Raw genomic sequence first — 144,179 nt, forward strand, 5'->3', positions numbered from 1 at the left:
ATGGCGGGTATCTTGTCTCAAGGCCTTCGTATTGCTCCACCAGAAGCTCCGGTTACTGGTTACATGTTTGGAAAAGGAGTTTACTTTGCAGATATGGTACTGCACATAGCCCTTTAATAAAGAGTTAAATTATGGGTTGTTAACTTCAAATATTTGATTCTCTTAGGTCTCAAAAAGTGCCAATTTCTGTCACGCCAGTCGAGACATGGAAGAACTACGCAAGATGGAACAGCGACGAAGATAGCGGAGCCTCTACAAGAAATGAAGCGAATGACGTAGGAGAGCTCTCCGAGATAGTGGGAATACAAAATTCGGTCTGCGCAATATTCGCGCGCCTCTGATTTGCTATTGGTTACAGCTGTTAACGTTGAGGTTTAAAGCCGAGGCAGCGCGAACCGTCCATCTCTCGAAACTTGGCGAGAGTAGCGTAAGTCTTGTTCACTAAAATTTGAAATTGAACTGGCGCGCGCCAACCGACGTGCGCAGCCTTTCCACGTACCCACCTTTAGGAAGGGAGGAGGAATCTAAAGGGGGTATTCAAGTTTTTGGACGACAGGTTTTTCAACACTAGGGGGCTGTTCCATCCCGCCTAGTTCTTCCATGGTCGAGACAACAACACCGGGTTGTTGCTCCTCTGCGAGGTAGCTTTAGGAAATATGCTTGAGCTACCTCACGGGAAATTTATTGAAAAATTACCTCTTAATACACATAGTAGGAAGGGAATTGGACAAACCTTTCCAGATCCTGAGAAAAGCATTGTCAGAAATGATGTGGAGATCCCATTAGGGCCCCAGTTAAAGCTAAAATTAACTCCAGCTTACTCCACAACGAGTTCATTGTCTATGATGCGGCTCAAATAAATATTAAGTACCTTTTAAAAATGAAGTTCTGTTGGAAGATCACTTGAACTGAATAAAACAATAGGTTATTTAATTAATGCAAAACGTTATTTACGAACATAATAATACTGTTGAAGACAGACTGGATTTTGGGTAGGATATACCTTAAGTTCTTAGTAGTACGTGATTACAATCAGATGTCCATACCCCCTCTCAGTATTTTCAATGAATATTTAAAAACTAACAAATTTTAGGCGACGCTAATGAAACTAATTAATTACGGGAAAACAAACGCACCGCAGCATATCGTTTCCGACAATAAGAGGGCAGAGAAAGACGCGCGCACTCCGCGCGGGCACTCTGTTTATCATGCCTCTAAGTAGAGAAATGGCTGCTACTCCTATGGCAATAGTGTTTGTCTGGCTCCCTTTAATGAAACCCTATACTCTCACCGTATCATTTATCACCTCAACTTCAATACAATATTGTACTGCCTAGCCTAGCGTTTCTTTATCCCTTTTAGAATGTTTCGGGACTGAAACCGCCTCTATCTCATGAGAGAGAGAGAGAGAGGGATTTGGGGTTGCTTAAGTTAAATTCGTTCCCCTCCAATGCCTGCCTATACGAAACGTAAAACATCCCTTATTCCATTGGATGATTTTTTTTTCACGTGATCCATTTAGTAATCGTCTGGACCGCTTGGTGGCTGCACCGCGACAGAAATTTCAAAACTTTCTCTCTTCGGATCTTAGCGCTATACGAGTTCTGACGTCACAGTAGCCTGCGGAAGATGCCCAGTCGTAACCCATGTTTGTGTACTTAGAGGCGTGATAGACTGGGAAGCCTTCATATGAGCGGATTTCAAAATAGCGGTCTTCATAACAACAGTTCTCTAAATAGCGGTTCCCGAAAAGGCAATTTACCCATTACAGCAATTACCGATACAGCGGTTCTCGTAAGAGCGGAAAATCAGATATGCGAAAAACTATAGTTGTTTATTATGTTGTAAGCTGGCCCAGTTGGGTTATATGAACTCAAAAAGAACTAGGTCAGATATGGATAATTTGGTTAGGTTAAAATTGATTATTTCAACTAAATAGTATTAGGTCAGGCTAGGTTAGTAATATTTTGGAAATTGTGTAAAAAATTACTGTTTACAATTATCTACTTTCGAAATAAAATACCCTTTCTCGAATTATAATATGCCTTTTCCAAAACATTACTGTTTACAATTATCTACTTCCGAAATAAAATAACCTTTCTCGAATTATAATATGCCTTTTCCAAAACATTACTGTCTACATTTATCTACTTCCGAAATAAAACAACCTTTCTCGAATTATAATATGCCTTTTCCAAAAACTTACTGTTTACAATTATCTACTTCCGAAATAAAATAACCTTTCTCGAATTATAATATGCCTTTTCCAAAAAATTACTGTTTACAATTATCTACCAAAAAACATGATGTTTTATTAGGTCACATTCCTTATTAAATGATCACGGAAAAGGTAGTATTTGAAACCAACGAATATAAGTGTATTTCAGATGGGCTTAGTAAAAATAATACCCATTTTCGTAACACTTTGCTGTCAAACTTTGCATCTTGTCCAGTATGTATGTTATTGGTGGCAAGGTATGCATACAAAAGACAATACAACCCAAAATCAAATGAATTTGTAGTTTTTGGAAAGTCATTATACACTCGCTTCTCCCATTTTGGACGTCGCAAATGAAATGCTACTTTTGAAATAGCACCAAGTGTTTCAAATTCTTCTTTCAAGTTAAGATCAAAGACGTCTCGGGAAGGATCCAAAATAGTTATTTTCTTGAATTGTTTAAACGCTATGCCAAGCATGAAATGATTTTCAATTTCGTAAGATGGAATTAAAAAGATTGCCAAAATATTTGGGCATTTTGAGGTCTCATCTAAAAAGTCCATCGATACAGCTGTGCTGCCTTGTGAAAGAAAGTAATTAGAAGTACTGACAAAATATGTGTCAGACCTATTTCCAAGCAGCAAAATTTTTTTAAAAGCGCTCTCCAAAACTGGTGTCTCGATGGGTGTTTCTGGCCTTAGACATTGAAAAGTCTTACTCTTTATCATTTCTTTATACCTTAGATCATCACGGCAAAAATTTTGGGGACCCCAATCTGGCTCTTCATTTTCATCACTCTTTGTAAAGACCCGTTTATGGCCCTTACTTCTAGCTGGTTCAACAACCTTATTTTTCATATGTGTTTCAACTAGGTTTTCTGACGAGCTTAAGCCTGGGGATAAAGGAATTATATTTTTCCTTGTCTTAATAGTTAAACTTTTCAATTCACTATCTGCTTTAGAATTTAAATTCATTTTTTTAGACTTATTAAACGAGACATTTTTGATTGAATTCAAAATGCTCATATCTTTGGTTTTGCAGACTTCCACGTTTCCAGCAGATATGCGATCATCAATCCCAGAGTGTGATATATCTTCATTCGAACATTGACGAGGCAAAGACTCAATTTGACTTCAGGCGTTTATCGAGTCAGGGGCGTCCAAAACAGTGTAATCTACGAGGTCTGGAAAATTTCCTTTACGACCTCTTTTACCTGTAGTAGATACCTTGTAACTATCGAACAGCGAATAAACTGGATTTTTCGCAATAGGAGTAGCTTTCTCACAAACCATTTTGACCGCTAAGAGATGGGAGCATTGTCCTTTTGCGTATTTGCAAGAGCACTCTCTCTGCGCATCTCTAGCGTTTACAAGGTAAGCTCGGCTTTCATGAAAAGGGTTTCTAACCTTAAATACATGTAAATGAGGGCAAAACTCAATTAATCCATTTTCGACACTCATTTCAGCCAACATTTTAAATGATAATCTGCATTCTGCCTTTTTTGGAAACAGAGGGGGGTCGTCTCCAGAACCAGAATATAACCCAGATTTCACCGATTGCACTATATCCGAAATTGGGGGTATATCAACATTTAGATGAAGATTTAAAACTTCAACCTCAAGACTTTCTTTCAAGTGATAATTACCCTGGTTTTTGTATGTTATATTAAATTCAAACAAATAAAACTGCTGTAATAAAGTAAAAATCAACACAGCTTCATCGAAATTGACTTCCAAGTTCTTTGTTTTGTCCTTTAATTGTTTATGAAACGATTCACTAAGATTGTTTGTTGGAATCTTCTCTTGAAACGCGGCGAATCGCAAATATTGAGCTGCAATAGCATGATTTCTAATGTCTTCCATTAAGCTTCTATCGACATATTCTCGAAATTTTTCGGTCCATTTTTTACGAAACTCATCATAAAGTTCATCAAATGAATCAATAGTCTCGCATTTTAGTAGCTCATGCATATGGTAATTGCAGCCTTTGATATCTACATTATCACCCCTATTACGACGAAACCAATAGGTCACATCATCAATGATGTGGTTGTGGCAAAATAATAGGTTTTCAGAGGCTGTAACACAACTATTTTTGATTGCATCAATAATTCCTCTTTCACGATCTGTTACAATAGGACAATTCTTTCCCAGTTCGTCATATTTTAGTTCTAAAACTAAATTTCTCCAAAACTTCGCGTGTACAATCCCAAATTTGTTTTGGTGTAACAAATACATTACAGGGAACAATGGGTCATTTGCTATTTCTGTGTTTCTCATGACAACAGTAGTCACGTAGAAATTGCCAAGTTTAAATGTTGTATCGCAATTGATAGACTGCTCCATAATTTCATGATTTAAACATTGTTTTAGAAGACGTTGGCCCAATTTTACTACTTTGGGATCACCAAACAGTATTGAAAGATCTCTTTCAAGGTCAATTTCTCGTATAATATGTCTATATTTACCCTCTTTCAATGCAATAACAGCATAAACGGGATCCATGCATATTATCTCCTGTTTCTTCGCCAGGTATTTTGCATTTTCAATTTTTTTAGTGCTCCTTGCCAATGCGCGTGGTTCTATTTCTAGCACATTTGGTTGGCATATATAGGAGTTTACTTCCTTTAATTGTTTGTTAACATCAATTAAGGATTCCTGATACAATTCTTTGGGTGCAGTTTCTTTTGTACTTTTAGACTGAATGTTTTTCAATGTGGAATAGTTTGTTGGAAACCATGGGCGTTTCTTATTTTTTTTTTTGTATTTCCATGCGCTCTATCCTTCCATAATTTTTCGTTACCTTTGTAATGTATTAAAACAGGGTAAGGCGAGCTACTACAATCAAAAATGTAGACGTGTCTCTGAAATTCAATAGACCCCTTAGCAGAATTTTCAGTCCTAATATTAAACGTTCGTTTTGTAATTGCGAGTTATTTGTTTGTACAAGTCTTTTGACTTTCCCAACGCAAAACATCATTGAAAAGGTCTTTTCTTTTGAAATCATCATTTGTGGATAAAATGAAAACATCGCCCCCTTTTATTCCATTTTTTGGACTATATTTTAAGACATTATCCTCAAACTTACCCTCTCTAACTTTATTCAAAACATTGAACACTTGTTTAATATCGAGTGTTTGGGTAATATTAGATTTCCAAGAAAGCGATTCACTCACGATAGGTTCAACATCGCTTTCTGGCATAGTATCACCAACTATTGAATCCTGCTTTCCAGCTTTTTTTTTATTAACATAGTTATCCTCACTACCATTAAATGACGTACAAGTTTCAGCAATATTACTAGAAGGTATAGTCTCTTTCCTACCCTTTTCCAAAGCTAAGTCACTGTCATAATCATCATTAGATGGAAAATATTCGTCACCAGTGTCATCAACAGACAAATCATGGAAATCACTTTCTGAACTCATGATTATGTCGGTTTAAAATTTCACCAAAGTATAGTGCCAAGCTACAAGGAATAATTTCTTACGTTTAATTAATCAAATGGCTTTTAACGCAACTTGAAAATTTCACTTTACCAATGACAAATTGCAATGTGCAAAATAAAGTCTTTAAAGTTACTTATTAAAAATTTTAACTTTAGTACAAAGAAGTTCTTGTATACTTAGCCAAATGGCTTATAAATTTAAAATTGCACAAGTTATAAGTTTAAAATTGCCCTGTTTAGCCAAATGGCTTAAAATTAAATTTGCAATTAATGCAGCCAAATGGCTTATAACTTAAAACCTGCACTAAGCAGTGCCAAGTATAATTTAATAAATCATATAATAGCCAAATGGCATAATGATTTCAAAACTACAAAATGTGTAGTTAAAGTTAAACTTCAATTAATCAAATACGGCAAAGGCCTAATGATAAAAATTTTTCAACACAAAGTTGAACAAACTAATCAGACACAAAATCAACTTGTCAAAGAAAGAACTGTTTATTTTACTGTCTAGGCACCATACATATCATTAAAAGCATAATACTTAAATAAAACTAAGCATAACTACCAGAAACTTAATCTCAACATCAAATCATAAATTTCATCAAACGATGGAAAAAATTCGGGTGTGCTGAGGCTGAGCACTATCCGATCACTATGAGCAGTGAGCTGCCAAAGAGAGTATAGGAGAGGAGTGGAAGCTCCCCCGCTTCACAAGGCTAAATTACAACGTTGCCCCTAAATTATACTAGTGGTACGAGGGAGTTTCCGGCTCAGTCGTGCCACCTACGATACTATTTAATGTTAATGTCTCAAACGGAAATGCCTCGGTACCGCGCATTGAGGATGCGCGGTAGAAAAGAGCAACAAGATTTTCCTCTCTTTCCACTCCTCCCCTATACTCTCTTTGTGTCCTTACACAGCCTTGTTTTTGTAGCGGGTTATTTGAATGAGATAAATCGTAGCGAAGTCATTTAAGTATAATTAACTTTGGTAATTAATGATTAAAGGTGTGTAACGGCATTTGCATTAGACGATGATGAAACTTAATCGGTCTTAAGCGAATTCTCTACTGAATTGATATTTAAATTGGAATATTAAGACGCCGAGAATGATTAAATTTAATTATTTTAATGGTCATTGTTGTCAATTTATGTGCTACGTGGTTCGGTACAACTATCAAAACGATTTGGTATTCGAAAACTATTTATTTAATTAGTTTGTTACTTTTAAATAGGGTTTTTCTGGAAATTGCCGAAAGTGTCCATACACTAATTTACCGCCTGGTTAGTACAGCCATTTTTCTATCGATCTGTTTCACGGCGATGGGGTTGCCATCTAGGCTCTAGAGTAGGCAACTGACGTGATTTTTGTAAAATGCCGAAAGTGTCCATACACTAATTTACCGCCGGTTTTGGACAGCCATTTATCTATCGATCTGTTTCACGGCGATGGGGTTGCCATCTAGGCTCTAGAGTAGGCAACTGACGTGATTTTTGTAAAGTGCCGAAAGTGTCCATACACTAAATTACCGCCTGGTTAGGACAGCCATATTTCTATCGATCTGTTTCACGGCGATGGGGATGGGGTTGCCATCTAGGCTCTAGAGTCTAGAGTAGGCAATTGACGTGATTTTTGTAAAGTGCCGAAAGCGTACATACACTAAATTACCGCCTGGTTTGGACAGCCATGTTTTTGTAGCGGGTTATTTGAATGAGATAAATCGTAACGAAGTCATTTAAGTATTATATAAAAACGTCTTGGTTTGGACCAAGGCCGAAAAAACAAACGATATGTGTGAGGTTTATCAATTGACTGAAGTATCAGATATTGAAATTTTTTCTACTTATTTTTATACACTCAATCCTTAATCAATATTTAATTCAATCAACTGATTTTACTGTTAATCGACCTAGTCCCTCTAAATTAATTGAAAAAATTACATATCTACGCTTTTTCAAGAACAATTACATTTTCCGAAAACATTTTATCAAGAAATTAATTATTTTGAAGGGATTTCGTGTCGATGCTCACTAACTTGTGAGCATCTTGACCGACATGGTTTTAATTGTTGCTGGCTTGACAAATTTTCAAGTTTGCACCAAAAGAAGTTTAAATCTGTTTTAAATTGTTGATAAGACTGTCGTTTAGAGTGAATGTCGTCTACTTAAGACAAAGCAACAAAGTTTATCCTGTGTGGTAAAGGGTAAAGATCACATAAACAGAAATACTTCTTAGACTTGTTATATTCATTTCCCGCGGAACTAATATGGTTAAACACATCATTCATTACTAGTTATGCCAAGAAGGTCACATTTAACTCCGACACCCCCTCCCTTCCTCTATTTTCAAAATATATGGCATTTTATAATCACCAGTGGTTTCAGTGTATGGGTCATCTGAGCCGTAGCAACACACTCAGCCAATATTACCATAGACTGAGTTATGACTTAGGGCTTTTCTGGAAATTGCCGAAATTAAAATTTTTTCCGTTAAATGGTTGGATAGAACCAGTAGAAGTTTTAATTAGTGTTTTTTCTTTCTTTCTTTTGGAAAATGCCGAAAATGAAGAGACTATTTTACCGCTAAGTTTTCGCGCTGTTATTTTATGAGAGTAAACGTTCGAATTTACGTTGATTAGAATTACTTAAACGTGTTTAAATGGCATTGTGTTAGACAATGAAGGAGTTTAGTGCATTTTAAGAATAGTTTTTCCACTTAAGTGATGTTTAAATGTCCGAAAATTTTGAAAGAGCATTATAAGATTAATTTAAACTTGTTTAAGTCGTTAATTAGCTTTAATTTTGTTTTGTTTCGAAAATTGCCGAAAATAAAAACACTACTGTACCGCCACTATTTCGCAGGCTTTTTTTGTTGAGAGAAAACGTTTTAATTACATTGATTTGTAATATTTAAACGTATTTAAATGGTCTTGCGTTATTATATTCAAATAAAGTCGTTATTTAGCTTTAATCATAGTTTTTTGGATTTTACCGCCTAGTCTTTTGATTTGCCGAATTACTAGTCTATTTTACCGCCTTAGTCGAAAGCCAAGTCAATCTAGCCAAAGGGTGTTTTCTAGCAGACGACGCATAGTGGGAAAAGTACTATTTTACTTTCGGCAATTTTCGGCAGATTCCAAGTTGGCGGTAATTTAGAGATTGCCCAACTAAGTCGTGCAATCGCGTTAGAGTTAAGGGAAATACTTGTTGCATTCCCGAATGCGAAAGTAACGCAGTTTCAAATAAAAATATAAGTTTTCATAAGTTCCCCAAGGAAGAACCAGTTGAAAATGAGTGGATTCAAAGAATTCGCTTTGCGGGAGAGAAGCTTTCTAAGCTGCAAAGGATTAAGCCCAGACACAACAGCCATACACCACTTTGCAATCCAATGACTTGGATGCCTTTGAAAAGCCATGTAGTTTGTGGGTTACATTTTCAAAGGGATGGTAGAAGGAAACACGACGATTTGTACCCAATATATATTGCCAACTATGAGTTTCCGCGCGAGTTTGCCACGTGCCGAGAATGGGATATACATGTACCAGAAGTTGCGGCATCTGAAACTGTTAAAACATTGGATAATTCTTCAACTGCACCCGTCCTGAACAACACACACTCAGGTATGAGTTACGGATTAAGTAAATTAAAAATATAAACCAATAAACTCCTTTAACATTACATTTTAGATGATACCTACTCCACCAGCAATTTGAACCATCATTACCACGAGTATTATAGCTCAACAAATGAAAAGAGCCTCACAGGCAAAATTATCCTTCTAAAGGACCAAGTCACTAAGTTAAAAGAAGAAAATAAACCACTAGAGAATGAGATCGAAGCATTAAGAGAACAACTAATGTCTAAAGAAGAGACTCACGAGAAAGAAGTTGCGTCAAGAAGATTTTGCTTTGAAAATATTTCTAAAGATAAATCCAAGTTAAAATTTTATACATCTTTTCATTCTGAAGAAGATTTCAATGATTTCTTTGAATTCTTCAAAGATGATCTTCCAAATTTAAAGTTTTATAATAGTGCTAAACAATATGAACGTAAAAAGACAAGGACTAGCTCCAAAACTGGTCGACCTTTTATTATTGATTTCAAAAACCTGCTTTTTCTTGTTTTGTGTAGGATTAGAGTGGGTTTATTAGAGGAAGATTTGGGCTACCGTTTCAATATTAGTACTCAAGCTGTTAGTAACATTTGGGCAACATGGGTTGATTTACTCTGCAAAAGAATTACACGAATACCCATTTGGCCATCTCGTAAAGTAGTTGACGAATTTATGCCTGATCAGTTTAAAATTCCATCTTACGCAGCTACAAGGGTCATTATAGATTGTACTGAACTATTCATTGAGAAGCCTGAACATTTAACTACTCAAGTTGATACATATTCTCAGTACAAAAAACATAATTCTGCGAAAGGGCTATTAGGGATTGCGCCTAACGGTTTTATAAATTCAAAAACTTTCACCAGGGAGAATTTCAGACAAAGATATTACAATTGACAGTGGGCTCCTAGATCTTTTAGAGCCTGGTGATTTGGTGATGGCCGACAGAGGCTATTTAATATCAGATGAACTAGAGAAAAAAGGCGCCAAGTTAACCATGCCACCATTCTTAGGAAAAAGATCTCAGCTTTCATCCAAGGAAGTGGAGAAAACTAGAGAAATAGCAAACTTGAGGATTCACATTGAACGCGTGATTGGAGAAGTAAAAAACTATAGAATACTAAAATATATATTTCCGAACTCTATGCACAGTCAGATTAACAAAATTTGGATGGTGTGCTGTTATTTAACTAATGTAGTAAATGAACCCTTGCTAGACATCGTTGCAAAAAATGTCGAAATTTCAACCTCTGCTATAAATAAAGACCACTGAAATTTTCTTTCAAATTAAATTTAAAATGTTTTATTTTTAGATTGAATAACATTCATATATAAAACTGAAATTTATCACAGCTTACAGCGTTAAATGCTTAAATTATCAACATAATGCTTAAAGTAAAACTCATTTAGTTTAGGAACTATCGACTGATGAAATAGGTTTTCATCAAATTTTATTCTTTGGCACATAAAATCTGTATCGGTGACGATAAAAAAGTCACAACATTTATATCCTGTAACCCCATTTGCCCTTGCACTTGGTAGTAATAATTATAATTTTCCTTAAAATTTATTTCCCCAGTTTTTACTTACTTCAAACACATAGCAAGCTTTCTATTTACTGCTTCCTCTATCGTTAACCCTTCCTTCTTGGCTATTGAGAGAGTTTTAATTTCAATTAACCCAAATCCATTGATACTTTCATCAAAACACAAACGGTCCGGAGAAGCCCCAGCAATGGGAAACGATGGATTAACGCAGAAACCCATTTTATAAGTAGTGACTTTACCCTTTTTGTAGTCTAAATACATTTCGATTGCGTTGTCTTCTTTATTTAAACCTTCTTGAACAAAGGAATTTGAACTGAGGTCTGCCCCCTTTTTTAAGTATTCTACCAATTTTTTAGTTACAACTACCCGACGCTTAACAACCAAATTTTGAAGCTGTCAATCTAATTTGTCGTTCACTTTTCCAAAGTTGGCAGTGTTTTGATTGTTTATCTCCTTGATCTCTAGTTAAAACTTCCAATTCCCGGGCTTGTTCTAACGTTATGAGGCAATTGTCCGGGAAAGTTAAACCTGTTGAGATCAAATTGGGAAATGGGATTTCCTCTCTATTGATCACAGACTTAGTTGCCCTAGTTTTAGCTGGACTTTTATTCACTTCTAAATTTAAGTTTGTTGGTTTGAACTGGTTTTCCATAATTATTTGTTTTAGCATTTTTCTTCCATCACTAAAGCCACTGCTAAACTTCTCAAGTCTCCTTTTAAGATTTAATTCCTCTATAACAGCTTCGTTTCCTGTTAATTTTGGCAAAGATTCATATAATTCAACCTTACTAGAGCTACGTCTTTTATGGTTTTGGGAATCATCTGAAGGATCTCTAAGTTTAAACCTAATAAATTTGAGTTTTTCGAAGTGCTTTGTTTTGAGCTTTGAATTAGTAGGTTTGCGATTTCCCCATTGTCTCTCTCCCTCTGTACAGGACACGTCATCTCTAATATAAACTAAATGAGAATTTTTACAGTCAAGAAGGAAAAAAAGAACGGTGCTTACGTGCTTGCACACTCCATTTATTCCACATGGACATTGGCAATAGCTGTCTAAAATTATGCCATGAGGATGTTTGAGATGAAGTTGAACTTTGTATTCTTTTGCTGCATATGAAGCAACAACAACAGATTTTACGAATAGAGTGTTTCTTTTGTTGTCAGGGCACAGGAAAACGCGTTCGGCTCTATCATCTTTCATCATACGATTTCCATCGTGTAAATGTTTTTTGGCATGGTTTTTCTTAAAATAATCAAATATAACAGTTTTGCTATAATTGGTAGATGTTTCAGTTGCTTAGTCCAAGGGCCAGCGGGAAGACTAAAAACTGCATCTTGAGGATTCACTTAGAACTTTCTTGCGCTTCAGAACTTTGATTCCATCATCACTTTTTTTCGAGCTTTCTATTTCACGTGTAAGCACATTTTTTCCAGGATCCGATACAAAGTCTTTCTTCGCATGTGGAATTTGGTCACTAACTGACGTAAAATTCAACTGTCGTTTGACTAGTGATGGTTTTCCACTCAGAGAAACATTGACTGGGCATTCTTGTAATATAGTTCTTTTTGGAGTTGTACCCTTTTCACTCAATGCAAGTGGTGACGATATAAGATCGGTAAAAACCGATTTTGGACTTTCAATTGCATTTTCCTTCCCTTTAAAAACATTCTTTCGCTCATATGGCTTTTCCTTTCCAGTAGGTCAAGAACTAGACTAGATTTTATTTTGGGTTGTTTTGGCTTATCCATTTTGGTGCCAATCTGACTAAAAATACTAAATATTTTCATGAATTATAAAATAGGTGTAATTACCATTTAATATAATAGTTTAAGTTATTAACGCCTTACCTGGCTGTGTGATGGACTCGTGGGACAGTTGACTACTGGATTTTTCGCTTGGCGCAACTGATTTTTTAAAATACCATAGCGCGAGCAGTTGCGTCGTGGTGCGCGTGATTGAGTGCGCTATGAACCGACCGACTGACCGACCAGAAAATTTCTATCAAAGTTTCCCTCTTCTCTCGTGTCGGGGGGGAAACCACCAATTGAGAAATTTATTGAAACAGCTATAACGGGAAATCCTTGGAGAGTGACCGGATACAATCGCACGAGGTCGCCTTGGGAGATGTTTTCCCAAGTTTCTGGGAACATTTCCCTATTTCTTGGTGGAGCGCGTTGGTACGGTTAATCTTGGAGAAAGAGCTTGGCGTATGCATATAGTTCATATAAATTTTCCTGGGGGATAAAAATTTATCCGTAATCTAAAAAGTTTCTTTCTAGTTGGGAGACGGTGGGTCGAGGTCGAACAATGGATGGAACCGGAACAACGGCGGCGACTTCTGGATCGGCTGGGAGTTCTAATGAAATTTCTTCCCTGGCGACGGCTGGCTGTTCCATTGGAATGTCTTCCCTGGCGACGGCTGGATTGGTATGGGGCTCCAAGAGGATTTCTTCGTGGATGATGGCTGTGGCGGCAGGAATCTTTTCGGGGATCTTCTCCTCAGCGGTGGCGATGTCGACCGGAAGCTCTCTAGGGACTTGTTCAGTGCCGATGGCGGTGTTGGCAGGACATTCAAAGGAGATTTCTTCAGCGGCGACGGCTGGAACTTCCCGGGGGATGTTGTCCGCTGCGGCGGCTGCAATGCTATTGGCAATGGGGATTTCTATTTAAATCTCCCTCATTTCTCCTTCAGGAACTTCCACTACGGCGGCTCTGGCGTTAACATCAGGTCTATCCTCAGGATCCGGGTGGAGTATTAAGATATCCTGAGGGTGATGCTGGGGGTTTCCAACTTGGTTGTCGTTTGAATCGGCCTGGTGAAAAGAAGTTGCGGCTGGCAATGATACTACTTCGAAATCTCGCAATAACGGGTCCAGTAAGAAATCTTCCGGAGCTATTGTTTCCATTCTTCCTCTTGTGAGCCGGGGTCCCGTGGCCCAGTAAAGGGGTTTTTTCTGATTAATTCTAAAAATATACTATCATTAGATAACGAGATCATAAATAATAAGAATAAGCTCCCAAAGGGATAAAGTTATTTAATGTGTTAGGATTTCGTAATATTAGACGGCCGTTAGTACGGTACGTCGCGGGTGAGCCAACCGGACTCTTTCCGAAGGAGGTTTTGCTATAGGTACTCGTTTGAGGTTAAAGTCTTCTGGTACTAAATCGACGATTCCTTTTTCTTGTAAATATTGGGATATCTCGTTTCGAGAACGCAGCATGCGGCCTTTTGGCCCTGACAGATAATAGTATACGTCCATATTCACTTTTCTGGGTTGGACTGTTTGGCGGTAGCACAACTCACGAACCCAGCCCTTCTTGAATGGTTTCTAGTAATTGGTCGGAAATTGTTCTTGAGTAGAAGACGGTATAGGGGGAGGAACTTCTCCGCTACTTGGGGATTCCGATAGCTCGTCTACGGGAACTAAACGTTCGGGAGTCAAGGAGATGAGTGGTTCAGGACTTGTTTCTCGGGGCTGTGGTTCTCCTTCCGGACTCGTCGATAGTGAATGAATTTTTGGAGCCTTTTTCTTTGGTCTTGCGGAAGAACTTCCTGTTGTCGGAACTCTGGCTCGTTTTCTCCTTTTTTCTCTATCGGCAACTCGGTCTATTTCGTCTGAGGATGAACTCAATTGATCTCGAAGTTGAGTTTGTGGGCGTCTTTCTCTTCTTTGAATAGGTGAACTGGGAGTAATTAAGGGTTCTTTAGTAATGGTACTACTTGATAATTTTCTTAATTGTTTCTTCTTTCGTCCTATGAAAGAAGATGTGGTCGTAGGGTGACTTCTCTTTTGGAGATCGGGGACCTCGGGTTCGTCACTGGAGAGGCTGCTACTTGATAATTTTCTAACCGGTCGTCTTTTAGATCCAGGAGCGGCGGAAGAGGTAGTTGGATGACCTCGTTTTTCCGGTTACGGTTCGGACATTATATCTTCATCAGTAGACGTGCTTAGTTTTCGAAGAGTCTTTCTTCTGGGTCTGATTTCTTCTGTTGTCATTGTTGTAGGATGATCTCTTTTTGGTCTTTCGGCTGTAGGAGTTGAAGGGGGATTTACTTGAATTGTCGGAGGAGGAGGTAGAGGTCCTTGAGGCAATGGCTCGGTTACTGGATGCGTCTCTCCTTGATTGAAAATGGGTTCCTGTGACTCCTTTTCCGGCTGGATTTCTTCCGGCTGATGTATTTCTTGTTCTTGAGTTTTCTGTTTCGGGACACTGTCGACAAATCGGAATGGGCCGATCATTTCTTTTACTTCCTCGAAGGACTCGGAGGAAGGCTGAGTTCTGTCCTCTGGTACATCTTGTGGTGGTATTCTTTCTGGAGTTTGAGTTCTTGGTCTCGGTGGAGAGGTGATTTCTTTTGGTCGAGTAGTTTCATCTTTCAGGATGTTTTCGTCAGGTGTGGCTTCGACTGGTTCGACTATTTCCTCTCTCGGAGTTTCTTAATAGTTCAATGATGTCGCGGATAATGGGGTCTTCTCCTTGGGCGGTAATGATGTCATCGCGGTCGAAAATGTGAAAGTTCGCGTGTGGATATGGAGGAAGAACATATGCATGGTGAGAATGATCCGATGGCACATTCGAGTCTTCGGATGATGCTTCTTGATTTTCTTCTTCCACGGTGGAGGCGATTGACATTGCAATCAGTCCAAGTGGCGCTCTTGAAAGGGCGTCTGCGACAGTATTTTCGACTCCTTTCTTGTGTTGGACTTTGAAGTCGAAGGTTTGGAGATACATCGCCCATCTGACGAGTTTTGAGTTTGGCTCCTTGAGTCCGAATAGCCATTGTAGTGCTTTATGGTCGGTTACGACGGTGAAAGGTCTGCTTTCCAGGTACGGGCGGAAATGTCCTATTGCCCAATAAATCGCGAGACATTCCTTCTCGGATGTGCTGTAATTTGCTTCGGCATTCCTTAGATTTTTGCTGGCGTAAGCGATTGGGACTTCAATTCCGTCTTGAATCTGAGATACCGTTGCTCCTAGGCTTGCATCTGAGGCGTTCGTAGTTAGGATGCTTGGTGCATCTGGCTTGTATGCTGCTAGAGGTGGAGAGCTGCAGATGGCGTCCTTGATCTTCTGGAATGCTTCCTCTTGCGCGGGACCCCATTCGAACTGGTTTCCTTTCTTTTTCAACTGTTTGAGCGGAGTGGCTATCTTCGAGTAGTGTGGTATAAATCTATGGTGCCATCCAGCCATTCCAAGGAATCGTTGAAGTTGTTTCAGCGTCTTCGGCTGGGGAAAGTTCTTGATGGCTTCCACTTTGGACGGATCAATGTAGATTCCTGTTTCGTTGATGACATGTCCCAGGACTACCTGCTTCTGACTGGGCAAATCGGCATTTCTTCAGTTGAAGTGTGAGGCCGGCGTTCTTCAATTTGGTCATGACGTATTGCAGAGCGTTCTTCTGCTCCTTTCAAGTTTTGGATGCGATCAGGATGTCATCTAGGTATAGGACGATAGAGAAACTTTCTCCATCCCGGAAGACTTCATCCATCAGACGCTGGAAGGTACTTGGCGCATTGCAAAATCCAAACGTGAGAACGTTGAATTCGTATTTCCCAGCGTGAGTGATGAAGGCGGTCTTTGGTGAGCTTCCTGGTTCCATCTCGACTTGCCAGTAGCCTGACTTCAGATCCAACGCGGTGATGTACTTGGGTTTCCCCAACTTACTTAATGTTTCGTCTATTCGAGGAATAGGATAAGGATCCTTTGCGGTGATCGCGTTTAATTCTCGAACGTCGATACAAAAGCGATACTTTTTTCCTGTTCCGGATCCGTCGTCTTGTTCAAGGATTACGACTGGTGAAGCCCATGGCGACGTTGATGGTTTTATGATGCCATCCTTTAGCATATCGTAGATATTTTGTTCGATGACTTTCTTCTTTTCGTCGCTAACTCGGTAGGGTCTTTTATGTATAGGCTTAGAGTTACCTGTGTGTATTTCATGGACGACCAGACTGGTTCGTCCTAACTTATCTCTGAATAGTTCAGGGAATCTGAGAAGGAGTTCTTTCAACTCTCTTTTCTGCTTGTACGAGAGATAGGTTGAATCAACTGCTTCGTTGACGTTATTGACCATTTGAGGTGACGGGGGAAATTTGTCGTCCTACACCTGTAATAGTTTCAGTGTTAGTCCACTTATTGAGCATGTTAAAGTTCCAAAATCGATATTGGTATTCCAATCTTCTAGGAAATCTTGGACTAATATACACTGTTGAAAAAAAGGGTTTTTTTAAAAACCCTTCGGAGGCACTTTTAGAAATCCTTGTTTGAAAACCCTGTTAAACCCTTTTTAAACCCTACGAATTCTTATTTAAACCCTACGAATTCTTATTTAAACCCTACGAATTCTTATTTAAACCCTACGAATTCTTATTTAAACCCTACGAATTCTTATTTAAACCCTACGAATTCTTACTTAAACCCTACGAATTCTTATTTAAACCCTACGAATTCTTATTTAAACCCTACGAATTCTTATTTAAACCCTACGAATTCTTACTTAAACCCTACGAATTCTTACTTAAACCCTACGAATTCTTATTTAAACCCTACGAATTCTTATTTAAACCCTACAAATTCTTATTTAAACCCTACGAATTCTTATTTAAACCCTACGAATTCTTATTTAAACCCTACGAATTCTTATTTAAACCCTACGAATTCTTATTTAAACCCTACGAATTCTTACTTAAACCCTACGAATTCTTATTTAAACCCTACGAATTCTTATTTAAACCCTGCGAATTCTGATTTAAACCCTACGAATTCTTATTTAAACCCTACGAATTCGTTTATAAACCCTTTAAATTATTATTTAAACCCAACGAACTCTTTATTTAAACCCTACGAATTCTTATTTAAACTCTACTAATTCTTATTTAAACCCTACGAATTCTTATTTAAACCCTAATAATTCTTATCTAAACCCTGGGAATTCGTATATAAACCCTTTAAATTCTTATTTAAAACCTACGAACTCTTCATTTAAACCCTACGAATTCTTATTTAAACCCTGGGAATTCTTATTTAAACCCTGAGAATTCTTATTTAAACCCTGAGAATTCTTATTTAAACCCTGGGAATTCTTATTTAAACCCTAGCAATTCGTATATAAACCCTTAAAATTCTTATTTAAAACCTACGAACTCTTCATTTAAACCCTACGAATTCTTATTTAAACCCAACCAATTCTTATTTAAACTATACGAATTATTATTTAGACCCTGCTTGTCTTAATTAAACCCTACTAGTAACTTAAACCATAAAGAGTTATCGTTTAACCCTACAATGACATATTTAAAATCTAAGTATTCTTAGGAAATCCTTAGTTATTTAGCTTCTATACTTGAACCCCTTTTGAATTTCTAAATTAAATCCGTTAATACACATAATTTAAGTTGTTTTAACCTTCATGATACACAAATAAGGTAGAATAACGTATATAGGCCTATAACTCATGAAAATTAAACAATTGTCTTCTTTAGAGTTATTTAATGATCAGTATTTACATTGATTATAAAAGCACTTTTTTATCATTTTCACTGCATCGAATTTTCGCATTCTTTTATAACATTATTTACCTTTGTGCATAGTTTCGTATAATTAATACCCAAAAGGTAATGCTCCACAAATGTAATGGTTTTAAAAAGGCATTTCGTGTAAACCACGTTAAATATCCAAAATGATCCAAAAAATACTGAAAAAGCTGACAAAATATCTTGCGCCTCACAAATTTTTGTTTTATCCAAATAAATTGAGAATTCAGCACTAGAGTAAATTGTTTTTCCATTGAAAACCACCACAGGTCCAGTTTCCATATTATTACAGTCATTTTTAGCACAAAACATTCTTTGGTAGCGCTCCCGAAAAAGACTCGGTATTAGGAGGAGAGTGCCAGTTGCACGTATCCCTATTGAAAGATTTAGTACAAAAATTTAAATTTTGGTGTGGGGCATTAAGGTATTGCAAAGTTGCAATCCAGTTTGGTGATTGAAATTGAGTTTGAATTAGTTTTGAAGTTTAATTATAGTCTTTCTACTGACTCAAAAAGATATTGGCAGTAATAAGTTTATTTAGTTATATAAGTATGACGCTCCCTACAACTTGCAATGGTAAAGTCTTAATAAAAGCTACTAGGAGAAAGACTAGAAAATTTACAACGAGCAAATGCTCCATGTTTAGTCTGTACTAAGCCATTGCATTACTTTATAAAACGCTTCACCTAAAACAATCCCCGGCTAGATCTCGGTAACATTGTCATACTTATGGAACATATAAACTTATGTAATGTGAAACATAGTGTTCCATAAAGGATGGTAGGACCGAATTGCAGTGGGATGGTTCAATGGGTGATTTTGAATCGAAAATATTCTATGACATTTTGCTCTGAGGGCCACCCTAAACAAGACATAATTGGAGTGTTTTACGGATGACCAGCTCAATTAAATAAGCAGTCTTTCAGCTTCTAATTTAAAGGTAATGGGTCATCTTTTAAACGCTCCGATGATGTCATAGAACATTTTCAACTAAAACAGCCCATAGAATCCACTGTACTTCGGTCCTACCAACAACCTGTATATTTTATTAGAAATGAAAAATATGTAAATAATATATTTACTATTTTGTTCTTGAATATCATTTTCCTTTCTTATTGCTTCGAGGATTTCAGTTTTTAAATCCAGCGTCGTTTTAGCTTTTACAATTTTCCAAATTATGTCCGAATTTACCAACAGTGATGTAAGAAGTTTTTCGTTCAAATTTATTTTTTTTATGTTGAAAAGCTCCAAGTTAATCTAAATTAAAAGAAAACATTTTTAATATTTAAATCAAAAATAGTAATTTAAAGAAATTTTAAAGCATGATAAGTTGATAAAAAATATATTTCTTAGGAAGTTGTATTTTCTTAAATATATCTATTTCTAAAATATTAAATATAATAAATACCTGCTCTGAATAGTTTAAAGCAGGATACTCTTGAAGCACGACATTTAAGCTTTCCGTACGTATTAATTTAGATCGATCAGTTATAGTAGAAATCCTTTTTGATCGAATAATTGTCCAGTCAGGATCATTTTTCTTAAGTTCTTCGACCATGTGTTTCTTGTGAAATGATATTGAAATATCATCCTCAAAAACTTCAGGTTCCTGCAACGAAATGAAGTTAATATATTTATATAACAGACCTTTTAGTAGAATAATGCAATTATTCTCACTTATTCCCACTTAACCACCCCAAATCTTTTTATCTTACTTACTGGCATTTCAAATCTAACTGCTTCTTCTCCTTCTACAGTGTCACAGCTGGTATTATTTGCGCTTTTTTTCGACGCCAAGCCAAATTTAGCCTTAGCTTTGTTCACAGTTTCGTCATCTTTAATTTTAAACCGAAAGTTCTTGAATTTTGATCTCAGTTTGTTTTGCCAAAACTCCTATGAAATTAAATAAAAAAGCAATATATTTGTTAACTATCCTTCAAAGGACTCTTTCACGATATACAGTCCCTCGCTTTAATGGGATGATGAATAGGAAAAGAACGCTATTTTTTATCGATTCTTCTACTAATTCTAAAACCTATCTGCATAGTTAATCAGGAAATATCCCAGAATCATTTTAAAAATAAATTAATAATTAATTAATAATAAATTAATAATAAATTAATAATTAATTAATAATAAATTAATAATAAATTAATAATTAATTAATAATAAATTAATAATTAATTAATAATAAATTAATAATCAATTAATTAATAATTCAGAAAAACTTTGAAAATTCATATAGAACTATGGACACTTTTTTGGTATGGTTAGTTTAAACATGGTTGTCAGGTTATTTCACTCTTTCTTAAAAAGATGTTAATGAAACCTTACATATCCAGCTCCGGGAGTTTGACTTAGATGGGGATATTCTCTGATCAATTTCTTTGCTACCGCAACCCAAGATAAAGGATATCTAAACAATAGATACATTAATAAAGTAAAAATAAAAAAATTAACACCTTGTCTTGCACAACTTACAGAGAGTATTTGTGAATTAAGTCATTTGAAATAAGGGTCAAGACTTCCTTGTTGATAAATTCTTTTTGAATTTCACATAGAGCTTTATATTTCTGGGGGTTTGTTGCTTCTTCAGGTAGGGTGGGAACTTTGTAATCCAAACAAAATGTAGTTTTGCAATTTTTTGGAATAGTTGTTGTTTCATTTTGAAGAACCCTGGAAATCAAGACATATTAAAACAGGTATAATCATCCTTTAAAGGAAAATGAAAGCTAAAATTATTTAAATATATGTTATAGGCCATAAAAAACTATAAATATTTTTAGTGTTAGTTAAATGCTCATCACTTCTAAAGATTGTAGATAGAAGTATAGTTTTAATTGGAAATATTTATAGTTTTTAATGGCCAATAACATATATTTAAATAATTTTCTCGTTAACTTTTCCCTTTAAAATTATAAATAATTTTATTTTGAATATATATATAATTTTATTTTGAACTTTTCCTTCAACATTATAAATAATTTATTGTTTTTAGATGAAAGCTATTAATTCGAATATGACAGGAAAAGTTAAATTTTCGCCGTCAGCCTGTCTTTTAATATTGTATATAGGTAAGTATAACATAATTACCAGGAGTTTGTTGATAAATTCGGACTGGATGATTCTGGGGAGCCTGGATCTACCACCTGTGATTCTGGAGAGTCTGGATCTACCACCTCTGATTCTGTTCCTTCCATGGAAGATGAGACTTCCTTGGTACTGGTGCTGGCCAGTTTTCTACTCAAATCTTTGTTTTTTTTTGTGTTTCCTCTTCATTAACTAAGATTTCACTGTCATCATGGCTAGAAATCTTTTTTTTTTAAGATTAGGCTCTTCTTCCTGTATAACAATTTAAATTGTAGATGTTAAATTAAATAATTTCAAACATTTTAGTGTTCCAATTTCTAACGTACGCTGTCAAACGAATTTCTCACTTGAATCACCATTAAGTCATGGAATTCAGTTGATTGATCAACCTCAAGTTCTTGCATAAACAATTTATCATAAACCTTAAAATAATGAATTATTAAGCCTTTGTTAATGATAAGTTTATTGTATAGACTATATTTATAGGAAAAACCACGCCATCCTATTTAAAATGAATGAATTAACCTTACAGCAAGTTGACAGAGGGCAGTGCCGTGTATCCCCCCTCTGACCATAGAGGATAGACAGTAGAGGAGTAGACAGTATGGTATTAACCAATGCATAATGGAAAATTTCGCCCCAAGTTTACCCTTCGTTTCCTGTTTTTTCCCATTGGCTGATTACCTTCTATACAAGTCACGTGTCTACCAGAAAACCGAATGCCAGAAATAGCCCCAAAATCTTAAACGAGAACTGAATATAACTGCTACTCCTCTTCTGTCTATCCTCTATGATGAAACTAAGAGATAAACTAGCGGTATACCATGTTATTTTTCCAAAGAGCTTAATACAGACAAAGATGTGGGCTGCCATTATTATTGGTTTTATAAAAAGAGGTAGCTTAGTTGTGATATTAAACAATCTTTTGCTCCTATAGAATTTTTAAATTTGATACTAACTCTTTATAATAGGTAACTCGATATAGAATTTCGTCCATGAATGAAAAAAAAATATTCTCTTAATACTCCTTGTAAAATAGTTATCAGTATGGCAAAGAAAGTAAAAATTATTAATGTTGGTATGCAAAATTTCTCTCCTCGAGTTCCGCTATTTCTCTATCTACTTTTCTAGTAATGTTCTCAATGTTTCTCAAATATCTCTCGTTCCTGGTTTTTGTTTTTACATCTAATTGTTCCGATTTTTTATATGGATGAAGCGTTTCTTGCAGTTGTTTTAAATTTTGATTCCAACTTTTCAAATAGTCGATTTTCTTTGATATATCATTATAGTTGTTACTGAATTTAAAGTATTTTAAATTACAATTTATTAACAATTGCAATAAACAAAAGCGCTCACGTGATTAATATTGTACAGACATCGCTGTTGGGGGATGTTAGTATTTTTCCATCAAGTGTAACATAGTACTTGGATAGTATGTGAGGACATCGTATTGATAAATCAAATTGATAAAACTATGCACCTTGGTAGTGCGAAATCACACTCATCCCTTGTTTATTGCGTGGTTTAATTTATCTCCAACCTTAAACGAATGTAGGCTAGTAATAGATGTTTTGATAAATGGGCCGAATAACGTGTACGTCAAAGATTTTCAAAGTATTGCGCCAGAAAAATGACAAGTTCACACAAGTTTCTGTAAGATGCCTGAAGTACGCACTATGACATGGGAGGCGAAATCCTCAGTCTCACACGGGGGTGGAGTGGGTGAAGTAGGGGCGTTGAAATAAGGGGGACGATTTAACAAAGGCAATAATCGAGTATACGCGCGTGCCGGGACCCTCCATATTTATATAAATAGGGGGGCTTTTCCAAATTTTCTGTTTGCTCTAACTTTTTTCCTATTAATTTCCGGCCAAAAATTTTTACGGCATAATTTTTCTTACCTCATATACTTTCCAAAAAACCAAACCAAATTAAAATCCGAGAGGTGGGTGGTATTCTTGGAAATTGCCGAATTATAAATAAATATATATTTGAAAAATGGATAGTTTTAATTTTTAAGGGGGGTTAACGATATCTGTGTGACGTACACTGAAAGGGAGGGGTTCACATTATTAAGACGGTAGTGTGACGATGGGGGAGGGAGGGATTAAAAATCTGACTTTTTTTGCGTGACGAAGTTTATGGACAGTCCCCTAGTACTTCTGTCATAGAGAAAAAAGTGGAATCGTAAAAATAATTAACGGCTATCCGCGTGATTGGGGTGGCTGACAAAAAACGGGAAACCAGATTTTGGCCGATTGTAAAAATGTTCGGTTGTAAAACCAGCCAATTAAAAATTAAGTTAAGTCTAGCTTCTTACACAAGCAACTTGTAGCTTTGCCAGGTGCGTTGACGGCCGTTCGCGCCTGCGCAGACGTAAATACTAAAGTATTTAGACTATTTATGAAAATAGTGTACATATAAAAAGCGAGTAATTTTTGGGGAGAAATTATACATCTTGTTTGTTTTGGGTATGTTAAAAAGTAAATCAGTCGTGAACTGAAATTCTGTATTTTTGTATTACTTTTATTTTGTATTCATTTTAATTTTGTATTCTAATTTGAAACTATTTTTTTCTGTATTTACTTATACTTATTGAAATTGTGGACTTTTGGAAGCACGTCTTTGGTGGTACAAAATTTTCCATGATTGAAGAGAATCTCGAGCGACGAGAAGAGAGGACCACCAAAGACGGGGACTTTCCATTCCTAGCGAGATAGCATCTCTTTCTCTCTCTCGACCAAAAACATGACTAAGCGGGTTTTTACAAATAAAAGGTGAAAGGCTTAAGAAAACTAAGAGAGAGAGAGAGAGAGAGAGCATAGAGTGCTGTCAGTTGTGACGTCAGATCCAAGGTTAAACGTCATGATTCTGCCTTTAGCAATGGGCGGCCATGACAGTTACCGTTTTTTCTTTATGGGAAAACAGCATGGGTGACGTCACACCCGCGCTTCTGACAGCACTCTATTGGCGACATTTTATACTTCACTTCGAACATGGATCTTCCTTGATCTCATACGCGTTAACACGAGAGTTTTTTTCTGCTACTTTAGCAGTGCGCGTATGGTGGATTAATTTACTTAAATGAATGTCACTAAAGAACTGTTTTTGTTACTAATTGGTGCAGTTTTTTTGACATAATTCAACTGGGCCCTTAAACCGAAAAACCTTAGTAAATGTTGTTTTTCAGTCGGCAACATTTACAGCGAAAATATAGCTTTCCCCTATAACTTATGGTAAACCTTCCCCACAGGGTATTTTATCGAAGGGCAATAGAGCTATCTCAGTAGGCTTAGTGTGACGTCACCCCTGCTATTTGCCCATAGAACCAAAGCGGTACCAAACATGGCCGCCCACTGCCAAACCTAAACCCGTGACGTTTTACCTAGACACTGACGTCACAACTGAGATAGCTCTATTCACCTGGCTTCAGGGTGCGTCGTTAAACAAGAAACAAGATTTAATGAAGCTAAACATTTAAACATCATTAAATTAATGCACTTTGGAAGGCAGGGTTAAACATTCTAATTTGATTTAATCAGACCATAGTGCGACCTTAAGCAAAGAAGTGAACTGCTCCTAGTATTTTATTTGAGGGGGGTAAGATTTTTGTCACGAAGGAGGGAGGGTCAAATATTAAGTCAAAATAACTCTTGGTTTCTCGTAAAGAAATACACTACAGTTGTGCTTTCTATTTTTGATTTAATGTTTTCATCAATACAGAGCAAATATTAACTTTAGGCAAAATATAGTTACTAGTGGGGGTACTTTTTATTTAGTTTTACCAGATTCAAGGAAACTTATAGGAATTATATAAAAAGGACTTGGTTTGCCCAAGCCTAAAAAACAAAACGATAAGAGTTTTTTCCAGTTGACTGAAGCGCGGATATTTTATTTTTCTATATAATTTTAAAGACAATCTGTATTTTACTACTCTTTAATTCAATCTCCTGATTTTACTGGTAATGGATTTATTTCCTATAAATTAATTGAAATAAAATATCTTATCTCAGATTTTTCAACAACAATTCCATTTTCGTAAAAATTTTATCATGAAAAATCTGAGATAAGTAATATTTTATTTCAATTAATTTATTGGAAATAAATCCATTACCAGTAAAATCAGGAGATTGAATTAAAGAGTAGTAAAATACAGATTGTCTTTAAAATTATATAGAAAAATAAAATATCCGCGCTTCAGTCAACTGGAAAAAACTCTTATCGTTTTGTTTTTTAGGCTTGGGCAAACCAAGTCCTTTTTATATAATATCTGTTCCTTCAGTCTTTATTTGTATTAATCTATTATAAAATAATATTTGCCTGAAATGCGAAATTTTTCACTTCTAGGACGAGGTTAAAAATGGTTCTACACTTCTACTAATTCTTATATGATTCGGCTCACAATTCGTTTTAGAACCCGAGCTTTATAGTCAACTTCAAAACAAACCTGAAACTATTTTAAACTATCAAAGCCGTATCTTTTACAGTCCACTTTACGATTGCAATTATCCATGACATTGCGTGCACTGCCCTTGTACGTTTACAGTGATTGGCACCGTGGACAGTTATTTTAATTAAAATACCTAGGCCACAGATCCAGTTTTAAAAATATCCTTATTTCCAACACTGATCCATCTATCCTTCCAGCTTTTACAATCACCCATTGCATAGACTCACTCAATAGCCTGCCTTAGCATGGATTTATAATAGAAGCTTACGCTTCCTGGATATTTCACTCACCTTAAAACCATAGATATATTAAAAGGGTAGATACACAATTCAATGGGAGGTCGACGCGGAAGGGGCAACGAGCAGACAGCCGCTATTTTCTGGGGGTAGCCGTATAAAACGCCATCTATCGGGAACTTTCGAAACTAAATTAAGGGATGAGCTTAGAGTAGTGGCACTCTATGTTAACCCCCTATAGGGCATAATAAGTCAAACCCTCGGAGATGCCATTACTCCATTTTATACGAGCTAAGAGCGGAAAAACGTATTTTATAAATTTTACACCTGTAAAATCTTTTAAAAAACACTTGGAACTTGTATTTCTACTTACTTTCGAGGAAATACCACCGTTTTCTGAAGGTAAGAGTCTTTTTATATACATTTTTTAGTAATAAAAACATTTAAGGCGAGCTAAGCCTTGGTCTTGTAAAACACGGCAGATTCATGGTTCATCCATGGCAGATTAGTGATTAGCGTGTTTTCAGCGTACAGCCTCTTTTCTCTATGTGCAAATCTACATTATGGCCATGACCAAGGCTTAGCTCGCCTTAAATGTTTTTATTACTAATAAATGTATAAAAAAACACTCTTACCTTCAGAAAACGGTGGTATTTCCTTGAAAAAAAGTAGAAATACAAGTTCCAAGTGTTTTTTAAAAGATTTTACAGGTAAAAAATTTATAAAAAACGTTTTTCCGCTCTTAGCTCGTATAAAATGGAGTAATGGCATCTCCGAGGGTTTGACTTATTATGCCCTATAGGGGGTTAACATAGAGTGCCACTACTCTAAGCTCATCCTTTAATTTAGTTTCGAAAGTTCCCGATAGATGGCGTTTTATACGGCTACCCCCAGAAAATAGCGGCTGTCTGCTCGTTGCCCCTTCCGCGTTTTTTCGTTAAGCCTAAGCCAGCGAAGTGGATCTAGACCCTTTATAGTTTTACTATATCTATGCTTAAAACGCGCACAACATTTATTCCTCGTCTGAAATAGTACCAGCCTGGCACGCGCGTTTGTGACGTACAATTTGAGGCAAATTCAGAGGGGGGTTGAAGTTTTTCACGTGATCGAGTTCTAATTATGAATAGCGCGCGTGCACGCGCGCCAAAAGAAAAAAGTTTGCCTCAATTTCTAAGTCATCAGCCCCCCAGTCCCCACCCGCGCGAATTTTTGTGACATAAATGTGTTTAAAATCAAAATGCCTTACTGAAGGCTACAGGGAAATATCCATGAAGCGTAAGCTTCTATTATAAATCCATGGCCTAAGTAAGGCAACTTAAGCCTTGGTCGAAACTAACATCTAAAATATAAATTAAAAAGGTATCTTAAGTATAGAATTTCAACCGAGACACATAATTAAACGAAAATTAGACCCGCCAGAGAAGTTTTTAATAAATATAGTGTTATATTTATTGAAAAATATCAAGTTAAAGTTTCAGGGCGGTGAAATGGCAAATTAGCGTCGTCTACTGTAGAGTAACGAACAATTAGCGTCGTCTGCTGTAGAATAATCTTTTGAGGTACTTACATTTTTAATTAAATTAACATACTTAGACTTAATTAAATTTGATGAAACTTGAAAAAGGCACACCTTGAATAGTTACTTGTTAATTTAAAAGTATTCCGAAAGCTAACTTCCATGCAGTTTTTAAATGATTCGATGTACAGGAGCACCAAAAACCCCATGTTATTCCTATGGGAAAATCGGCGAAAATCTGTGAATTTTCATTTAACATTACGGGAGGGTGTGGGATCTTATCTAGAAGGGCCTACCGGCCCTCTAGAATAGAGGTGTTTCGTAAAATTTCGTAAGAAAAAACAAGAATGAGTGGAGCTTAGCATCGTCGTTTAAGTATGATAATTATAAATATCGTCTATTAAAGAAAATAAGAATTTTTACTTACCATATAAATCAAGTTTGGTCCTCTAAAGGCATCATAACTTTTGTCTTTTAACGTCGAGTTAAATTCAGCAAAAGTTGGTGATGATAAGTATAGCTTTCGTTTTCTTTTCCCAAAGCATAGTAAACATGTTACACCTCTTGAACTACGGTCTTTTTGGTTCATGGTGTTCTCCACTTAATCCACACGATCGCGTTGAATTTTAAAACGTTCTAACTGAACTGGTGTTGGCCCGAGTTTGAATTCTTCTTCGTAGCCTACTAACAGTACTAGGCACTTGAAGGTCATTTCATTTTCACTGCTTCAATTTCCAAAGAAGGCTATTGTCCTAGTATTTACAGGGAGGAGGACCGGTTCCCTTCTCCTGGGTCTCTACCCCAAACCCCTCACACGTGTTTTGTCATTCTTTCTTTCACTCGTTTTTGCCCAAAAGAAATTCCAAGAAGCTAAACCTAATTTCCTAAAGGTTTTACTTCAGTCTATTTTTAGGGATGCGCGATACAGGAACGTGGATTTTATATAAAGGCCTCGTTTCAAACGTTTTCTGCATATAGTAGACATAAGATAATAATTTTCATTGGATGAATCAAAGTGAATTTTATCAATCTATATATATATATATCTTATCTAATTTTGGTCAGTTCTGCAGCGGGAATATGAATCAACAGGATGCAAAACTATACAAATGCGTTAAATGTATATCTTATTCAAGAACATTTTCAAATGTTCTTACGCACATGAAAAAAGATCACGAACATGACCCCGGCTTTAATGTTATTTGTGGATTTGAAGGATGCCAACGTTCGTTTAAAAAGATAGATTCGTATAGAAAACACGTGAGAGATAAACATAAAAACGAATTTGAGAATGAGGCTTTCCAAGAAAATCATAATAATAATGAAGCAATTCCTAACGAAGAAGTTCCGCAAAATGAAGTGAATCACTTGGAAAACGATGAAAGTTGTGAGGAAATGATGGAAGGTGAAGGAAATCTAGACGATAGGGCTAAAAACAAAAATACCCTGAAACCAGTTGAGATTAAAAACATGATATTAAAATTACTACTGAAATACCGTGAAAAACATCACCTTCCGGTGAGCATAATCGAAAGCTTATGTAAAGACTTTCATGACTATTCTATGTATTTACTCAATATACATGTTGAAAATGTGACTCAAATTTTAAAAGACAAAAACTATGAAATACCAAAAAATGAGCTCTCATTAGTTTTGCATGATGTTCAGGATGCTTTTGAAAGTGTGTCTTCTAAATATAAGATTAAAATGATGTGCAAAAAAGAGCTTGGCATAGTGGAACCTATGCAGTATACTTTCACTGAGTCATTGTTTCAAAATAAAAAGAAGCATTTTCATTATGTGCCAATAACAAAGGTTTTAGAAAAGTTATATACCAATTTCAATGAGCACGAAAAACACGAACCACCAAATCATGACTCACCCATAATTTCTCATTATGTAAATTCAGAAATTTCGAAAAAAAATTTTAATCGACAAGCACATCAAAGTCCTTGGAATTTGCAGCTGCAAGTGTACTTAGATGAGTTCGATGTTTGCAATCCCCTTGGAAGCAAAGGGGGAAGAATAAAATGTTCGGATGCTATTTTTCTATATTAAACCGGCAAGCGAAACATAAGTCAAAACTAAGTAACATACACTTGGTTTTTCTGGCGAATTCTGCAGGTGTGGAAAGGTTCGGAATGAGAGAGCTATTTGGTCTTTAATATACGACTTAAACTTGCTTCAAGAAGGTGTTTTTCTCAAATGCTTTAATCGAAATGTGATAGCAACCGCCTCTGTGTTTTCGGGGGATAATCTTGGATTGCATAAGCTTGGTGGTTTTAATCAATGCTTTAGCTCTGGACGGGTTTGATGATTTTGTATGGTTGACTATCAAGATTTATCTGAAATCAGCGACAATGTGTACTACGCTCTCTGCCTCGACAGTCGACACATCTATTATCTTCAACAAATCGCTATTAGTGATAAAAACAGCTCTATTTATGGTGTTCGAAGCGAAAGTCCTTTAATGCGAATTAAGGATATCGACTTAACTGAGCAATTGACGACTGACCCAATGCACGATATAAAAGAAGGAGTAATTCCGTCTATTTTGAAAGGCGTTTTGAAGAAACTTATATCTAGCAAAAGGCTTACATTGGAAGAATTCAACAAATGCATTGAAAACTTTCAATTCGGTAAAACGGAACAAAATAAGCCACAAGTTCAACTACGACAAGCAATTATGGGCGACAGTAATTTTAAAGGTTCCGCTAGTGAAACATATTGTGTTTTTCGACTCTTGCCTCTTTTTGATTTTTTACCCGAGGTAGGCGACGCGCATTGGGGCGTTTATCTTAGATTAAGAGAGATATGTGACATAATTTATGCGCCTTATGTTCATAAAGTTTATATTCCAGAACTTGAGTTGCTTATAGAACGTTTTCTTCAAGATGTTAAAAACAATGGGTTCACCCAAAATTACACCCAAGTTTCATTTTTTGCTGCATTATGCAAGGTGCATAAAGTTATATGGTCCCTTAAGCCATATATCATGTATTCGTTTCGAAAGTAAGCACCGTTACTCTAAAGATATAGCTAAGATTTCCAACAACTTTTGAAACCTTACCAAAACCCTAAGTCAACGGCACCAATTTTATCAGTGTTATGAAATACCACCTCAACCGACTGGTCAATGGGACCTTTTAAGAGCGGGAGAAGAGAAGTATTACGAATTGCTAGATGGTTATAGCATTCATCAAAAGAGCTAAGTCGTTGTGAAATGTAAATTTTTGGGAACAAATTAAGCCTAGTATGTTTTATAAATAAATTAATAAAACTCTCTGGCAGCTGTCGCAGATCTGCTTAGTCGGCGTTTCCCTCTTAGGCCTCAACAAGCTCACCGCAGACCTACTCCTGACGTACCTTCGCGCACAAAAAAGAGGCGTCGGTATGCCCAATTTCAATCATTATTCAAAACTAATAAAAAGAAGCTCTCTAAGCTCATATTGGATCCTTACTTGGACGCCACGGCGGTTCCCAGCGTTTCGGACATCTCGTCTACCTTTGGCGAGCTGTTCTCCTCCGCGTCCGCTGATGACCTCGCGCCAGTTGTTCTTAAACCACGTCGCGCCCATACCTACTTCCCCGTAATCAGTTCGGAGGTATCGCACGCGCTCTCGCGACAAACGGCCTCGTCAACTGGCCCCGATCAACTTACCCTGATAAACCTGCGGTCCCTACGTATCTCCGACCTGCCATTTATTTTTAATGTCTTCTTCTATTTGAAGGACTTGCCTGATTCCCTTAAACAATGACGCACGGTTCTCATTCCCAAGGCGGGCGACCTTACGTGCGCGACAAATTGGAGACCCATAACTATTCTGTCCCTACTAGTTCGCGTCTTTCATAACATATTGGCGTCTCGCTTACGGCAGGCACTACATCTTAACCCGGCCCAACAGGCGTTCATCTCAGCCCATGGCGCTATGGCCAATACCCTACTGCTGGATTACGCGATAAACACGGCAAAAAAACGGCGTCGTCCTCTTTAGGCCCGTTCGCAAAGCCGCTTTTAGCTCAAGCTGATAGCTGACGGAACAGAATACGGTTTCCGCTGCCGATTGACTCAATAAGCGTCTGCTTTACTCCGTCAGCTTCAGCTTCCGCGACTTCGTTCACATAAACGCTGGTTCAGACGCGCTTATTTCTCATTCTAATCACGGGTCGTCCAGAAAATGGAGGACGAAGATGGAAAACGCGCTAAAGTTTTGACATTGCTTTTATTAAAAAACGGTATTTATTATTAAAAAAGAAAAGAAAGCGAAACGAAAAATGCAAAGTGAAACGACGTTGGTGGGTGCATCCGATTTGGAAGAAAAGGAAAGAAGAAGGATATTTTCATACTTTGGTAGGAATATGGCAATATTTGTCGCAATGATTTATATCAAGCATATTTTAAAACATTGAAATCTAGCTAAAAGCAATGAGAATGCACGACCATGAGTACTTCAAAAACTTTACACGAATGTCAACAGACGTTTTCGATACCTTGGTTGCACTTCTCGCAAATGAACTCAAATAATTTCCTCAATCAAGAGAAGCAATTTCTCCTGCTCACAGAGTAGCAATAACATTAAGGTATTTAGCTACAGGTGAGAGTTTAATGAGCATCGCTTATGGCTTCAGAATTGGAAAATCCACAGCTCACTATATCGTGAAGGAAACATGCAAAGCCATGTGGAACATACTACAGCCTCTATATTTGAAGGTACGCATGTCTCCGGAAAGAGAAACAATAACAAAGCAATATTTACTATTGTTCTTCTAGGCACCAACCAAAGGGATTTGGAAGGATATTGCGAATGGCTTCGAACGCCATTGGCAGTATCCAAACTGTTGTGGGGCGGTTGATGGAAAGCACGTGGTTATTCAACAGCCACCCAATAGTTGATTCATGTATTACAACTATAAAGTAAGAATCACTATTTTTACTGTTACTTATATAACCTTTATCTGTCATGGCTTATTATTATAGTAGTGATGATGTAGGCAGTTTTTTACATTATATGTTTATTATTGGAAAAGGGTACAAATTCAGTGGTGTTGATGGCCATCGTGGATGCTGAGTATAAATTTATAGCTGTAGACATTGGTGGATTTGGTTCCAATTCTGATGGAGGCATTTTTAGTTCCTCTGCCATGGGAAAGGCTTTGGAAAATGGTTCCATCGACCTTCCTGAAGCAGCAAAATTACCAGGAACTGAAATCTTTGCCCCATATGTTTTCCTTGGAGATAAACCGTTTGCATTACGTCCAGATTTTTTACGCCCATATCCTGGTAGGGGTTTAACGTCGAAGTCAAGAGTATTTAATTACAGATTAAGTAGAGCCAGGTAAATTCTTCAATTACGGTTGTTTTTAGGCCAAACAATAAACACGTTTCAAATAACATTTCACAGACGCTGTAGCGAAAATGCTTTTGGCATTTTAGGTGGTCCGTGAGCAGAGTAAAACGTCGCCTATAGAGCATTTTGTGGAACTTCTTGACCGCGAAGGTAAGCGCGAGACCTTCCTTCTCGATTTGACTATAGTTCTTTTCCGCAGGGGTCAATGCCCGTGATACATGAGCTACAGCTTGAATTGACCCATCTGGCATGCGATGTTGGAAGACCGCCCCAAGTCCATAATCGGAGGCATCAGCAGCGACAATGATGTCCAGTGTAGGATCATAATGCGTTAAAAGGAGATCTGATTGAAGCGTCATCTTCAGTTCCTCGAAAGCGTGCTGACATTTAGGTGTCCAAGACCAAGTCCGTTTGGACTCCAATAATTCGTCCAGTGGTTGTCTCATGAAACGCATATTATTAACGAAGACCTGGTAATAGTTTCCCATTTCCAAAAATGAACGTAACGTTGGCAGGTCAACTGGTGCTGGCATGTGGACAATAGCCTTGATTTTCTTGGGGTCGGGTCGTCGACCAGCGCTATCAATGATAAATCCCAGATATTTTATTTGTGTCATGAATAGCTTGCATTTCTCGAGGCGAAGGCGGAATCCATAGTCTTTGATGCGGAAGAGTACTTCTTTGAGGTGTCGCTGGTGATCTTCGAAGTTACGGCTGACGATGATTATATCATCGAGGTAAGCGGTGGCGAATTCAAGTCCAGCAAGCATTTGGTCCATTATTGTTTGGAAAATCCCCGGAGCGGATTTCACCCCAAACGGAAGTCTCTGATATTGGAAGTTTCCCAGATGCGTGGAAATGGTACAAAGTGGTTTAGAATCGTCGTCCAGTTCTACTTGTAAGTATGCTTCAGATAGATCCAATTGGGAGAAAAGTTTTCCCCCGTTGAGCGTCGCAAATATGTCTTCCGGCAACGGTAATGGGTGTTGATTGAGTTCTATGGTCTCATTCAGGCCGGTGGAAAAATCTGCGCAAAGACGGGTAGTGCCGTTAGGTTTTCTTACGCTTACGATTGGTGCTGCCCAATCAGTGTGCTCGACGGCTTTCAAGAAATTTGACTCTTCCAGGCGTTTGATCTCCATTTCGATAGTTTTGCGAGCATCGAACGGAACTGGCCTGGCTCTACGGTATACTGGGGTGCTTCCGGGTTTGAGAGTAAGACGAGCTTTCGCTTTAGTACACAGCCCCAAACCGTCCTCGAAGACATCCGGAAACTCGTCCTTCAGCGTCGCAAGGCATTCGGCGACAGAGGAGGCAGTACAGAGGTTAATGGCTTGAGTACCGGGTCGAGAGCATTGTCGTAAGCTCTCCAGAAGGCCGAAAAAATCCAGGGTTTCCACTCCCAGTAGGTTTAGGGATCCGTCTTTTGCCAAGTAGAAGCTGTGTTGAATTTCAGCTGGTCCCAGTTTAAATTTCGCCGTTGCTTTCCCAAGGAATGTAGTGCTTGATCCATCGAATAGCACTCCTTGCTCACTGCAGGGGGTTAACTTCGGCTTACCAATTCGTTCGTAAGTCGCCTCATTGATAATGTTGCCTTCCGCTCCGCTGTCCAAGTAGAAAACTACGGGAACGTCGTTAACCAAGAATTCCCCCGTTATGAGTTTCGAAGGTCGCATGGAATTCAGGCTGACTGTATTTATCTGGCTTCTGTCTGGTTTCCGGTGTCCGGATACTCGTTTCTGATTTTCACATTGACTAGCGAGGTGACCTGTTCGAGAGCATTTATGGCATTCAGTCTTAGCGTGCGTGCATTCCCTGACCCAGTGCATCTCTCCGCATCGAAAACAGGCGTATGGCGGTGGTTTCGAAGATCTTTGAGATGACTTGGCTCTCCGTTTCTCGGGAGATCTGGAAGGATGCCGTACAGAAGTCTTCCGACGACGGAAGCTGTTGATCGGTGTGGCCTTTGCTTGGAAAACCGTCTGTTCAGTATTCGTAGCCACGATGGTCAGGACTTCGTCAATTACATTCTTGAGTTCAATGTTGGCCTCGGTATTTAATCGTTGCAGGATTCTGGTTCGTATGGTTTCGTCTTCTGGTCGGGATAATCCACATAAGGAAACAAAAATTCCGAATTGATCTTCGGTCAAATCGGAGAAATTGAAACGCTTCAGAAGTAGTTTAACGCGATTAAAATACGGGCCATAATCTTCATCCAAGTGACGCTGGATCCGCATTAGGTTGAATCTTTCTATGAAGCCATGGATGTCCTGTAATATGCGGTACTAAAATCTGCCCCCTCTCCCCCTACTTGTGGCAGCCAATAAGAGCGAGCATGACGTCATGCCCTACGTCATCCTGACGTCATATTCCAATCGATTTTTTTCGTCGAAAAAAGTAGTTCAGTCGCTCCAACCCTTGCTGGGGTGCCTTCTCGGGGTATTTCTCGAGGGGCACTCCTGCGACGGTTGGCGACACCATCTTCACCACCTCAACCATCTTCTTCGGTTGCTTTATTGCCGACGCCTCCTCCTCTGTCAGGCCAGGGTCGGGCATTGTTGCCTACCCCGGCAACACCGTTTAATCTAACGGCCCATTTAACCCCCCGAACTACTGTAGGTGGGTTAACGTGTTACCGATGTGGGTGCCCGCACCACGTGCGGGATTGCCCGTATAGGAGGAGGTTAGATCGAAAGACTGTATTCCTTCCCTCGGGAAGAAAATTCTTTCACCCCTATTAAGTATATTAAGCGCCAGTGGGGAGTAGGAATGTCCTTTTTTAATGTGTGGGGGGATGTAGCGGACAACATAATAACATTATAGACTTACCCATTCAGGCACCAAATTATATGAACTTAACCCCAGGCCTATGTCCATCCTAATAAAACGGAGTCTCTAGCCAGAGGGAGCTCTATTGCACTACTTGAGCGCCCCCTGGTCTAGATAGGCCGAACTAGAGGTAAGGGAATAGTATATATAGCCTGAATAGCCTAGGGAACGGTGTTAGTTAGTCCGTGGTACTTTAGTCAAGAAGCCAGTCAGTGGGACTCCTATTCAACACCCGAGTGGCTAACACCTGTTACCGGCAGCAAGATAGACGGTCGACCTTCCGACCCTCTAACGGTTTACGTTTGCATTAATAGTGAATTCCCGCGCTTTCACTCTAGTCGCGTGCCGTTTTCAAGACCAAAGACACCGTTCACATGACTCTAAATATCACTGTAAGTGTTATGTGTATTTAGTACGGACATTCCCTACTGGCGCTTCCCCAATTAAGTACTCGACATTGTAAATAATCATCATCATAATTTATTACTAAAGTTAACTAACCCCAAAATTTATCTATTTTTGTATTATAAAACTAACCTAACCAGAACCTGGTTTAATAAAGAGATAGATTTTTTGTCACCTAATTTTTGACTCATTATTTCTGGCTCTGTGAACCTCAGCTTTTTAAGCTAATCGGTTACAAGTTAAGCAAAGGCTTAGAGCATTGCCGTCGTCAGGACTAAGTCGGCAATGAAAATATTAGCTTCCCGCGTACAAAATATAAGACAAGACTCCCGTTTCCCGGTGAAGCTGACGCGCCCCTTATAGCGCGCGGTCTTCTTCACAGCTGCAATCTACCCCTAGGTTTATTCTCAGTATCATCTTAAGCTTAAAATACGAGGTTACTAACCCGCACGTCGCGAGCAGCCACTCGGCATTCGAGGGATCAGGCAACTAGCGTAATACGCTTCCCATCGTACACCCTCAGTATGACTTTATTACGGAGCGGCTTTCCCCTCGTCAACTAGAAACGAACTTGACGCCCGAGGGATCAGCCACTGGCGTATTCCCCCGGAAAATACCTTTTTGGTGGTTTTATTGCCGCAAATTCGTGAGATATGCCTTTAATCCGTTCCAATATTGAAATAAAAACTGTAAAAAGTAATCCCGAGTGTATTTCCGCGTTAAATGGCGTAATACGCTTCCCATCTTACACCCCCAGAAAACTTTATTACAGAGTGGCTTTTCCCTCGTCAAATTTTCCGTATGGAGTCATATTTTTGCAAACGCCATCTAGATGTCGTGTGCAAAAATAAAAATGGGTAGACTGCCAACCGACTAGTCGGCCCGAAGCCATTGCGCTGCAGGGGAAACCTCGTCTTTTAAACTCTGATCTTGCGCGAGTGCGAATCTAACTAATTACACAATCATGGTAACAAGTGTTCCCTTCACATTTTCCCTTAACTTACTATTTATTGTTTCAGCCAATGACGTAATCAAAATGACATGGAAGTTCTACCATTGAGGAAGTTCTCCCTGGGTCTGCTTGTCTTATATATGCAAGTTCTATGTGTTGGTCATAGAGTTCAATTATGGTGAGATCTTGAAATAAAAAAGCAAACCTCTTCCTTTTCACTCGAAACATATTTATCAAAGACCATTTCCAAAACGTTTGTTCATTGGTGAAATACCCAGAATTTACGCCAAGTTCAACGAAAAAAAATAATAGAACAAACTTTTCATCCAACGGGCTTGAAATGTTTCTGTCAATTCTTTTTCCGATGTCATTTTTCTAGCCGAGTAAGAATAAGGTTTAATGCAATCGAAACCTTATTTACCGGTATGTTACCTATTTTTCTAATATTGAACCATCAATACCAAAGCCATTATTGCAGCTTTTCGCCAGTAAAATGAGATTTTATTCCTTACTTTAATTAAGAGCCATTTTCAATCATCATTTTCAAGCCTCTGGCTTTGGTTTTTTTGATGCGCTTCCGAAGAAGAAAAAAACGAAAATTGAAAAGCTGTAACTCTAACCGTTTTCAAACAAGTATCAATAGAATACAATTTACTAAGTATCAATAGAATAAAATTAACTAAAGATGACGTAACTCAATTCCTTTCACTTTGAGCGGCTTAAATTTAAAGAAAATGAGAAACATATATCAAACTCATTTAGATGTCCGCTTCTTGAAGGCTTAAAGCCTGAAAAGACGAAAAACTGAATATGACGCTTGTTTTAAAACCATCTACAATTTGTGTTTCGGCTTTTGACTGAACATTAATTTTGTCGCAAATATTTATGTAGAAAATTATGATTGAAAATGGGCCTTTAAAAATGAACATTTTAACTTCATGGCGCCAAAACGCTGTCGAGCTTCTGGTTTTTATTTCGCAAATGTGCGTGAAAAACAAAGAAAACTCTAAAACGACTTTAATAACACTCTGTGATTGCTTTTTGTAAATGCCATCATTTCAAAAAGAAATTATTCCAACTTGCGGTCGAGGGGCCAGCCACTCACTTTAATCAATGGACAAGTTTTCATCCTCGTTTTTTACAAAAATGATCACGCCTAATCTTTTAAAACCTATTCTAGACAGCGCTAGAATTATAACGCGATGGACCGGGAATCTGAAAGTGATGAACACCTCGTTTGGCGCTGTTATTCCAGTCTGTTTCCGTGATTAGAAATGAACGTTTTAACTAAATGGTGTCCAAACACTATTATGGCTCTGTTTTTACAAGATAATAATGACACCAAAATGAGCGTACGGAGGTAATTGGACTCTTCTGTCGATTCCGGCGTTAAAACTAGCTTTGACTTCTCATGGTGAGGTGACGCTGTAGATTCGATAATTTTTTGACTCTAAATCGGAGCATAAATTTGCTGTTGGACAAGGCTTCTGTTTCTTCAACATATGGAAGAAGAGGTCTATAACGTAAGCGTAGTCAGTTTCTCTGAAAAGGTAAGCTATCAATATCTGAAAACGTTTTTGTTGCGAATACTATACAGATAGTGTTCGTTGTGACGTTAACTTGACGCTGTAAGATTCTCGAAATACTGCATCCGAGTTTTCTGCACATTGCGATTACGTGTTCCAGACTATAGTTGTGAACTTTATGATAACATATAAAATTTAATTCTCTTATTTGAATGAAATTTAAATTTGTAAAATTATATTGTACCATAAATTTTAATTTTCTAGCCGCTTTGGGATTTACCAACTTTTCTGTCCACAGAATGATTTATTACGTATTTGAAAATAGTAAACGTCTCCGGTAGAGTATGCAGGTAACCGTTACCCAAGAGCAAATTTAGGTGGAGGAAAATTCTCAGCTGTTAAAAATTCCCTTGATTACGCGTCTAAGCAAAAACAAATTTCACCTTGTCTCTTAAGAAATTACCATAAAATTAACCGAAGCAAAATGTTACCAAAAACGCTACTAGCTGGAATTAAATTTACTGCTTTATCATATTTAAGTCTATGATTAAATGAAATTAGTTATTAATGAATAGTTTCCACTAAATTAACGGTTTTTTGCGTATAAAATTTACGGTTACGTCTTCTCCAAAATAAACAGTTATCACGCACTCATTCTGAGAGAGCGGTCGCTCTCTTAGATAAGACTTCATACTGCCTTTAATGTATAAGGATTTATTTCATTGGATGTAACTTTTTCATATTATATTCACTGATTTGAAAAAAACTTTGAACTAAAATTTGAACCCTTAGTATGTGGTTCAAAATTGAAAATGATCCACCCATTAGTTTATTTTATAAAAAAAAAAGTTGAAAAGGGCGGTTTTTCATTTGCATAAAATTAGTCAGTGTTTTTCGTGAAAACGTAATAGGCGTAGAGTTCTATAGGCCTGTGAGGCCCGAGCCCCTCCAAAACATTTAGAGGTGGCCATGGGCCCCTCCAAAAATTTGTCGTCCATAATACCGAAATCATGAAGATAGTGACCTCATGAAAATAATTTTTACGTATAACCGTTGCAAAAAATCATTAAAGCGCAGAGGGGTGTTTTTCGAACAGAATAGTTTTATTTGGCTCCGTTCAAATATGAAAAAGTGTAGTTTCTATGAGAATTTTTTTAAATCATTGAAAGAGTGAGGTCACCGATCTAGGCAGAAGCGGATGGCAGCCCATCCTAACCAGGTTGGCTGTTTTTCATGGTTTTCCCGTCAATTTAATTTAGACGCTGCAACAAAAAGGTTGACAGTTGACGCAAATAATGGAGGAAGTGACAGGATAGGAAAGTGCAACTGGTCTTCCGAAAACCCGATTTTAGCATGCTCTAGTCTAGTATAGGGCGACTTTAGTGTTTTGGATCTAATGGGAAGGCCCTAGTTCTGCTATCCAAAGCCAGTACGTTATTATGCCGTGTAAAAGTTATGTAAGGCCTTAGATACTAGATGTTTTAAGAAGGATTCGAAGGAAGAGGCAAATTGTGGAAGCGTTATCGGCATGTTATGCACAGTAGTCTACCGGATTTCTAGATTTTAGTACCATTCAAGGCCTAATCAAGCATGATGGGAGGAGGTTGCGAAATGCGAGAGAAATAGATGCGCTGTGGAGCGGCTAAGGTCCGATGGGACATAAAAAAGGGGAGGAACACTCGGAAAAGGAGTTCAATTGGTCATTGAAAGGGGAAAAACTAGACGGCGCACGTTTAAATAACCATTTGCCGCAGTGCGTCAGAATGTACGTGAAAGGGCTCGAGTTGAGCATCCCTATTAAAACAGTATCCCTTGTAAGGCACTGCGCTGGCCAACTTCATAGTTTAGATAAAATATTTCAACACGTTTTTCGAGGCACAAGTACAGATTAGTCTTATGAGTTAAATCGTTCTCATAGTTTTCTAAGTTAGTGAGTTTCCTGAGTTTTGAAAGTGGAGGTCTCGAACTTTTTGTAAGGATTTTTAAATTCGATAGACCATTTGTCCATTTTAATGCGCATTGATATATGTGTTTTAAGTTTTAAAACAGCCTCGATAATCCTTAGAAGAAAATATAGTACATAGGTATACCAAATAAAGCATAATTTATCACTTAATCTTCGTTAAGAATCTATATAAATCATATGCATGCATCATGCATGATGCTATCTGTGTATTGGTTCAGGCCGATGGGGCCGGGCCCCACCAAAAATTTGGAAAACTCTACGCCTATGAAAACGTTCAAATTTTCCCATAGAAATAACATGGGTTTTTTGTCCATTTTATCCATTTTGTCGCCACCGTTTTGAAATTAAATATTTGTTTTTTACGTTTGGGAACGGTTTTATATCAAAATGAAAAGGAACAAATTTAAGCTTTTTGCGAAAAATTAAGTTTAAGTGCTACATTTCATGTTTTTAAATCATGCTTTGACTTACGTTATTGCATCCTATATGTCATACTGTTGGACTTAAAGCGTTTTACCATGGATGAAGCCGAGGAGAAAGCCACTCTTGCACATACGCTGTTTAACCGAGGACTTTTATATGATTTTACTCTCGTTGCAAAAACTGAATGATCGATTTTAATAAAAACTGTCATTCTAGGCAAAGACCGGAAAGTGTAAAAGATAAGTGTATAAAATTAATTGCCTGAAGTAAAGATATTAAAATATTCAACTTTTGAAGACATGATTATAAAACATCTATTATTTTAAAAAATTCTTCTATTACTTTTTCACCGAAATTATTTCAGTAAAATATTTTAACATGGACCATGCGCATCATTTTACAAATAGGTCTAGTACGCGTTTGCATTTTATTTTCTGTCAAAAATTTACAATTAGGTAGAGAATTTAGCCCTTTAAAGAGAATGAAATGGAAAGAAAATCGTTGAGAGCTGATAAAATAAAAACCGTATGAAAACTTAATTGCAAAGTTTTCGAAGCTATAAAAATAAACGTGTTGGATAGCCCTCAAAGATCACGATCAATTACAGAAAGTTTCGACACTAATAATTACATCACAGTCTAACTTAATTACTACTCGTCGGTAATCTAGCATCATTTCCAGTCGTCGGTAATCTAGCATCATTTCCAGTCGTGGGTAATCTGGCTTCATTACTAGCCGTCGGTAATCTGGCTTGTTTACCGGTTGACGGTTATTAGGCTTAATTACCGGTCGACAGTAATCTGGCTTTATTACCGGTGGGCGGTAATGTGGCTTAATTACCGGTCGACAGTAATCTGGCTTAATTACCAGTCGTCGATAGTCTGGCTTTATTACCGGTCGTCGTTAATCTGGCTTATTTACCAGCCGTTGGTAATCTTGCTTAATTGCCCGTCGTTGATAATCTAGTTTAATTACCAGTCGTCGGTAATCTTGTTAAATCACCTTCATTGTTACTGTCTTTATAGTCTAAGAGAGCTGAAATTGAAATATAAAAGACTTTTAAGGAAGGAATTAGAATTAACAATTAATTTTTGTGGTAACTAATCGATTTTGCTGATAATTTCGAAACTGATGCCTTCCTCAATACATATAGATAGTAACAATTCAAGGTTCTTAATCTAGATTTCCGATTACAGGTATTTAAGCTTGATTACCAATTACAGGTTATTAAGCTAGATTACCGACTACAGGTAATTAAGCGAGATTACCGACTACAGGTTGTTAAGCTAGATTACCGATTGTAGGTTATTAAGCTAGATTACCGATTACAGGTAATTAAGCTAGATTACGATTACAGGTAAATAAGTTAGATTAACGATTACAGGTAAATAAGTTAGATTAACGATTTCAGGTAATTCAACTAGATTAACGATTACAGGTAATTCAACTAGATTACCGATGGCAGGTAATTAAGCTAGATTACCGATAAGTATATGACTTGTGTTGGTGCACATATCTATGACTTGTGTTGGTGCACATATCTATGACATGTGTTGGTGCACATATCTATGACATGTGTTGGTGCTGAAGTCTAAGACACATGTTGGTGCAGAAGTCTAAGACACATGTTGGTGCTCAGATCTATGGAATATTTTTGTGCACAGACCTAATTAACCTTTTTGTGGTATAACTACCGCTTGCTCTGTGATTTGCTTGTGAAAATGAAGAGAAAGCAATTGAGTTTGATGGGACGTTGATTGTCAAGTCAAGCAGTCAGGTTTGAAGTTGTGTAATAGATATAATTAAATTTTCACTTTTGAACACATGATATGAAACATTAATTATTTGAAAAAAATCTTATCTTAGTTTTTTTCACCAAAATTTCGTTTGCGAAAAGTATTTTTGAACATTATTTACCATTGTATTTTGCTCTCAATATTAGCTCTAAAAAAAAGCTCCAAGAACTGTTTAAGGGATTCTTACTTGATACTACGTTTTACTTTCGACTGACATGGTCTTTAAGATGGTTCAAATACTCTCATATCTGAAAAAATTGAGATTTATGAGTTTAATTTTTATATTTTTAAATGGGAAAAATTACGAAGCGGAAAGTAACATAGGCAGTTTGAATGTGATGTAGATATTAGTGTCGAAAAAACTGTAGATGGGTCGTGATCTTTTAAGAGCTATACATTACTTTAACTTTTGAAACTGTTATATAGGCTTTGAACTCTTTATGATTAGAACTGAACTGAACCAGAGTTTTAGACACTGTCGTCTGCTAGATACAAGCGATCACTATAATGTGAATTGAGTTTTCAGTATAGATTGAGTCATGATAGAAAGCGGTTAAATATTTAATTAATGATTAATAAACTAAGTTAAAGTAACGCAACCCGTGTCTTTACTACCTAATAATAATAACATGGTAGCAGAGCGTGGTTGAACGGGTTGCATAGAACTTATTGCAAGACTCAAGATGGCCGAGGGTTACAACCCGTTTGGACCTATTCCCAAATTGGAAGGCAAGACCAATTATAAGGACTGGAAATACAATATGCAAATTTACACAAAAATAATTGATACTGTCGTCAGATGATCTATTCGATAGACACCTATAATCATGATTGGGATCATTATCTATCCCTAACACAAACTTTATTAAGTAGACTTTTTAGGCCATTGATTGCCAACTACGCACATGATGTTACTTAAATAGAAGTTGGGAAACCAAAATATTATCTCTCCGAGGCAAGTCGATGTCTAACCGCAAACGTCTCTGCCTGTACAGGAAGTTCCTGAAAAGTCTATCAGAAATTAGGGGTGATGTACTTCGATCCATTTATTTTTATGGCATTTTGCCATCCGAGCCACTGTTATCAAGTTATAATTTGAATGCTTTATGGATGACTCCTTAATTAAATTAGCATTGTCTTTTAATTTCATAAATAAATTTAAGGAGTCATCCGTAAATAACTCCAATCTTAACTTTGAAAAGCTGCTGGCCCATTGGGCCGAATCCCATTGGACCGAATGTCCCATTGAACCGAATCCCGTTGGACAGAATATAGCCAAAATGTGCGGGTTTACTATCTTAAAATTTTCAAAGCTATTAAACGATATATTTTTAACGCCGTATTTTAAAACCGTATATATTTAGGAAAAGGTGTCAAATAATTAATAGGAGAATTTTTTGGAAAACGTGGCAGCTAATTAATAGCAGAATATTTTGGAAAAGGTGGCAGCTAATTAGTAGGAGAATGTTTTGGAAAAGGTGGCAGCTAATTAGTAAGAGAATGTTTTGGAAAAGGTGGCAGCTAATTAGTAGGAAAATATTTTGGAAAAGGTGGCAGCTTATTAGTAGGAGAATGTTTTGGAAATAGTGACAGCTAATTAATAGCAGAATATTTTGGAAAAGGTGGCAACTAATTAGTAGGAGAATATTTTGGAAAAGGTGGCAGCTAATTATTAGGAGAATATTTTGGAAAAGGTGGCAGCTAATTATTAGGAGAATATTTTGGAAAAGGTGACAGATAATTAATAGGAGAATATTTTGGAAAAGGTGACAGATAATTAATAGGAGAATATTTTGGAAAAGGTGACAGATAATTAATAGGAGAATATTTTGGAAAAGGTGGCAGCTAACTATTAGGAGAATATTTTGGAAAAGGTGGCAGATAATTAATAGGAGAATGTTTTTGAAAAGGTGGCAGCTAATTAATAGGGGAATATTTTGGAAAAGGTGGCAGCTAACTATTAGGAGAATATTTTGGAAAAGGTGGCAGCTAATTAGTAGGAGAATGTTTTGGAAAAGGTGGCAGCTAATTAATAGCAGAATATTTTGGAAAAGGTGGCAGCTAATTAATAGCAGAATATTTAGGAAAAGGTGGCAACTAATTAATAGCAGAATATTTAGGAAAAGATGGCAACTAATTTATAAGAGAATATTTAGGAAAACCAAATAATCACGAGACCAAACCGTCCCGAGACCAAATAATCACGATACCAAATAATCCCGAGACCAAGTCGGTGAGACCAAGTAGTCCCGGGACCAAATCGGCGAGACCAAAATGGAGAGACCAATTCGGCGAGACCAAATTGTCCTGTTCCGAACCAAACCTAACTTAACCAAACCAAACCAGACCAGACAAAACCTAACCTAACCTAACCTGATTTGACCTAAACTTAACCCTCTAAAATATCACTGTATTTTTCATAAAATTTACGCAAAATAGCTCAAATAATCAGAGGCAATTATTGCAATAGGAGTATATTTTGATTACTTTACAGTTCCCCACACTGTCTAACTTAACTGCAATTTAGTTCAAATGAAATTAATAATCAATTGTAATGAAACTATGATTTCGAAATTTACTTTTTCCTTCAGGGAATCGATCCAAGGACTGTCGCACGGTAGTCCGATACTCTTCCACTGCGCCACGGTGAGACGAAAGCTCCTATCGCGAAATTAACTTTTGATAAGTAATAATAATATTCCAAATAAAAAAATCCCAATAGACAGAAACCGCACAAACGGCGGGATTTAAAATCATATTTCAGATAAAATCGGTCGATTGGGAATTCGGTCGAATGGGATTCGATCCAATGGGAGGACACCCTTTGAAAACCGTGAATAAATGTCACAGAACATTTTCAACTCAAGATGGCCTAAAGAACATCACCCTTAATCTCTGATAGACTTTTCAGAAACACACTATGGTTAACCACCCGGCACCATTGCTCCACGTTAGAGTGCAGATCTCATCCACTTTATAATTAATGTTCTTCAGAGTAATCACGTCTTGAGCGATCATTTGCCATGGTAGTATGGGCCCTTCTAGTGGTTGCAGGGGCTGGCGATGTTTTTTAGTCACAAACACTTGACATGAACTGCATTGATTGACTAATTTCGCAATTTCGGCTTCCATTCCTGGCCAATAAACCATCTCTTTGGCTTTGCGAACCGTTGCCTGAGGACCTGCATGGCAGTAATACAGTTTTTCCCTAATTATCCGTCTGATCTGGGCTGGTAAAAACATCCAAAGTCCCTTTAGTATCAACCCTGGGTCCGTCGTCAATTCATCTCTCGTCTCTCTCGAGTTCCAAACTAACCGTAGCTCAGGATCTAACTCCAGTTTGGGGTTGGGCCAACCTTTCAAAATGATGAGTCGCAGATTCATCAGTATTTCATCTTGGGCGGTCGTTTGTTGGATCAGTTCTCGAGTTGCGGAACTCACTGCTAGGTATCGCATCGGATTCACTGATGCTACTTCGTTGAATACAGCCTCTTCATTCTGATAAATGTCCAGATATGGTATTTGTGGCGGACCTGAGTATGATAGGAACGCTCTACTTAACATGTCTGCGATGTGCAGGGACGTTCCTGGGATATATTGAATTTCTAAGTTGTACTGGTGGAGTTTCAAGAGCATCCGTTGCAGGTGTCTAGGGATTACGCGTATTGGCTTGCTGAATATCGGAATTAAGGGCTTGTGATCGGTCTCAATCTTGATTTTCCTGGAAGCTCCAATGTATACATAGAAGCGAAGGCAGCCAAAGACAATTCCCAGGCTTTATTGAGGTCCTTCGGGTCAATACATATACGGATATTATTTGTTAATTGACTAGGTGCTTGGCACCTTTTATGTGTGAAGAAGTTTGGAAAAGCCTTTGTCTTCAACAATTTAATACGCTTGAAAATCCATGGCAATCATTCGGCTGATAGCATTAGTTATTTCTATAGCCCTTGGGTGTGATTTTGAAAATATGTTGGCTCTTTGAAACGCCTCCTTTTACGTTGGTTGCTTGATTGCGGTCTTAAATTTCTACACATCCACTTGAAGTTGCTCATAAGAATTTTCATGCTTTGCCCAAATATGATTCCTCATGCTAGACGTGTTTCCAGCCTTAATTTTAAGTTTCAGATCCCAAATATTACAGATTCAATCGTCACCGGATTGATGAAAATATTCCAAAATTTTACTCTTATGTGTTTTGGATTTTTAAACGCTACTTGAACTTTCACCATCACCTGCCACGAACTCTCTTCCAATTCTAAGTCTTCAGAATCATCCTCAGAAAGTTCAAAGTATTCATCCATATTCCATTTACGTTTACTCATTGATTATTCTAACTTGCAATTCCAAAGCGTTGGGAATAAAATTTAACGCAAAAATTTCTTCCTTTAATTTCTGTCTGGCTATACTGTATCACTACGTTTTTCTCTAAACTCATGGCTTTGTTCACTTACTACTCGCCTACCGCTTTGCTTGAAATAACTAAATCCTATCATCCTTGATTTAAAGTGGAATTAAGCAACAACCCTAGCAGACGTTTTTCTATGCCTAACGGTGTTGCCCTATTGTAGCGTCATCTACGTACACTATTAATTTTGCAACATTTTCTGAGTAATAATTGTTCATTTTTAATTCTATATTAAATTTAATTACTCCATTGCAAATTTTATGTATTAGCAAAACGGTTTAAAATATCTTTGGCTTATGTATTAAACATTAGGCCGACATGATGGCGCTAAAAATTAATTTTTTTCGTCCCAACGGACCTAAGCCGCTCCACAGTTAGCGCGCGGCGTTACGCTGTAGATTTTAGGGTAATAGAAAAAGTGACCCATCCCAGGACAATTTATATATTTCAAATTAATATTTTTTGAACTTCTTGCTCATGCGCTCTAGAGCAGTGAAAGCATCAGTGTGACACTTGTTGGTTGGCTGCACGCTCCTCTTCCCTTTTTTTTCGCGTGCAGAACCGTATAGAAATTTATAAATAGTACCATACGTAGGTGTCTCTGCAACGTCAACGTATTTTATTTACTTACGAAATTAGTTTCTCAAGAGTTGTGAAAAATAGTAAGAGATTATACTCTTATAATTTAAAATTAGCAATTAATTTAATTATAACTTTGGTTTATACGCAAATTTAAACTACAAACGATAATTTTGGTTTATCTACCTTAGAAACTGATTGGTAAAATTTATTATTTCAAAATATTTTGGTAAGGATGCTCACCATTCTGATAACAGAAATTAATTTTCAAGTATGGAAGGCCCGAAATGCGGCGATCTTTGACAAGCGCTTTGACTCAGCGAAGGTCGTGCTACAGAGAGTACGGACCAATATCTTACGAAGAGTAATGCTGGACAGACGACATCTAACCCCTTTGCAATTCCGGGACCTCTGGGCTGATGACGACCTACCGGGTGTAGTGGGCACAGGCGATAACCTAAAACTACTTTTTTAGGGATTTATATCTTTAGTCAGTTAAACAGTTAATGTACACTTAGTTTTTAGCTGTCTTTGTTTTAATTGTATTTGTGGTTAGCACGTAAGGGCAGTAAAGCCATCTCTTTAAATTTCAAAATTAATTGCTTTAAATCTGTATAACAGACCAAAAATGGTAGTCTTTATTTGAGCCTTTTTAACGTAAAAATTGCGTAATTTAAATTAATTTAACCGCAATTTTAAAATATCGTGACCTGATGTAAATGACCAGATTTATTTTAATAAAATAATTTAGTATCTGTTCTGATCAGCTTAATATCTGATCGGGTTCCATTGGGACCCTTCGAAATTAACTCGCTTTTTGGAACTGGGCGAAGTTTAACGGGCTTGCCCGACTTCGCCACAAGTCGACCTGATATTGCATTACATTCAGGATCGGCTCACAACCTCTCTAATTAAATCGAAATTAAACACGCTTATTCTGAAGCAGCTAACATCAAAAAGATTAAGAGTTGAAGCTAACTGCTTGGGCAAGGCATTGTGGGAGTTCTCGCTGTACTGCTTTATCCTCAGGTTATATTTCCCTCTTTATATCCGGTTCACCGCATTTCAACCAATAAGAGTGCAGAGAAAGACTTCCAAAGCGAGAACACTCCAGCCAAGCAAAGAGGGTAGCCTCTTTGTACCCTCTTTGCTGACGTATGTCCATACTATCTCACTCCATTTTATCTCTATTTGCCATTGATACAAATAAACATATTTGATTTAAAGTGGCCAGTAAGCGATTTGCAGTAGATCAGCTCCAGGTTTTTGCACAGGCTCGAATCCAGCCTGTGACAAAATTAGTTTTTTACTGTTTGGATTAGGTAGTTCTCCCAAGATAAAATAACAACACTATATTAAGCGTAACTAAGATATAAACAAAAATGTGTTTCCTATTAAATCTGCATTAGCCAAGAAACCCGGCGTTGCCCGGGATGTTTTAAGGATCTGAAGTCTATGTAGATGCCCACTCAAGTAAAACATCTCCTTGAAGGCATTTCTTTTTAACCAGTTATATTGCAACTATCAATTTTAATTAAACGATGCTCAATTAGAAGTTAATTATAAAGGTTACAGGTATACAATAAGAAGTTCTTAATAGGCTTAATGGCTAGGTGTTAGCACAAGTCCCAACCCTTGTGAAGAACTGAACCAAACTACTTCTAATGAACTTGATTTCCCTGGTGTTACTGATATCATAAGTTAATAAGATATGTTCCAAAAGTATGAGACTACCCATACTTCGTAATGCTACAGACTTACAGCTCGGGCTAGTTCGAGAACGACGGAAGCGAGTATTGAAGACCTACATTCGGTGGTTAATTTTGCAGGACTTCCATCTTCCTATTTAGTCTGAATTGCTAAGCCTTTGACAGCGACTCATCAGGCGTATGTTGCTTTACCTCCAATCTATGACCTACTTCAATCACTTCATGTCAAACTCCAGTTTGTAACCAGGAGTTTGAAAACTTATTATGGAACATATCTTATGAACTTATGGTTGTCCTTGATTCAGTTTGACCAATCATATTCTGTAACCAATTGCAACTGTGTAGGTCATGAAGAAAAAACAATCTGAAATAAGATTACAAGTTGATAAATCTGTGATTAAATGTGATGAACTTTGGGAGGGATGACGAATTCTTCTTGGAAATGAAATCAAAAAAACTATAGTTACTTAAGGGAGAGATAAGCCCTAATGGAATCATTAAATTTTCAAACAATAACAGTCCTGAGAACCAAGGAAGGCCGAACGAAAAGGCAGATTCGGGGTTAACAAATAGAGAAGGAGAGCTGAAACCTGTTTTCAAGGACCTTCCGAACCGGTCGCTTCGGTTGCCATTGCTTACCAGCTGCAGATTACCCAACTTCGAAATATGGCAGAGCGCGTGCAGAGAAGCCTCGATACACTTATTGACAAGCCTTTTATTCCTTCATAAGCCCACTTCCTCGATACCCTTTATGCATTACCCAACAAAAGTTGTTTAATCCGTCGATATCAAATAGGTCTACTGTTTTCAAAATGGGGCGAAGTCGATCGCAGTGTCGTCTGCTTATATATAGAGTTTAGACGGAACATTGAATATTTATGTGGACGCAAAGACGTTAAATAGGGCTTAAATGTCACCAGGCAAAATTTGTTACGTATTGTAAGAAGACTTATCTTAATTAATTTGTTGTCAGCGTAAGAAAACAAGGTACTCAACACATCAGACTCTATTTTACTTCCAGACTTTTGAAAATGGTGTATTGGGAAATCAAGATAAATCTAGCCATCCTATAGGGTTTTGAAATCCCAGTGGTTTTCAATGAGCGCCTGTAAACATGTTTACTCTGCCGAACACAGATGTTCAACGAAATGTGTCCACTAAGTCAGCAATTAAAACGAATTGATGTAATATTATTAAATTAAACAATATAGGGTTGATAAATAATTAAGATTGGGTATGTGGTACTTCTTTCCGCAGTGCATAGACTATTTTAGAGCAATTTTTCATCCAGTAAATAGCTTTTTTTTTTGTATAATTTCGAGTAATTAGGTTCTTAATTTAATTAATTAATTAGCGTTAATTAATGAAATATTTAAGCTTAATTAACCGTGCAATTAGTATCGCTTCTCGGCCTTTTGGCTAAGATCATGTGTAGTATCTGTTCTGATCAGCTTAATATCTGATCAGGTTCCATTGGGACCCTTCGATATTAACTCGATTTTTGGAACTGGGCGAAGTTTAACGGGCTTGCCCGACTTCGCCACGAGTCGACCTGATATTGCATTACATTCAGGATCGGATCACAACCTCTCTAATTAAGTCAAAATTAAACACGCTTATTCTGAAGCAGCTAACATCAAAGAGATTAGGAGTTGAAGCTAACTGCTTGGGCAAGGCATTGTGGGAGTTCTCGCTGTACTGCTTTATCCTCAGGTTATATTTCCCTCTTTATATCCGGTTCACCGCATTTCAACCAATAAGAGTGCAGAGAAAGACTTCCAAAGCGAGAACACTCCAGCCAAGCAAAGAGGGTAGCCTCTTTGTACCCTCTTTGCTGACGTATGTCCATACTATCTCACTTCATTTTATCTCTATTTGCCATTGATACAAATAAACATATTTGATTTAAAGTGGCCAGTAAGCGATTTGCAGTAGATCAGCTCCAGGTTTTTGCACAGGCTCGAATCCAGCCTGTGACAAAATTAGTTTTTTACTGTTTGGATTAGGTAGTTCTCCCAAGATAAAATAACAACACTATATTAAGCGTAACTAAGATATAAACAAAAATGTGTTTCCTATTAAATCTGCATTAGCCAAGAAACCCGGCGTTGCCCGGGATGTTTTAAGGATCTGAAGTCTATGTAGATGCCCACTCAAGTAAAACATCTCCTTGAAGGCATTTCTTTTTAACCAGTTATATTGCAACTATCAATTTTAATTAAACGATGCTCAATTAGAAGTTAATTATAAAGGTAAACAGGTATACAATAAGAAGTTCTTAATAGGCTTAATGGCTAGGTGTTAGCACAAGTCCCAACCCTTGTGAAGAACTGAACCAAACTACTTCTAATGAACTTGATTTCCCTGGTGTTACTGATATCATAAGTTAATAAGATATGTTCCAAAAGTATGAGACTACCCATTCTTCGTAGTGCTACAGACTTACAGCTCGAGCTAGTTCGAGAACGACGGAAGCGAGTATTGAAGACCTACATTCGGTGGTTAATTTTGCAGGACTTCCATCTTCCTATTTAGTCTGAATTGCTAAGCCTTTGACAGCGCCTCATCAGGCGTATGTTGCTTTACCTCCAATCTATGACCTACTTCAATCACTTCATGTCAAACTCCAGTTTGTAACCAGGAGTTTGAAAACTTATTATGGAACATATCTTATGAACTTATGGTTGTCCTTGATACAGTTTGACCAATCATATTCTGTAACCAATTGCAACTGTGTAGGTCATGAAGAAAAAACAATCTGAAATAAGATTACAAGTTGATAAATCTGTGATTAAATGTGATGAACTTTGGGAGGGATGACGAATTCTTCTTGGAAATGAAATCAAAAAAACTATAGTTACTTAAGGGAGAGATAAGCCCTAATGGAATCATTAAATTTTCAAACAATAACAGTCCTGAGAACCAAGGAAGGCCGAACGAAAAGGCAGATTCGGGGTTAACAAATAGAGAAGGAGAGCTGAAAGCTGTTTTCAAGGACCTTCCGAACCGGTCGCTTCGGTTGCCATTGCTTACCAGCTGCAGATTACCCAACTTCGAAATATGGCAGAGCGCGTGCAGAGAAGCCTCGATACACTTATTGACAAGCCTTTTATTCCTTCATAAGCCCACTTCCTCGATACCCTTTATGCATTACCCAACAAAAGTTGATTAATCCGACGATATCAAATAGGTCTACTGTTTTCAAAATGGGGCGAAGTCGATCGCAGTGTCGTCTGCTTATATATAGAGTTTAGACGGAACATTGAATATTTATGTGGACGCAAAGACGTTAAATAGGGCTTAAATGTCACCAGTCAAAATTTGTTACGTATTGTAAGAAGACTTATCTTAATTAATTTGTTGTCCGCGTAAGAAAACAAGGTACTCAACACATCAGACTCTATTTTACTTCCAGACTTTTGAAAATGGTGTATTGGGAAATCAAGATAAATCTAGCCATCCTATAGGGTTTTGAAATCCCAGTGGTTTTCAATGAGCGCCTGTAAACATGTTTACTCTGCCGAACACAGATGTTCAAGGAAATGTGTCCACTAAGTCAGCAATTAAAACGAATTGATGTAATATTATTAAATTAAACAATATAGGGTTGATAAATAATTAAGATTGGGTATGTGGTACTTCTTTCCGCAGTGCATAGACTATTTTAGAGCAATTTTTCATCCAGTAAATAGCTTTTTTTGTATAATTTCGAGTAATTAGGTTCTTAATTTAATTAATTAATTAGCGTTAATTAATGAAATATTTAAGCTTAATTAACCGTGCAATTAGTATCGCTTCTCGGCCTTTTGGCTAAGATCATGTGTAGTATCTGTTCTGATCAGCTTAATATCTGATCGGGTTCCATTGGGACCCTTCGATATTAACTCGATTTTTGGAACTGGGCGAAGTTTAACGGGCTTGCCCGACTTCGCCACGAGTCGACCTGATATTGCATTACATTCAGGATCGGCTCACAACCTCTCTAATTAAGTCAAAATTAAACACGCTTATTCTGAAGCAGCTAACATCAAAGAGATTAGGAGTTGAAGCTAACTGCTTGGGCAAGGCATTGTGGGAGTTCTCGCTGTACTGCTTTATCCTCAGGTTATATTTCCCTCTTTATATCCGGTTAACCGCATTTCAACCAATAAGAGTGCAGAGAAAGACTTCCAAAGCGAGAACACTCCAGCCAAGCAAAGAGGGTAGCCTCTTTGTACCCTCTTTGCTGACGTATGTCCATACTATCTCACTCCATTTTATCTCTATTTGCCATTGATACAAATAAACATATTTGATTTAAAGTGGCCAGTAAGCGATTTGCAGTAGATCAGTTCCAGGTTTTTGCACAGGCTCGAATCCAGCCTGTGACAAAATTAGTTTTTTACTGTTTGGATTAGGTAGTTCTCCCAAGATAAAATAACAACACTATATTAAGCGTAACTAAGATATAAACAAAAATGTGTTTCCTATTAAATCTGCATTAGCCAAGAAACCCGGCGTTGCCCGGGATGTTTTAAGGATCTGAAGTCTATGTAGATGCCCACTCAAGTAAAACATCTCCTTGAAGGCATTTCTTTTTAACCAGTTATATTGCAACTATCAATTTTAATTAAACGATGCTCAATTAGAAGTTAATTATAAAGGTTACAGGTATACAATAAGAAGTTCTTAATAGGCTTAATGGCTAGGTGTTAGCACAAGTCCCAACCCTTGTGAAGAACTGAACCAAACTACTTCTAATGAACTTGATTTCCCTGGTGTTACTGATATCATAAGATAATAACATATGTTCCAAAAGTATGAGACTACCCATACTTCGTAGTGCTACAGACTTACAGCTCGAGCTAGTTCGAGAACGACGGAAGCGAGTATTGAAGACCTACATTCGGTGGTTAATTTTGCAGGACTTCCATCTTCCTATTTAGTCTGAATTGCTAAGCCTTTGACAGCGCCTCATCAGGCGTATGTTGCTTTACCTCCAATCTATGACCTACTTCAATCACTTCATGTCAAACTCCAGTTTGTAACCAGGAGTCTGAAAACTTATTATGGAACATATCTTATGAACTTATTGTTGTCCTTGATACAGTCCTATCAAGCGACTTGATTACTTTGAATCCGGATTACGCCTATCCAGTTTGTATATTGGGCGACTTTAATGCTCACATCAGGATACTAGATGGTCGGGACAATGCTACTGGACGGCTGTTGCAAGATTGGGTATCGGACCATGATTTACAGCTAGTAAACCTAGATACTACCTTGTGTGAGGGTAGATATACTTGGTCGGCAAGAGGTTCTGTCACTACCATAGACTACGCGGTCGTTAACAATGCGATGCTTCCACTTATAGAGAAAATGCATATAGACGAAGAGGGCCTGATCAGCTTAGGAAGCGATCACAATGCTATAACACTCACTGTCTCGCTGAGAAACTCTCGTGAACTAGCAAAACCAGCTGCTCAGTGTCAAACCCGGTGGCGAACAGATAACTTGGCACGTGTACAAGATTACTCCCGATGTGTTGAAGAACGCCTAGGACAGTCAGTTTCTAACTCTTATGAAGCTTTCAATCATATTTTATTGTCTTCTGCAAAAACTACCTGGGACAGACGAAAAAAGATGCCCATAAGCGAGTTCAAAAACGGTGGTTTGACAGCGATGTTAAGGCAGCCATTAAAGCGCGAAAACAAGCAAATAAAGAATACCGAAAGATGGCTAGGATTAAATCACAAACCGCTCAGACCTCCGCACTATGGCAAACCTATTTGGAGAGAAAGAGAGAGGTTGCTCGACTAGTCGCCAGGAAAATTAAAGAAATTGACGCCCTTACTGAGGCTGACATATTAGCCGATAAAAAACTAGCATCGAAAAAATTCTGGAAGCTATTTAAAGACCCGCGAAAACCGGACACGCTACCTCGTATCAAAGCTTCGGATGATACCCTTCTCACTAGCCCGCACTCCATAAAGTTAAGATTAGAAGAATACCACCAAGATATGGAATTGAGTTTCAAAAGCCAACATTCCTGCATCATACCTTTCTTGGCTGCGGAAGACAGGCCTCCCCCATTGTTGGTGCACTGTCCAAATATTATGGAAGAAATCTCCCTGTATGAATTGAATCTGGCATTGTCTAGATTGTTGACTGGAAAGGCGGCTGGAGAAGACACCATAACCAATGAGCTACTAAAACAGTTGGGCCCTATCGCTCGGGATAAGCTTTGCGACATTTTTAATACGGCACTCATTACTAATGAAATACCTTCCCTATGGAACCGCACAGAAATAAGATTAATATTTAAAGGAGGAAATAAGGACGAAGAGGACCTCTCATCGTATAGACCCATAGCGTTATCCCAATGCACCTCGAAGCTATATATGTCTATCTTAAAGGATCGCCTAGAAACTTTCGTCGAATCCAATGGAGTTATTGGGGAATTACAAAATGGATTTAGAAGAGACAGACGTGGCGCTGATAATCTATTCATTGTGACGCAGAGTATTGAAATGGCCAAGATTGAAAATAGAGACATATACCTGGGGTTCCTAGACTTAAAGAAAGCGTATGATAGCGTCAATCGTGATCAGCTATGGAACACGTTGCTGCACCTTGGTATTCCAGGACCATTCGTCCAACATATTTCCCAGCTCTATGACGACACTCAATATCGTTATTGGTTGGGCGATACGGCGACTGACTTTCTCCGTAGCGAGGTTGGGCTTAAACAGGGCTGCCCGCTTTCCCCTATTTTATTCGCACTATACCTTCAACCGTTGGAGCGGAAGTTATTGTTATCAAGCAGGGGTTTTCATTTCAAACACCCGTCTAATGCAACAATTGATTTCATCATCCCAGGAATTTTCTTCGCGGACGACATTTGTATTATGGCGGAAAGCGCTTCAGAATTAAGCGAGTTACTCAAAACTTGCGAGTCATACGCCAAGTCATTTGGTCTACTCTTCTGCCCCAATAAATGTCAAATCCTCCATTATGGGAAAGAAGCAAATTCACCTTTCTCGTTTACACTCCAGGGAAGTGAGATTTCTATAGCGAAAGCGGTCACATACCTGGGCGTCCGATTTAACCCGCATGATGACTACCTAGCCGACTTTGAAACCTCTCTTGCTAGTAAGGCAAATCGCCACCTTGGAGCGATAAAACACAAGGGCTGCCATTCCTACAATAAGTACCGCGTCATTCGGAACCTTTGGAAGAGCGTTGCAGTGCCAAGTCTAACCTATGGGAACGAGGTGCTCTGTCTCAAGGAGTTCGCGAGAACAGCGTGTGAGCGTGCTCAAACCGCTGCGGGTAAAACAGCTGTGGGTGGAAATTTTATGACGGCAACCGCAGCCATTACTGGCGAGATGGCTTGGTCTTCCTTTGTCTCCAGAGAGGCTAAGAGTAAACTACGTTACCTTGGACGCCTAATCTTCATGGAGGAATCCCGGGTCACCAAACAGATTTATAAATACCTGCGGGCAATGGGTCATCGTACTCGATGGGTAAACCGCCTGTCGTTCCTTGACAGAGAATATGGCAGCGGAGCCAGCAGATCGGGAGCTTCATCTCATGGAGAATGGTGCATCATTGTTGATACTTCTGTTAAAGCCCTATCAGAGAAGAAGTGGAGAAGTGAAGTAGCTCGCCACCACAGTCTATCAATCTATGCGGCGAAACTGACTCCATCGGTGGAACCCTTCTATGCCAACGGGATGGCGAGCGATTTCCTTTTCCTAGCACGATCTGGGGCACTCCCCACTGCGGCTAGATTGTCGGAAATTTTCACGGAAGACCCAACTTGTCCGCGATGTGGTGCCGCATGGGAAGATGTGGCGCATATTGTAATGGAGTGTCCCGCGTTCGACCACTTTCGTGTAAATGTTCCCCCAACTATGAGCCCCACCCTGAGGATGAAACTGGGGTTTGAGACGGCAACCCGAAAGGACGCTGTGGCGTCGACCAAACTATTACTCAAAGAGTGGAACACTATGCGCCTGACTTCTCAAGCTAACGCGTGAAGAAAGCCCTGTTATTTATACATTTATTTATACATTTCTTTCTATTTTATTTGAACTTATATAATTTTGTTAAAAAGCTGTACATTATACTACTTGTGAGCAATTACTTGCTCCTCCCTGATTTAAAAGGGATTCACCTATGTGAAAAGTTAATAAATATTCATTCATTCATTCACAGTTTGACCAATCATATTCTGTAACCAATTGCAACTGTGTAGGTCATGAAGAAAAAACAATCTGAAATAAGATTACAAGTTGATAAATCTGTGATTAAATGTGATGAACTTTGGGAGGGATGACGAATTCTTCTTGGAAATGAAATCAAAAAAACTATAGTTACTTAAGGGAGAGATAAGCCCTAATGGAATCATTAAATTTTCAAACAATAACAGTCCTGAGAACCAAGGAAGGCCGAACGAAAAGGCAGATTCGGGGTTAACAAATAGAGAAAGAGAGCTGAAAGCTGTTTTCAAGGACCTTCCGAACCGGTCGCTTCGGTTGCCATTGCTTACCAGCTGCAGATTACCCAACTTCGAAATATGGCAGAGCGCGTGCAGAGAAGCCTCGATACACTTATTGACAAGCCTTTTATTCCTTCATAAGCCCACTTCCTCGATACCCTTTATGCATTACCCAACAAAAGTTGATTAATCCGACGATATCAAATCGGTCTACTGTTTTCAAGATGGGGCGAAGTCGATCGCAGTGTCGTCTGCTTATATATAGAGTTTAGACGGAACATTGAATATTTATGTGGACGCAAAGACGTTAAATAGGGCTTAAATGTCACCAGTCAAAATTTGTTACGTATTGTAAGAAGACTTATCTTAATTAATTTGTTGTCCGCGTAAGAAAACAAGGTACTCAACACATCAGACTCTATTTTACTTCCAGACTTTTGAAAATGGTGTATTGGGAAATCAAGATAAATCTAGCCATCCTATAGGGTTTTGAAATCCCAGTGGTTTTCAATGACGCCTGTAAAGATGTTTACTCTGCCGAACACAGATGTTCAAGGAAATGTGTCCACTAAGGAAGCAATTAAAACTAATTGATGTAATATGATTAAATTAATCAATATAGGGTTGATAAATAATTAAGATTGGGTATGTGGTACTTCTGTCCGCAGTGCATAGACTATTTTAGAGCAATTTTTCATCCAGTAAATAGCTTTTTTTGTATAATTTCGAGTAATTAGGTTCTTAATTTAATTAATTAATTAGCGTTAATTAATGAAATATTTAAGCTTAATTAACCGTGCAATTAGTATCGCTTCTCGGCCTTTTGGCTAAGATCATGTGTAGTATCTGTTCTGATCAGCTTAATATCTGATCGGGTTCCATTGGGACCCTTCGATATTAACTCGCTTTTTGGAACTGGGCGAAGTTTAACGGGCTTGCCCGACTTCGCCACGAGTCGACCTGATATTGCATTACATTCAGGATCGGCTCACCCCCTCTCTAATTAAATCAAAATTAAACACGCTTATTCTGAAGCAGCTAACATCAAAGAGATTAGGAGTTGAAGCTAACTGCTTGGGCAAGGCATTGTGGGAGTTCTCGCTGTACTGCTTTATCCTCAGGTTATATTTCCCTCTTTATATCCGGTTCACCGCATTTCAACCAATAAGAGTGCAGAGAAAGACTTCCAAAGCGAGAACACTCCAGCCAATCAAAGAGGGTAGCCTCTTTGTACCCTCTTTGCTGACGTATGTCCATACTATCTCACTCCATTTTATCTCTATTTGCCATTGATACAAATAAACATATTTGATTTAAAGTGGCCAGTAAGCGATTTGCAGTAGATCAGCTCCAGGTTTTTGCACAGGCTCGAATCCAGCCTGTGACAAAATTAGTTTTTTACTGTTTGGATTAGGTAGTTCTCCCAAGATAAAATAACAACACTATATTAAGCGTAACTAAGATATAAACAAAAATGTGTTTCCTATTAAATCTGCATTAGCCAAGAAACCCGGCGTTGCCCGGGATGTTTTAAGGATCTGAAGTCTATGTAGATGCCCACTCAAGTAAAACATCTCCTTGAAGGCATTTCTTTTTAACCAGTTATATTGCAACTATCAATTTTAATTAAACGATGCTCAATTAGAAGTTAATTATAAAGGTTACAGGTATACAATAAGAAGTTCTTAATAGGCTTAATGGCTAGGTGTTAGCACAAGTCCCAACCCTTGTGAAGAACTGAACCAAACTACTTCTAATGAACCTGATTTCCCTGGTGTTACTGATATCATAAGTTAATAAGATATGTTCCAAAAGTATGAGACTACCCATACTTCGTAGTGCTACAGACTTACAGCTCGAGCTAGTTCGAGAACGACGGAAGCGAGTATTGAAGACCTACATTCGGTGGTTAATTTTGCAGGACTTCCATCTTCCTATTTAGTCTGAATTGCTAAGCCTTTGACAGCGCCTCATCAGGCGTATGTTGCTTTACCTCCAATCTATGACCTACTTCAATCACTTCATGTCAAACTCCAGTTTGTAACCAGGAGTTTGAAAACTTATTATGGAACATATCTTATGAACTTATGGTTGTCCTTGATACAGTTTGACCAATCATATTCTGTAACCAATTGCAACTGTGTAGGTCATGAAGAAAGAACAATCTGAAATAAGATTACAAGTTGATAAATCTGTGATTAAATGTGATGAACTTTGGGAGGGATGACGAATTCTTCTTGGAAATGAAATCAAAAAAACTATAGTTACTTAAGGGAGAGATAAGCCCTAATGGAATCATTAAATTTTCAAACAATAACAGTCCTGAGAACCAAGGAAGGCCGAACGAAAAGGCAGATTCGGGGTTAACAAATAGAGAAGGAGAGCTGAAAGCTGTTTTCAAGGACCTTCCGAACCGGTCGCTTCGGTTGCCATTGCTTACCAGCTGCAGATTACCCAACTTCGAAATATGGCAGAGCGCGTGCAGAGAAGCCTCGATACACTTATTGACAAGCCTTTTATTCCTTCATAAGCCCACTTCCTCGATACCCTTTATGCATTACCCAACAAAAGTTGATTAATCCGACGATATCAAATAGGTCTACTGTTTTCAAAATGGGGCGAAGTCGATCGCAGTGTCGTCTGCTTATATATAGAGTTTAGACGGAACATTGAATATTTATGTGGACGCAAAGACGTTAAATAGGGCTTAAATGTCACCAGTCAAAATTTGTTACGTATTGTAAGAAGACTTATCTTAATTAATTTGTTGTCCGCGTAAGAAAACAAGGTACTCAACACATCAGACTCTATTTTACTTCCAGACTTTTGAAAATGGTGTATTGGGAAATCAAGATAAATCTAGCCATCCTATAGGGTTTTGAAATCCCAGTGGTTTTCAATGACGCCTGTAAAGATGTTTACTCTGCCGAACACAGATGTTCAAGGAAATGTGTCCACTAAGGAAGCAATTAAAACTAATTGATGTAATATGATTAAATTAATCAATATAGGGTTGATAAATAATTAAGATTGGGTATGTGGTACTTCTGTCCGCAGTGCATAGACTATTTTAGAGCAATTTTTCATCCAGTAAATAGCTTTTTTTGTATAATTTCGAGTAATTAGGTTCTTAATTTAATTAATTAATTAGCGTTAATTAATGAAATATTTAAGCTTAATTAACCGTGCAATTAGTATCGCTTCTCGGCCTTTTGGCTAAGATCATGTGTAGTATCTGTTCTGATCAGCTTAATATCTGATCGGGTTCCATTGGGACCCTTCGATATTAACTCGCTTTTTGGAACTGGGCGAAGTTTAACGGGCTTACATTCAGGATCGGCTCACCCCCTCTCTAATTAAATCAAAATTAAACACGCTTATTCCGAAGCAGCTAACATCAAAGAGATTAGGAGTTGAAGCTAACTGCTTGGGCAAGGCATTGTGGGAGTTCTCGCTGTACTGCTTTATCCTCAGGTTATAGTTCACTCTTTATATCCGGTTCACCGCATTTCAACCAATAAGAGTGCAGAGAAAGACTTCCAAAGCGAGAACACTCCAGCCAAGCAAAGAGGGTAGCCTCTTTGTACCCTCTTTGCTGACATATGTCCATACTATCTCACTCCATTTTATCTCTATTTGCCATTGATACAAATAAACATATTTAATTTAAAGTGGCCAGTAAGCGATTTGCAGTAGATCAGCTCCAGGTTTTTGCACAGGCTCGAATCCAGCCTGTGACAAAATAAGTTTTTTACTGTTTGGATTAGGTAGTTCTCCCAGGATAAAATAACGACACTATATTAAGCGTAACTAAGATATAAACAAAAATATGTTTCCTATTAAATCTGCATTAGCCAAGAAACCCGGCGGTGCCCGGGATGTTTTAAGGATCTGAAGTCCGCCTAACACGCGGAAGGTCCCAGGTTCGAGCTATGGTAAATACATGTTTTGACCATCGTGATTGGGCATAAAAGTAAGCTAGATCTTTTGGAAAACTCGGATTTACTACGTATCTATGGTGTAGTGGATATAACGTCCGCCTAACACGCGGAAGGTCGCAGGTTCGACCCCTGGTAGATGCATGCTTTGACCATCGTGATTGGGCACAAAAATAAGCTAGATCTCTTGAAAAACTCAGAATTACTACGTATTTATGGTGTAGTGGTTATAACGTCCACCTAACACAAGGAAGGTCGCAGGTTCGAGCCCTGGTAGATACATGTTTCGACCATCGTGATTGGGCATAAAAATAAGCTAGATCTCTTGAAAAACTCAGAATGACTACGTATCTATGGTGTAGTGGTTATCACGTCCGCCTAACACGCGGAAGGTCCCAGGTTCGAGCCCTGGTAGATGCATGTTTTGACCATCGTGATTGGGCATAAAACTAAGCTAGATCTCTTGAAAAACTCAGAATTACTACGTGTCTATAGAGTAGTGGTTGTCACGTCCGCTTCACACGTGGCAGGTCGCAGGTTCGAGACCTGGTAGAGACATGCTTTTACCATCGTGATTGGGCATAAAAGTAAGCTAGATCTTTTGGAAAACTCAATGTGACCATGTATCTATGGTGAAGTGGTTATCACGTCCGCTTCGCACGCGGAAGGAGCCAGGTTCGAGCCCTGGTAGATGCGTGTTTTGACCATCGTGATTGGGCATAAAAATGAGCTAGATCTCTTGAAAAACTCAGAATTATTACGTATTTATGGTGTAGTGGTTATAACGTCCGCCTAACACAAGGAAGGTCGCAGGTTCGAGCCCTGGTAGATACATGTTTCGGCCATCGTGATTGGGCATAAAAATAAGCTAGATCTCTTGAAAAACTCAGAATGACTACGTATCTATGGTGTAGTGGTTATCACGTCCGCCTAACACGCGGAAGGTCCCAGGTTCGACCCCTGGTAGATGCATGCTTTGACCATCGTGATTGGGCACAAAAATAAGCTAGATCTCTTGAAAAACTCTGAATTACTACGTATTTAAGTTGTAGTGGTTATAACGTCCGCCTAACACAAGGTAGGTCGCAGGTTCGAGCTCTGGTAGATACATGTTTCGACCATCGTGATTGGGCATAAAAATAAAATAGATCTCTTGAAAAACTCAAAATGACTACGTATCTATGGTGTAGTGGTTATCACGTCCGCCTAACACGCGGAAGGTCCCAGGTTCGAGCCCTGGTAGATGCATGTTTTGACCATCGTGATTGGGCATAAAAATGAGCTAGATCTTTTGGAAAACTCGGAATTACTACGTATTTATGGTGTAGTGGTTATCACGTCCGCCTAACACGCGGAAGGTCCCAGGTTCGAGCCCTGGTAGATGCATGCTTTGACCATCGTGATAGGGCACAAAAATCAGCTAGATCTCTTGAAAAACTCAGAATTACAACGTATTTATGGTGTATTGGTTATAACGTCCGCCTAACACAAGGAAGGTCGCAGGTTCGAGCCCTGGTAGATGTATGTTTTGACCATCGTGATTGGGCATAAAAATGAGCTAGATCTTTTGGAAAACTCGGAATTCCTACGTATCTATGGTGTAGTGGTTATAACGTCCGCCTAACACGCGGAAGGTCCCAGGCTCAAACTATGGTAAATATATGTTTTGACCATCGTGATTGGGCATAAAAATAAGCTAGATCTCTTGAAAAACTCAGAATTACTACGTGTCTATAGAGTAGTGGTTGTCACGTCCGCTTCACACGTGGCAGGTCGCAGGTTCGAGACCTGGTAGAGACATGCTTTTACCATCGTGATTGGGCATAAAAGTAAGCTAGATCTTTTGGAAAACTCAATGTGACCATGTATCTATGGTGAAGTGGTTATCACGTCCGCTTCGCACGCGGAAGGAGCAAGGTTCGAGCCCTGGTAGATGCGTGTTTTGACCATCGTGATTGGGCATAAAAATGAGCTAGATCTCTTGAAAAACTCAGAATTATTACGTATTTATGGTGTAGTGGTTATAACGTCCGCCTAACACAAGGAAGGTCGCAGGTTCGAGCCCTGGTAGATACATGTTTCGGCCATCGTGATTGGGCATAAAAATAAGCTAGATCTCTTGAAAAACTCAGAATGACTACGTATCTATGGTGTAGTGGTTATCACGTCCGCCTAACACGCGGAAGGTCCCAGGTTCGACCCCTGGTAGATGCATGCTTTGACCATCGTGATTGGGCACAAAAATAAGCTAGATCTCTTGAAAAACTCTGAATTACTACGTATTTAAGTTGTAGTGGTTATAACGTCCGCCTAACACAAGGTAGGTCGCAGGTTCGAGCTCTGGTAGATACATGTTTCGACCATCGTGATTGGGCATAAAAATAAAATAGATCTCTTGAAAAACTCAGAATGACTACGTATCTATGGTGTAGTGGTTATCACGTCCGCCTAACACGCGGAAGGTCCCAGGTTCGAGCCCTGGTAGATGTATGTTTTGACCATCGTGATTGGGCATAAAAATGAGCTAGATCTTTTGGAAAACTCGGAATTCCTACGTATCTATGGTGTAGTGGTTATAACGTCCGCCTAACACGCGGAAGGTCCCAGGCTCAAACTATGGTAAATATATGTTTTGACCATCGTGATTGGGCATAAAAATAAGCTAGATCTCTTGAAAAACTCAGAATTACTACGTGTCTATAGAGTAGTGGTTGTCACGTCCGCTTCACACGTGGCAGGTCGCAGGTTCGAGACCTGGTAAAGACATGCTTTTACCATCGTGATTGGGCATAAAAGTAAGCTAGATCTTTTGGAAAACTCAATGTGACCATGTATCTATGGTGAAGTGGTTATCACGTCCGCTTCGCACGCGGAAGGAGCAAGGTTCGAGCCCTGGTAGATGCGTGTTTTGACCATCGTGATTGGGCATAAAAATGAGCTAGATCTCTTGAAAAACTCAGAATTATTACGTATTTATGGTGTAGTGGTTATAACGTCCGCCTAACACAAGGAAGGTCGCAGGTTCGAGCCCTGGTAGATACATGTTTCGGCCATCGTGATTGGGCATAAAAATAAGCTAGATCTCTTGAAAAACTCAGAATGACTACGTATCTATGGTGTAGTGGTTATCACGTCCGCCTAACACGCGGAAGGTCCCAGGTTCGACCCCTGGTAGATGCATGCTTTGACCATCGTGATTGGGCACAAAAATAAGCTAGATCTCTTGAAAAACTCTGAATTACTACGTATTTAAGTTGTAGTGGTTATAACGTCCGCCTAACACAAGGTAGGTCGCAGGTTCGAGCTCTGGTAGATACATGTTTCGACCATCGTGATTGGGCATAAAAATAAAATAGATCTCTTGAAAAACTCAGAATGACTACGTATCTATGGTGTAGTGGTTATCACGTCCGCCTAACACGCGGAAGGTCCCAGGTTCGACCCCTGGTAGATGCATGCTTTGACCATCGTGATTGGGCACAAAAATAAGCTAGATCTCTTGAAAAACTCTGAATTACTACGTATTTAAGTTGTAGTGGTTATAACGTCCGCCTAACACAAGGTAGGTCGCAGGTTCGAGCTCTGGTAGATACATGTTTCGACCATCGTGATTGGGCATAAAAATAAAATAGATCTCTTGAAAAACTCAGAATGACTACGTATCTATGGTGTAGTGGTTATCACGTCCGCCTAACACGCGGAAGGTCCCAGGTTCGAGCCCTGGTAGATGTATGTTTTGACCATCGTGATTGGGCATAAAAATGAGCTAGATCTTTTGGAAAACTCGGAATTGAACGTTCTTTACGGCCAAGGCTTAAGTTGTATAGACTAATAGCACCCCATCTTATTTCCCCATAGAGCTTAATACAGTCGAAGGCAGAGGGCTGCCATTACCCTATTTTAGTTACTCTTTAAAGATTATTAAAAAGGCTGATTTCCAGCTCTCATTTGTTTTGGAATCCTGTGTATTGTCTGCTCAATTTTATGCTAGAAACATAGCCTAACCGGGTTAACACTAGGCTTTTTATGCTGCATTTACCGTGTGCGCTTCCAATAAATGGCATACCTATTCAAATTATTAACGTGTTGAAATAAAGATAATGCTTTTCACCCTGTGAAAAGATCGAAAACTTCAAAATACTACTCGTAAGATGACAAAAAGTTTAATATGTTTTCCCTACTGCAGAGTCGTGATGTTTACGTTAGCGCAGCTTAACTATTTATTACCAACAGTGGATTTTGTTAATTCATAAATATAAGTAACAGTGGTGCTGATTAATCCAGGAGGACAGTGTCGTTATGTAATTTAATTAGTCAAATAATTTCCATGTTTACATCAGCGCAGATGTTTCCAACGTAACCACGTCAGCAACGGAGGGTTACGTTGTTGGCTATCTCCACAGTTCACATTTATTTGTCTAAATTGCTATGAATTGTTTAGGTATTTAATTTAATTACTGTTATTGAAGCCAAAGTTGCTAAACTATAGAATCACATCATTCATTAACATATGTTATAGATGATTTTTATGTTACCGCAAATTTAGCACGTGGTATGATAAAAGTTTAACACATTGTGTTGGCAAGAATGAAAAACTTTTCTAAACTTTACAATTAAGGTGATTTGAAACTCATTTTATAAGCTAAATCAACACTGCCAAACCTCAATCCTTCATTAATTTCAACTTAATTATGTATAATTAACGTGAATTTAAACATGAAATATACATATTTGGATGAGAACTCGAGTAACTTTGAAATAAAATACTTGATTAAAACTGCACAAGCTGATAGTATAGCCCCATGTTTTCTATCTCATACTTAGTTAATTTAAATTATCTTTAAAGTACATTAATAGGCGCGAAATTCGAAAGTTTAGGGTAAAATAATGACTGTGGCAAAAATGTTAAACTGCACTAAACGTTCCAATTAGGATAAAAAATTCCAATAAATTATACTTTAAAGCTTAATCGACTCTCCCGAACTGCGCTCAAATGAAGATGAAAACAACACAAGTTTTTCGCACAGCCACAGATGTTTCCTATTTCACTTTCGAATTAAATTAATTCATCATTAAAATACATCAAAAGCGCTTACATATTTTAGAGTAATTGCAATTAAAGTTAATATTTCATTGAAACTTGTATTATAAACTAAATCCACACTAGATAAACCGTTAAATTAAACTTAATCAAGTATAATTAATGTGAAATTAACCCAAAACACGAATGTTTTTGGTAAATTCATGGATACCTTATAATTAAACTAACAAATTATAATTAAAACTACACTTATCTTTCACTCAGCCTCCATTTTCCTGTTTAATTCTTACACTTAAAAAATTTAAAATCATTTTTCCCATTTTGAAAAGAGAGCCATTGAAAAGGCGCGAAATTTAAATGTTTTTTTGGGGGGAGGGGGCGGGGGTACAGTTTGTGTGCCTTTTTAACAGGAGTATTGTTACAATTTTAACACTACCAGACTTAGAAATAGCACACGTCCACTGGTCCAAAACCAGTTTATTAATTGCTTGGACCAGTTTTTTAATTGAAAAAATTAATAATTAAGTTTTTTGATGGGAATTGAGGCGGGACCAGTTTAAAAATTCAAGCTATCTTCCAATTTCTACTCTTAACTTTTCTCTTTCAACACAATAAACCGTATCACTCTAGAGTTTAGACCCAAATGAAGGGCTTGCCAAGTGGTACCAGGTTTTGGTAGTGGTATTAAGTTAGATTTAAAACTACGCGGCAGTCGGCAGTCTCGGCAAGATTGGAATTTTGAAGTCTCGCAGAGTCAATTTAGTCAAACCTGTCATTTATGGTCAAACTACCTTGAACCTTCTCGCAAGTGGGCTAGCGCCTATATATATCAACAAAAAAACTTTACAATGGGACCAGTAGAAAGAATATTATGGTAAGAGTCACTGGTCCTAAAGACCAGTTTATTTTTTATAGACGTTAGGGGTCACTAATCCTGAGGACCAGTTTATAAGACCACGTATTTCTAAGCCTTAACAATACAGACCTTGTATTTCTAATGGCACCGGCAATACCGCAACACTGAGCCGAAAAACCAGGATGGTAATTGGTTGGGCCTATCGGGAGAGGACATTGAAGCACCAAAAACATACCGCGGTGTCACGTGTCGAAAGTCAAAGCAACCTTCACCACTATAAACCCCATGACCCGCTCAATCTGGCAATCTTTGAAAACTTTGAGGTACTTCCGGTCCCTTTTGATATACAGGGTCTTCAGTGTAGGAGCTAAGTAGTAGAATTACAGTAGTTAGTCTCGTTTCCTAGCAAAATGCCAACCTATTCAAACCAGGACAAATTGGACATGATGTTTATTTTGGGTGAAGGTCGCAGTAACGTTCAACTAAAGGCAGTGCTTTATGCCGAACGGTTACCACACCTACAACATCCGGTGCGAAGCACCTTTGCCGACATTGGCGAGCACCTTCGTGATTTCGGTAGTGCAAGATCGTGAGTGTAGAAGAGACTGTATAGTCTGTAATGAGGATAGAGATTTTGACATCGTAGCACGTTTTGAAGCCAATTCATGCTAATAAGTAATAATAGAGCGGTGGAACAAGAAGTTGCACTAAGCCATTCTACTGTTTGTGCCAGTTTACAAGGGCATCATTACTGGCATTATCATACCCCCTACATCAAGCCTTAACGGACGAGGATTTCCCAAGACGGCAATACCATTAGTCTTACCATGCGTCATGAGTTTACTGCTTGCAAATGTATTGCAAGACATGGACAGTCGTCTGGAAGATTGCCTAAACCACAATGGTAGAAACGTCGAATATTTACGTTGAGGTGTTTACCAAACAGTTAAGAGGTTGCAATTTGAGGCCCACGTTCTAAGACTAATCGTAGGACAGTGCTTTAAAATATTTTGTTGCATTCTCCAGTATTCTTTTTGTACCTTGCCACTCGTTGTCACTTGCATACAATAAAACATGAATTCTAAACATTTATTTACACCCTGTATAATTCTACAGGGCCGGTAGGCCCTTGTAGATATGACATGACACCCTTCCGTAATGTTAAAGGAAAATTCACAGTTTTTAGGGTTAGCGTCCCATAGAAAAAGCATTAAAAAATTTTCGTTTTTTTTAACGAAATGGTCATAGGCCATACGGAAAAAGTATAGCGAAGTTAGTTTTCGGAATACTTCTAAATTAACAAGCATTTATTAAACGGGAAACTTACGGGTTTCGATTTTTAATTAATGAATTCTAATTTTTGTAATTTAACTAATTAAGATAGTAAGTCAAAAAATTACTTTTGGGTCAGATGTCAGCCTAACCTTATAGCGCGCTTAAACCTATTTTCTTCATTTCGTTCTCGTTGACAACTAGAAGGTCCTAGGTTTGTGGGTGCTAACAAGTTACGTTGACTAATTGTAAATGTTGGCTTTCTTGCTGATTTTCCAAATTTCTTAGCAGTAGACTCCAGCAAATTACTTTTGTATTTCGTCCGAGCTTGAGCACCTTTATATGTATTTTCTAATTAACTGTAGCACCCTTAATAAGAAATACGTCGTTATCAGGTCGAATTTTCGTCTAGAAAAGTAATTCAGGTAAATAATTACAGTTAATAGAGGTTTTTATATCATTTAAAGTAAGCTTTTCGACGTTCTTTACGGCCAAGGCTTAAGTTGTATTTTAGTTACTCTATGTTATATAGTGTTTATAGTGTTTATAGTGTCTTTCCTTTTAAAGATTATAAGAAAGCTAATTTCCAGCTCTGTTTGGAATTACAAAATACGTAGTCTGCTTCGATTCATGCTACAAATCCAAACCCTAGGGCCAAGGTTTTACGCTTCTTGTAACTTAATACTGTATCTATGACAGTTTGTTGGCGCTTCTAGTTTTAAGTAAAAAATGGCATATATATCCAAATTATTATGGTTTAGAAATCAACGGTAGTGTTTTCACCCTGTGAAGAATTCGACTTCAAAATATTACAGGAAAGATGACAAAATTTCAAATTTGTTTTCCCTTCGGCAGTTAAAAGAGTGGTGTTAATGTTAGCGCTGTTAAGTCAACATTCTCATTTGAGGACTGGTATAAACGGTTTCATTATTTGTTAATCTCACTAAAATGCTACTAATTGTCAATGTGTGTGGTATAATTCCTGAAACTAAACCAATGTAGAGGACCAGATTATTCGTTAAAACAATTTTGATCCTATTGAATCAGTCATACAGTGATGTTACGTTATCATTTTATAAACTACTTGTTACTAACAGTGGATTGTTTAATTCATAAGAAACAGTTGTGCTGGTTAATCCAGGAGGACAGTGTTGTTATATAATTTAATTAGTCAAATAATTTTCATGTTTACAACCCAGATTCTCTCAACCTAACCACGTTAGAAACGGAGGGTTACGTTGTTTTCTATTTCCACAGTCCACATTGCCGTTTGTTTATTGGTTTAAATTGCTATGAATTGTAAAGGTATTTGATTTAATTACTGATATTAAAGCTAAACTATAGAATAACATCATTCATTAACATATTGTATAGATAATCTTTATGTTACCACAAACCTAGCTCAGGATATGATAAAAATTTAACGCAATTTGTTGGAAATAATCAAAAACTCCTCTAAACATTAGAGTTAAGGTGAATTATTTTTTAAAAGACATTTTATAAGCTTAATGAGCACTGACGACAAGTTAATTTCAACGTAATTAACTGTAATTAAGGTAAAATTAAACTAAAATATACATTTTTTTGGATGAAAACTCAGATAACTCTTAAATGATGTTCTTGATTAAGATTGTATCTACCCAAGCCGTTGGTAAAGCCCCACACATAAGCTAATTTAAATTATCTCCAAAGTACCTTAATAGGCGCGAAATTCAAAACTTTAGCGTAAAATGAGAATCTAAAACTCCACTAAAAATTGCAATTAAGGTGAAGTATACATTTAAACTCATTTTATAACACTAAATGTATAGTGCCAAAACACAGTCCTACGTTAATTAAACATAATTAACGTGAAATTAAACCAAAATATACATTTTTTGGATAAAGGCTCAAATAACTTTTAAATAAACTCTTTAATTTTGATTAAAACTACCCAAGCCATTAAAGTCGAATATTTTCTATTTGACACTTAAGTTAATTTAAACTATTTTAAAGTACAATAATTGCCGCGAAATTCAAAAGTTTTGGGTTAAAAATGAATTTGCGGAAAAAATATTAAACTGCACTAAACATTGCAATTAGGGTAAAAAATTCAAATAAATTTTAAGCTTAATCCACTCTCACGAACCACGCTCAAATTAAGATTAAAACATCACAAGTTTTTCGTACAGCCACAGTAGTTTCCTATTTCACTTTCAAATTAATTTAAATGATCGTTAAAATACATCAGAAGCGCATACATTAAAATTTTAGGGTGATTGCAATTAAAGTTAATATTTTATTGAAACTTGTTTTATAAACGAAATCCACGCTAGATAAACAAGATAAGCCGTTAAATTAAACTTAAGTATAATTAATGTGAAATTAGCCCAAAACACGAATGTTTTGGGTAAATTCATGGATACCTTATAATTAAACTAACAAATTAAAATTAAAACTACACTTATCTTTCACCCAGCCTCCATTTTCCTGTTGAATTCTTACGATTAATTAAATTGTCATTTAAAAGCATTTTTCCCATTTTTAAAAGAGAGCCATTGAAAAGGCGCGATATTTAAAAGTTTTGGGGCAAAAAAGTGATTGTTCCGCAAGAGTCAAACAGGCACTCCTCTAAAGTTTGCAATTTAGGAGAATTTCTTATTCAAACTCGTATAATAAACTGCAATAACACTAATAAAAGAAGATAAGCCGTTAATTTCAACTTAATAACCATATTTAACGTGAAATTAATCGAAAACAACAGGTTTTTTGGGTAACTGTAGATAACCTTTAACTGAAATAAGAAAATAAGATTAAACTACGCGAGTTCTTTCAGCCTAAACGTTTTCCTATTTAACACTAAAATTAATTACATTATCACTATAATGCATTTAATAGGCTCCAAATACAAAATTTTAGGGTTAGGAATGTGTCAAAATGTAACTTTTCCATTTAAATTTTAATATATCATTAACATAGTTCGTAAAATCACCAGCAACAATTTAATCTGGCAACATTCAATGCTGTTGGTCTGATCTCGACAATACTGTATGTGTATACAGTGTTACGAAACAAATATTTTTCTTCAATATTTCAAATACCGTCGTTTTTAAACTTCTTTCATAAATAAAGTACAACCATAAGTCTATTATGTAAGGTCCCCATAATAGACTTATGGTACAACATTATATGGATATCAAAATCAATGTTATTGGATATAAGTTAAATGTAATTAACGATAATTAAGTACTTTAAGCAATTAGAAATAGATCAACCCCAAATGTTTGACGGTAAAGCAAAAATAAAATTATTCAAATTTTAATTACATTAAGACTGAAGTGACAGATATTATAAAAAATCGTCTTGGTTTGGACCAAGGCCGAAAAAACAAACGATATGTGTGAGGTTTATCATTTGACTGAAGTTTCAGATATTGCAATTGTTTTAGTTATTTTTATCCATTTAATCCTTAATCAGTATTAAATTCAATCAACTGATTTTACTGTTAATCGATCCATTCCCTCTAAATTAATTGAAAAAATTACATATCTACGCTTTTTCAAGAACAATTACATTTTCCGAAAACATTTTATCATGAAATTAATTATTTTGAAGGGATTTCGTGTCGATGATTACTAACTTGAAAGCACATTGACGGTCATAGTTTTAATTAAGGCTGGCTTGACAAATTTTGAAGTTTGCAGCAAAAAAGTTTAAATCTGTAGTGAGTTTCTGAGAAGACTGATGTTCAAGAAATTATGATAAATAACTTATTTTGCTCAAACTTATTTATAAACTAATGTCGTCCTCATAAGACAAAGCATCAACGTTTATCGTGTGTGGTTTCTTTGAGTAGGTGGCACTCTGTAGCACACAAAAAATTTATTATTTTATTTTAATGTATGCGCTTTTGATGTAACTCCCCCCCCATTCCTTCATATTCCCAATATATGCAGTTTTACAATCACCAGTGGTTCCAGTGTATGGGTCATCTGAGCCGTCGCAACACACTCAGCCAATATTATCATATAGTTCGAGACCTTTTCACATTAGTGAACGGTACATGACTCTCCGGACTTGCCCGCCAACATTAATAACCTAAAACTATAAAACATTCGTGTACATGAATGATTACGGTTGTGGCCTGACACTCGCTAGCGCCTGAAGGACCGATAACTCAGTGTAATCGGTGTACATTTGTAAGTGAGTGGACCATTTTGGAAATTACATACAGATAATTAAAACACAGGGGTGATACCACCATTGAGGTCTTCTCTCTCTCTTGCCTAGAAGCACCGCTATAGGCAGTGAGATTTGACTAGCCTCTTGCCTGTAGTGAACTTTGGCACAGTCTGGCGGTGACCCTTGGTGTGAGGGAGAATACCCCAATGGTGGCCTCGCCCCTGTGTGTTTTCCGAAATGGTCTTTATGCGTACTAAAAGGATTACACGTAATACGTAACCGGTGTACAAGTAGCGCCAACAATGTAGAAAGGGGTGGTGACGTTTCAAATGAAGACTGAATTATGACCAAGAAATTCTAAAGCACGGAGAGGGAAATTGCAGTGCAATCTTTTCTTTATAGAGGCGACAATAGAAATGTAGCATTTCGTTATACGAAATTAAATGTATAAATTAGTGCAACACCCTTGTTTGGAATCCACTATTAAATATTTACATTTTCCTTTCGAATTATGTCAAAGTTCACCTGCTCTTTTAAGAAAGTCAGTAGAATATTTCAAATATTCTATATTGACACCTCAATACGTCCTCCCTTCAAAATAATTAATTTCATGATAAAATGTTTTCGGAAAATGTAATTGTTCTTGAAAAAGCGTAGATATGTAATTTTTTCAATTAATTTAGAGGGAATGGATCGATTAACAGTAAAATCAGTTGATTGAATTAAATATTGATTAACGATTGAGTGGATAAAAATAACTAGAAAAAAATTTCAATAACTGAAACTTCAGTCAATTGATGAACCTCACACATATCGTTTGTTTTTTCGGCCTTGGTCCAAACCAAGACGATTTTTTATAATTTAGTATGACATCACCCGCTGGCAGTATTGGGGGTTGTACATAAAGGAAGCTGTTGGTCTGATCTCGACACCACTGTATACGTATACAGTGTACGAAACAAATATTTTTCTTCCATATTTCAAATACCGTCGTTTTTAAGCTTCTTTCATAAATAAAGTGCAACATTATATGCTTATCGAAATCAATGTTATTGGATATAAGTTAAATGTAATTAACGATACTGAAGTACTTCTTTAAGCAATTAGAAATAGATCAACCCCAAATGTATGACGGTAAAGCAAACATAATTATTCAAAATTTAATTACATTAAGACTGAAGTAACAGATATTATAAAAAAACGTCTTGGTTTGGACCAAGGCCGAAAAAACAAACGATATGTGTGAGGTTTATCAATGGGCTGAAGTTTCAGATATTGCAATTTTTTTAGTTATTTTTATCCATTTAATCCTTAATCAATATTAAATTCAATCAACTGATTTTACTGTTAATCGATCTATTCCCTCTAAATTAATTGAAAAAATTACATATCTACGCTTTTTCAAGAACAATTACATTTTCCGAAAACATTTTATCATGAAATTAATTATTTTGAAGGGATTTCGTGTAAGCACTTGACGGACATAGTTTTAATTGTTGCTGGCTTGACAAATTTTCAAGTTTGCATCAAAAAAAAAACTTAAAGTGTTAGCGACATAATTTTCGTCACCCACAAACTTATAATGCTAAAAAAATCCTTGAAAAATCTAGTTTATTATGATATGTTTACTTTTGTATTTGGTTTCGTAGAAATTAGTAAAATTGCAATCAAAGTTTAGTGTTTGGAAAAGGCCTAGTTAAAATTTTGTTTCGCTTGATGACGTAGTAAGGAGAAACTTTCACTCTTGATGTCGCTCACGTGACGCCTATAAGTGTCTCAGCGCCGCGTTAAGCCTATTTTATTCAGATTCGCGCGGCATTGGTATACTCGGGAGTCTCGGGCGCGCGCGCTTGGCTTTTCCGCGAGATGCCGTGAGTGACGTAGCAAGGAGAAAACCCGCCAAAAATCTTCTCCGCAAATTTGCTTTTGCCCCCCAAATTTCAAGTTTTCAAAGTGTTTTTTCTGTGTTTTCCTTCATATTTAAATATTAATCAAGCATATATTTGGAATCAGAAGAGTTTATACTCTCAAAAAAGTAAGGTTTTCTTTAGATTTGAGATAATTTTTAAATTACGTCGCTATTCCTTTAAATCGGTAAGTTGCTAAGAAGACTGAAGTTAAAAAAATATGATAATTTAAATTTATTTTGTTCAGACTAGTTAATAAACGAATGCCGTATACTTAAGACAAAGCAACATCGTTTATCCTGTGTGGTTTTTGTTAGTAAGTAGCTATCTGTAGCACTGGAAAAATATGATATCGGTATAAATATAACCAAAGGTATAGGTAAAGATTACATAAAAAGAAATACGTTTCAGTACCAATGGCTTTTGTATTCATTTCCATTCATTACCAGTTAAACGAAGAAGGTCACACTTAACTTAACCCCCCGCCCCAAGAAAGTATAAAGTACGAAGATGAAAATTGCAGTGCAACCTTTCTTTCACAGTCGCGACATTAGAAATGTAGCATTTCGATATACGAAATTAAATGTATGAATTCGTGCAACACCCTGGTTTGGCATCCACTATTAAATATTTACATCTTCCTTTCGAATTATGTCAAAGTTCGCTTGGCCTTTTTAGACAAAGTATTTCAAATATTCAATATTAAATCCCTCAACACGTACTCCCTTCAAAATAATTAATTTCATGATAAAATGTTTTCGGAAAATGTAATTGTTCTTGAAAAAGCGTAGATATGTAATTTTTTCAATTAATTTAGAGGGAATAGATCGATTAACAGTAAAATCAGTTGATTGAATTTAATATTGATTAAGGATTAAATGGATAAAAATAACTAAAAAAATTGCAATATCTGAAACTTCAGCCCATTGATAAACCTCACACATATCGTTTGTTTTTTCGGCCTTGGTCCAAACCAAGACGTTTTTTTATAATAGGTTAAAGGAAACCATTGTACTAAATATTTGTGAAATCGGTTGAATCGCGCGGACTTTATTGCACAGAGAATATTTTCTTACATTTCTGGGCGCCATTTTAAAAGATGGCGAAAAATCGAACCCGAAAGATCATTCAGCCCGTCTTAAGGTTAAAGCAAACCAGTGTATTAAATATTTGTGAAATCGGTGAAACGCGCCTAATTGAATGCATAGAGAATATTTTTTACATTTCTGGGCGCCATTTTTTAAGATGGCGGCGGATTGGGGGGAAATCTTTCTTAGTACGCGCCTACTACTAATGAGTAACGTTCCTGCAAATTTTCAGCCTTCTAGGGCAAGCGGTTTGGGCTGGGCGTTGATTATCAGTCAGTCTGTCAGTCAGTCATTCAGTCAGGACTTTGATTTATATAGATATAGATAGTACTAAAAAGCCTCATAGGTAAACCTATATTAGCTTAAACTATGTAGAAAAATCTCAAAAAACTAATCGGATTTTACTTTGAAAAGCAAAGCCTATTGAAATTATTATGTTTAAAAATTTAGAGCCGCAATTTCACTGTCTATAAATTTGATCTCGATGAAAGAGCTAAATTTTGATTAACTTGGCGGCGCTTAACTAACTCTTTTGAAGGTTGTCGTTAAATACGCATTTGCGTTTAGGCATTTTGAATAAAAGAAGACTCACTCGTCACTAGAAAAACTACACGAGTCACCTTGACATTGTTCACAGATTTGAAGAAATATTTAGCAGACTACATAATTACATACACTGCGCGATAATCAAAACTGGGACAATTTCCAGAAAACGGGACTTTTTAGTGTCCCGAGGCATTCTTCGGGGACACCGTGACAAAGTTTAACAAAACGGGACTGTCCCGGCTAAACCGGGACGTATGGTCACTTTAGCCCTGAGTATCAATCCGCCAGTCAGCACTTTTACCCGCATAGATCTAGATTAAGTTACTTATGTTTCAACGTCTATGTCGGCGTGAAAGTGTCAGACACATCACTTCGGCGTCTATGGAGCATTATAAATTTTCTCACTCAACCATGGTTCGTTTTTTAAAATGATTCGTCTGCTAATGACAAGGCCTTACTATCGTCAAATTGAAACAAGAACTAAATCTTAAAGGCCGACTTCCAGCAGCGAAAAGGGAACTTCTAGCGAACTGAAAACCGAGCTAATCGAGACTAACAATGGAGTAAGGACCGTGCACCGATTTTGGAAGCCCCGCTGGATCAAAAGTTGGAAGGGTTCTCGCTAAAAGTGAAAGCCGTGCCGAATGTGGACGGTTCTTGCGAACTGAAGATGAACAATAGAAATCCTTTTAAATTTATTTCCTCTCGAATTTTTGCTTTCCCCTTTGAAGGAAATTCTCTATTGTTCATCTTCAGTTCGCTAGAACCGTCCACAGTCGGCACGGCTTTCACTTTTAGCGAGAACCCTTCCTCCATCTTTTATCCCAAGTGGGGGCTTCGAAAATCGGTGCACGGTCCCTACTCTATCGTTAGTCTCGATGCTCGGTTTTCAGTTCGCTAGAACTCTTTTCGGTGGAAGTCGGCCTTTAAGTTTTTTAACAGATTTTTTTTCTTCTCAACTTACTCTATATTGAATCTTACAATATTTGAAAATATAGAAAAAATAAAAAACAATTTAGTCAAAAGAAATTATTTTTTATTAGTAATAAATAAGGTATATAAACTTAAACTTTCCCAGTAGGCCTAGTAGTAGCAGACGGGTGTAACGTGTTCAAATTTTGACCTACTTTCACTTCGCTTTATCATTGGTCCAAATATGTCACGTGATCATTGCATATACAAAGGGCCGAGGTTTCTTTTACGAAGCTAGTGGTTAGTAATTTAGTAGTTGGTCTTTCGAGTTTCGAGGTATCAAGTATCAACGTTTTCAGCGGTAGTCCGGGCAAAGAAAATATACGCGTGTATCTTCTTTGGTCCGGGACTCTACTCTAGTCAGCACGCCTTTTTCTGTGACCACCCGTTTTTGAAAATCTAATTTTACCGGACTTTTAATTATATTTCGTGAAGTTTTAGGTGTAATTGAATAATTTTAGTTTAAAAAATGGCTCAAAATATCGGCGTAATTTTAACAAAGAAGAAAACCAAGGATTCTGAGGTATGATTACTAAGCCTTGGATAGACCCTCGTGCATTTCATTGATCAGTTGTTACGTTGTTATTGAATATAATTTAGATTGATGAAATGAACTGTGGGAATAAAGAAAATAATCAGGTTTTATTTGCGAAGCTCAACACACGTTTTGGTTTATTGAATGCAAGAATGGGTGCTTTAAAAGCTGAAATTTTTAAATTTTAAATTAATTTTTAAATTTTAAATTAATTACAATTAAATGATAAACTGTTATTTTAAGTTAATTTCTGTTTCATTTATTAAATAGATTTAAATATGTTTTGAATTTTAAATTAATTTCTGTATCATTTATTAAATAGATTTAAATATGTTTTGAATTTTAAATTAATTTCTGTATCATTTATTAAATAGATTTAAATATTGTAACCTCCCGTAATAATCAAGGGACCTCCTGGGTTTCTACTCCAGGGGTGTACGGTTACATAGAGGATTAACACACAGCGTTACCTCTGACCTTTCCCCGTACTATATAAGCGTCGACTGCTTATCCTAATAAGTCAGTCTTGCTTCACTACAAAGATGTAGTAGTTCGCTCGAGCGAAGGGCTTTGTCCCTGGTATTGGACTTCATCCCAATTAGTAATTATGTTTAACTCTTTAAGTTCATTAAGTTGTATTAAATACAAGTCGGTATTTAGTAATTATAATTTAGTTTAATAAAAGTATGATTGAACCTAAGGAACCAGTGTAGTTATTCTTAGTAGTAGCCAAGGCTTTTATGGCCACGTGGGGCGAGTTTATAAATATCGCAAGCGTGGTTACATAAAGTTTTGAATTTTAAGTTTGTGCGTAATTTTCATTTGTTTTCATATAATAAAGTCTATTTTTATCAAAGTACATCCAGGACACAGTGCACTTGATAGTATTACACTAAGTAACGTTAAAACAATAAGTACGGTAATTCCCTGTCTGTAATTTTTAACTTCTTTTGAAATTCAGTTTTCCATATTATAGATATTGGAATGCAAAATATTGTTCAATTGTTCGAATATCATTTTGGGCAATAAAAAACTCAATAAGTATATATTTTTTGTTTTTTACGCGAATATTCTGCAGAATTTACCGCAAATTAAAGTTCCATTTCCTAAAAAAAATTGTGACATTACATTTGCAACTTTCACAAATGTTGGTCTGGAGAGAGAGCCGTTCGCTCCTTTCCTGCCATTGGACAAAGTGCTAGCGAATAAAAAACTTATCTCGTATGACATCACAGTCTCTTTAAGGGCAAAGTATACCAACAATTTAGCTTCTAAAATCCAGTGCAGTGCTTACAGATTTAGAATATCCATATTATTTGCTAATTAGTTAATTAAATATTGATTAATTAGCAAAGCACCAGTTTCTTAATGTTTTTCCTATGTAGCTCTTATTAAAATGAAGTCACACTGAATTTTATTTTTATCTATCTATATCTATATAAATCAAAGTCCTGACTGACTGACAGACTGACTGATAATGAACGCCCAGCCCAAACCGCTTGCCCTAGAAGGCTGAAAATTTGCAGGAACGTTACTCATAAGTAGTAGGCGCGTACTAAGAAAGATTTTTCCAATCCGCCGCCATCTTAAAAAATGGCGCCCAGAAATGTAAAAAATCTTCTCTATGCAACAAAGTCCGCGCGTTTCAGCCGATTTCACAAATATTTAGTGCACTGGCTTCCCTTAACCTATAGACGGGCTGAATGGTCTTTTGGATTCGATTTGTTACCATCTTTTTAAATGGCGGCTAAAAACTTAAAAACCCTTCTGTATGGAATAATGTCCGATTGAAAGAAATAAAAATGTCCCGACGGGCTGACGGGCAACGCCGAGTGCCTTCGCTCCTAGGGTGCTACAAAAAAATTGGTCATCCGTAAGATCTGCACATTCTTTACATCATTTTGATGGAATTTCTTATTATACGCGAGCGACGCCGCGGGTAACAGCTAGTATAGAAATATACTTACGATACCTAAGAACCTAAAATAATTTTTAAATGGATTAGTGTAAAATCCAATTAATAAACTAAAATAATTGTTATTAGGCATTATAAACTAAAAGCTTTCTATTTCCTGTCCAGGGAACAAACTTTTCAATTTAATTCCAAAATTTATTTTTTTCCTAGTAGTTCATACCTTTCTTAAGTACTTGAAATAGTTTTTAAAGCCTTAGATACTTGAAATAGTTTTTAAAGCCTTAGATACTTAAGATATTTTAAAATTAATTAAAACATTAATCAAAATATTTTCCCGCGTAACTCATTCAAAAAAATAGTTAGACAGACAGGAAGGCTTTTTTGCGTTTGATAAAGCAACGATGGGCCTATATCCTTGGATATTTTGGATGCTATAAGTTGAAATCTAAATTAGTTATTCTCAATTAAAACCGCTTCGGTCCGCTAAAGTTGCCTAAACCAATAGATGTCGGGATTTCTAAGATTTCAATTGCAGTAGGAACTATTACCCCCAAAAAACTACTATCGATGAGGGTGGATAAAATTGGGGTGTAAACGAGTGTCATAAAATTACTAGAATGGGCAAGCAGCGATGACAGGATAGATAAGGAGGAAAGAAATGAAACAACAAAGGTGGTCGCTAGACTAGCCACAGAAAGTCTGAGAACTCTTTTACTCCTGTAGCCACGGATAACCCCTTGAGATAAGGAACGCATTATAGTATGGTTCAAGCGCACTTGTCCAAACTACATTATTTGCTATGATGTTTAAAATTGTGTATCCGCCCGCCTAAGTTTGTCTATATTGACAAGTGCAGTTGCACACAACTAAACGAAAATCTCAATTCGGATTTCGGAAATATACTCACCACAAATTTTCCTAAATGGAAAAACGGACTTATTTTGTATCGTTTCAAATAGTCAAATTCTGGAAATCGTATGCCTATCGTTGCGTATTTAGTTCTTTTATTTCGCCTACACTTTGTTATGGTGTGATATGCCTGACATAAATATGCGTGTTTTTCATTGGTCTTTTTCAATACATTTTTAGATAAACCTTTTTTCAAAAGGGCTTTTTTTTCTACTTAGATAATCAGGAAAAAAAGTTGGCAGTTTTTATCTCTTATTCCCGGTTATTCTTAGCTATCGTTTGACGGGCCCTTCTACCTTTTCGTAATTTCACTATTTCCACATCAGCTGAGTTATTGGTCACAGGGCTGGAGCCCTTGTTTGACTCTAGACGTGAGTGCTTGCACTTTAGTAGGATGTGCTTTAGAACTACGTCCCATTTTTAAGACAGAAAACAAATGCAAGCAATTGAAATTTCGCGTCCGATATTGAGGTCGACAACTAGAAATAATGATCCCGGACCCAGGTAGGGTAGCTACGTTCCCGCAGAAATTGAAAGAAAGGGGTAGGTCCACCCTCGATAAGGGACCGTCCATAAACTACGTCACACTCTTATGGGGGGAGGGGGTTTCTAAATTTGTGACGGTTCGTGACAAGGGGGAGGGAGGGGTTCTTCGATGCGTGACGTCACATTTAGCATTGATTTTGTTACGAAGTCAGTAAGAGGCCGATTGGCTCTCTAATGTTATAGAAGAAGAAAGACACCGTTACAATAATTTACCAAAATTGTTACTCCATCATCGCTTAGATAGTAGAAAATTTAAGCAATTATCTACTATTTACACCTTTTTATAACCAATTTAAATAGCGCATTTAAAATAAACAGCGTAAACTCTCTTATGTCTCTGTTTATTCGCCCCCTATTATTTGTGAGGATGAATCTAATCCCCCTGCCGATTGAAATGGTTTCGTTTCTTTGGCAAATTTTCTAAATCTCAAGCCCGATTAGTCTGTTTTCGGTGACAGTGTATAAACCTAAAAAGTGTGCCCCTTTAACTAAGCTTTATGGAACTTTTTTGAAGCTTATAAAATTCCAGACATTAAAATTCTAAAGGTCAATCAGAGGGAAAAAGCTTAAAACGGAAGAGAACTTAAATTTTCAGCCTAGCAAAATATTTCTGAGGGGGCGGCATATCACTCAAGAAATTAATCAAATTAAATTTGTAAATTAAGACAAATCATAGTGCGGAGGGGGGGGGGTTAAAGAAATGTGACGTGGTTTTTAGGGGAGGGGTCTGAGAAAAGCGTGACGAAGCGTGATCCCGGGGGGACGGGGGGTCAGAAAATGCTTCTTTTCGCGTGACGGTCCCTAAAGGGGAGTTTTGGAGTTAGGTAAAGTTAATGCGCCCCTCTCCCCGTTCAAAAAAAGAAAGGTACCCCGTAGAACAACTAGCACACCTCCCCCTTTTCCTGAATAAGACCCCTCTTTATAGACGCATTGTGGCAGGTCTCTAATACTAAACTGGAAAGCTATGGCGACAGGAAAACGGTGATTGTAATCACAGAGTAAGGCAAAACTTGTCTTCAACGCCCCCCCCCTTGTGTATTTAGTCTTCTCGATAATACCACTGGAAGTATCATAAGTTCATAAGATATGTTCCATAAGTTTGTCACTGGTCACCGAGAGCTTGCCGTGAAGTAATGGTTGGTGAAAAGTCATAGATTTGCAAGCTTGTTACAGACTATATAGGAAGATGGACTGCAAAACCGCGGAAGTCATTCTCGCTTGTCGATGTTGAACTAGCTCTAAGTAAGGCTCTAGCATTACAAAGTATCTGTAGTGTCATACTTCTTTAACATATCTTATAAACTTGTAGTTGATGCAACGTTTCCCGAGAGTATGACGAGAAAAGATTTTTCTAGTCTTTGATTACAGCCTCAGGATGAGTTCATAGATTTTTATCTATTGGACTCCTTATCCTATTGTAAAACCTTTCTCTGAATTCCCTGCCCAATTATCTTTCTTAGAAATTGAGGGGTTCCATTGACGGTTTTCAACTGGTGAATAGACATTATGGAACCGTTATTGGTAGTAAAATTAGGAGTAAAACCTCTAAAATCAATCGATATCCTACTATGCATTTCAAAATCGGTACTGAATTTCTGCGCCATCTACGTTCGTAAAATCAAACTAAGCCTTGGGTGTCTTGGCCCTTAAGGTATCGTCTCACTTATTGTAATTAGGTTACTTATGATGAACTTTGGAGGCTCATAACTCTGTTTCTACTAGAGATAGGGGGATGGCCTTTGAGTATAGTCCAATTTGTCCCCCATCCAACCATACTAAAAACTTATGGCAACGACAAACAGGGGCCGAGTAATTAAGCAAAACGTAAACAATCAAACCCCTCCATAGGAATTGCATTAGACCCAACTTTGCAGGCTCGTAACTCTGTTTCTACTAGAGATACTGGGATGTCCTTTGGATATGTTATAGTGCAATTTGTCCCCCATCTAACCATACTAAAAACTTAGGGCTACAACAAACAGGGTCCGAGTAATTAAGCAAAATGTGCGTCAACTTATGGTATCGTCTCACTTATTGTTATTATGTTACTTATGATTTTTAACACTGAACTTTGTAGGCTCATAACTCTCGTTCTTTTAGAGATACGGGGATCTCCTTTGGATATGTTATAGTCCTCTTTGCTCCCCATACAAGGATACTTTAAACTTGAGGCTACCTCAATATCGTCGTCAACTTATTTTTTGTCTCATTTATTGTTATTAGGTTACTTGATTTTTGAAAATAAACTTTGCAGGCTCGTAACTCTGTTTCTACTAGAGATAGGGGGATGTCCTTTGGGTATGTTATAGTCCAATTTGTCCCCTTTCCAACCATACTAAAAACCTTAGGGCTACGACAAACAGGGGCCGAGATATTAAGTTTAGGCTACAGGAGGTCCTTCTTAGAAACTTATACAGGAAATTATTAACCTATGATAAAGTGGGAGTATAAGTTGGCGTGTTGAGGAAACTAAAAAGATAAGGTATAAATTCAAGCCTTGGTTTCCTCTGAAAGAAAAGTAAGAAAAAAGAGGGGCGTACTATTTTATCTTGTATCCTTGGGTGCCCACCTTTTTCCTTTTCCTTAGAACTGATTAAAAACAGACTTCCTGAAAACCAGTAATGCAAATTATAGTTTATGGAATTCGTGGATTTTCTTTGCCTTATATATTTAGCTCGTGTTTGTGTCTTTAGTTTAGTGTTAAAGTTTGCAAGCATCAAACATGTCGTGCGTTGATGACTATGGTCAGTTAATTTTCCCTGATTGGGTCAAAACTTCTTTTCCTCTGGTAAGTATGCTAATTATTAATTAAAAAGTTTTAATTTATTTGATTACTTAAATTACGTGAATTAAGAGCGAAAATATTTGCCTGACATATTTTACTATTTTTTTTGTGAAAATTCACTTTGTTTAAAATTAAGTCCCGTGACAATATTATTATTATTATTATTATTAAATAGGATTGTTTTCCCCATTAATGATTTTATTTATTTTATTAATTAACTTATTTATTTATTTATTTATTTATTTATTTATTTATTTATTTATTTATTTATTTATTTATTTATTTATTTATTTATTTATTTATTTATTTATTTATTTATTTATTTATTTATTTATTTATTTACGTATTTATTTATTTACTTATTTATTTATTTACTTATTTATTTATTTATTTATTAACTTATTTATTTATTAACTTATTTATTTTATTTATTATATTTATTTTATTTATATTTATTTTATTTATTATATTTATTTTATTTATATTTATTTTATTTATTATATTTATTTTATTTATTAACTTATTTATTTACTTATTTATTCATTTATTTATTTATTTACTTTAGACTCCGGACTCTGGGCACGGACACATCGTTTGGACAAGATTCTTGGTGGCCAGGTAAGTAGGGGAAATATGCCGTTCCCAGTGCAGGTACAGTGGAAGGCAGGGTGGAGCGTGGAGCACAGTACAGTGGAAGGCAGGGTGGAGCGTGGAGCATAGTACAGGGGAGGATGGGAGGATTGCAAGATGGCGGGTGAGAAAACGTAAGCCTTTTGATTGACTCACCCCTCTCTCAGACCGGCAAGAGGGCGTTTTTTGATTGACTCACCCCTCTCATCTCCGCACCTGCAAGGGGCGTTTTTGATTGACAAGTCAATGAAGCGTGTTCGATTCTCGGATGTAGAAGTACATACATTGGAGTATGAAGATAGCGCGAATTATGATTTAAGAAATAAACAGTATTTTAATATGTTAATTAGATTAAAATTTGAACCATTAATTTCTCCCGTATTAATCAAATGGTTAAGGGGGTATGAAACTCCAGATGACGTTGGGCGAAAATAAAGAATCCCCGTAAAAACCTAGCTCTACCGATTATTCTAGATCATTCCAGAAAATTTAAAATACCCCATAAAACCCAGGTTAACGTTGTTTAAGGTCATGACGTAAAATGTACAGTCAAAGTTGTAGATTGTTAGAGAATAATCTTCCCGAAAAAACCCACTGCGTAAACACCATTAATGTACAGTCAAAGCTAGGATGATGATCTTATTAAATAGTATAAATAGCCAGGACCCTGAGTTAAACCACCATCACAATCTCTCTAAAGTCCGACGAGGAAGGAAGGACCATCCAACAAGTACAATGTAAGTATAGTTTTTGTGGACTTGGTGTTTTTTAAAGCTATAGTTTGGATGTAAAACTTAGTTTTTTTTCTATTTGACAGAATGTCTGCCGTAGTGCTATTTCCCCTATCAGATGAGAAAGTAATTGAGGTTACCCCAAAGTTAGACGTACGACTAGGGTTCAAAGACAGTTCTACGGGACTCATACTTCACCAGTCCGATTTCCACGAGCTATACGCTAGGAAGGATGAAATATTCAAGTTCTTCGAAACCGACGACGCCCCGGAGACATCATGGTTCTTTACCGGTTGTGAAACGAAGCGTGTGGAGTTGCGAACATATCGAGACCGTAAGATTATAGACATCAGGGAACTATTCCCCGGGACAGGTGCTATGTACGGCAAGTTCTTCCCAACAAAGAAGGGATTCGCCGTTGGACACTACCTTGCCAAGACGTTAATGGATACGTATAAAGACGTAGTCACATTTCTTAACGAGGCGAATCGGGTGCGCACATTATTAAGAAAATGTATTGTAGAACAATTGAAATCAAACATCCGTAAATGCTGTTACGGATGTAGTATTGATCATCTCTCCCAAACCCAACACGATTGTTTAAATGGGTGGGAAATCCGTGTTTCAATGAACTTTGACACCGCGATAAGTAATCTTGATTATGTTGAAATTTATAAGATATTTACCCTAAGCACTTTTCTAAGTGACGAATTTTGTAAGTCTATGATTGGTCAAATCGTATGTAATGCCAAAGAATATTTATAAATAAAAAACAACTTGATCCTTAAAAGTGATTCATTCCTTAAAATGGACTTCAGCTTACAACACCTATTTAATGGTCTAATAGCCGGGGCGACACAATCGGGAAAATCATACTTTGTAGCTAACCTTAAAAAGTATAAAGATATATGTATATCACCCCCTCCAGATAGGATAATATGGTGTTACACTGAATATCAACCGAAATTATTTAACTCGGTATTAGATCACACGCCTTCCGTAGAATTTCACGAAGGTATATTAAATGTGAATATATTACACTCCAATATCAAGAATTTTGTTATACTTGATGATTTACTTTGTGAAATATCTAATAACAAGGATGTGTGAAATATCTAATAACAAGGATGTAACTAATTTGTTCATACGGGGCTCGCACCATAAAAACACCTCTGTTTTTATTTTGATGCAAAATTTATATTACCCCGGGAAGGAAATTAGAACATTAAATTTAAACGCCCACTACTTGATAATATTCAAATCTCCCCGAGATAAATCGGCTATATTTCATTTAGCCAAACAGATTTGTCCCATTAATAGTAAATACGTCATCGACGCGTTCCATCAGGGAATTGCTAGAGAATTTGGGTATTTATGGGTTTATTTAAAGCCAACGACGTCAGATGATCATAGACTACGGATGGGACTCATACCGGGCGAAGAAGCCGCAGTCTATATTCCAAAATGAAAAGAGTGCATACGCATCAACATTTCTTAAAGTATCTGACTACTTGTAATGCGTGTCAGAGAAAATACGCTATCAAACACGCTAGTAATGACTCTATCAAGGCTATAGTGGAATGTTGTGTAAATGATCTACGCGGTAACGTGAAGTTATCAGATGACCAGAAGAAACGATTGAATAAGCACTGTCTAATGTTACGGAAGTTATCTAAACAAAGCACTGTAGCAAAACGAAAAAATATCCTTATTCAAAAAGGTGAATTTTTACCTCTTTTGTTAGCACCCCTCTTATCACTTGTTAGCAGTGCTGCCGGTGCGGCTATAAGCAGAGCAATTAAAAATGGCTAGAAAGATGATTTTGGGACCTGAAGAGGTTTACCGTCGATTAAACTCGCAACCAAAAGTTGAACTTGGTGAAAATTTGGATACGAAGACTGTTTTGGAAGACAACAAATTGAACCAGACGCAAAAAGTTAACATGTACAATCATTTACTAACGAGTGCTATTAACAAAAGAAAAAAGAAAAAACCTGTTAAACAACAGAAAAAGAAAGATTGGTATTCTGAAATTGCCATGACAATACCAGATTCACACCTCAAACCAGCCATTGCCTTATACAAGTGGATTGATATCAACGCAGAGATTAATTGGTCCCCCAACAGGGAACTTATACACAGGGGACAACCAATCGTCGGGTCGAATATTATGGATATTTTACACGAATCCGTTAAAGGTTATAAAAGTAAACCGAAACACACTGTCGTTGGAATAAATCAGTTTTACGAAATGTTAATAAAAGAAAATGTACCAAAAACTATCGTGAGAAATAAATTCCCCTTTGGAGACTATACGAGTGTTGTACCAAATACCTATCTCGATGTATCTAAAAGCGATTTACCGAAAATTGATTATTATCCCCCAACCCCGGATTCCCACTATGGTAATGGTCTCCACACTTGGATAAACTTGAAATAAAAAGAACATATATCAATATCACGTTTCATTTCTTTCACTAATTACTTACGCCTTATCATGGACGGATGTAACGATCCTTCTCCCACAGGGCTTCTAGCCTCCCTGTCCGTTTTATTTTTAAATAATGCCAAAGTTATTACGGCGCTTTTGATATTATTTCTTATTATATTTATCGAGTTATCAAATTTCCCTTATTGGTATACTCAAAAAACCTTAAACTGCACGACTAATGGATAAACTAGAAGAAATATACTTCAATGAAAAAGATCCGGGGAGCTTCGGAGGTGTACAAGGACTATATAGGGCTGCGAGAGAAAAGGGAATTAACGTTTCCTTAAATGATGTTATTGAGTTCCTACAACGTCAAGATACGTACACGCTACACAAACCCGCGAGGCACAACTTCAGAAGGAACAAGACTATTGTGTACGGTATATATGAACAATGGCAACTTGATCTGGCAGACATGCAAAACATCAAGCGTCATAACGACGGATATAGATTTCTACTGTGTTGTATTGACGTATTCAGTAAATTTGCTTTCGCCGTTGCTATTAAAGACAAGAAAGGACCTACGATGGTTGCGGCGTTTAGATCCGTTTGAGAGTCTGATAGAAAACCCAAGATTGTTCAGTCGGATCATGGGAATGAATTTTTAAATAAAGAATTGCAAAGTGAATTGAAACGTTTGGATATCAAGTTTTTCGCCACACACTCGGAAGTGAAATGCAGTATAGTTGAACGATTTAATCGAACCTTGAAGGAGCGAATGTACCGCTATTTTACACAAAACAACACCTACAAATACATTGATGTTTTACCAGACTTATTGGAATCGTATAATAACAACTACCACAAATCAATTAAATGCAAACCCACAGAAGTGACGGAGGAAAATTCGAAACAAATCTGGTTAAATTTGTACGGAAAAGTAAACTTTTCACCACCAGTTTCATACCCCCTTTGAAATTGATGATTTAGTTAGAATAAGCAAAAATAAAGGACGTATGAAAAAGGGTATTTGGCCAATTATACCGAAGAACTATTCAAAGTAACAGAACGGATCCCTAAAGAGATCCACCCGTAAATAAACTGAAGGATTTGAACTCCGAGCTCATTTCCGGTGTGTTCTACAAAGAGGAAATACAGAAAGTTGGCAAAGACCTAGAAAACTGTAAATTTAAAATTGAAAAAGTATTACGAAAACGTAAAAAACCTGACGGTACTAAGGAACTCCTCGTACGGTGGAGAGGGTATAGTTCCGAATTTGATTCCTGGGTGCAAGAAATCGACGTAAAACGAGTTTCTACATCACACTACCCTCTGATTCGTCAACGCAATATTTCAAAGGAAATACTATAAGCAAGTTCAGAACGTATCTACCAGAATCTATAATACTAGAGGAATATGACGAGGTTGCTCTGGCTGAAATAAGCTATCCCAGAACATGGAATAATGTAAAAAGGGAGTGCATAGTTCGCATTTGGGATAAATCGTTCGAAGGTGTTGTTTCGGATGAAATCCCAGAGGAAGGTTCCGGCTTAGCTGAATCCGAAGAGATAATTAACGGAGTGAATGAAAACTGGGATATAGCCATTATTATTATTGTTGATGAGGAGGGTACGCGCCCTAGCACCGATGCCAAAGGCATATTGTGCATCCTCGTAATCAGGCCTTGAATAGGCCTGTAGCTGCAGCGTAGCGAAGAATTCGCTCCACCGTGAGAGAGGAGACCCTCGAGGGTTCCAGGGTGTGTGAATCAAAATATTCTAATCTAAGCGAGGCGAAGTAGTCGCACTCGCAAAGTACGTGGGCGGATGTTTCTTCCATCTCCTGACACGACCTACAGAGAGGGTCGTCGGCAAAACCCATCAGATGGAGGTGCCTATTAAGCCGGCAATGCGCGGTCAAAAGACCGGTGGCCAGCCTAATATCCCATCTGCCGAGCGAAATTAGGTCCCTAGCACGAGACATGCAGGGACCATCGACAAACAACTTTGTCTGTCTCTGGCCCTCCATGCTGTGCCAGAGCTGATTTTGTATGACAGTCAACCTGTCATGCAGACACCGTTTGACGTGCCTGTAGGGGATGGGGACGGCCGGCTCCGGCCCCAAGAGCTTGGCCTCCGCACCCCTTTTCGCAAATCTATCGGCTTGCTCATTGCCATAATATCCGCTATGCCCTGGCACCCAGTACAGCAGAACCCTGTTGCAGGATGCCAGTCGCGCTAGCAGGTCGAGGCAGCTACGCACCAGTAGAGAAGAAATCTGACACTGGTTCAGAGCGTTCAGGGCAGCCTGACTGTCAGAATAAATTCTCACAGTCCGTCCGGTATACCCTTTGTTAATACAGTAATCTGCGCAATAACAGATCGCGGCAATTTCAGCCTGGAACACACTAGCGAAGGTGCCCAGGCAAGCAGAAAAGCCGACCCTTGTGGTTTGACAGTAATAGCCGGCGCCAGCGCCGGAATCAGTCTTGGAGCCATCGGTGAACCAAATGGTTTCACCCCCAGTGCCGAGAGGCAGCAGGTTAGTCCACTCTGCCCGACTGGGGAAGTGGATGCTGAATGGCTTAGTGAAATCAAAACTGGTAACGGTTTTGTCAGAGCACATCGTAAGCGACGGCTCAAGTGCGGCGTACTCCCGATAGAGCTTCGTATGGCTGTAATCCCAAAGTCTTGGAACCCAACAGCCACTAATGTTGAGCCTGTAGGCTCCCATGACAGCCTCCTCCTCAATGAAGAGATGAAGAGGAAGCATGTCAAGGAGCACCTCCAGGGAAGCAGTTGGGGTCGATCTCATGGCCCCCGTAACACCAATGCAGGCAAGCCTTTGAAGCTTGCGCAGGGCAGCCTGCACCGTCTTAAGCCGGACCCTTGTCCACCAGACAAGTGCCCCGTAAGATAGTATGGGTCTGATGATCCCAGTATAGAGCCAGTGTACAGCCTTGGGGTTGAGGCCCCAAGTCTGGCCGACAGAGCTCCTGGTCCTCCAGAAGAGCATCTTGGCCTTCTTAATACACCGATCAAGATGCGGCTTCCATGTGAGTCTACAATCAAAAGTCACCCCCAGGTATTTCACCTCGGAGGACTTTGTCAGGACCTGGCCAAAGAAAGAGATATCATTGAACAGATCCTTAGTATTCTTCCTCGTAAAAGGAACAAGGACAGTTTTATCAGGATTAACGGTGAGGTTAACCGCCTGACACCATTGCTCCACGCTAGAGAGAGCAGATCTCATAAGCGCGGTAACAGTATCCGGGAACTTCCCCGTAAAGACTATCGCTACATCGTCCGCATACCCGAAGCAGCAACAGCCCCCAGCACCCCCGAGCCTCCCCAGGAGCTCGTCCACCACCAGGCACCACAAGAGGGGGGAGAGCACTCCACCCTGAGGGCAGCCCCTGCTGGTAGTCACCCCTAGAGAGTCCCCAAGGAGGGACGCCGACACCTCGCGGTCGGTAAGCATGGACTTGATCCAGCGGCCAAGAGTGGCGCTGATGCCAAATCTCTCAACAGCTTCAGTAATAACCGAGCTAGAGACCTTGTCAAAGGCCCCCTCGATATCGAGGAAGACAGCCAGTGAAATTTCCTGAAACTCGAATGCCCTATCCAGGCAATTCGTAAGGCCGTGAAGGGCCGTCTCAGTGGATTTGCCTTTTTGGTAGGCAAATTGTGAAGAAGAGAGAGGAGTTACCGAAAGTACCTCGTCTCTGATGTACCTGTCCACCAACTTCTCCAGAATTTTGAGGAAGAAGGAGGTCAGGCATATGGGTCTAAATGCTTTCGCCTCGAGATAGGAAGCCTTCCCGGGCTTGGGAATAAAGATGACCCTAGAGCGTTTCCAGTCACGAGGTATGTGACCGAGAGCAATGCAAAGTCTGTAGATCTTGCATAGCGGAGAGGCGATGTGGTCTAAGCCCTCCTGCAAAAGCAGAGGGAAGACCCCATCGGGTCCCGGAGACTTGTAGGGCTCAAAACAGTTGACAGCCCACCGAAGCTTGGGAATCGTGACAACCTGTCTGGCTACAAGCCAGTCTTCCCTCTTAGCCCTGTGCAGGACAGGGTAGAGAGAGTCAGGGTTTGTTGGATTAATAAAAGTAGAATCAGGAAAATGGACCTCCAGCATATGCTTGAGAGTCTCAGCCCCAGATTTAGTGTACACACCCTCCCGTAGCTTAATAGCATTAAGTCGATGTGTGCTGTCGTGCGCTAGAATCTTCATGACCCTAGCCGTGGCAGGGACATTGGAGATTTGCTCACAGAAGGTCCGCCAGGAGTCCTTCTTAGCAGCTCTAATGGCCCTGTTGTAGGCGTTAAGGGACTGCCTGTATCCAGCCCAGTCACCCGTGCGCTTGGCTTTGTTAAAGAGCCTGCGCGTGTATTTACGAAGCCGGCTGAGATCCGCGTTCCACCAAGGGACAAGCCTCGAGCGGTTGACGGTCTTAAGTGGGCAGTTCCGGTGGAACGACTCCATGATGGAGCACTGTAAATCACCAGCAGCCCGATCAAGATCCTTAGGTGAAGTAAGTTTAAGAGTGTGACCCCCTCCGTAGCGTAGGATTAGGTCTTCCCTATAGCTGGCCCAATTGGTCCGTTTTGGATTGCGTATCTCCGTCCCCGCCGGGACAGAGGTAGTCGCGACAGTGAAGCAGATGTGCCTATGATCCGAAAGAGACGGCTCATTAGACACATGCCAGTTAGACACGGAGGACACGAGGTTTTCCGTGGCTAGCGTGAGGTCAATGACCTCCCTTCTATTAGAAGTAACAAAAGTAGGTTCATTGTTTTGATTAAGAATATAGAGTTTACAACCAACTAAATATTCTAGTAAATCATCACCCCTCTTGTTGCAGTCAGAGCTGCCCCACGTGATGTGATGAGCATTGGCATCGCAGCCAATGATTAGTTTGTCCCCTCTCTTTTCACATTGATTGACCAAATTGATCACCTCAATTGTCGGGAGAGAGTCCGCGTCGTGGGCAAAGTATGCGGAGGCAGCCGTGATAGTCAACTTGGCATGCCCAGTGGCCAGGACTAGATTCACGGCCGCCGTGTCCTGGGACGTGTACAGCGGTAGAGAGATACAACAAAGATCCCTCCGAACCAAAATACACGCCCTAGGTCTAGCAGCAGTTTGGTCATAGAATAGTGACCCCGCCGCGTCAAGACCGAGGATTTTGCCATGGCAAATCCACGGTTCTTGTATGAGGGCCAGATCAAGACCCTCTATAGCAAACCTCCTGCAGAGTACCGCAGAGGCCGCCTTACTATGGTGCAAGTTGATTTGAATTGCACGTAGCGTCCCCATGGTCCCTAAGAGAGGGGTTCAGAAGGGACCTAGCTACACCTCATCGGTCCCGAGAGGGCTAATGGCACCTCCCCCCCCGACAGGCGAGCTCCCAGTCCCAAGATCCTCCCCTTCACCAGGACCACTAGAACGCTCATCGGCTGAACCCCGAAGGGTCCCATCCGATTCTTCCAGTAGGGTGGACTCATCCATGGAAGAACAGACTTCCGAATGAGCCACCCCCCCTCCCCCTCTGTGCCTAGAGCGACACCAGAGAGCTCCTCCGCGAGATCCCCCATCTCGCTAGTCCCACCCCCCGCCGCAGACTCGGCTACAGTGGTTTTAGTGGTTTCCGTGTTCTGAAGGAGTTTGAAGGAACCCTTGTCCACTCCAGTATAGCCCACGAAACCAGCATTCTTAATGGCTTCCAATGAGGAGCCATCAATTAGCAGTACCCAGTACCGTACGGCCCTGTCCACGTACGTCCGGATACATTTCCAGCGTTCAGTGGCAAAACCTGCATTAAGGACCTTTAGGCGCCGAAACAGCACCGCCGGCTCCTTGGTGATCTGGTCCTTGGTGCGGAACATTACCTTAAACGGCTTAGGGAGTTCGCTAGCTCTCATTACTGAGAGCACCGCATCCCCCACCACCGAGTAGGCTAAGTTGTCCTTCAACCATTGCCCAGTGAACGAATCCTCACAGGAGTATACTAGGGCCCCGGTCGTCAGGCTAAAGTTCGCAAGGCGCGGTAGAGGGCTCCCCGAAGGTATCCCATCCAGCGCCCTTAGAATCGCCTTCTGAATTGGGCCCACGTCTTCCTCCGTGATGACCGCCGTCGGATAGCCTTTTTTGACAATGGCCATCTTTTCTGAGTTGGCGGCGTCACTATAGGACTTAGCCTTTTTCGACGCCGCCTGCGAGGTACTTGGTGAGGGAGTCGAATCCTCCGCTCTGGGCCTCTTCATTGGGTTGTCACGAGCCATCGCACCCCCAGCGGCGGTGGAGACCGTTTCAGACCCCGATTTGACCTTTTGCCGAGCAATCCGTCGTTTGAGACGACGACGCACGGTACTTTTCGAGGGCTTGCCAGACACACGCACCGATAAATCGGCACGAGTATCGCTGGATACAAGCCCTTGTGAAGTGGTATCAGTGTGGGTTCTGCCTTGAGCAGACCCCTGCACCGTAGGTTTGGTAGTGTTAGAGTTGTTTTGATTTGATTTATCCATGGGAATCCCACGAGTAAGGGGGAAAGTAAAAGGTCACCACCCGGTAGTCCCCCACCCGGGTGGAAGGCTAGATACAACTGGGTGTCGCCCGGTGCCCCGAGGGGATCGTTAGCGATACCGAAGTTTTACTTCCCCAGTACCATGCAGCCCTCGGCACGATGCCTCAACACCTTGGCTTGGGAAGGGCGCGTATCCGCTTAGCCCACACAACGTAGTGGTTAACCAGCTCTCACCACCGAGGAGGTGTGATACTGCGCATCGATGAGGACCCAAGCTAGCGTGTGTGAAGTTAAAAACGCGAGCGGGAAGCCAAAGCAAGGGGGGGAAAAAGATACACCCCATCTAGCTTGCGTCCCCAACTTCGAGAGCCGGGATATAGCCATAGTTATACCTCCCGGATATTACGGTTCTGTAGAGGAATTACTCGAAATATTGTCAATCGACGATGCTGGTGCTAATGAAAAAAATTAAAATCTAGGGTTGAGTTTTCATACAACAAACCAAATCGACGGGTGATGGTTGAGTTGATAGGGACGAACGAACTTTTTATATCCCAAGCGAAATTGCCATTATATTGGGGTTCACTAGGAAACCGAAGAAAGACGTTACCGTGGTCACTTCCATGACAGTCCCATTCAGTTGCGATATGGATGCTGGAATGCACTCCTTATTCGAATACTCTGATATAATTCAGTCTCGATCAGTAGGAGACTCTGACGTCCCTCTCTTAAGAATTATAAGTATCAACGGGAAGGATGGAGACACGGTGGAAAAAGAGTTTGCTAAACCTCATATGCCAATAGCGAAAAACAAGTTCCAGACAATTGAAATAAACATTATGAGTGAAATGGGTGAACCGGTAAAGTTCGAACGTGGGAAATTTCACGTCACTCTACATTTCAGACCCCGAAGAACTTGGCACTTGTTATAAGAACTACGTTGAATTCAATCTCCACCCCATTTATGACGTGATTGTCAAAGTGTAAGGATGTCTCCATATAATACGGGTCACGTTTCTGTTAAGGATTATGAGGACTATTATCTAAATCAAATTGGACATGGATCCATCCCAGTATATAGAGGTTTGGCCGTGCAACGTGGTTATGGCCTGGGGTCAATTATCTCGTCAGCGTTCAGATCAGCCATGCCATTACTTAAAAGGGGTGCCACGTTCCTAGGTCGAAAGTTTTTAAACACTGGCGCGAAAATTGCGACGGATTATACAAGCGGTGTACCCATTAAACAATCATTGAGAACTAGGGGTAAAGAAGCGGGTAAGGAAACATTGAGAAGGGCGGCCGAAAAAGTTACCAAGCTAACTGGAAACGGACGTAAAAGGAAACGCAAAGTGTCACCCATCATCAGTTCTGTTCGAGCTAAGAAGAAGAGAAGGTCGTCATCTTTACACCCGGATATATTTTCATAATGTCGCTCGCACACCCAAACTCTTTGAATAGCGTCAGCTCGGAACTAAATGTTTTTCACGTACCCTATACCCAAACTGGGATAATAGGAAGTCAATGGGTGGAGTATAACTCTACCTCCAACGTAGATGAAAATCAGGCTATTATATTTCCCGTCACCGGGAACTTCGAGTCATACATGGACTTGAAAAACACGCTCCTGCATTTACAAGTAAAAGTGGTTAAAGCGGATGGGTCTCTACCTAAAGCCGCTGTGTACGATGCGAATGGTGATTTAACTACTCAGGCGGATAAAGTTGGACCCGAAAACCTTTTACTCTCCAGTCTTTTTAGTGAACTACACGTATCATTGAATGATAGATAAGTTACATCATGTCCTCAACAATACGCATTCAAGAGCATGATTCAAACGCTATTGACATTTGGTTGTCCAGCGAAAAACAGTTTTTTGACCAGGGCACTATTCTACAAAGATACGGTGGGACACTTGGACGACTTTTTCGAAAATGAAGGGTTTTTGAAACGGAGTAAATTCGCCCAAAATGGGGTTATAGACTTGATTGGTGTCGTACACGCTGATATATGCCAGCAAAATCGCTTCATCCCTTACCTAGTCGATGTGAATTTTAAATTTATCAAAAGTCCCAACGAATTCTGCTTACATGCGGATGGAATTAAAGCGAAAGTTATATTAACCCACGCTTCGTTATACATAAGGAGAGTTAAACTAACCCCCGAGATTATGATATCACACGCCAAAACCCTGGAAATGGCCACGATGAAATACCCCATAACACGTACGGAATGTAATAGGTTTTCCATATCTCAAGGAAGCAAAATAGCAGTCAAAGACAATTTATTTAGCGGTCAACAACCGAATAAAGTTGAATTTGGATTTGTAGACCAGAACGCGTTTTTGGGTGATTATAAAAAGTCGCCTTTCAATTTTAAAAATGAAGCGGTGACTCAAATCACCTTATCCGTTGATGGGGTTAGCGTACCCCATAAACCCTTAAACCCCTACTTTAAGGATAACCTATGTATGAGATCGTACGCCAATCTCTTTCTTCAAACCGGGCAATGGAATATCGACGAGGGTAATTTCATTGACCGTGACGAGTTCGCCAATGGTAATGCTCTTTTCGTATTCGACTTGACCCCCGACCTGAATGGTAGTTCGACTGAAAGTTTCAACTTTATAAAGAACGGTAGTGTCCGATTGGAGTTAATATTTGCCGAAGCGCTACCGGCTACAATTGCCGTCGTTTACTATTCAGAATTCCAATCTTTGATTGAAATTGACAAAAATCGAGCCGTTTTATTCGATCAAAGCTCATAATGGACTCCTAACAACTTGAGAGAATATTAAGGCGCGACCCATACGCTAAAAATCTGTTAAGGGGTACTTTTGCGGCGTCTCGCAAAAAGACTGGGTTTCTAATCTTTCATATTCCATGTCTCCCTAAAAGACCGGGTTTATAATCTTTCATATTCCATGTCTCGCAAAAAGACTGGGTTTCTAATCTTTCATATTCCATGTCTCCCAAAAATACCGGGTTTCAAATCTTTCATATTCCATCTCTCCCTAAAAGACCGGGTTTATAATCTTTCATATTCCATGTCTCGCAAAAAGACTGGGTTTCTAATCATTCATATTCCATGTCTCCCAAAAATACCGGGTTTCTAATCTTTCATATTCCATCTCTCCCTATAAGACCGGGTTTATAATCTTTCATATTCCTTGTCTCCCTAAAAGACTGGGTTTCTAATCTTTGATATTCCATGTCTCCCAAAAATACCGGGTTTATATTCCATGTCTCGCAAAAAGACTGGGTTTCTAATCTTTCATATTCCATGTCTCCCTAAAAGACCGGGTTTATAATCTTTCATATTCCATGTCTCCCTAAAAGACTGGGTTTATAATCTTTCATATTCCATGTCTCGCAAAAAGACTGGGTTTCTAATCTTTCATATTCCATGTCTCCCTAAAAGACCGGGTTTATAATCTTTCATATTCCATCTCTCCCTAAAAGACTGGGTTTATAATCTTTCATATTCCATGTCTCGCAAAAAGACTGGGTTTATGATCTTTCATATTCCATGTCTCGCAAAAAGACTGGGTTTCTAATCTTTCATATTCCATCTCTCCCTAAAAGACCGGGTTTATAATCTTTCATATTCCATGTCTCGCAAAAAGACTGGGTTTCTAATCTTTCATATTCCATCTCTCCCTAAAAGACCGGTTTATAATCTTTCATATTCCATCTCTCCCAAAAATATAGGGTTTCTAATCTTTCATAATCCATGTCTCCCAAAAATACCGGGTTTCAAATCTTTCATATTCCATCTCTCCCAAAAATACCGGGTTTATGATCTTTCATATTCCATGTCTCGCAAAAAGACTGGGTTTCTAATCTTTCATATTCCATGTCTCCCTAAAAGACCGGGTTTATAATCTTTCCTATTCCATTTCTCGCAAAAAGACTGGGTTTCTAATCTTTCATATTCCATCTCTCCCTAAAAGACCGGGTTTATAATCTTTCATATTCCATGTCTCGAAAAAAGACTGGGTTTCTAATCTTTCATATTCCATCTCTCCCTAAAAGACCGGGTTTATTATCTTTCATATTCCATCTCTCCCTAAAAGACCGGGTTTATAATCTTTCATATTCCATGTCTCGCAAAAAGACTGGGTTTCTAATCTTTCATATTCCATGTCTCCCAAAAATACCGGGTTTCAAATCTTTCATATTCCATCTCTCCCTAAAAGACCGGGTTTATAATCTTTCATATTCCATGTCTCGCAAAAAGACTGGGTTTCTAATCTTTCATATTCCATGTCTCCCAAAGAGACTGGGTTTCTAATCTTTCATATTCCATCTCTCCCTAAAAGACCGGGTTTATAATCTTTCATATTCCATCTCTCCCTAAAAGACCGGGTTTATAATCTTTCATATTCCATGTCTCGCAAAAAGACTGGGTTTATAATCTTTCATATTCCATGTCTCGCAAAAAGACTGGGTTTCTAATCTTTCATATTCCATGTCTCCCAAAAAGACCGGGTTTTTAATATTTCATATTCCATGTCTCCCTAAAAGACCGGGTTTATAATCTTTCATATTCCATCTCTCCCAAAAATACCGGGTTTATAATCTTTCATATTCCATGTCTCGCAAAAAGACTGGGTTTCTAATCTTTCATATTCCATGTCTCCCAAAAAGACTGGGTTTCTAATCTTTCATATTCCATGTCTCGCAAAAAGACTGGGTTTCAAATCTTTCATATTCCATCTCTCCCTAAAAGACCGGGTTTATAATCTTTCATATTCCATCTCTCCCTTAAAGACTGGGTTTCTAATCTTTCATATTCATGCCTCCCAAAAATACCGGGTTTCAAATCTTTCATATTCCATCTCTCCCAAAAATACCGGGTTTCTAATCTTTCATATTCCATGTCTCCCAAAAATTCCGGGTTTCAAATCTTTCATATTCCATCTCTCCCAAAAATACCGGGTTTCTAATCTTTCATATTACATCTCTCCCTAAAAGACCGGGTTTATAATCTTTCATATTCCATGTCTCGAAAAAAGACTGGGTTTCTAATCTTTCATATTCCATGTCTCCCAAAAAGACCGGGTTTCTAATATTTCATATTCCATGTCTCCCTAAAAGACCGGGTTTATAATCTTTCATATTCCATCTCTCCCAAAAATACCGGGTATATAATCTTTCATATTCCATGTCTTGCAAAAAGACTGGGTTTCTAATCTTTCATAATCCATGTCTCCCTAAAAGACCGGGTTTATAATCTTTCATATTCCATGTCTCGCAAAAAGACTGGGTTTCAAATCTTTCATATTCCATCTCTCCCTAAAAGACCGGGTTTCTAATCTTTCATATTCATGTCTCCCAAAAATACCGGGTTTCAAATCTTTCATATTCCATCTCTCCCAAAAATACCGGGTTTCTAATCTTTCATATTCCATGTCTCCCAAAAATACCGGGTTTCAAATCTTTCATATTCCATCTCTCCCAAAAATACCGGGTTTCTAATCTTTCATATTACATCTCTCCCTAAAAGACCGGGTTTATAATCTTTCATATTCCATGTCTCGCAAAAAGACTGGGTTTCTAATCTTTCATATTCCATGTCTCCCAAAAAGACTGGGTTTCTAATCTTTCATAGTCCATGTCTCGCAAAAAGACTGGGTTTCTAATCTTTCATATTCCATGTCTCGCAAAAAGACTGGGTTTCAAATCTTTCATATTCCATCTATCCCTAAAAGACCGGGTTTATAATCTTTCATATTCCATCTCTCCCTAAAAGACTGGGTTTCTAATCTTTCATATTCATGCCTCCCAAAAATACCGGGTTTCAAATCTTTCATATTCCATCTCTCCCAAAAATACCGGGTTTCTAATCTTTCACATTCCATGTCTCCCAAAAATACCGGGTTTCAAATCTTTCATATTCCATCTCTCCCAAAAATACCGGGTTTCTAATCTTTCATATTACATCTCTCCCTAAAAGACCGGGTTTATAATCTTTCATATTCCATGTCTCGCAAAAAGACTGGGTTTCTAATCTTTCATATTCCATGTCTCCCAAAAATACCGGGTTTCTAATATTTCATATTCCATGTCTCCCTAAAAGACCGGGTTTATAATCTTTCATATTCCATCTCTCCCAAAAATACCGGGTTTATAATCTTTCATATTCCATGTCTCGCAAAAAGACTGGGTTTCTAATCTTTCATAATCCATGTCTCCCTAAAAGACCGGGTTTATAATTTTTCATATTCCATGTCTCGCAAAAAGACTGGGTTTCTAATCTTTCATATTCCATCTCTCCCTAAAAGACAGGGTTTATAATCTTTCATATTCCATCTCTCCCAAAAATACCGGGTTTATATTCTTTCATATTCCATGTCTCGCAAAAAGACCGGGTTTCAAATCTTTCATATTCCATCTCTCCCAAAAATACCGGGTTTATAATCTTTCATATTCTATGTCTCGCAAAAAGACTGGGTTTCTAATCTTTCATATTCCATCTCTCCCAAAAATACCGGGTTTCTAATCTTTCATATTCCATCTCTCCCAAAAAGATCGGGCTTCTAATCTTTCATATTCCATGTCTCGCAAAAAGACCGGGTTTCAAATCTTTCATATTCCATCTCTCCCAAAAATACCGGGTTTATGATCTTTCATATTCCATGTCTCCCAAAAATACCGGGTTTCTAATCTTTCATATTACATCTCTCCCTAAAAGACCGGGTTTATAATCTTTCATATTCCATGTCTCGCAAAAAGACTGGGTTTCTAATCTTTCATAATCCATGTCTCCCTAAAAGACCGGGTTTATAATCTTTCATATTCCATGTCTCGCAAAAAGACTGGGTTTCTAATCTTTCATATTCCATGTCTCCCAAAAAGACTGGGTTTCTAATCTTTCATATTCCATGTCTCGCAAAAAGACTGGGTTTCAAATCTTTCATATTCCATCTCTCCCTAAAAGACCGGGTTTATAATCTTTCATATTCCATCTCTCCCTAAAAGACTGGGTTTCTAATCTTTCATATTCATGCCTCCCAAAAATACCGGGTTTCAAATCTTTCATATTCCATCTCTCCCAAAAATACCGTGTTTTTAATCTTTCATATTCCATGTCTCCCAAAAATACCGGGTTTCAAATCTTTCATATTCCATCTCTCCCAAAAATACCGGGTTTCTAATCTTTCATATTATATCTCTCCCTAAAAGACCGGGTTTATAATCTTTCATATTCCATGTCTCGCAAAAAGACTGGGTTTCTAATCTTTCATATTCCATGTCTCCCAAAAATACCGGGTTTCTAATATTTCATATTCCATGTCTCCCTAAAAGACCGGGTTTATAATCTTTCATATTCCATCTCTCCCAAAAATACCGGGTTTATAATCTTTCATATTCCATGTCTCGCAAAAAGACTGGGTTTCTAATCTTTCATAATCCATGTCTCCCTAAAAGACCGGGTTTATAATCTTTCATATTCCATGTCTCGCAAAAAGACTGGGTTTCTAATCTTTCATATTCCATCTCTCCCTAAAAGACAGGGTTTATAATCTTTCATATTCCATCTCTCCCAAAAATACCGGGTTTATATTCTTTCATATTCCATGTCTCGCAAAAAGACCGGGTTTCAAATCTTTCATATTCCATCTCTCCCAAAAATACCGGGTTTCTAATCTTTCATATTCCATCTCTCCCAAAAAGATCGGGCTTCTAATCTTTCATATTCCATGTCTCGCAAAAAGACCGGGTTTCAAATCTTTCATATTCCATCTCTCCCAAAAATACCGGGTTTATGATCTTTCATATTCCATGTCTCGAAAAAAGACTGGGTTTCTAATCTTTCATATTCCATGTCTCCCAAAAAGACTGGGTTTCAAATCTTTCATATTCCATCTCTCCCTAAAAGACCGGGTTTATAATCTTTCATATTCCATCTCTCCCTAAAAGACCGGGTTTATAATCTTTCATATTCCATGTCTCGCAAAAAGACTGGGTTTCTAATCTTTCATATTCCATGTCTCCCAAAAATACCGGGTTTCTAATATTTCATATTCCATGTCTCCCTGAAAGACCGGGTTTATAATCTTTCATATTCCATCTCTCCCAAAAATACCGGGTTTATAATCTTTCATATTCCATCTCTCCCAAAAATACCGGGTTTATGATCTTTCATATTCCATGTCTCCCAAAAATACCGGGTTTCAAATCTTTCATATTCCATCTCTCCCAAAAATACCGGGTTTCTAATCTTTCATATTACATCTCTCCCTAAAAGACCGGGTTTATAATCTTTCATATTCCATGTCTCGCAAAAAGACTGGGTTTCTAATCTTTCATAATCCATGTCTCCCTAAAAGACCGGGTTTATAATCTTTCATATTCCATGTCTCGCAAAAAGACTGGGTTTCTAATCTTTCATATTCCATGTCTCCCAAAAAGACTGGGTTTCTAATCTTTCATAGTCCATGTCTCGCAAAAAGACTGGGTTTCTAATCTTTCATATTCCATGTCTCGCAAAAAGACTGGGTTTCAAATCTTTCATATTCCATCTCTCCCTAAAAGACCGGGTTTATAATCTTTCATATTCCATCTCTCCCTAAAAGACTGGGTTTCTAATCTTTCATATTCATGCCTCCCAAAAATACCGGGTTTCAAATCTTTCATATTCCATCTCTCCCAAAAATACCGGGTTTCTAATCTTTCATATTCCATGTCTCCCAAAAATACCGGGTTTCAAATCTTTCATATTCCATCTCTCCCAAAAATACCGGGTTTCTAATCTTTCATATTACATCTCTCCCTAAAAGACCGGGTTTATAATCTTTCATATTCCATGTCTCGCAAAAAGACTGGGTTTCTAATCTTTCATATTCCATCTCTCCCAAAAATACCGGGTTTATATTCTTTCATATTCCATGTCTCGCAAAAAGACCGGGTTTCAAATCTTTCATATTCCATCTCTCCCAAAAATACCGGGTTTCTAATCTTTCATATTCCATCTCTCCCAAAAAGATCGGGCTTCTAATCTTTCATATTCCATGTCTCGCAAAAAGACCGGGTTTCAAATCTTTCATATTCCATCTCTCCCAAAAATACCGGGTTTATGATCTTTCATATTCCATGTCTCGAAAAAAGACTGGGTTTCTAATCTTTCATATTCCATGTCTCCCAAAAAGACTGGGTTTCAAATCTTTCATATTCCATCTCTCCCTAAAAGACCGGGTTTATAATCTTTCATATTCCATCTCTACCTAAAAGACCGGGTTTATAATCTTTCATATTCCATGTCTCGCAAAAAGACTGGGTTTCTAATCTTTCATATTCCATGTCTCCCAAAAATACCGGGTTTCCAATATTTCATATTCCATGTCTCCCTAAAAGACCGGGTTTATAATCTTTCATATTCCATCTCTCCATAAAATACCGGGTTTATAATCTTTCATATTCCATCTCTCCCAAAAATACCGGGTTTATGATCTTTCATATTCCATGTCTCCCAAAAATACCGGGTTTCAAATCTTTCATATTCCATCTCTCCCAAAAATACCGGGTTTCTAATCTTTCATATTACATCTCTCCCTAAAAGACCGGGTTTATAATCTTTCATATTCCATGTCTCGCAAAAAGACTGGGTTTCTAATCTTTCATAATCCATGTCTCCCTAAAAGACCGGGTTTATAATCTTTCATATTCCATGTCTCGCAAAAAGACTGGGTTTCTAATCTTTCATATTCCATGTCTCCCAAAAAGACTGGGTTTCTAATCTTTCATAGTCCATGTCTCGCAAAAAGACTGGGTTTCTAATCTTTCATATTCCATGTCTCGCAAAAAGACTGGGTTTCAAATCTTTCATATTCCATCTCTCCCTAAAAGACCGGGTTTATAATCTTTCATATTCCATCTCTCCCTAAAAGACTGGGTTTCTAATCTTTCATATTCATGCCTCCCAAAAATACCGGGTTTCAAATCTTTCATATTCCATCTCTCCCAAAAATACCGGGTTTCAAATCTTTCATATTCCATGTCTCCCAAAAATACCGGGTTTCAAATCTTTCATATTCCATCTCTCCCAAAAATACCGGGTTTCTAATCTTTCATATTACATCTCTCCCTAAAAGACCGGGTTTATAATCTTTCATATTCCATGTCTCGCAAAAAGACTGGGTTTCTAATCTTTCATATTCCATGTCTCCCAAAAATACCGGGTTTCTAATATTTCATATTCCATGTCTCCCTAAAAGACCGGGTTTATAATCTTTCATATTCCATCTCTCCCAAAAATACCGGGTTTATAATCTTTCATATTCCATGTCTCGCAAAAAGACTGGGTTTCTAATCTTTCATAATCCATGTGTCCCTAAAAGACCGGGTTTATAATCTTTCATATTCCATCTCTCGCAAAAAGACTGGGTTTCTAATCTTTCATATTCCTTCTCTCCCTAAAAGACAGGGTTTATAATCTTTCATATTCCATCTCTCCCAAAAATACCGGGTTTATATTCTTTCATATTCCATGTCTCGCAAAAAGACCGGGTTTCAAATCTTTCATATTCCATCTCTCACAAAAATACCGGGTTTCTAATCTTTCATATTCCATCTCTCCCAAAAAGATCGGGCTTCTAATCTTTCATATTCCATGTCTCGCAAAAAGACCGGGTTTCAAATCTTTCATATTCCATCTCTCCCAAAAATACCGGGTTTATGATCTTTCATATTCCATGTCTCGAAAAAAGACTGGGTTTCTAATCTCTCATATTCCATGTCTCCCAAAAAGACTGGGTTTCAAATCTTTCATATTCCATCTCTCCCTAAAAGACCGGGTTTATAATCTTTCATATTCCATCTCTACCTAAAAGACCGGGTTTATAATCTTTCATATTCCATGTCTCGCAAAAAGACTGGGTTTCTAATCTTTCATATTCCATGTCTCCCAAAAATACCGGGTTTCTAATATTTCATATTCCATGTCTCCCTAAAAGACCGGGTTTATAATCTTTCATATTCCATCTCTCCCAAAAATACCGGGTTTATAATCTTTCATATTCCATGTCTCGCAAAAAGACTGGGTTTCTAATCTTTCATAATCCATGTCTCCCTAAAAGACCGGGTTTATAATCTTTCATATTCCATGTCTCGCAAAAAGACTGGGTTTCTAATCTTTCATATTCCATCTCTCCCTAAAAGACAGGGTTTATAATCTTTCATATTCCATCTCTCCCAAAAATACCGGGTTTATATTCTTTCATATTCCATGTCTCGCAAAAAGACCGGGTTTCAAATCTTTCATATTCCATCTCTCCCAAAAATACCGGGTTTATAATCTTTCATATTCTATGTCTCGCAAAAAGACTGGTTTTCTAATCTTTCATATTCCATCTCTCCCAAAAATACCGGGTTTCTAATCTTTCATATTCCATCTCTCCCAAAAAGACCGGGCTTCTAATCTTTCATATTCCATGTCTCGCAAAAAGACCGGGTTTCAAATCTTTCATATTCCATCTCTCCCAAAAATACCGGGTTTATGATCTTTCATATTCCATGTCTCGAAAAAAGACTGGGTTTCTAATCTTTCATATTCCATGTCTCCCAAAAAGACTGGGTTTCAAATCTTTCATATTCCATCTCTCCCTAAAAGACCGGGTTTATAATCTTTCATATTCCATCTCTCCCTAAAAGACCGGGTTTATAATCTTTCATATTCCATGTCTCGCAAAAAGACTGGGTTTCTAATCTTTCATATTCCATGTCTCCCAAAAATACCGGGTTTCTAATATTTCATATTCCATGTCTCCCTGAAAGACCGGGTTTATAATCTTTCATATTCCATCTCTCCCAAAAATACCGGGTTTATAATCTTTCATATTCCATCTCTCCCAAAAATACCGGGTTTATGATCTTTCATATTCCATGTCTCCCAAAAATACCGGGTTTCAAATCTTTCATATTCCATCTCTCCCAAAAATACCGGGTTTCTAATCTTTCATATTACATCTCTCCCTAAAAGACCGGGTTTATAATCTTTCATATTCCATGTCTCGCAAAAAGACTGGGTTTCTAATCTTTCATAATCCATGTCTCCCTAAAAGACCGGGTTTATAATCTTTCATATTCCATGTCTCGCAAAAAGACTGGGTTTCTAATCTTTCATATTCCATGTCTCCCAAAAAGACTGGGTTTCTAATCTTTCATAGTCCATGTCTCGCAAAAAGACTGGGTTTCTAATCTTTCATATTCCATGTCTCGCAAAAAGACTGGGTTTCAAATCTTTCATATTCCATCTCTCCCTAAAAGACCGGGTTTATAATCTTTCATATTCCATCTCTCCCTAAAAGACTGGGTTTCTAATCTTTCATATTCATGCCTCCCAAAAATACCGGGTTTCAAATCTTTCATATTCCATCTCTCCCAAAAATACCGGGTTTCTAATCTTTCATATTCCATGTCTCCCAAAAATACCGGGTTTCAAATCTTTCATATTCCATCTCTCCCAAAAATACCGGGTTTCTAATCTTTCATATTACATCTCTCCCTAAAAGACCGGGTTTATAATCTTTCATATTCCATGTCTCGCAAAAAGACTGGGTTTCTAATCTTTCATATTCCATCTCTCCCAAAAATACCGGGTTTATATTCTTTCATATTCCATGTCTCGCAAAAAGACCGGGTTTCAAATCTTTCATATTCCATCTCTCCCAAAAATACCGGGTTTCTAATCTTTCATATTCCATCTCTCCCAAAAAGATCGGGCTTCTAATCTTTCATATTCCATGTCTCGCAAAAAGACCGGGTTTCAAATCTTTCATATTCCATCTCTCCCAAAAATACCGGGTTTATGATCTTTCATATTCCATGTCTCGAAAAAAGACTGGGTTTCTAATCTTTCATATTCCATGTCTCCCAAAAAGACTGGGTTTCAAATCTTTCATATTCCATCTCTCCCTAAAAGACCGGGTTTATAATCTTTCATATTCCATCTCTACCTAAAAGACCGGGTTTATAATCTTTCATATTCCATGTCTCGCAAAAAGACTGGGTTTCTAATCTTTCATATTCCATGTCTCCCAAAAATACCGGGTTTCCAATATTTCATATTCCATGTCTCCCTAAAAGACCGGGTTTATAATCTTTCATATTCCATCTCTCCATAAAATACCGGGTTTATAATCTTTCATATTCCATCTCTCCCAAAAATACCGGGTTTATGATCTTTCATATTCCATGTCTCCCAAAAATACCGGGTTTCAAATCTTTCATATTCCATCTCTCCCAAAAATACCGGGTTTCTAATCTTTCATATTACATCTCTCCCTAAAAGACCGGGTTTATAATCTTTCATATTCCATGTCTCGCAAAAAGACTGGGTTTCTAATCTTTCATAATCCATGTCTCCCTAAAAGACCGGGTTTATAATCTTTCATATTCCATGTCTCGCAAAAAGACTGGGTTTCTAATCTTTCATATTCCATGTCTCCCAAAAAGACTGGGTTTCTAATCTTTCATAGTCCATGTCTCGCAAAAAGACTGGGTTTCTAATCTTTCATATTCCATGTCTCGCAAAAAGACTGGGTTTCAAATCTTTCATATTCCATCTCTCCCTAAAAGACCGGGTTTATAATCTTTCATATTCCATCTCTCCCTAAAAGACTGGGTTTCTAATCTTTCATATTCATGCCTCCCAAAAATACCGGGTTTCAAATCTTTCATATTCCATCTCTCCCAAAAATACCGGGTTTCAAATCTTTCATATTCCATGTCTCCCAAAAATACCGGGTTTCAAATCTTTCATATTCCATCTCTCCCAAAAATACCGGGTTTCTAATCTTTCATATTACATCTCTCCCTAAAAGACCGGGTTTATAATCTTTCATATTCCATGTCTCGCAAAAAGACTGGGTTTCTAATCTTTCATATTCCATGTCTCCCAAAAATACCGGGTTTCTAATATTTCATATTCCATGTCTCCCTAAAAGACCGGGTTTATAATCTTTCATATTCCATCTCTCCCAAAAATACCGGGTTTATAATCTTTCATATTCCATGTCTCGCAAAAAGACTGGGTTTCTAATCTTTCATAATCCATGTGTCCCTAAAAGACCGGGTTTATAATCTTTCATATTCCATCTCTCGCAAAAAGACTGGGTTTCTAATCTTTCATATTCCTTCTCTCCCTAAAAGACAGGGTTTATAATCTTTCATATTCCATCTCTCCCAAAAATACCGGGTTTATATTCTTTCATATTCCATGTCTCGCAAAAAGACCGGGTTTCAAATCTTTCATATTCCATCTCTCACAAAAATACCGGGTTTCTAATCTTTCATATTCCATCTCTCCCAAAAAGATCGGGCTTCTAATCTTTCATATTCCATGTCTCGCAAAAAGACCGGGTTTCAAATCTTTCATATTCCATCTCTCCCAAAAATACCGGGTTTATGATCTTTCATATTCCATGTCTCGAAAAAAGACTGGGTTTCTAATCTCTCATATTCCATGTCTCCCAAAAAGACTGGGTTTCAAATCTTTCATATTCCATCTCTCCCTAAAAGACCGGGTTTATAATCTTTCATATTCCATCTCTACCTAAAAGACCGGGTTTATAATCTTTCATATTCCATGTCTCGCAAAAAGACTGGGTTTCTAATCTTTCATATTCCATGTCTCCCAAAAATACCGGGTTTCTAATATTTCATATTCCATGTCTCCCTAAAAGACCGGGTTTATAATCTTTCATATTCCATCTCTCCCAAAAATACCGGGTTTATAATCTTTCATATTCCATGTCTCGCAAAAAGACTGGGTTTCTAATCTTTCATAATCCATGTCTCCCTAAAAGACCGGGTTTATAATCTTTCATATTCCATGTCTCGCAAAAAGACTGGGTTTCTAATCTTTCATATTCCATCTCTCCCTAAAAGACAGGGTTTATAATCTTTCATATTCCATCTCTCCCAAAAATACCGGGTTTATATTCTTTCATATTCCATGTCTCGCAAAAAGACCGGGTTTCAAATCTTTCATATTCCATCTCTCCCAAAAATACCGGGTTTATAATCTTTCATATTCTATGTCTCGCAAAAAGACTGGTTTTCTAATCTTTCATATTCCATCTCTCCCAAAAATACCGGGTTTCTAATCTTTCATATTCCATCTCTCCCAAAAAGACCGGGCTTCTAATCTTTCATATTCCATGTCTCGCAAAAAGACCGGGTTTCAAATCTTTCATATTCCATCTCTCCCAAAAATACCGGGTTTATGATCTTTCATATTCCATGTCTCGAAAAAAGACTGGGTTTCTAATCTTTCATATTCCATGTCTCCCAAAAAGACTGGGTTTCAAATCTTTCATATTCCATCTCTCCCTAAAAGACCGGGTTTATAATCTTTCATATTCCATCTCTACCTAAAAGACCGGGTTTATAATCTTTCATATTCCATGTCTCGCAAAAAGACTGGGTTTCTAATCTTTCATATTCCATGTCTCGCAAAAAGACTGGGTTTCAAATCTTTCATATTCCATCTCTCCCTAAAAGACCGGTTTTATAATCTTTCATATTCATGCCTCCCAAAAATACCGGGTTTCAAATCTTTCATATTACATCTCTCCCAAAAATACCGGGTTTCTAATCTTTCATATTCCATGTCTCCCAAAAATACCGGGTTTCAAATCTTTCATATTCCATCTCTCCCAAAAATACCGGGTTTCTAATCTTTCATATTACATCTCTCCCTAAAAGACCGGGTTTATAATCTTTCATATTCCATGTCTCGCAAAAAGACTGGGATTCTAATCTTTCATATTCCATGTCTCCCAAAAATACCGGGTTTCTAATATTTCATATTCCATGTCTCCCTAAAAGACCGGGTTTATAATCTTTCATATTCCATCTCTCCCAAAAATACCGGGTTTATAATCTTTCATATTCCATGTCTCGCAAAAAGACTGGGTTTCTAATCTTTCATAATCCATGTCTCCCTAAAAGACCGGGTTTATAATCTTTCATATTCCATGTCTCGCAAAAAGACTGGGTTTCTAATCTTTCATATTCCTTCTCTCCCTAAAAGACAGGGTTTATAATCTTTCATATTCCATCTCTCCCAAAAATACCGGGTTTATATTCTTTCATATTCCATGTCTCGCAAAAAGACCGGGTTTCAAATCTTTCATATTCCATCTCTCCCAAAAATACCGGGTTTCTAATCTTTCATATTCCATCTCTCCCAAAAAGATCGGGCTTCTAATCTTTCATATTCCATGTCTCGCAAAAAGACCGGGTTTCAAATCTTTCATATTCCATCTCTCCCAAAAATACCGGGTTTATGATCTTTCATATTCCATGTCTCGAAAAAAGACTGGGTTTCTAATCTTTCATATTCCATGTCTCCCAAAAAGACTGGGTTTCAAATCTTTCATATTCCATCTCTCCCTAAAAGACCGGGTTTATAATCTTTCATATTCCATCTCTACCTAAAAGACCGGGTTTATAATCTTTCATATTCCATGTCTCGCAAAAAGACTGGGTTTCTAATCTTTCATATTCCATGTCTCCCAAAAATACCGGGTTTCTAATATTTCATATTCCATGTCTCCCTAAAAGACCGGGTTTATAATCTTTCATATTCCATCTCTCCCAAAAATACCGGGTTTATAATCTTTCATATTCCATGTCTCGCAAAAAGACTGGGTTTCTAATCTTTCATAATCCATGTTTCCCTAAAAGACCGGGTTTATAATCTTTCATATTCCATGTCTCGCAAAAAGACTGGGTTTCTAATCTTTCATATTCCATCTCTCCCTAAAAGACAGGGTTTATAATCTTTCATATTCCATCTCTCCCAAAAATACCGGGTTTATATTCTTTCATATTCCATGTCTCGCAAAAAGACCGGGTTTCAAATCTTTCATATTCCATCTCTCACAAAAATACCGGGTTTATAATCTTTCATATTCTATGTCTCGCAAAAAGACTGGGTTTCTAATCTTTCATATTCCATCTCTCCCAAAAATACCGGGTTTCAAATCTTTCATATTCCATCTCTCCCAAAAAGACCGGGCTTCTAATCTTTCATATTCCATGTCTCGCAAAAAGACCGGGTTTCAAATCTTTCATATTCCATCTCTCCCAAAAATACCGGGTTTATGATCTTTCATATTCCATGTCTCGAAAAAAGACTGGGTTTCTAATCTTTCATATTCCATGTCTCCCAAAAAGACTGGGTTTCAAATCTTTCATATTCCATCTCTCCCTAAAAGACCGGGTTTATAATCTTTCATATTCCATCTCTACCTAAAAGACCGGGTTTATAATCTTTCATATTCCATGTCTCGCAAAAAGACAGGGTTTATAATCTTTCATATTCCATCTCTCCCAAAAATACCGGGTTTATATTCTTTCATATTCCATGTCTCGCAAAAAGACCGGGTTTCAAATCTTTCATATTCCATCTCTCCCAAAAATACCGGGTTTATAATCTTTCATATTCTATGTCTCGCAAAAAGACTGGGTTTCTAATCTTTCATATTCCATCTCTCCCAAAAATACCGGGTTTCTAATCTTTCATATTCCATCTCTCCCAAAAAGATCGGGCTTCTAATCTTTCATATTCCATGTCTCGCAAAAAGACCGGGTTTCAAATCTTTCATATTCCATCTCTCCCAAAAATACCGGGTTTATGATCTTTCATATTCCATGTCTCGAAAAAAGACTGGGTTTCTAATCTTTCATATTCCATGTCTCCCAAAAAGACTGGGTTTCAAATCTTTCATATTCCATCTCTCCCTAAAAGACCGGGTTTATAATCTTTCATATTCCATCTCTACCTAAAAGACCGGGTTTATAATCTTTCATATTCCATGTCTCGCAAAAAGACTGGGTTTCTAATCTTTCATATTCCATGTCTCCCAAAAATACCGGGTTTCTAATATTTCATATTCCATGTCTCCCTAAAAGACCGGGTTTATAATCTTTCATATTCCATCTCTCCCAAAAATACCGGGTTTATAATCTTTCATATTCCATGTCTCGCAAAAAGACTGGGTTTCTAATCTTTCATAATCCATGTCTCCCTAAAAGACCGGGTTTATAATCTTTCATATTCCATGTCTCGCAAAAAGACTGGGTTTCTAATCTTTCATATTCCATCTCTCCCTAAAAGACAGGGTTTATAATCTTTCATATTCCATCTCTCCCAAAAATACCGGGTTTATATTCTTTCATATTCCATGTCTCGCAAAAAGACCGGGTTTCAAATCTTTCATATTCCATCTCTCCCAAAAATACCGGGTTTATAATCTTTCATATTCTATGTCTCGCAAAAAGACTGGGTTTCTAATCTTTCATATTCCATCTCTCCCAAAAATACCGGGTTTCTAATCTTTCATATTCCATGTCTCGCAAAAAGACCGGGTTTCAAATCTTTCATATTCCATCTCTCCCAAAAATACCGGGTTTATGATCTTTCATATTCCATGTCTCGAAAAAGACTGGGTTTCTAATCTTTCATATTCCATGTCTCCCAAAAAGACTGGGTTTCAAATCTTTCATATTCCATCTCTCCCTAAAAGACCGGGTTTATAATCTTTCATATTCCATCTCTCCCTAAAAGACCGGGTTTATAATCTTTCATATTCCATGTCTCGCAAAAAGACTGGGTTTCTAATCTTTCATATTCCATGTCTCGCAAAAAGATTGGGTTTCAAATCTTTCATATTCCATCTCTCCCAAAAATACCGGGTTTCTAATCTTTCATATTCCATCTCTCCCAAAAAGACCGGGCTTCAAATCTTTCATATTCCATGTCTCGCAAAAATACCGGGTTTATGATCTTTCATATTCCATGTCTCGCAAAAAGACTGGGTTTCTAATCTTTCATATTCCATGTCTCCCTAAAAGACCAGGTTTATAATCTTTCATATTCCATGTCTCGCAAAAAGACTGGGTTTCTAATCTTTCATATTCCATCTCTCCCTAAAAGACAGGGTTTATAATCTTTCATATTCCATCTCTCCCAAAAATACCGGGTTTATATTCTTTCATATTCCATGTCTCGCAAAAAGACCGGGTTTCAAATCTTTCATATTCCATCTCTCCCAAAAATACCGGGTTTATAATCTTTCATATTCTATGTCTCGCAAAAAGACTGGGTTTCTAATCTTTCATATTCCATCTCTCCCAAAAATACCGGGTTTCTAATCTTTCATATTCCATCTCTCCCAAAAAGATCGGGCTTCTAATCTTTCATATTCCATGTCTCGCAAAAAGACCGGGTTTCAAATCTTTCATATTCCATCTCTCCCAAAAATACCGGGTTTATGATCTTTCATATTCCATGTCTCGAAAAAAGACTGGGTTTCTAATCTTTCATATTCCATGTCTCCCAAAAAGACTGGGTTTCAAATCTTTCATATTCCATCTCTCCCTAAAAGACCGGGTTTATAATCTTTCATATTCCATCTCTACCTTAAAGACCGGGTTTATAATCTTTCATATTCCATGTCTCGCAAAAAGACTGGGTTTCTAATCTTTCATATTCCATGTCTCCCAAAAATACCGGGTTTCTAATATTTCATATTCCATGTCTCCCTAAAAGACCGGGTTTATAATCTTTCATATTCCATCTCTCCCAAAAATACCGGGTTTATAATCTTTCATATTCCATGTCTCGCAAAAAGACTGGGTTTCTAATCTTTCATATTCCATCTCTCCCTAAAAGACAGGGTTTATAATCTTTCATATTCCATCTCTCCCAAAAATACCGGGTTTATATTCTTTCATATTCCATGTCTCCCAAAAATACCGGGTTTCTAATATTTCATATTCCATGTCTCCCTAAAAGACCGGGTTTATAATCTTTCATATTCCATCTCTCCCAAAAATACCGGGTTTATAATCTTTCATATTCCATGTCTCGCAAAAAGACTGGGTTTCTAATCTTTCATAATCCATGTCTCCCTAAAAGACCGGGTTTATAATCTTTCATATTCCATGTCTCGCAAAAAGACTGGGTTTCTAATCTTTCATATTCCATCTCTCCCTAAAAGACAGGGTTTATGATCTTTCATATTCCATGTCTCGAAAAAAGACTGGGTTTCAAATCTTTCATATTCCATCTCTCCCTAAAAGACCGGGTTTATAATCTTTCATATTCCATCTCTACCTAAAAGACCGGGTTTATAATCTTTCATATTCCATGTCTCGCAAAAAGACTGGGTTTCGAATCTTTCATATTCCATGTCTCCCAAAAATACCGGGTTTCAAATCTTTCATATTCCATCTCTCCCTAAAAGACCGGGTTTATAATCTTTCATATTCCATGTCTCGCAAAAAGACTGGGTTTCTAATCTTTCATATTCCATGTCTCCCAAAAAGACTGGGTTTCTAATCTTTCATATTCCATCTCTCCCTAAAAGACCGGGTTTATAATCTTTCATATTCCATCTCTCCCTAAAAGACCGGGTTTATAATCTTTCATATTCCATGTCTCGCAAAAAGACTGGGTTTCTAATCTTTCATATTCCATGTCTCGTAAAAAGATTGGGTTTCAAATCTTTCATATTCCATCTCTCCCAAAAATACCGGGTTTCTAATCTTTCATATTCCATCTCTCCCAAAAAGACCGGGCTTCTAATCTTTCATATTCCATGTCTCGCAAAAAGACCGGGTTTCAAATCTTTCATATTCCATCTCTCCCAAAAATGTCAGGTTTATGATCTTTCATATTCCATGTCTCGCAAAAAGACTGGGTTTCTAATCTTTCATATTCCATGTCTCCCTAAAAGACCGGGTTTATAATCTTTCATATTCCATGTCTCGCAAAAAGACTGGGTTTCTAATCTTTCATATTCCATCTCTCCCTAAAAGACCGGGTTTATAATCTTTCATATTCCATGTCTCGAAAAAAGACTGGGTTTCTAATCTTTCATATTCCATGTCTCCCAAAAAGACTGGGTTTCTAATCTTTCATATTCCATCTCTCCCTAAAAGACCGGGTTTATAATCTTTCATATTCCATCTCTCCCTAAAAGACCGGGTTTATAATCTTTCATATTCCATGTCTCGCAAAAAGACTGGGTTTCTAATCTTTCATATTCCATGTCTCGCAAAAAGATTGGGTTTCAAATCTTTCATATTCCATCTCTCCCAAAAATTCCGGGTTTCTAATCTTTCATATTCCATCTCTCCCAAAAAGACCGGGCTTCAAATCTTTCATATTCCATGTCTCGCAAAAATACCGGGTTTATGATCTTTCATATTCCATGTCTCGCAAAAAGACTGGGTTTCTAATCTTTCATATTCCATGTCTCCCTAAAAGACCGGGTTTATAATCTTTCATATTCCATGTCTCGCAAAAAGACTGGGTTTCTAATCTTTCATATTCCATCTCTCCCTAAAAGACAGGGTTTATAATCTTTCATATTCCATCTCTCCCAAAAATACCGGGTTTATATTCTTTCATATTCCATGTCTCGCAAAAAGACCGGGTTTCAAATCTTTCATATTCCATCTCTCCCAAAAATACCGGGTTTATAATCTTTCATATTCTATGTCTCGCAAAAAGACTGGGTTTCTAATCTTTCATATTCCATCTCTCCCAAAAATACCGGGTTTCTAATCTTTCATATTCCATCTCTCCCAAAAAGATCGGGCTTCTAATCTTTCATATTCCATGTCTCGCAAAAAGACCGGGTTTCAAATCTTTCATATTCCATCTCTCCCAAAAATACCGGGTTTATGATCTTTCATATTCCATGTCTCGAAAAAAGACTGGGTTTCTAATCTTTCATATTCCATGTCTCCCAAAAAGACTGGGTTTCAAATCTTTCATATTCCATCTCTCCCTAAAAGACCGGGTTTATAATCTTTCATATTCCATCTCTACCTAAAAGACCGGGTTTATAATCTTTCATATTCCATGTCTCGCAAAAAGACTGGGTTTCTAATCTTTCATAATCCATGTCTCCCAAAAATACCGGGTTTCTAATATTTCATATTCCATGTCTCCCTAAAAGACCGGGTTTATAATCTTTCATATTCCATGTCTCGCAAAAATACCGGGTTTATGATCTTTCATATTCCATGTCTCGCAAAAAGACTGGGTTTCTAATCTTTCATATTCCATGTCTCCCTAAAAGACCGGGTTTATAATCTTTCATATTCCATGTCTCGCATAAAGACTGGGTTTCTAATCTTTCATATTCCATCTCTCCCTAAAAGACAGGGTTTATAATCTTTCATATTCCATCTCTCCCAAAAATACCGGGTTTATATTCTTTCATATTCCATGTCTCGCAAAAAGACCGGGTTTCAAATCTTTCATATTCCATCTCTCCCAAAAATACCGGGTTTATAATCTTTCATATTCTATGTCTCGCAAAAAGACTGGGTTTCTAATCTTTCATATTCCATCTCTCCCAAAAAGACCGGGCTTCTAATCTTTCATATTCCATGTCTCGCAAAAAGACCGGGTTTCAAATCTTTCATATTCATCTCTCCCAAAAATACCGGGTTTATGATCTTTCATATTCCATGTCTCGAAAAAAGACTGGGTTTCTAATCTTTCATATTCCATGTCTCCCAAAAAGACTGGGTTTCAAATCTTTCATATTCCATCTCTCCCTAAAAGACCGGGTTTATAATCTTTCATATTCCATGTCTCGCAAAAAGACTGGGTTTCGAATCTTTCATATTCCATGTCTCCCAAAAATACCGGGTTTCAAATCTTTCATATTCCATCTCTCCCTAAAAGACCGGGTTTATAATCTTTCATATTCCATGTCTCGCAAAAAGACTGGGTTTCTAATCTTTCATATTCCATGTCTCCCAAAAAGACTGGGTTTCTAATCTTTCATATTCCATCTCTCCCTAAAAGACCGGGTTTATAATCTTTCATATTCCATCTCTCCCTAAAAGACCGGGTTTATAATCTTTCATATTCCATGTCTCGCAAAAAGACTGGGTTTCTAATCTTTCATATTCCATGTCTCGCAAAAAGATTGGGTTTCAAATCTTTCATATTCCATCTCTCCCAAAAATACCGGGTTTCTAATCTTTCATATTCCATCTCTCCCAAAAAGACCGGGCTTCTAATCTTTCATATTCCATGTCTCGCAAAAAGACCGGGTTTCAAATCTTTCATATTCCATCTCTCCCAAAAATGTCAGGTTTATGATCTTTCATATTCCATGTCTCGCAAAAAGACTGGGTTTCTAATCTTTCATATTCCATCTCTCCCTAAAAGACCGGGTTTATAATCTTTCATATTCCATGTCTCGAAAAAAGACTGGGTTTCTAATCTTTCATATTCCATGTCTCCCAAAAAGACTGGGTTTCTAATCTTTCATATTCCATCTCTCCCTAAAAGACCGGGTTTATAATCTTTCATATTCCATCTCTCCCTAAAAGACCGGGTTTATAATCTTTCATATTCCATGTCTCGCAAAAAGACTGGGTTTCTAATCTTTCATATTCCATGTCTCGCAAAAGATTGGGTTTCAAATCTTTCATATTCCATCTCTCCCAAAAATACCGGGTTTCTAATCTTTCATATTCCATCTCTCCCAAAAAGACCGGGCTTCAAATCTTTCATATTCCATGTCTCGCAAAAATACCGGGTTTATGATCTTTCATATTCCATGTCTCGCAAAAAGACTGGGTTTCTAATCTTTCATATTCCATGTCTCCCTAAAAGACCGGGTTTATAATCTTTCATATTCCATGTCTCGCAAAAAGACTGGGTTTCTAATCTTTCATATTCCATCTCTCCCTAAAAGACAGGGTTTATAATCTTTCATATTCCATCTCTCCCAAAAATACCGGGTTTATATTCTTTCATATTCCATGTCTCGCAAAAAGACCGGGTTTCAAATCTTTCATATTCCATCTCTCCCAAAAATACCGGGTTTATAATCTTTCATATTCTATGTCTCGCAAAAAGACTGGGTTTCTAATCTTTCATATTCCATCTCTCCCAAAAATACCGGGTTTCTAATCTTTCATATTCCATCTCTCCCAAAAAGACCGGGCTTCTAATCTTTCATATTCCATGTCTCGCAAAAAGACCGGGTTTCAAATCTTTCATATTCCATCTCTCCCAAAAATACCGGGTTTATGATCTTTCATATTCCATGTCTCGAAAAAAGACTGGGTTTCTAATCTTTCATATTCCATGTCTCCCAAAAAGACTGGGTTTCAAATCTTTCATATTCCATCTCTCCCTAAAAGACCGGGTTTATAATCTTTCATATTCCATCTCTACCTAAAAGACCGGGTTTATAATCTTTCATATTCCATGTCTCGCAAAAAGACTGGGTTTCGAATCTTTCATATTCCATGTCTCCCAAAAATACCGGGTTTCAAATCTTTCATATTCCATCTCTCCCTAAAAGACCGGGTTTATAATCTTTCATATTCCATGTCTCGCAAAAAGACTGGGTTTCTAATCTTTCATATTCCATGTCTCCCAAAAAGACTGGGTTTCTAATCTTTCATATTCCATCTCTCCCTAAAAGACCGGGTTTATAATCTTTCATATTCCATCTCTCCCTAAAAGACCGGGTTTATAATCTTTCATATTCCATGTCTCGCAAAAAGACTGGGTTTCTAATCTTTCATATTCCATGTCTCGCAAAAAGATTGGGTTTCAAATCTTTCATATTCCATCTCTCCCAAAAATACCGGGTTTCTAATCTTTCATATTCCATCTCTCCCAAAAAGACCGGGCTTCTAATCTTTCATATTCCATGTCTCGCAAAAAGACCGGGTTTCAAATCTTTCATATTCCATCTCTCCCAAAAATGTCAGGTTTATGATCTTTCATATTCCATGTCTCGCAAAAAGACTGGGTTTCTAATCTTTCATATTCCATGTCTCCCTAAAAGACCGGGTTTATAATCTTTCATATTTCATGTCTCGCAAAAAGACTGGGTTTCTAATCTTTCATATTCCATCTCTCCCTAAAAGACCGGGTTTATAATCTTTCATATTCCATGTCTCGAAAAAAGACTGGGTTTCTAATCTTTCATATTCCATGTCTCCCAAAAAGACTGGGTTTCTAATCTTTCATATTCCATCTCTCCCTAAAAGACCGGGTTTATAATCTTTCATATTCCATCTCTCCCTAAAAGACCGGGTTTATAATCTTTCATATTCCATGTCTCGCAAAAAGACTGGGTTTCTAATCTTTCATATTCCATGTCTCGCAAAAAGATTGGGTTTCAAATCTTTCATATTCCATCTCTCCCAAAAATACCGGGTTTCTAATCTTTCATATTCCATCTCTCCCAAAAAGACCGGGCTTCAAATCTTTCATATTCCATGTCTCGCAAAAATACCGGGTTTATGATCTTTCATATTCCATGTCTCGCAAAAAGACTGGGTTTCTAATCTTTCATATTCCATGTCTCCCTAAAAGACCGGGTTTATAATCTTTCATATTCCATGTCTCGCAAAAAGACTGGGTTTCTAATCTTTCATATTCCATCTCTCCCTTAAAGACAGGGTTTATAATCTTTCATATTCCATCTCTCCCAAAAATACCGGGTTTATATTCTTTCATATTCCATGTCTCGCAAAAAGACCGGGTTTAAATCTTTCATATTCCATCTCTCCCAAAAATACCGGGTTTATAATCTTTCATATTCTATGTCTCGCAAAAAGACTGGGTTTCTAATCTTTCATATTCCATCTCTCCCAAAAATACCGGGTTTCTAATCTTTCATATTCCATCTCTCCCAAAAAGATCGGGCTTCTAATCTTTCATATTCCATGTCTCGCAAAAAGACCGGGTTTCAAATCTTTCATATTCCATCTCTCCCAAAAATACCGGGTTTATGATCTTTTATATTCCATGTCTCGAAAAAAGACTGGGTTTCTAATCTTTCATATTCCATGTCTCCCAAAAAGACTGGGTTTCAAATCTTTCATATTCCATCTCTCCCTAAAAGACCGGGTTTATAATCTTTCATATTCCATCTCTACCTAAAAGACCGGGTTTATAATCTTTCATATTCCATGTCTCGCAAAAAGACTGGGTTTCTAATCTTTCATATTCCATGCCTCCCAAAAATACCGGGTTTCTAATATTTCATATTCCATGTCTCCCTAAAAGACCGGGTTTATAATCTTTCATATTCCATCTCTCCCAAAAATACCGGGTTTATAATCTTTCATATTCCATGTCTCGCAAAAAGACCGGGTTTATAATCTTTCATATTCCATGTCTCGCAAAAAGACTGGGTTTCTAATCTTTCATATTCCATCTCTCCCTAAAAGACAGGGTTTATAATCTTTCATATTCCATCTCTCCCAAAAATACCGGGTTTATATTCTTTCATATTCCATGTCTCGCAAAAAGACCGGGTTTCAAATCTTTCATATTCCATCTCTGCCAAAAATACCGGGTTTATAATCTTTCATATTCTATGTCTCGCAAAAAGACTGGGTTTCTAATCTTTCATATTCCATCTCTCCCAAAAATACCGGGTTTCTAATCTTTCATATTCCATCTCTCCCAAAAAGACCGGGCTTCTAATCTTTCATATTCCATGTCTCGCAAAAAGACCGGGTTTCAAATCTTTCATATTCCATCTCTCCCATAAATACCGGGTTTATGATCTTTCATATTCCATGTCTCGAAAAAAGACTGGGTTTCTAATCTTTCATATTCCATGTCTCCCAAAAAGACTGGGTTTCAAATCTTTCATATTCCATCTCTCCCTAAAAGACCGGGTTTATAATCTTTCATATTCCATCTCTACCTAAAAGACCGGGTTTATAATCTTTCATATTCCATGTCTCGCAAAAAGACTGGGTTTCGAATCTTTCATATTCCATGTCTCCCAAAAATACCGGGTTTCAAATCTTTCATATTCCATCTCTCCCTAAAAGACCGGGTTTATAATCTTTCATATTCCATGTCTCGCAAAAAGACTGGGTTTCTAATCTTTCATATTCCATGTCTCCCAAAAAGACTGGGTTTCTAATCTTTCATATTCCATCTCTCCCTAAAAGACCGGGTTTATAATCTTTCATATTCCATCTCTCCCTAAAAGACCGGGTTTATAATCTTTCATATTCCATGTCTCGCAAAAAGACTGGGTTTCTAATCTTTCATATTCCATGTCTCGCAAAAAGATTGGGTTTCAAATCTTTCATATTCCATCTCTCCCTAAAAGACCGGGTTTATAATCTTTCATATTCCATGTCTCGCAAAAAGACTGGGTTTCTAATCTTTCATATTCCATGTCTCCCAAAAAGACTGGGTTTCTAATCTTTCATATTCCATCTCTCCCTAAAAGACCGGGTTTATAATCTTTCATATTCCATCTCTCCCTAAAAGACCGGGTTTATAATCTTTCATATTCCATGTCTCGCAAAAAGACTGGGTTTCTAATCTTTCATATTCCATGTCTCGCAAAAAGATTGGGTTTCAAATCTTTCATATTCCATCTCTCTCAAAAAGACCGGGCTTCTAATCTTTCATATTCCATGTCTCGCAAAAAGACCGGGTTTCAAATCTTTCATATTCCATCTCTCCCAAAAATGTCGGGTTTATGATCTTTCATATTCCATGTCTCGCAAAAAGACTGGGTTTCTAATCTTTCATATTCCATGTCTCCCTAAAAGACCGGGTTTATAATCTTTCATATTCCATGTCTCGCAAAAAGACTGGGTTTCTAATCTTTCATATTCCATCTCTCCCTAAAAGACCGGGTTTATAATCTTTCATATTCCATGTCTCGAAAAAAGACTGGGTTTCTAATCTTTCATATTCCATGTCTCCCAAAAAGACTGGGTTTCAAATCTTTCATATTCCATCTCTCCCTAAAAGACCGGGTTTATAATCTTTCATATTCCATCTCTACCTAAAAGACCGGGTTTATAATCTTTCATATTCCATCTCTACCTAAAAGACCGGGTTTATAATCTTTCATATTCCATGTCTCGCAAAAAGACTGGGTTTCTAATCTTTCATATTCCATGTCTCCCAAAAATACCGGGTTTCAAATCTTTCATATTCCATCTCTCCCTAAAAGACCGGGTTTATAATCTTTCATATTCCATGTCTCGCAAAAAGACTGGGTTTCTAATCTTTCATATTCCATGTCTCCCAAAAAGACTGGGTTTCTAATCTTTCATATTCCATCTCTCCCTAAAAGACCGGGTTTATAATCTTTCATATTCCATCTCTCCCTAAAAGACCGGATTTATAATCTTTCATATTTCATGTCTCGCAAAAAGACTGGGTTTCAAATCTTTCATATTCCATCTCTCCCTAAAAGACCGGGTTTATAATCTTTCATATTCCATGTCTCGCAAAAAGACTGGGTTTCTAATCTTTCATATTCCATGTCTCCCAAAAAGACTGGGTTTCTAATCTTTCATATTCCATGTCTCGCAAAAAGACTGGGTTTCTAATCTTTCATATTCCATGTCTCGCAAAAAGACTGGGTTTCAAATCTTTCATATTCCATCTCTCCCTAAAAGACCGGGTTTATAATCTTTCATATTTCATCTCTCCCTAAAAGACCGGGTTTATAATCTTTCATATTCCATGTCTTGCAAAAAGACTGGGTTTCTAATCTTTCATATTCCATGTCTCCCAAAAATACCGGGTTTCTAATCTTTCATATTCCATGTCTCCCTAAAAGACCAGGTTTATAATTTTTCATATTCCATGTCTCGCAAAAAGACTGGGTTTCTAATCTTTCATATTCCATCTCTCCCTAAAAGACCGGGTTTATAATCTTTCATATTCCATCTCTCCCAAAAATACCGGGTTTATAATCTTTCATATTCCATGTCTCGCAAAAAGACTGGGTTTCTAATCTTTCATAATCCATGTCTCCCTAAAAGACCGGGTTTATAATCTTTCATATTCCATGTCTCGCAAAAAGACTGGGTTTCTTATCTTTCATATTCCATCTCTCCCTAAAAGACAGGGTTTATAATCTTTCATATTCCATCTCTCCCAAAATAACCGGGTTTATAATCTTTCATATTCCATGTCTCGCAAAAAGACCGGGTTTCAAATCTTTCATATTCCATCTCTCCCTAAAAGACCGGGTTTATAATCTTTCATATTCTATGTCTCGCAAAAAGACTGGGTTTCTAATCTTTCATATTCCATCTCTCCCAAAAATACCGGGTTTCTAATCTTTCATATTCCATCTCTCCCAAAAAGACTGGGTTTCTAATCTTTCATATTCCATCTCTCCCTAAAAGACCGGGTTTATAATCTTTCATATTCCATCTCTCCCTAAAAGACCGGATTTATAATCTTTCATATTTCATGTCTCGCAAAAAGACTGGGTTTCAAATCTTTCATATTCCATCTCTCCCTAAAAGACCGGGTTTATAATCTTTCATATTCCATGTCTCGCAAAAAGACTGGGTTTCTAATCTTTCATATTCCATGTCTCCCAAAAAGACTGGGTTTCTAATCTTTCATATTCCATGTCTCGCAAAAAGACTGGGTTTCTAATCTTTCATATTCCATGTCTCGCAAAAAGACTGGGTTTCAAATCTTTCATATTCCATCTCTCCCTAAAAGACCGGGTTTATAATCTTTCATATTTCATCTCTCCCTAAAAGACCGGGTTTATAATCTTTCATATTCCATGTCTTGCAAAAAGACTGGGTTTCTAATCTTTCATATTCCATCTCTCCCTAAAAGACCGGGTTTATAATCTTTCATATTCCATCTCTCCCTAAAAGACCGGGTTTATAAACTTTCATATTCCATGTCTCGCAAAAAGACTGGGTTTCTAATCTTTCATATTCCATGTCTCCCAAAAAGACTGGGTTTCTAATCTTTCATATTCCATCTCTCCCTAAAAGACCGGGTTTATAATCTTTCATATTCCATCTCTCCCTAAAAGACCGGGTTTATAATCTTTCATATTCCATGTCTCGCAAAAAGACTGGGTTTCTAATCTTTCATATTCCATGTCTCGCAAAAAGATTGGGTTTCAAATCTTTCATATTCCATCTCTCTCAAAAAGACCGGGCTTCTAATCTTTCATATTCCATGTCTCGCAAAAAGACCGGGTTTCAAATCTTTCATATTCCATCTCTCCCAAAAATGTCGGGTTTATGATCTTTCATATTCCATGTCTCGCAAAAAGACTGGGTTTCTAATCTTTCATATTCCATGTCTCCCTAAAAGACCGGGTTTATAATCTTTCATATTCCATGTCTCGCAAAAAGACTGGGTTTCTAATCTTTCATATTCCATCTCTCCCTAAAAGACCGGGTTTATAATCTTTCATATTCCATGTCTCGAAAAAAGACTGGGTTTCTAATCTTTCATATTCCATGTCTCCCAAAAAGACTGGGTTTCAAATCTTTCATATTCCATCTCTCCCTAAAAGACCGGGTTTATAATCTTTCATATTCCATCTCTACCTAAAAGACCGGGTTTATAATCTTTCATATTCCATCTCTACCTAAAAGACCGGGTTTATAATCTTTCATATTCCATGTCTCGCAAAAAGACTGGGTTTCTAATCTTTCATATTCCATGTCTCCCAAAAATACCGGGTTTCAAATCTTTCATATTCCATCTCTCCCTAAAAGACCGGGTTTATAATCTTTCATATTCCATGTCTCGCAAAAAGACTGGGTTTCTAATCTTTCATATTCCATGTCTCCCAAAAAGACTGGGTTTCTAATCTTTCATATTCCATCTCTCCCTAAAAGACCGGGTTTATAATCTTTCATATTCCATCTCTCCCTAAAAGACCGGATTTATAATCTTTCATATTTCATGTCTCGCAAAAAGACTGGGTTTCAAATCTTTCATATTCCATCTCTCCCTAAAAGACCGGGTTTATAATCTTTCATATTCCATGTCTCGCAAAAAGACTGGGTTTCTAATCTTTCATATTCCATGTCTCCCAAAAAGACTGGGTTTCTAATCTTTCATATTCCATGTCTCGCAAAAAGACTGGGTTTCTAATCTTTCATATTCCATGTCTCGCAAAAAGACTGGGTTTCAAATCTTTCATATTCCATCTCTCCCTAAAAGACCGGGTTTATAATCTTTCATATTTCATCTCTCCCTAAAAGACCGGGTTTATAATCTTTCATATTCCATGTCTTGCAAAAAGACTGGGTTTCTAATCTTTCATATTCCATGTCTCCCAAAAATACCGGGTTTCTAATCTTTCATATTCCATGTCTCCCTAAAAGACCAGGTTTATAATTTTTCATATTCCATGTCTCGCAAAAAGACTGGGTTTCTAATCTTTCATATTCCATCTCTCCCTAAAAGACCGGGTTTATAATCTTTCATATTCCATCTCTCCCAAAAATACCGGGTTTATAATCTTTCATATTCCATGTCTCGCAAAAAGACTGGGTTTCTAATCTTTCATAATCCATGTCTCCCTAAAAGACCGGGTTTATAATCTTTCATATTCCATGTCTCGCAAAAAGACTGGGTTTCTTATCTTTCATATTCCATCTCTCCCTAAAAGACAGGGTTTATAATCTTTCATATTCCATCTCTCCCAAAATAACCGGGTTTATAATCTTTCATATTCCATGTCTCGCAAAAAGACCGGGTTTCAAATCTTTCATATTCCATCTCTCCCTAAAAGACCGGGTTTATAATCTTTCATATTCTATGTCTCGCAAAAAGACTGGGTTTCTAATCTTTCATATTCCATCTCTCCCAAAAATACCGGGTTTCTAATCTTTCATATTCCATCTCTCCCAAAAAGACTGGGTTTCTAATCTTTCATATTCCATCTCTCCCTAAAAGACCGGGTTTATAATCTTTCATATTCCATCTCTCCCTAAAAGACCGGATTTATAATCTTTCATATTTCATGTCTCGCAAAAAGACTGGGTTTCAAATCTTTCATATTCCATCTCTCCCTAAAAGACCGGGTTTATAATCTTTCATATTCCATGTCTCGCAAAAAGACTGGGTTTCTAATCTTTCATATTCCATGTCTCCCAAAAAGACTGGGTTTCTAATCTTTCATATTCCATGTCTCGCAAAAAGACTGGGTTTCTAATCTTTCATATTCCATGTCTCGCAAAAAGACTGGGTTTCAAATCTTTCATATTCCATCTCTCCCTAAAAGACCGGGTTTATAATCTTTCATATTTCATCTCTCCCTAAAAGACCGGGTTTATAATCTTTCATATTCCATGTCTTGCAAAAAGACTGGGTTTCTAATCTTTCATATTCCATGTCTCCCAAAAATACCGGGTTTCTAATCTTTCATATTCCATGTCTCCCTAAAAGACCAGGTTTATAATTTTTCATATTCCGTGTCTCGCAAAAAGACTGGGTTTCTAATCTTTCATATTCCATCTCTCCCTAAAAGACCGGGTTTATAATCTTTCATATTCCATCTCTCCCAAAAATACCGGGTTTATAATCTTTCATATTCCATGTCTCGCAAAAAGACTGGGTTTCTAATCTTTCATAATCCATGTCTCCCTAAAAGACCGGGTTTATAATCTTTCATATTCCATGTCTCGCAAAAAGACTGGGTTTCTTATCTTTCATATTCCATCTCTCCCTAAAAGACAGGGTTTATAATCTTTCATATTCCATCTCTCCCAAAATAACCGGGTTTATAATCTTTCATATTCCATGTCTCGCAAAAAGACCGGGTTTCAAATCTTTCATATTCCATCTCTCCCTAAAAGACCGGGTTTATAATCTTTCATATTCTATGTCTCGCAAAAAGACTGGGTTTCTAATCTTTCATATTCCATCTCTCCCAAAAATACCGGGTTTCTAATCTTTCATATTCCATCTCTCCCAAAAAGACCGGGTTTATAATCTTTCATATTCCATGTCTCGCAAAAAGACTGGGTTTCTAATCTTTCATATTCCATCTCTCCCTAAAAGACCGGGTTTATAATCTTTCATATTCCATGTCTCGAAAAAAGACTGGGTTTCTAATCTTTCATATTCCATGTCTCCCAAAAAGACTGGGTTTCAAATCTTTCATATTCCATCTCTCCCTAAAAGACCGGGTTTATAATCTTTCATATTCCATCTCTACCTAAAAGACCGGGTTTATAATCTTTCATATTCCATCTCTACCTAAAAGACCGGGTTTATAATCTTTCATATTCCATGTCTCGCAAAAAGACTGGGTTTCTAATCTTTCATATTCCATGTCTCCCAAAAATACCGGGTTTCAAATCTTTCATATTCCATCTCTCCCTAAAAGACCGGGTTTATAATCTTTCATATTCCATGTCTCGCAAAAAGACTGGGTTTCTAATCTTTCATATTCCATGTCTCCCAAAAATACCGGGTTTCTAATCTTTCATATTCCATCTCTCCCTAAAAGACCGGGTTTATAATCTTTCATATTCCATGTCTCGCAAAAAGACTGGGTTTCTAATCTTTCATATTCCATCTCTCCCTAAAAGACCGGGTTTATAATCTTTCATATTCCATCTCTCCCAAAAATACCGGGTTTATAATCTTTCATATTCCATGTCTCGCAAAAAGACTGGGTTTCTAATCTTTCATAATCCATGTCTCCCTAAAAGACCGGGTTTATAATCTTTCATATTCCATCTCTCCCAAAATAACCGGGTTTATAATCTTTCATATTCCATGTCTCGCAAAAAGACCGGGTTTCAAATCTTTCATATTCCATCTCTCCCTAAAAGACCGGGTTTATAATCTTTCATATTCTATGTCTCGCAAAAAGACAGGGTTTCTAATCTTTCATATTCCATGTCTCCCTAAAAGACCGGGTTTATAATCTTTCATATTCCATGTCTCGCAAAAAGACTGGGTTTCTAATCTTTCATATTCCATCTCTCCCTAAAAGACCGGGTTTATAATCTTTCATATTCCATGTCTCGAAAAAAGACTGGGTTTCAAATCTTTCATATTCCATGTCTCCCAAAAAGACTGGGTTTCAAATCTTTCATATTCCATCTCTCCCTAAAAGACCGGGTTTATAATCTTTCATATTCCATCTCTACCTAAAAGACCGGGTTTATAATCTTTCATATTCCATGTCTCGCAAAAAGACTGGGTTTCTAATCTTTCATATTCCATGTCTCCCAAAAATACCGGGTTTCAAATCTTTCATATTCCATCTCTCCCTAAAAGACCGGGTTTATAATCTTTCATATTCCATGTCTCGCAAAAAGACTGGGTTTCTAATCTTTCATATTCCATGTCTCCCAAAAAGACTGGGTTTCTAATCTTTCATATTCCATCTCTCCCTAAAAGACCGGGTTTATAATCTTTCATATTCCATCTCTCCCTAAAAGACCGGGTTTATAATCTTTCATATTCCATGTCTCGCAAAAAGACTGGGTTTCTAATCTTTCATATTCCATGTCTCGCAAAAAGACTGGGTTTCAAATCTTTCATATTCCATCTCTCCCTAAAAGACCGGGTTTATAATCTTTCATATTCCATGTCTCGCAAAAAGACTGGGTTTCTAATCTTTCATATTCCATGTCTCCCAAAAAGACTGGGTTTCTAATCTATCATATTCCATGTCTCGCAAAAAGACTGGGTTTCTAATCTTTCATATTCCATGTCTCACAAAAAGACTGGGTTTCAAATCTTTCATATTCCATCTCTCCCTAAAAGACCGGTTTATAATCTTTCATATTTTATCTCTCCCAAAAATACCGGGTTTCTAATCTTTCATAATCCATGTCTCCCAAAAATACCGGGTTTCAAATCTTTCATATTCCATCTCTCCCAAAAATACCGGGTTTATGATCTTTCATATTCCATGTCTCGCAAAAAGACTGGGTTTCTAATCTTTCATATTCCATGTCTCCCTAAAAGACCGGGTTTATAATTTTTCATATTCCATGTCTCGCAAAAAGACTGGGTTTCTAATCTTTCATATTCCATCTCTCCCTAAAAGACCGGGTTTATAATCTTTCATATTCCATCTCTCCCAAAAATACCGGGTTTATAATCTTTCATATTCCATGTCTCGCAAAAGACTGGGTTTCTAATCTTTCATAATCCATGTCTCCCTATAAGACCGGGTTTATAATCTTTCATATTCCATGTCTCGCAAAAAGACTGGGTTTCTAATCTTTCATATTCCATCTCTCCCTAAAAGACAGGGTTTATAATCTTTCATATTCCATCTCTCCCAAAAATACCGAGTTTATAATCTTTCATATTCCATGTCTCGCAAAAAGACCGGGTTTCAAATCTTTCATATTCCATCTCTCCCTAAAAGACCGGGTTTATAATCTTTCATATTCTATGTCTCGCAAAAAGACTGGGTTTCTAATCTTTCATATTCCATCTCTCCCAAAAATACCGGGTTTCTAATCTTTCATATTCCATCTCTCCCAAAAAGACCGGGCTTCTAATCTTTCATATTCCATGTCTCGCAAAAAGACCGGGTTTCAAATCTTTCATATTCCATCTCTCCCAAAAATACCGGGTTTATGATCTTTCATATTCCATGTCTCGCAAAAAGACTGGGTTTCTAATCTTTCATATTCCATGTCTCCCTAAAAGACCGGGTTTATAATCTTTCATATTCCATGTCTCGCAAAAAAGACTGGGTTTCTAATCTTTCATATTCCATCTCTCCCTAAAAGACCGGGTTTATAATCTTTCATATTCCATGTCTCGAAAAAAGACTGGGTTTCTAATCTTTCATATTCCATGTCTCCCAAAAAGACTGGGTTTCAAATCTTTCATATTCCATCTCTCCCTAAAAGACCGGGTTTATAATCTTTCATATTCCATCTCTACCTAAAAGACCGGGTTTATAATCTTTTATATTCCATGTCTCGCAAAAAGACTGGGTTTCTAATCTTTCATATTCCATGTCTCCCAAAAATACCGGGTTTCTAATCTTTCATATTCCATCTCTCCCAAAAAGACCGGGCTTCTAATCTTTCATATTCCATGTCTCGCAAAAAGACCGGGTTTCAAATCTTTCATATTCCATCTCTCCCAAAAATACCGGGTTTATGATCTTTCATATTCCATGTCTCGCAAAAAGACTGGGTTTCTAATCTTTCATATTCCATGTCTCCCTAAAAGACCGGGTTTATAATCTTTCATATTCCATGTCTCGCAAAAAGACTGGGTTTCTAATCTTTCATATTCCATCTCTCCCTAAAAGACCGGGTTTATAATCTTTCATATTCCATGTCTCGAAAAAAGACTGGGTTTCTAATCTTTCATATTCCATGTCTCCCAAAAAGACTGGGTTTCAAATCTTTCATATTCCATCTCTCCCTAAAAGACCGGGTTTATAATCTTTCATATTCCATCTCTACCTAAAAGACCGGGTTTATAATCTTTCATATTCCATGTCTCGCAAAAAGACTGGGTTTCTAATCTTTCATATTCCATGTCTCCCAAAAATACCGGGTTTCAAATCTTTCATATTCCATCTCTCCCTAAAAGACCGGGTTTATAATCTTTCATATTCCATGTCTCGCAAAAAGACTGGGTTTCTAATCTTTCATATTCCATGTCTCCCAAAAAGACTGGGTTTCTAATCTTTCATATTCCATCTCTCCCTAAAAGACCGGGTTTATAATCTTTCATATTCCATCTCTCCCTAAAAGACCGGGTTTATAATCTTTCATATTCCATGTCTCGCAAAAAGACTGGGTTTCTAATCTTTCATATTCCATGTCTCGCAAAAAGACTTGGTTTCAAATCTTTCATATTCCATCTCTCCCTAAAAGACCGGGTTTATAATCTTTCATATTCCATGTCTCGCAAAAAGACTGGGTTTCTAATCTTTCATATTCCATGTCTCCCAAAAAGACTGGGTTTCTAATCTTTCATATTCCATGTCTCGCAAAAAGACTGGGTTTCTAATCTTTCATATTCCATGTCTCGCAAAAAGACTGGGTTTCAAATCTTTCATATTCCATCTCTCCCTAAAAGACCGGGTTTATAATCTTTCATATTCCATGTCTCGCAAAAAGACTGGGTTTCTAATCTTTCATATTCCATCTCTCCCTAAAAGACCGGTTTATAATCTTTCATATTCCATCTCTCCCAAAAATACCGGGTTTCTAATCTTTCATAATCCATGTCTCCCAAAAATACCGGGTTTCAAATCTTTCATATTCCATCTCTCCCTAAAAGACCGGGTTTATAATCTTTCATATTCCATCTCTACCTAAAAGACCGGGTTTATAATCTTTCATATTCCATGTCTCGCAAAAAGACTGGGTTTCTAATCTTTCATATTCCATGTCTCCCAAAAATACCGGGTTTCAAATCTTTCATATTCCATCTCTCCCTAAAAGACCGGGTTTATAATCTTTCATATTCCATGTCTCGCAAAAAGACTGGGTTTCTAATCTTTCATATTCCATGTCTCCCAAAAAGACTGGGTTTCTAATCTTTCATATTCCATCTCTCCCTAAAAGACCGGGTTTATAATCTTTCATATTCCATCTCTCCCTAAAAGACCGGGTTTATAATCTTTCATATTCCATGTCTCGCAAAAAGACTGGGTTTCTAATCTTTCATATTCCATGTCTCGCAAAAAGACTTGGTTTCAAATCTTTCATATTCCATCTCTCCCTAAAAGACCGGGTTTATAATCTTTCATATTCCATGTCTCGCAAAAAGACTGGGTTTCTAATCTTTCATATTCCATGTCTCCCAAAAAGACTGGGTTTCTAATCTTTCATATTCCATGTCTCGCAAAAAGACTGGGTTTCTAATCTTTCATATTCCATGTCTCGCAAAAAGACTGGGTTTCAAATCTTTCATATTCCATCTCTCCCTAAAAGACCGGGTTTATAATCTTTCATATTCCATGTCTCGCAAAAAGACTGGGTTTCTAATCTTTCATATTCCATCTCTCCCTAAAAGACCGGTTTATAATCTTTCATATTCCATCTCTCCCAAAAATACCGGGTTTCTAATCTTTCATAATCCATGTCTCCCAAAAATACCGGGTTTCAAATCTTTCATATTCCATCTCTCCCAAAAATACCGGGTTTATGATCTTTCATATTCCATGTCTCGCAAAAAGAATGGGTTTCTAATCTTTCATATTCCATGTCTCCCTAAAAGACCGGGTTTATAATCTTTCATATTCCATGTCTCGCAAAAAGACTGGGTTTCTAATCTTTCATATTCCATCTCTCCCTAAAAGACCGGGTTTATAATCTTTCATATTCCATGTCTCGAAAAAAGACTGGGTTTCTAATCTTTCATATTCCATGTCTCCCAAAAAGACTGGGTTTCAAATCTTTCATATTCCATGTCTCCCTAAAAGACCGGGTTTATAATCTTTCATATTCCATCTCTCCCTAAAAGACCGGGTTTATAATCTTTCATAATCCATGTCTCGCAAAAAGACTGGGTTTCTAATCTTTCATATAACATGTCTCCCAAAAATACCAAGTTTCAAATCTTTCATATTCCATCTCTCCCTAAAAGACCGGGTTTATAATCTTTCATATTCCATGTCTCGCAAAAAGACTGGGTTTCTAATCTTTCATATTCCATGTCTCCCAAAAAGACTGGGTTTCTAATCTTTCATATTCCATCTCTCCCTAAAAGACCGGGTTTATAATCTTTCATATTCCATCTCTCCCTAAAAGACCGGGTTTATAATCTTTCATATTCCATGTCTCGCAAAAAGACTGGGTTTCTAATCTTTCATATTCCATGTCTCGCAAAAAGACTGGGTTTCAAATCTTTCATATTCCATCTCTCCCTAAAAGACCGGGTTTATAATCTTTCATATTCCATGTCTCGCAAAAAGACTGGGTTTCTAATCTTTCATATTCCATGTCTCCCAAAAAGACTGGGTTTCTAATCTTTCATATTCCATGTCTCGCAAAAAGACTGGGTTTCTAATCTTTCATATTCCATGTCTCGCAAAAAGACTGGGTTTCTAATCTTTCATATTCCATGTCTCGCAAAAAGACTGGGTTTCAAATCTTTCATATTCCATCTCTCCCTAAAAGACCGGGTTTATAATCTTTCATATTCCATGTCTCGCAAAAAGACTGGGTTTCTAATCTTTCATATTCCATCTCTCCCTAAAAGACCGGTTTATAATCTTTCATATTCCATCTCTCCCAAAAATACCGGGTTTCTAATCTTTCATAATCCATGTCTCCCAAAAATACCGGGTTTCAAATCTTTCATATTCCATCTCTCCCAAAAATACCAGGTTTATGATCTTTCATATTCCATGTCTAGCAAAAAGACTGGGTTTCTAATCTTTCATATTCCATGTCTCCCTAAAAGACCGGGTTTATAATCTTTCATATTCCATGTCTCGCAAAAAGACTGGGTTTCTAATCTTTCATATTCCATCTCTCCCTAAAAGACCGGGTTTATAATCTTTCATATTCCATGTCTCGAAAAAGACTGGGTTTCTAATCTTTCATATTCCATGTCTCCCAAAAAGACTGGGTTTCAAATCTTTCATATTCCATCTCTCCCTAAAAGACCGGGTTTATAATCTTTCATATTCGATCTCTCCCTAAAAGACCGGGTTTATAATCTTTCATATTCCATGTCTCGCAAAAAGACTGGGTTTCTAATCTTTCATATTCCATGTCTCCCAAAAATACCGGGTTTCAAATCTTTCATATTCCATCTCTCCCTAAAAGACCGGGTTTATAATCTTTCATATTCCATGTCTCGCAAAAAGACTGGGTTTCTAGTCTTTCATATTCCATGTCTCCCAAAAAGACTGGGTTTCTAATCTTTCATATTCCATCTCTCCCTAAAAGACCGGGTTTATAATCTTTCATATTCCATCTCTCCCTAAAAGACCGGGTTTATAATCTTTCATATTCCATGTCTCGCAAAAAGACTGGGTTTCTAATCTTTCATATTCCATGTCTCGCAAAAAGACTGGGTTTCAAATCTTTCATATTCCATCTCTCCCTAAAAGACCGGGTTTATAATCTTTCATATTCCATGTCTCGCAAAAAGACTGGGTTTCTAATCTTTCATATTCCATGTCTCGCAAAAAGACTGGGTTTCTAATCTTCCATATTCCATGTCTCGCAAAAAGACTGGGTTTCTAATCTTTCATATTCCATGTCTCGCAAAAAGACTGGGTTTCAAATCTTTCATATTCCATCTCTCCCTAAAAGACCGGGTTTATAATCTTTCATATTCCATCTCTCCCTAAAAGACTGGGTTTCTAATCTTTCATATTCATGTCTCCCAAAAATACCGGGTTTCAAATCTTTCATATTCCATCTCTCCCAAAAATACCGGGTTTCTAATCTTTCATATTCCATGTCTCCCAAAAATACCGGGTTTCAAATCTTTCATATTCCATCTCTCCCAAAAATACCGGGTTTCTAATCTTTCATATTACATCTCTCCCTAAAAGACCGGGTTTATAATCTTTCATATTCCATGTCTCGCAAAAAGACTGGGTTTCTAATCTTTCATATTCCATGTCTCCCAAAAATACCGGGTTTCTAATATTTCATATTCCATGTCTCCCTAAAAGACCGGGTTTATAATCTTTCATATTCCATCTCTCCCAAAAATACCGGGTTTATAATCTTTCATATTCCATGTCTCGCAAAAAGACTGGGTTTCTAATCTTTCATATTCCATGTCTCCCAAAAAGACTGGGTTTCTAATCTTTCATATTCCATGTCTCGCAAAAAGACTGGGTTTCTAATCTTTCATATTCCATGTCTCGCAAAAAGACTGGGTTTCAAATCTTTCATATTCCATCTCTCCCTAAAAGACCGGGTTTATAATCTTTCATATTCCATGTCTCGCAAAAAGACTGGGTTTCTAATCTTTCATATTCCATCTCTCCCTAAAAGACCGGTTTATAATCTTTCATATTCCATCTCTCCCAAAAATACCGGGTTTCTAATCTTTCATAATCCATGTCTCCCAAAAATACCGGGTTTCAAATCTTTCATATTCCATCTCTCCCAAAAATACCGGGTTTATGATCTTTCATATTCCATGTCTCGCAAAAAGAATGGGTTTCTAATCTTTCATATTCCATGTCTCCCTAAAAGACCGGGTTTATAATCTTTCATATTCCATGTCTCGCAAAAAGACTGGGTTTCTAATCTTTCATATTCCATCTCTCCCTAAAAGACCGGGTTTATAATCTTTCATATTCCATGTCTCGAAAAAAGACTGGGTTTCTAATCTTTCATATTCCATGTCTCCCAAAAAGACTGGGTTTCAAATCTTTCATATTCCATGTCTCCCTAAAAGACCGGGTTTATAATCTTTCATATTCCATCTCTCCCTAAAAGACCGGGTTTATAATCTTTCATAATCCATGTCTCGCAAAAAGACTGGGTTTCTAATCTTTCATATAACATGTCTCCCAAAAATACCAAGTTTCAAATCTTTCATATTCCATCTCTCCCTAAAAGACCGGGTTTATAATCTTTCATATTCCATGTCTCGCAAAAAGACTGGGTTTCTAATCTTTCATATTCCATGTCTCCCAAAAAGACTGGGTTTCTAATCTTTCATATTCCATCTCTCCCTAAAAGACCGGGTTTATAATCTTTCATATTCCATCTCTCCCTAAAAGACCGGGTTTATAATCTTTCATATTCCATGTCTCGCAAAAAGACTGGGTTTCTAATCTTTCATATTCCATGTCTCGCAAAAAGACTGGGTTTCAAATCTTTCATATTCCATCTCTCCCTAAAAGACCGGGTTTATAATCTTTCATATTCCATGTCTCGCAAAAAGACTGGGTTTCTAATCTTTCATATTCCATGTCTCCCAAAAAGACTGGGTTTCTAATCTTTCATATTCCATGTCTCGCAAAAAGACTGGGTTTCTAATCTTTCATATTCCATGTCTCGCAAAAAGACTGGGTTTCTAATCTTTCATATTCCATGTCTCGCAAAAAGACTGGGTTTCAAATCTTTCATATTCCATCTCTCCCTAAAAGACCGGGTTTATAATCTTTCATATTCCATGTCTCGCAAAAAGACTGGGTTTCTAATCTTTCATATTCCATCTCTCCCTAAAAGACCGGTTTATAATCTTTCATATTCCATCTCTCCCAAAAATACCGGGTTTCTAATCTTTCATAATCCATGTCTCCCAAAAATACCGGGTTTCAAATCTTTCATATTCCATCTCTCCCAAAAATACCAGGTTTATGATCTTTCATATTCCATGTCTAGCAAAAAGACTGGGTTTCTAATCTTTCATATTCCATGTCTCCCTAAAAGACCGGGTTTATAATCTTTCATATTCCATGTCTCGCAAAAAGACTGGGTTTCTAATCTTTCATATTCCATCTCTCCCTAAAAGACCGGGTTTATAATCTTTCATATTCCATGTCTCGAAAAAAGACTGGGTTTCTAATCTTTCATATTCCATGTCTCCCAAAAAGACTGGGTTTCAAATCTTTCATATTCCATCTCTCCCTAAAAGACCGGGTTTATAATCTTTCATATTCGATCTCTCCCTAAAAGACCGGGTTTATAATCTTTCATATTCCATGTCTCGCAAAAAGACTGGGTTTCTAATCTTTCATATTCCATGTCTCCCAAAAATACCGGGTTTCAAATCTTTCATATTCCATCTCTCCCTAAAAGACCGGGTTTATAATCTTTCATATTCCATGTCTCGCAAAAAGACTGGGTTTCTAGTCTTTCATATTCCATGTCTCCCAAAAAGACTGGGTTTCTAATCTTTCATATTCCATCTCTCCCTAAAAGACCGGGTTTATAATCTTTCATATTCCATCTCTCCCTAAAAGACCGGGTTTATAATCTTTCATATTCCATGTCTCGCAAAAAGACTGGGTTTCTAATCTTTCATATTCCATGTCTCGCAAAAAGACTGGGTTTCAAATCTTTCATATTCCATCTCTCCCTAAAAGACCGGGTTTATAATCTTTCATATTCCATGTCTCGCAAAAAGACTGGGTTTCTAATCTTTCATATTCCATGTCTCGCAAAAAGACTGGGTTTCTAATCTTCCATATTCCATGTCTCGCAAAAAGACTGGGTTTCTAATCTTTCATATTCCATGTCTCGCAAAAAGACTGGGTTTCAAATCTTTCATATTCCATCTCTCCCTAAAAGACCGGGTTTATAATCTTTCATATTCCATCTCTCCCTAAAAGACTGGGTTTCTAATCTTTCATATTCATGTCTCCCAAAAATACCGGGTTTCAAATCTTTCATATTCCATCTCTCCCAAAAATACCGGGTTTCTAATCTTTCATATTCCATGTCTCCCAAAAATACCGGGTTTCAAATCTTTCATATTCCATCTCTCCCAAAAATACCGGGTTTCTAATCTTTCATATTACATCTCTCCCTAAAAGACCGGGTTTATAATCTTTCATATTCCATGTCTCGCAAAAAGACTGGGTTTCTAATCTTTCATATTCCATGTCTCCCAAAAATACCGGGTTTCTAATATTTCATATTCCATGTCTCCCTAAAAGACCGGGTTTATAATCTTTCATATTCCATCTCTCCCAAAAATACCGGGTTTATAATCTTTCATATTCCATGTCTCGCAAAAAGACTGGGTTTCTAATCTTTCATATTCCATCTCTCCCTAAAAGACCGGGTTTATAATCTTTCATATTCCATGTCTCGAAAAAAGACTGGGTTTCTAATCTTTCATATTCCATGTCTCCCAAAAAGACTGGGTTTCAAATCTTTCATATTCCATCTCTCCCTAAAAGACCGGGTTTATAATCTTTCATATTCGATCTCTCCCTAAAAGACCGGGTTTATAATCTTTCATATTCCATGTCTCGCAAAAAGACTGGGTTTCTAATCTTTCATATTCCATGTCTCGCAAAAAGACTGGGTTTCTAATCTTTCATATTCCATGTCTCCCTAAAAGACCGGGTTTATAATCTTTCATAATCCATGTCTCCCAAAAATACCGGGTTTCAAATCTTTCATATTCCATCTCTCCCAAAAATACCGGGTTTATGATCTTTCATATTCCATGTCTCCCTAAAAGACCGGGTTTATAATCTTTCATATTCCATGTCTCGCAAAAAGACTGGGTTTCTAATCTTTCATATTCCATCTCTCCCTAAAAGACCGGGTTTATAATCTTTCATATTCCATGTCTCGAAAAAAGACTGGGTTTCTAATCTTTCATATTCCATGTCTCCCAAAAAGACTGGGTTTCAAATCTTTCATATTCCATCTCTCTCTAAAAGACCGGGTTTATAATCTTTCATATTCGATCTCTCCCTAAAAGACCGGGTTTATAATCTTTCATATTCCATGTCTCGCAAAAAGACTGGGTTTCTAATCTTTCATATTCCATGTCTCCCAAAAATACCGGGTTTCTAATCTTTCATATTCCATGTCTCGCAAAAAGACCGGGTTTCAAATCTTTCATATTCCATCTCTCCCAAAAATACCGGGTTTATGATCTTTCATATTCCATGTCTCGCAAAAAGACTGGGTTTCTAATCTTTCATATTCCATGTCTCCCTAAAAGACCGGGTTTATAATCTTTCATATTCCATGTCTCGCAAAAAGACTGGGTTTCTAATCTTTCATATTCCATCTCTCCCTAAAAGACCGGGTTTATAATCTTTCATATTCCATGTCTCGAAAAAAGACTGGGTTTCTAATCTTTCATATTCCATGTCTCCCAAAAAGACTGGGTTTCAAATCTTTCATATTCCATCTCTCCCTAAAAGACCGGGTTTATAATCTTTCATATTCCATCTCTCCCTAAAAGACCGGGTTTGTAATCTTTCATATTCCATGTCTCGCAAAAAGACTGGGTTTCTAATCTTTCATATTCCATGTCTCCCAAAAAGACTGGGTTTCTAATCTTTCATATTCCATGTCTCGCAAAAAGACTGGGTTTCTAATCTTTCATATTCCATGTCTCGCAAAAAGACTTGGTTTCTAATCTTTCATATTCCATGTCTCCCTAAAAGACCGGGTTTATAATCTTTCATATTCCATGTCTCGCAAAAAGACTGGGTTTCTAATCTTTCATATTCCATGTCTCCCAAAAAGACTGGGTTTCTAATCTTTCATATTCCATGTCTCGCAAAAAGACTGGGTTTCTAATCTTTCATATTCCATGTCTCGCAAAAAGACTGGGTTTCAAATCTTTCATATTCCATCTCTCCCTAAAAGACCGGGTTTATAATCTTTCATATTCCATGTCTCGCAAAAAGACTGGGTTTCTAATCTTTCATATTCCATCTCTCCCTAAAAGACCGGTTTATAATCTTTCATATTCCATCTCTCCCAAAAATACCGGGTTTCTAATCTTTCATAATCCATGTCTCCCAAAAATACCGGGTTTCAAATCTTTCATATTCCATCTCTCCCAAAAATACCGGGTTTATGATCTTTCATATTCCATGTCTCGCAAAAAGAATGGGTTTCTAATCTTTCATATTCCATGTCTCCCTAAAAGACCGGGTTTATAATCTTTCATATTCCATGTCTCGCAAAAAGACTGGGTTTCTAATCTTTCATATTCCATCTCTCCCTAAAAGACCGGGTTTATAATCTTTCATATTCCATGTCTCGAAAAAATACTGGGTTTCTAATCTTTCATATTCCATGTCTCCCAAAAAGACTGGGTTTCAAATCTTTCATATTCCATGTCTCCCTAAAAGACCGGGTTTATAATCTTTCATATTCCATCTCTCCCTAAAAGACCGGGTTTATAATCTTTCATAATCCATGTCTCGCAAAAAGACTGGGTTTCTAATCTTTCATATAACATGTCTCCCAAAAATACCAAGTTTCAAATCTTTCATATTCCATCTCTCCCTAAAAGACCGGGTTTATAATCTTTCATATTCCATGTCTCGCAAAAAGACTGGGTTTCTAATCTTTCATATTCCATGTCTCCCAAAAAGACTGGGTTTCTAATCTTTCATATTCCATCTCTCCCTAAAAGACCGGGTTTATAATCTTTCATATTCCATCTCTCCCTAAAAGACCGGGTTTATAATCTTTCATATTCCATGTCTCGCAAAAAGACTGGGTTTCTAATCTTTCATATTCCATGTCTCGCAAAAAGACTGGGTTTCAAATCTTTCATATTCCATCTCTCCCTAAAAGACCGGGTTTATAATCTTTCATATTCCATGTCTCGCAAAAAGACTGGGTTTCTAATCTTTCATATTCCATGTCTCCCAAAAAGACTGGGTTTCTAATCTTTCATATTCCATGTCTCGCAAAAAGACTGGGTTTCTAATCTTTCATATTCCATGTCTCGCAAAAAGACTGGGTTTCTAATCTTTCATATTCCATGTCTCGCAAAAAGACTGGGTTTCAAATCTTTCATATTCCATCTCTCCCTAAAAGACCGGGTTTATAATCTTTCATATTCCATGTCTCGCAAAAAGACTGGGTTTCTAATCTTTCATATTCCATCTCTCCCTAAAAGACCGGTTTATAATCTTTCATATTCCATCTCTCCCAAAAATACCGGGTTTCTAATCTTTCATAATCCATGTCTCCCAAAAATACCGGGTTTCAAATCTTTCATATTCCATCTCTCCCAAAAATACCAGGTTTATGATCTTTCATATTCCATGTCTAGCAAAAAGACTGGGTTTCTAATCTTTCATATTCCATGTCTCCCTAAAAGACCGGGTTTATAATCTTTCATATTCCATGTCTCGCAAAAAGACTGGGTTTCTAATCTTTCATATTCCATCTCTCCCTAAAAGACCGGGTTTATAATCTTTCATATTCCATGTCTCGAAAAAAGACTGGGTTTCTAATCTTTCATATTCCATGTCTCCCAAAAAGACTGGGTTTCAAATCTTTCATATTCCATCTCTCCCTAAAAGACCGGGTTTATAATCTTTCATATTCGATCTCTCCCTAAAAGACCGGGTTTATAATCTTTCATATTCCATGTCTCGCAAAAAGACTGGGTTTCTAATCTTTCATATTCCATGTCTCCCAAAAATACCGGGTTTCAAATCTTTCATATTCCATCTCTCCCTAAAAGACCGGGTTTATAATCTTTCATATTCCATGTCTCGCAAAAAGACTGGGTTTCTAGTCTTTCATATTCCATGTCTCCCAAAAAGACTGGGTTTCTAATCTTTCATATTCCATCTCTCCCTAAAAGACCGGGTTTATAATCTTTCATATTCCATCTCTCCCTAAAAGACCGGGTTTATAATCTTTCATATTCCATGTCTCGCAAAAAGACTGGGTTTCTAATCTTTCATATTCCATGTCTCGCAAAAAGACTGGGTTTCAAATCTTTCATATTCCATCTCTCCCTAAAAGACCGGGTTTATAATCTTTCATATTCCATGTCTCGCAAAAAGACTGGGTTTCTAATCTTTCATATTCCATGTCTCGCAAAAAGACTGGGTTTCTAATCTTCCATATTCCATGTCTCGCAAAAAGACTGGGTTTCTAATCTTTCATATTCCATGTCTCGCAAAAAGACTGGGTTTCAAATCTTTCATATTCCATCTCTCCCTAAAAGACCGGGTTTATAATCTTTCATATTCCATCTCTCCCTAAAAGACTGGGTTTCTAATCTTTCATATTCATGTCTCCCAAAAATACCGGGTTTCAAATCTTTCATATTCCATCTCTCCCAAAAATACCGGGTTTCTAATCTTTCATATTCCATGTCTCCCAAAAATACCGGGTTTCAAATCTTTCATATTCCATCTCTCCCAAAAATACCGGGTTTCTAATCTTTCATATTACATCTCTCCCTAAAAGACCGGGTTTATAATCTTTCATATTCCATGTCTCGCAAAAAGACTGGGTTTCTAATCTTTCATATTCCATGTCTCCCAAAAATACCGGGTTTCTAATATTTCATATTCCATGTCTCCCTAAAAGACCGGGTTTATAATCTTTCATATTCCATCTCTCCCAAAAATACCGGGTTTATAATCTTTCATATTCCATGTCTCGCAAAAAGACTGGGTTTCTAATCTTTCATATTCCATCTCTCCCTAAAAGACCGGGTTTATAATCTTTCATATTCCATGTCTCGAAAAAAGACTGGGTTTCTAATCTTTCATATTCCATGTCTCCCAAAAAGACTGGGTTTCAAATCTTTCATATTCCATCTCTCCCTAAAAGACCGGGTTTATAATCTTTCATATTCGATCTCTCCCTAAAAGACCGGGTTTATAATCTTTCATATTCCTAGTCTCGCAAAAAGACTGGGTTTCTAATCTTTCATATTCCATGTCTCGCAAAAAGACTGGGTTTCTAATCTTTCATATTCCATGTCTCCCTAAAAGACCGGGTTTATAATCTTTCATAATCCATGTCTCCCAAAAATACCGGGTTTCAAATCTTTCATATTCCATCTCTCCCAAAAATACCGGGTTTATGATCTTTCATATTCCATGTCTCCCTAAAAGACCGGGTTTATAATCTTTCATATTCCATGTCTCGCAAAAAGACTGGGTTTCTAATCTTTCATATTCCATCTCTCCCTAAAAGACCGGGTTTATAATCTTTCATATTCCATGTCTCGAAAAAAGACTGGGTTTCTAATCTTTCATATTCCATGTCTCCCAAAAAGACTGGGTTTCAAATCTTTCATATTCCATCTCTCTCTAAAAGACCGGGTTTATAATCTTTCATATTCGATCTCTCCCTAAAAGACCGGGTTTATAATCTTTCATATTCCATGTCTCGCAAAAAGACTGGGTTTCTAATCTTTCATATTCCATGTCTCCCAAAAATACCGGGTTTCAAATCTTTCATATTCCATCTCTCCCTAAAAGACCGGGTTTATAATCTTTCATATTCCATGTCTCGCAAAAAGACTGGGTTTCTAGTCTTTCATATTCCATGTCTCCCAAAAAGACTGGGTTTCTAATCTTTCATATTCCATCTCTCCCTAAAAGACTGGGTTTCAAATCTTTCATATTCCATCTCTCCCTAAAAGACCGGGTTTCTAATCTTTCATATTCCATGTCTCGCAAAAAGACTGGGTTTCTAATCTTTCATATTCCATGTCTCGCAAAAAGACTGGGTTTCAAATCTTTCATATTCCATCTCTCCCTAAAAGACCGGGTTTATAATCTTTCATATTCCATCTCTCCCTAAAAGACTGGGTTTCTAATCTTTCATATTCATGTCTCCCAAAAATACCGGGTTTCAAATCTTTCATATTCCATCTCTCCCAAAAATACCGGGTTTCTAATCTTTCATATTCCATGTCTCCCAAAAATACCGGGTTTCAAATCTTTCATATTCCATCTCTCCCAAAAATACCGGGTTTCTAATCTTTCATATTACATCTCTCCCTAAAAGACCGGGTTTATAATCTTTCATATTCCATGTCTCGCAAAAAGACTGGGTTTCTAATCTTTCATATTCCATGTCTCCCAAAAATACCGGGTTTCTAATATTTCATATTCCATGTCTCCCTA

The 144,179-nt window shown here is 37.6% G+C and overlaps 3 protein-coding genes, 2 long non-coding RNA genes, 15 other non-coding genes and 2 pseudogenes across 21 annotated transcripts; 21 read left to right on the forward strand and 1 right to left on the reverse strand.

Annotated features, from left to right (window-relative positions):
• Positions 1 to 19,678: 19,678 nt before the first annotated feature.
• LOC149640676 (sterile alpha motif domain-containing protein 3-like) lies at positions 19,679 to 28,382 on the reverse strand. Its single transcript, XM_089850633.1, has 8 exons — positions 28,083 to 28,382; positions 21,780 to 21,875; positions 21,457 to 21,705; positions 20,845 to 21,039; positions 20,698 to 20,779; positions 20,083 to 20,256; positions 19,831 to 19,972; positions 19,679 to 19,746 (listed from the first exon to the last, which is right to left on the reverse strand). The coding sequence occupies exons 3-8, from the start codon at positions 21,561 to 21,563 to the stop codon at positions 19,679 to 19,681; spliced, it is 768 nt and encodes a 255-aa protein (XP_089706759.1). The 5' UTR covers positions 21,564 to 21,705; positions 21,780 to 21,875; positions 28,083 to 28,382.
• A 20,232-nt stretch (positions 28,383 to 48,614) lies between these two features.
• On the forward strand, positions 48,615 to 48,792 carry LOC149640677 (U2 spliceosomal RNA; annotated as a pseudogene).
• A 2,203-nt stretch (positions 48,793 to 50,995) lies between these two features.
• LOC149640678 (U2 spliceosomal RNA) lies at positions 50,996 to 51,185 on the forward strand. The gene has a single exon (XR_016372289.1). It is a non-coding gene; the product is annotated as a U2 spliceosomal RNA (small nuclear RNA).
• Positions 51,186 to 53,386: 2,201 nt separating this feature from the next.
• Positions 53,387 to 53,576, forward strand: LOC149640679 (U2 spliceosomal RNA). The gene has a single exon (XR_016372287.1). It is a non-coding gene; the product is annotated as a U2 spliceosomal RNA (small nuclear RNA).
• Positions 53,577 to 58,885: 5,309 nt separating this feature from the next.
• Positions 58,886 to 59,075, forward strand: LOC149640680 (U2 spliceosomal RNA). Its single transcript, XR_016372288.1, has one exon. It is a non-coding gene; the product is annotated as a U2 spliceosomal RNA (small nuclear RNA).
• A 2,199-nt stretch (positions 59,076 to 61,274) lies between these two features.
• Positions 61,275 to 61,428, forward strand: LOC149640681 (U2 spliceosomal RNA; annotated as a pseudogene).
• Positions 61,429 to 62,363: 935 nt separating this feature from the next.
• Positions 62,364 to 62,436, forward strand: TRNAV-AAC (transfer RNA valine (anticodon AAC)). The gene has a single exon. It is a non-coding gene; the product is annotated as a tRNA-Val (tRNA).
• Positions 62,437 to 62,639: 203 nt separating this feature from the next.
• TRNAA-CGC (transfer RNA alanine (anticodon CGC)) lies at positions 62,640 to 62,712 on the forward strand. The gene has a single exon. It is a non-coding gene; the product is annotated as a tRNA-Ala (tRNA).
• A 203-nt stretch (positions 62,713 to 62,915) lies between these two features.
• On the forward strand, positions 62,916 to 62,988 carry TRNAV-AAC (transfer RNA valine (anticodon AAC)). The gene has a single exon. It is a non-coding gene; the product is annotated as a tRNA-Val (tRNA).
• Positions 62,989 to 63,191: 203 nt separating this feature from the next.
• TRNAV-AAC (transfer RNA valine (anticodon AAC)) lies at positions 63,192 to 63,264 on the forward strand. Its single transcript has one exon. It is a non-coding gene; the product is annotated as a tRNA-Val (tRNA).
• A 65-nt stretch (positions 63,265 to 63,329) lies between these two features.
• Positions 63,330 to 63,402, forward strand: TRNAV-AAC (transfer RNA valine (anticodon AAC)). The gene has a single exon. It is a non-coding gene; the product is annotated as a tRNA-Val (tRNA).
• Positions 63,403 to 63,881: 479 nt separating this feature from the next.
• Positions 63,882 to 63,954, forward strand: TRNAA-CGC (transfer RNA alanine (anticodon CGC)). The gene has a single exon. It is a non-coding gene; the product is annotated as a tRNA-Ala (tRNA).
• A 203-nt stretch (positions 63,955 to 64,157) lies between these two features.
• Positions 64,158 to 64,230, forward strand: TRNAV-AAC (transfer RNA valine (anticodon AAC)). Its single transcript has one exon. It is a non-coding gene; the product is annotated as a tRNA-Val (tRNA).
• A 203-nt stretch (positions 64,231 to 64,433) lies between these two features.
• On the forward strand, positions 64,434 to 64,506 carry TRNAV-AAC (transfer RNA valine (anticodon AAC)). The gene has a single exon. It is a non-coding gene; the product is annotated as a tRNA-Val (tRNA).
• Positions 64,507 to 64,847: 341 nt separating this feature from the next.
• On the forward strand, positions 64,848 to 64,920 carry TRNAA-CGC (transfer RNA alanine (anticodon CGC)). The gene has a single exon. It is a non-coding gene; the product is annotated as a tRNA-Ala (tRNA).
• A 203-nt stretch (positions 64,921 to 65,123) lies between these two features.
• On the forward strand, positions 65,124 to 65,196 carry TRNAV-AAC (transfer RNA valine (anticodon AAC)). Its single transcript has one exon. It is a non-coding gene; the product is annotated as a tRNA-Val (tRNA).
• A 203-nt stretch (positions 65,197 to 65,399) lies between these two features.
• TRNAV-AAC (transfer RNA valine (anticodon AAC)) lies at positions 65,400 to 65,472 on the forward strand. The gene has a single exon. It is a non-coding gene; the product is annotated as a tRNA-Val (tRNA).
• Positions 65,473 to 65,675: 203 nt separating this feature from the next.
• On the forward strand, positions 65,676 to 65,748 carry TRNAV-AAC (transfer RNA valine (anticodon AAC)). The gene has a single exon. It is a non-coding gene; the product is annotated as a tRNA-Val (tRNA).
• A 481-nt stretch (positions 65,749 to 66,229) lies between these two features.
• On the forward strand, positions 66,230 to 69,005 carry LOC149640694 (uncharacterized). 2 transcript variants are annotated; one of them, XR_016372278.1, is made up of 3 exons: positions 66,230 to 66,634; positions 66,981 to 68,236; positions 68,320 to 69,005. It is a non-coding gene; the product is annotated as an uncharacterized LOC149640694 (long non-coding RNA). The 2 variants fall into 2 exon arrangements; XR_016372279.1 differs by lacking the exon at positions 68,320 to 69,005 and having other exon boundaries at positions 66,981 to 67,931; positions 68,041 to 68,168.
• Positions 69,006 to 69,480: 475 nt separating this feature from the next.
• LOC149640695 (uncharacterized) lies at positions 69,481 to 71,637 on the forward strand. The gene is made up of 2 exons (XR_016372280.1): positions 69,481 to 69,610; positions 69,947 to 71,637. It is a non-coding gene; the product is annotated as an uncharacterized LOC149640695 (long non-coding RNA).
• A 16,942-nt stretch (positions 71,638 to 88,579) lies between these two features.
• Positions 88,580 to 89,712, forward strand: LOC149640696 (uncharacterized). The gene is made up of 3 exons (XM_089850685.1): positions 88,580 to 88,880; positions 88,956 to 89,281; positions 89,449 to 89,712. Exons 1-3 carry the CDS (start codon positions 88,580 to 88,582, stop codon positions 89,710 to 89,712), a joined length of 891 nt encoding a protein of 296 aa, XP_089706811.1.
• A 6,986-nt stretch (positions 89,713 to 96,698) lies between these two features.
• Positions 96,699 to 97,637, forward strand: LOC149640697 (uncharacterized protein F54H12.2-like). Its single transcript, XM_089850686.1, has one exon. The coding sequence runs from the start codon at positions 96,699 to 96,701 to the stop codon at positions 97,635 to 97,637; it is 939 nt and encodes a 312-aa protein (XP_089706812.1).
• Positions 97,638 to 144,179: the final 46,542 nt, after the last annotated feature.

The sequence above is a fragment of the Phalangium opilio genome, unplaced genomic scaffold (genome assembly GCF_054372755.1).
Source record: "Phalangium opilio isolate 3A_F unplaced genomic scaffold, DU_Popi_V2 ptg000093l_1, whole genome shotgun sequence".
Classification (NCBI taxonomy): Eukaryota; Metazoa; Arthropoda; class Arachnida; order Opiliones; family Phalangiidae; genus Phalangium; species Phalangium opilio.

Excerpts from the sequence above, each read along its gene's own strand:
- LOC149640697 (XM_089850686.1), top strand. The coding sequence starts at position 96,699 with ATGATTCAAACGCTATTGACATTTGGTTGTCCAGCGAAAAACAGTTTT.
- LOC149640676 (XM_089850633.1), bottom strand. The coding sequence starts at position 21,563 with ATGGAAGGAACAGAATCAGAGGTGGTAGATCCAGACTCTCCAGAATCA. Across the intron at positions 21,040-21,456 it reads AATTTATCAACAAACTCCTG|GGTTCTTCAAAATGAAACAA; the intron begins GTAATTATGTTA and ends CTTGATTTCCAG. Across the intron at positions 20,257-20,697 it reads AAACTCCCGGAGCTGGATAT|GAGTTTTGGCAAAACAAACT; the intron begins GTAAGGTTTCAT and ends TTAATTTCATAG.
- LOC149640696 (XM_089850685.1), top strand. The coding sequence starts at position 88,580 with ATGGATAAACTAGAAGAAATATACTTCAATGAAAAAGATCCGGGGAGC. Across the intron at positions 88,881-88,955 it reads GTGTTGTATTGACGTATTCA|AGTCTGATAGAAAACCCAAG; the intron begins GTAAATTTGCTT and ends GATCCGTTTGAG. Across the intron at positions 89,282-89,448 it reads GGTTAAATTTGTACGGAAAA|GATTTGAACTCCGAGCTCAT; the intron begins GTAAACTTTTCA and ends AATAAACTGAAG.